At 40.9% G+C, this 144,179-nt stretch overlaps 1 protein-coding gene, 1 non-coding gene and 1 pseudogene across 2 annotated transcripts; all 3 read left to right on the top strand.

Annotated features, from left to right (window-relative positions):
• Positions 1–69,098: 69,098 nt before the first annotated feature.
• Positions 69,099–69,181, top strand: TRNAL-CAG (transfer RNA leucine (anticodon CAG)). Its single transcript has one exon. It is a non-coding gene; the product is annotated as a tRNA-Leu (tRNA).
• Positions 69,182–73,307: 4,126 nt separating this feature from the next.
• On the top strand, positions 73,308–73,806 carry LOC142143081 (cold-inducible RNA-binding protein B-like; annotated as a pseudogene).
• Positions 73,807–78,241: 4,435 nt separating this feature from the next.
• Positions 78,242–141,485, top strand: RP1L1 (RP1 like 1). The gene is made up of 4 exons (XM_075201199.1): positions 78,242–78,436; positions 119,169–119,811; positions 128,861–129,032; positions 135,362–141,485. The coding sequence occupies exons 2-4, from the start codon at positions 119,188–119,190 to the stop codon at positions 140,644–140,646; spliced, it is 6,081 nt and encodes a 2,026-aa protein (XP_075057300.1). The 5' UTR covers positions 78,242–78,436; positions 119,169–119,187; the 3' UTR covers positions 140,647–141,485.
• The last annotated feature ends 2,694 nt before the right edge of the window (positions 141,486–144,179 follow it).

Here is a 144,179-nt window from a genome sequence, read left to right as displayed (position 1 = left end):
TAAGTGACCTGGTGGGTTATAAATCAACAAAGGACTGGCAAGCCATAAAAAACTGTTTGTCACACCTGAGGATCTGTCTGTACCCGGGCTGGGTTGTGTCGCTGGAGCAAAACTGGTCACTATGTGCAAAAAGGTGATTGGCCTGATTAGGTTCCTTTGCATGGAAGAGAAAGGACTGGTACAGATAGTGGTTGCTGTGAGTTCAGGAGAGTAGAGAATATAAATGGCACTCGAGACTGGCAAGCAGTGAAGAATAGCAAGATCAGATTTAGCAAAGTAGACAAGACTGGAACCGGAATGCTGGACCGGGTTGCTGGACCCGACTGAAACCAGTTTGCTAGACCGAACTGGAACCGGATTACTGTACCAGACTGGAATCGGATTGCTGGACCGGACTAGAAGTGGAATGCGGGACCGGACTGGAAGCAGATTGCTGGACTGGATTGCAGACTGCACTGTCTGAGCAGGAATAATTGAGAAGACTGCAAACTGCTGGGAACCAGATTGGCATCTGAAGAATCGACGTTGCACTGGCTACAGGTTAGGGCTCCAGGAAATCCTTTTATAGCAACTGATATCCGCTGATTGAAAGCTACTGTCAGTTGAGCTGAAGCAGCACTCTGACTGGCTGAGATGGATTAGGTGACTGGATCTAAGATGTACAGGAACTGGTTTTGGAGGGAACTCTGTAGTGAAGACTGCTATCCCCTGATTGGAGGCTGCAGTCAGCTGAGCTGAAGCAGCATTCTGTCTGGCTGAGTTGAGTGAATCCAAGCTGGCAGCTCCCATGTACTGGTTTTGGAGGGATCTCTGGAGTGGAGACAGACTGGGCACTATCCTGCAGAGAGATCTGAGACCAGCAGAGCCTGCAGACCGCAAGGACAGCTTACAAAGACAGCGAAGGGGTAAGTAACAGGATCTGAGAGCTTGGTGTGTGACACAGTTGTTGTCAGCGCTTGTTCTTACTGCATATGTGTGTGTATCTAGCAAAATTAAAACATGAGCTATTGGGTCATATTTTGATCAAAATATTTAAGCCTGCATCCCAGCGTCAAGGCAAAAAGTTTTGAGAATGACACAAATATTATTTTTCACAAAGTCTGCTGCCTCAGTTTTTATGATGGCAATTTGCATATACTCCAGAATGTCATGAAGAGCGATCAGATTAAAAATATAAGATAGCGCAAAACTAAGATCAGCACAATTGTTTTAATAAACAACCTAGCTCTTATTGAGCCTGTGGTCGCTTAGATCTAGCCGAGGATAGCGTGGTGTATAGCAATATATATTCAGTCCTACCCCGGGGTTTTGGGAATGAAAAGTTTTCAGATCTCCAGAGAGGAGCTAAAGACAACGAGTCCGCTACACAGGTTGAAAACACACTGTTTTACATAAGTTATATGCTTTATGCTCCCTGTGACTTTGAGACTTTCATGAGAGTATAAGGAAAGTGAAATTTGCACACACAGTCGTGCGGGACAACGTTTAAGCCAGTTTGCCGTAACTGGTAATATTTCTACTTCATGCGTTCTCTTTGAACTCTGTTGGGCTCCCAATTGTATTTTATCCTCTGATACTAAGTGGCGCCGTGCTAGCGATTGGATTACAGTGTTGGTGTTATTATATTATCTTTATAATATGCTATATATACTCAATATCAGTGTGCATTGTTACATATTTCAGATATTTTTTATTATATGTGTTTATTAAAACAATTGTGCTGATATTAGTTTTGCGCTATCGTATATTTTTCTTTGTTTTTACATATATCAGCAGGTCCAGATCCTGCTAAGCTAGCAACATCCTGACCGGGCACTTTAGGTTAAATAGCGCCCCATTTGTGTTTTTCTTTTTGTTGAGCGATCAGATTAATTGCAATTAAATTCTAAGTCCCTCTTTGCCATGACAATGAACTTTATCCCAAAAACTAAATTTCCGCTGCATTTCAGCCCTGACACAAAAGGACCAGCTGACATCAGGTCAGTGATTCTCTCGTTAACACAGGTAAGAATGTTGACGAGGACAAGGCTGGAGATCACTCTGTCATGCTGATTGAGTTAGAATAACAGACTGGAAGCTTTAAAAGGAGGGTTGTGCTTGAAATTCTTCCTCTGTTAACCTTGGTTATCTGCAAGGAAACACGTGCAGTCATCATTGCTTTGCACAAAAAGGGCTACACAGGCAAGGATATTGCCGCTAGCAAGATTGCACCTAAATCAACCATTTATCGGATAATCAAGAACTTCAAGAAGAGAGGTTCAATAGTTGTGAAGAAGGCTTCAGGGCACCCAAGAATGTCCAGCAGATGCCAGGACCATCTCCTAAAGTGTATTCCGCAGCGGGATCGGGGCACCACCAGTGCAGAGTTTGCTCAGGAATGGCAGCAGACAGGTGTGAGTGCATCTGCATGCACAGTGAGACTTTTGCTAGATGTCCTGGTGTCAAGAATGCCAGCAAAGAAGACACTTCTCTGCATGGACAGACTGATATTTTGCAAAAGGTACAGGAATTGGACTGCTGAGGACTGGGTTAAAGTCATTTTCTCTGATCAATGCCCTTTCAGATTGTTTGGGGCATCTGGAGAAACGCTTGTCCGGAGAAGGAAAGGTAAGTGCTACCATCAGTCCTGTGTCATGCCAACAGTAAAGCATCCTGAGACCATTCATGTGTGTAGTTGCTTCTGAGCCAATGGAGTGGGCTCACTCATAATTTTGCCTAAAAACACAGCCATGAATAAAGAATGGTACCAAAACATCCTCCAAGAGCAACTTTTCCTAAATATCCAAGAACAGTTTGGAGACAAACAATACCTTTTCCAGCATGATGTAGCACCTTGCCAAGGCAAAAGTGACAAAACATCGAAATTTTCCATGGCCAGGAAACTCCCCAGACCTTAATCCCATTGAGAACATGTGGTCAATCCTCAAGAGACGGGTGGACAAACAAAAACCCACAAATTCTGACAAACTCCAAGCATTGATTAGGCAAGAATGGGCAACCATCAGTCGGTATGTGGTCCAGAACTTGATTGACAGCATGCCAGAGCGAGTTGAGGTCTTCAAAAAGTAGGGTCAACTCTGCAAATATTGACTCTCTGCATAAACTTAATATAATTACCAATAAAAGCTTTTGACACTTATGAAATGCTTGTAATTTTGCTTCAGTATACCATAGCAACATCTGACAAAAAGGTCTAAAAACATTGAATCAGCAAACTTTGTGAAAACCAATACTTGTGTCATTCTCAAAACTTTTGCCCATGACTGTACACTGACCTATTTGCTTCAAACACCATTAAAATGCAGTTAAAATCAGATGTATTAACCACCCAGGTCCCCCCAAGCTTCAAACACTCTTTCAAGATTTACCTTTTTAAGCTCATCTATCCAACCTGACCATTTTCACAATCACCTCCTCTCCCTTTGTCTTCCATCTCAATTTTCTCCTAGTTGGTCCTACTGTCTCTCACCACCCCTCCCTCTAGAATGTAAGCTCTCATGAGCAGGGTCCTCTCTACCTATTGTCAATTTGTCTACTGTCCCTCGTTCGTCCTGTCATGTATTCTGCTGCACTCTGTATAAGTCTCCATAGAATTACTCACACTCATTTGTGCTACATACATGTATTACCTCATCTATTTGTACTTGCTTCTGTATCCAGCGCTACAGAATCTGTGGCGCCTTATAAATTAATAAATTATAATAATAATCTAGCATGGGCTGGCTAATGAGCCACACCTAAATCAAATAAGAACTGTCGAGATGGGTATATGAATCAATACAAGATTGGATAATGTATATGTAACTGAACAGTCGACTTGGGAAGTGTGTCATGCATCGGAAAAAGTACCATAGATATGGTTATATGACTCGAGTAGATGGCTCTACAAAACAAGAATGCAAATTAATTAGACAGGTGACTAGAGAAATGGGTGTATGAATCAAATGAAAAACTGGAGAAATGTTTATATAAATTAAATGAGATATTGGAGGAATTGATGAAGTTCTGGGGGTTTTGTATAGATAGACTAAATGAAGGATATAAACATTAGGGAAACTGGAAGACAGATTGAATAAAAAACTTGAGAAGTTAGTAATATAAATTGAATAAAAGACTAGGCATATTTATATACATACTGAATAAAGAACTGAAGAAACGTGTACAAATTGATCAAGAACTTGGGAGGAAAGGGTAGATGAATCGATTGAAGAAGTTGGGTAATGGATATGGGTAATGGGTATCTTATATGGATTGGGAATCAAAAAATCCAGCAAAACGAAAAAAAAAAGTATATAAATAAAAGACAGAATACTGGGAATGGAATACATGAATACAGTAATGGACTGTACAAATGGTTATATCTATCAAAAAAAGGCAGGTAAAACTGATACACAAATCGAATGAGGGAATTTTGGAATAAATAAAATTAAATGTATAAAAATCAATATTGAGGATAGGTAAAAAGTGGTATCACAATAGAATAAAAGACTGGGAAACCAGGTATATGTGAACTGATAGGAATCGAATGAGAGAACTCTAGAAATGAGGGAAAATTGGCATGCTGAATGGAACGATTAGGCATTAGGAACTATGATAGAATATTTAAATTGATCTATACTCTAGGCCACTGGATCCCAAACTTTCTCAGTTCGAGGCACCCTAAGGGTCTCCATAATTTTTTCAAGGCACCCTTAAGCCAAAATAATTACCAAATACTCCTCCACCTTGCTTACCACCAGCCCTGGCCGTGGCACCCCTGTGAGATCGCTGTGGCACCCCAAGGAGCTGCGGTGCACAGTTTGGGAACCACTGCTCTAGGGGGAGACAAGGCATGAAAGAGTGGTAGTGAGAATGTGCACATTAAACAAAATGAGATGATAGAATTGTGAAGACAAATGGCCTCATGAAAGTGTAGAGTTGGATACAAGTCCATTTGTGTAGCATAAAATACTAATCACTAATGCGCATGCCCCCAAAAAATAGACTTACGCTTGTGTCTGTGTGTGGAGCCAGTGACATCATATGAATATGATCCCTTATGCTTATAGAGGTGGATCGGAAGAGGCGAGGAGCGCAAGTATAGGACAAATACAATAAGGACGTGATCAAATAAAATACGACCGATGTAGACCTGGGCACAGACACAATCCTGGGTGCATTTTTTTTTATTTTATTTTTGGTGGTGGTCATAGACTGTGACATTTTAAGCTAAATGAGAGAAGAATGGGAACAGAGAACCATTTGGCAAAGGCAGCATTGGTTGGTGAAGCAGCAGAGCCGTAACTTAAAATTCTAGCGCCTGGGGCGAGAAATACAAATGCCGCACCCCAGCCCTCAATTTTAACCAAACGAACCTTAAATATTCCTAAATTGCACCCCCCCTTCAGTGTTGCGCCCCGGGCGGCCGCCCCTGTAGCATAGCCCTAGTTACGGCCCCGTGAAGCAGCATAGAAATAGTTCAAATTAAGAAAATTAGGGAGGTAACATGAAACAATGGGGAAGATTAATTGTGCTTTGGGAGAAAGAAGGTGAATGCTAGAGGACACAGATACAAATTTGGAAGTACGTGAGGTAACAATAGATACAATATGATGATAAAAGCAGGGAAAATGGAACTTTTGAATAGGTGTCTCTGTTGGTCGTATCCAACAGCAAACAAATGAAAGGAGAAACACTCACTACAAGAGCATAGCACAAATACAAAATAAGTAAGTAAACATAGTATATTTTGGAGGCAACAACAATGAAGACAAATTGACACTATGGGCCTGAGTAATAATTGTGTGCTAGATGAAAAACAGCCAATATTTAACTTATGTGCAAAATAATAAACTAATTTGCACTCTTTGCATTGCAACATGGTTTGTCCAGGAGAAGATTTACTCCTTTTTTTTGCCTTACTTTCCTTAATGACTCAGGCCCTATAACTTTTGTTGAGAATAAGGCCTGCAATCTGCCAATACATTCTCCTATTTCTCGGACACATCCATGGTGCAGCAAATAATAAAATGAGTGTACGAACAGTGGATAATAATCCCCCTTCAGTCTAATGTTTGTGGTGTAGTAGTCACTCCTCAGTTGGTTTGCATTCCCAAATAAATCACTACAGGTAAGTATCACAAAAGAAATAATATAAGTAATATGAAAAAATATTTCATATACAACATATTTTGTAATAATTATGTAATAATTATGTAATAATAAGACTAAAGGTGAATGATATAATAAATGTAATGTATTTAGGAAGAACATGACCAGGAAAGGAACGGTGCATTGTTAGGCCCCATAGCAAAATTTCGGTAGGGGCTCTAAACTCCCTGGCCACTAAAAAAAAAAAAGCAGAACAAGGGGTCTCATCTGAGCACGACCGATGTGGCACACATGCCCACTATGCATTCGCTGGTCAGAAGAGGCATCCTCTCTGCTTTTTTAAGAACATAGTGAGTGCATGGGGGGGGTGGGACCTGTCATTGTTGGGCCTACCTCAACTGGGGGTCCTATATTAGTGGCACCCCCTGCTCACTCTTTAATTCAGGCACTGAACGTGACTTACAGAATACAAAATTAATGTGGAGAGGAAAGCAATATATGCTGCATCATTGCAATAAAATGGAAAGAAAAGAGGGAGAAAGTGCCAACACATACCTCCCAACTGTTCCGATCTCAGCGGGATAGTCCCAAATTTAGGGCTCTGTCCTGCCTGGGGACATGTTTGTCCTGCAGGTGGGAATGTTGGGGGAAGGGAGATATCTAAGGGGCAGACTAGCGTTTTCTAGTTCTAGGCAGCCCTCTGGGAGCGTGGCCACACCTCTATTGTGACCTGGCCACGCCCCCCTGTTCCGCTGCCAGAGACAGACATGTTGGGAGGTATGGCAACTTAAAAGTGAAAGTGCTAATATTATGTATGTGAACAGAATTAATGAGTGATTGTAAATAGTCACAGCAGGTACAGCTATTGAGAAACAAAACAGATGACGGAATGAAGCACGTCAGATGACAATTGTTGTCAGTTATGTAATACAAAAGATTTCCGCGTTACAACATATTGAGCAGTAAATTTTCAAATAAAATGACATATAACAACAAATAAGCAAAAGGGATCAATGGGAACAATTACTTCCTAGAGAAATGTTAAATGAAATATATTACTGTAAGTTGCTAATTGAGTTAAATCTAAATTAAAAGTAAAACGTATTATAAATCATCACCTTAAAAGATTTTAAATTAGCGTACTGTGTAAGCATTCCATATTTTTGCCAATATATTAAAAATGTCATCAGAGTCTGTGAATAGTGACCAATTAGAACAATCTCAGAATATGTTAATTTTGTACTCTTTACATGTGTATTGTTACACTATGTGTGTATGTGTGTGTATTTGAGTATTACTGCACTATGTATCATGAATTACGGCAATGTGTATGTGTGTGGGTAAAAAAAATTCAGCCCAAAATTTACCAGTCGTAGGTCAAGCCTAAAAAAACTTAAAAAGCAGCTGACTGCAGCATTACATTCACCACATATTTCTGGGATCTCTGGGTGCATTTTTGTAGCCTATGTGGTGTATATTATATATGATGCAATACTTTAAGTTGTACCAGTCTTTCCCTGGCTGACACCAAAATGTCTGACACCACAGACCAGGCTTGGGTCCAGTCCTCATGTTTGAGAGGACAAAAGTCATCTTCCCACCTATTTCTGAACTTGGTCAGAGGCTTCTACATTAGATCATTAATGTGCATATATAGATGACAGTGCTTAGTAAGCCCTAAGATCCAGAGCAGTGACTCGCTATCAGACATTTCAAGTTGAACCTTGCCAGTGGGGAATTGAGTCATAAAAGCCTGTCTGAGCTGTAATATATTATTTGAAAGGTTATATTTCTCTTTAAAATGATCAAAGGTAAGGAGTGAGTCTCCTGTCACAATCAGCCAAAATGTATATGCTTGTGGCAGACCATATTTGCAGATTCAGAATAGTGTTAAAATGTGAATGTTTCTGGTTTCTCCACATGGGATTTCTAGGGGGACCAAGTTTTCTCAACATGAAAGAGACCACTGTGGACTACACTGTAGAGTTGGATGCAAGGTTCATGTCTTCATCATCAGCGCACATTTTGAACCTGCCCATAAGAAATATGACTCCTTGACAGGTGCATATGCGTCTGCGTTCCAGGTCAGGCTCAGTCACATTTAGGTAAACATGTCCTTAGTGTACTTGGTCTACGTGCCATTTCTCTTCCCTTGTCCATCTCCCTAAAAGCAAGCAGTCGTAATTGTGAGATACCCCTGAATCTACATAGGAACTTGCAATTTTAGTGTGCAGACACAGAACCAAAATGCGTATATTACAGAAAGAAAAAGACGCTTACATCCAACTCTAAGCCCTATGTACACATGCTCATGCACAAACTACTGTTATATAGAAAAAAAAACAGACAGTGTGCCCCCTCCCCAAATCTTAAACCAGCCCTAGCACTAGGCTACCTGGTGCTATTATATTTAGGGAGTGCATGGGGGGGTGGGACCTGTCATTGTTGAGCCTACCTCAACTGGGGGTCCTATATCAGTGGCACCCCCTGCTCACTCTTATATAATAGGGAGATCACAAGTATGGGCACCCCTTGATTATGAAAACCAACCCCAGGCTGATCAGCACAGAGCTGGTACCTTTATGGGGAAGGGGTGCAAAACACTGCATGCCAATGGAGTGGAAACTTTTATCAAGAGTATGCCTCACCCCCAGGGGTGCAGAGATGGGAAGGGGAGCAGGTACAAAGTGCCTGTGTGGACATGCTCCCCTCGGTGGCTATGGAAGGAGCCCAAATAATTTGCTGTAACAGGACACAACATTCTCCTTGGCTGCTCTGCTCACCCCTCTATGTAGTTGCAGTATAACAAATAAAAAAAAATAACAATGTTGTATTCCACCTATAAACAGAATATTTATTGGGAAAATAGTGTATATTGGCATTTTATTATCAATTTGTGACAAAATACTTACCACGGAGGAGAGATATAATCAGGGCCGCCGAGAGGTGGGGGAAGCGGGTACTAATTACCCGGGCCCGGGCATGTCAGGGGGCCCGGCCTGGGCCCTTGTGCTGCCAATTTTTGCTCTGTGCTCCATTCAGACTGTCTGAATGCCGGGTGTGACGTCATCATGTCATGCCCAGCATTCAGTCAGTCTGGAGCAATGGAGCACAGAGCAGCAGAGAAGACTATAAAGAAGAGAGAAGAAAATGTAAGTGAAGGGAGGAAAACGAGGGGGGGGCAGCATGACAGGGGTTAAAAAACGAGGGGGGCACAGAGGGGTTAAAAATGAGGGGGCAGCATGACAGAGGGGTTAAAAAATGAGGGGGGCACAGAGGGGTTAAAAACGAGGGGGCAGCATGACAGAGGGGTTAAAAAAACAAGGGGGGGGGGGGCACAGAGGGGTTAAAAACGAGGGGGGCAGCATGACAGGGGGTTAAAAAATGAGGGGGGGGGACAGAGAGGTTAAAAAATGGGGGGGCAGCATGACAGAGGGGTTAAAAAATGAGGGGGGCACAGAGGGGTTAAAAACAAGGGGGCAGCATGACGGGTTAAAAAACGAGGGGGGGGCACAGAGGGGTTAAAAAATGGGGGGGGCAGCATGAGGGGGTTAAAAAACTAGGGGGGGCACAGAGGGGTTAAAAACGGGAGGGGGGGCAGCATGACAGAGGGGTTAAAAAATGAGGGCGGGCACAGAGGGGTTAAAAAACGGGGGCGGGGGGCAGCATGACAGAGCGGCTAAAAAACTAGGGGGGGCACAGAGTGGTTAAAAATGGGGGGAAGCATGACAGAGGGGTTAAAAAATGAGGGGGGCACAGAGGGGTTAAAAATGGGGCAGCATGGCACAGTGGGGTTAAAAAATGGTGGGCAGCATGGCACAGTGGGGTTAAAAAGGGGGGAGGCATGGCACAGTGGGATTGAAAAAGGGGGGGGAGCAGCATAATATAGTGTTATGAAGGGGAGCCAGGTGAACGGGGCAAAAGCAGCATGGAGGGCGCAGTGTGATCATAAGGCATGGCGATGATGAAGTGGCACATTATTGTAATATTGGAGCTAGAGGAAGGCCTAATTATTAATCGTGGATGGTAGTGATTTAACACCAGGGTTGTTTGGAATTATCTAAATGTAGCTATTTTCTTCCACATAGGGCCCCCATCATTCCAGGATCCAGACAAGCCGCAACTAAAGAAACATGCAGCCACAGGTGGTGAAAGTAAGAAGAACAGGTAGGAGAGAGCAGGACAGTATGTGAAATGTTGTGATTCTAGTAGGGACAATGTCAATTTTTGGTGAGTGTTGTGCCCAATGTAAGGTGCAGGCCAAGACTGAACTCTTTGTGTACACACTGCATTTTTTCTATACTACACTGTGGTGCTAGATGTCCTGAAAGTCAGGAGTGCTTGGACATATGTGACGCTCGAGGCGAATTGAGAGCCTAGTGATTTTGATGTGTTAGCCACGCCCCAATGCTGCATTTGCCATGCCCCCAAATGCATGACCACACCTCTGAAAAATTTAGCGCCGCCGCAATTTTTTTTAGCATACTCAACTATAAGGGGGGCCCCATGAATTTGTTGTACCAGACAGGGCTGCCAAGAGGTATTCAGGGCAACAAACTGGGACGTGGCAAATGCGCCATTGGGGCGTGGCTAACACATCAAAATCATTAGGCTCTCAATTCACCCGAGCCATGCCTTATGATCTCACTGCGCCCTCCATGCTGCTTTTGCCCCCTTCACCTGGCTCCCCTTCATCACACTATACTATGCTGCTCCCCCCCCCTTTTTAACCCCACTGTGCCATGCTGCCCACCATTTTTAAACCCCACTGTGCCATGCTGACTCCTGTTTTTTAACATCACTGTGCCATGCTGCCCCATTTTTAACCCCTCTGTGCCCCCCCTCATTTTTTAACCCCTCTGTCATGCTTCCTCCCCGTTTTTAACCCCTCTGTGCCCCCCCTCGTTTTTTAACCCTACTGTCATGCTGCCCCCCATTTTTTAACCCCTCTGTGCCCCCCTCGTTTTTAACCCCTCTGTCATGCTGCCCCACCCCCCATTTTTTAACCCCTCCGTGCCCCCCTTCGTTTTTTTAACTCCTCTGTCATGCTGTCCCCCCCTCATTTTTTAACCCCTCTGCCATGCTGCCTCCCCCCGTTTTTTAACCCCTCTGTGCCCTCCCTCATTTTTTAACTCCTCTGTCATGCTGTCCCCCCCCTCATTTTTTAACCCCTCTGCCATGCTGCCTCCCCCCATTTTTTAACCCCTCTGTGCCCCCCTTCGTTTTTTAACTCCTCTGTCATGCTGTCCCTCCCTCATTTTTTAACCCCTCCGTCATGCTGCCCCCCGTTTTTTAACCCCTCTGTGCCCCCTCATTTTTTAACCCCTCTGTCATGCTCCCCCCCATTGTTTTTAACCCCCTCTGTGCCCCCCTCGTTTTTGACCCCTCTGTCATGCTCCCCCCCATTGTTTTTAACCCCCTCTGTGCCCCCCCTCATTTTTAACCCCTCTGTCATGCTGCCCCCTGTTTTTCAACCCCACCATGCCATGCTGCGCCATTTTTAACCCCTCTGTGCCCCCCCTCATTTTTTAACCCCTCTGTCATGCTTCCCCCCCCGTATTTAACCCGTGTGCCCCCCTAATTTTTTAACCCCTCTGTCATGCTCCCCCCCCCCGTTTTTAACCCCTCTGTGCCCCCCTCGTTTTTTAACCCCTCTGTCATGCTGCCCCCCCATTTTTTAACCCCTCTGTGTCCCCCCCCATTTTTTAACCCCTCTGTGCCCCCCCTCATTTTTTAACTTCTGTCATGCTGCCCCCTCCTTTTTAACCCCTCTGTGACCCCCTCATTTTTTAACCCTTCTGTCATGCTGCCCCCTCGTTTTTAACCCCTCTGTGCCCCCCCTCATTTTTTAACCCCTGTCATGCTGCCCCCCCTCGTTTTCCTCCCTTCACTTACCTTTTCTTCTCTCTTCTGTATGGTATTTTCTGCTGCTCTGTGCTCCATTGCTCCAGACTGAATGCTGGGCATGACATGATGACGCCACACCCGGCATTCAGGCAGTCTGAATGGAGCACAGAGCAGCAGAGAGGAGCAACGCCCGCACCGCAATCACGTGAGTATGTTTTGTTTTGTTATTTTAACTACCCTGCTCCCCCCACCAATGACTGAGCCACCCCCCCCCAAAAAAAAAAAAAAAGAAAGAAAAAAAAATTGTTTTGAAAAAAAAAAACAAACGGCAGCGCAAGGGCCCAGGCCGGGCCCCCTGACATGCCCGGGTAATTAGTACCCGCCCCCCCCCTCTCGGCGGCCCTGGTACCGGGTCCTTGAATTCCTCTTGGCAGCCCTGGATATAATTGTTCATAAGGTGTATGGTTTGGAGTTCAGAAAGAGGACTAAATATTTGTCCTCTGGCTCTATATAAACTGCCTGTATCATGTTAGGCAGAGTTTAATTAATCAGTATAGATAGACTTCTGGTGTGTATTGAGTATGTAGGATGGTAGGCAGTGCCGAACCATGCTCATTTGTGTGCCTAAATTTAGAATTAAGGCCCCTGATATTCCAGGAGACTACCTGAAGTTTCATCATGTCAAAGACAAGATAACACTAATGAGCATCCATAGTCACCAGGGCCCCCACTCACGCCACTATAAACATAACTACAACCAATTCATCCATACAAAAAAATGCAATAAACTTACAGACCCCAACTGAGATATTCTCTGCTAATATTACAGGTGTTATTTGCTGTGGTCAGGACTCCAAACAAGCAATAAATAATCTCAGGTCAGAGGAAAAATAACATATGATTGAGACTGGGTAAATAGAGTAGACCCTATGCTTGTCCAGGCCTGGCACTCATCAGTTCTGATAGCCTCTAATCCCTTGATTACTCACATGCAGAAGCATCAGTCCATGACTGCTAAGGAATAGAATCAAACCAAGACAAGAAAAAGTGGATGGTCTCTTCATAATGGACACACAGTCTGATGGAAAAGTACTGAGTACCTGATGGCCATGTCATGGAATCATTGGTTCACCCCTTGAAATGTGAAGAGATTGGTTTTGAGAGACTTATTGAAAGAATGAAAGTTGGGGGAGAGTCTGGAAGTCTCGGAAGTGGGAGTGAGAGTTGGTGATTAGAGGCATAGGTCAGAGATGGAACAGAGATCTCGAGCCTGGATGTATCGCGTGATGAGGTCAGAGATGTATGAAGGTGCTGGAGAGGGCTTTGTAGGTGAGGTTGAGCAGCTTGAATTTAATTTTGGAGGAAGTATGGAGCCAGTTAAGTGATTTGCAGAGTGGTGCAGCAGATGAGGAGCAGCTGGAGAGGAAAATTAGCCGCACCACTGCATTCAGGATGGACTGTAAAGGGGAAAGGAGAATGAAGGGAAGCAAGCTGGGAGGAGGTTGCAGTAGTGAAGGTGGGAGACGAGAGAATAGACTAGGCTTTAGCTAACATAATGGGTGAGAAGGCGCATATATATGTTAAGGAAGAGGCGACAAGACAGAGAGGGACTGGATTTGTGGAGTGAAGCTGAGGGCAGAGTCAATTATGACATAAATACAGTGGGCATGGACAGGGCCTGATCATCCAATAGGCTAATCAGGCTGCAGCCTATACTGCTGGGTCCTGGAGGGAGGGGGGTCGAGGCGCGGCACCGCCATAATTTAAGATTTTATTTCCAAGTTTTTATTATTATTACTGCTCCGGCGCTCCTGGCATAATATGCATCATGTAGAAGACGAATACTGAGGTAATTAAGTATGGAGGGCTGGCTAAAGGGGGAGAGGTAATGCAAATGGCTGCAGCAGGGAGGGGGGAAGGTAATGAAAAAGGCTGCAGGGAGGGGGGCAGGTAATGGATGGAAACGGCAGCAGGGAGGGGGCAGGTAATGAAAACAACTGCAGGGAGGGGGCAGGTGCTGGAAACGGCTGCATGGAGGGGGCAGGTACTAGAAACGGCTGCAGGGAGGGGGCAGGTAATGGAAACAGCTGCAGGGAGGGGGCAGGTACTGGAAACGGCTGCATGGAGGGGGCAGGTACTGGATAGGGCTGCAGGGAGGGGGCAGGTACTGGAAACGGCTGCAGGGAGGTGGCAGGTATTGGAAACGGCTGCAGGGAGGGGGCAGGTACTGGAAACGGCTGCATGGAGGGGGCAGGTACTGGAAACGGCTGCAGGGAGGGGGCCGGTAATGAAAATAGCTGAAGGAGGGGTAATGAAAACGGCTGAGGGGGTATTTAAAAATTGAGTAGCGTGGGGGGGGGGGGGGGCATGATCCCTTTATTGTGTGGTGGTTAAAAGGATGCTCTCTGTGTTCACTAGGATGCTACATACCAGTCAGTTGGGGCTAGCAGAGGTTTGTATTTGATTACAGCTCTTTGACCACAAATGTTCATATATTGCCTATATATTCTAAAAACAAGTTAAAAAATAACTTCCATGGTGTAATATTATTAAAACGGTTTTATTAAAAAAAAACACACACAAATTCAAAACATCCAAAAATCAGAAGTATGTACTATATATAACAAAGTCTCTCCGACGAAACATGCAGAGGGTTTCAGCTCACAATCAGTCATTGTATGTATGCAGCTACATGTGGAAAGACACAAAGGAAATATTCGGATGATGTTCAGCTTTTGCTACTGATTGTTGGTTTGTGTCCCATAGATTGTAAGCTTGGGAGCTATATAAATAAATGATGATGATGATGATAATGTGATGAATTTGTGTGTTTTTTAATAAAACTGTTTTAATGATATTACACCGTGGATTTTTTAGATTGGATGATTTGCCCATGGAGACCAGGTAATTGAAGGGGAAAACATGTGGATCATGGTCCGCTTGGTTTCAAATATTAAATCGTGATTTCCTAATTATTAAAGATCTTTCAAAGAACTTGTACTTTCAATTATATGAACAATTCAAAAATTTTTCAAGGGACACGTACACAAAACAACTATTGCGCACTGTGAACATTTTCTGTTTTAATTTGTATTGCCTATATATGCCTGTGCTATGGGGTAGTTTTATCTGGCCATAATGGAGTGTTGTGTTTGAAATAAAAAGCCTAGTCATTCAGGGTTTGTTAACATTTTGCATTATTCTACAGTTTGTGCATATTTTTTCAAATCAAAACAGGACCTCAACCTTCCAGAAGCCAGCTAGGAGATAAAAATAGCTGCAAGCAGGAAACATTATCAAGAACAGGTAAGAAAATCTATCTAAATTTGACTGCTGAAGAATACTCCTGAACACTCATATTCAGGAGTATTCCTATATGCCTATACATTGGTGGGAGTGGTGGTGGTTCAGGGGGGGAGGGGGGTTGGAGAGCTCTACGGGTGTATTAGCCTAGGGCGGGCAGAACCCTTAAGCAGGCCCTGGGTGTGGAGTACAGTGGACAGCATGATGTTGTTGGGAAGGATGGTGGCATTAGCAGTGGGAAAGATGATGAGCTCTGTGTTGGATATACTTGTGGTTCCCCAAGTACCAGCATGCATTGGCAGTTATGGGTATGCTGGTATGTGTAGTTCTACAACGCCAGCATGCCAACAGTCTGACCATGCTGGGACCTGTAGTGCACAAAAGACAATTTTTTTTGTATTAATTAAATTACTATTACCCCACACATACCGCCCAGGGGTGTGGGAAAAGCCCTAGAGCTTTCAGCATGGGGCTGGGTACACTTGGGGAGGAGGGTTCGCATTTTTTTGGGGAATCTAGCTCCGTTCTGACAAACCTGGGGGAGGCTTGGCACTATAGCAGGGGTACCGCAGGCTACGGGTGTCCCTGCTATAGTGCCACCAGCCCAGACTAGCAAAGCCTAGTGCTGGTAATAGTAAAATCAGGGGTGGGGGGGACCCATGCTTTTTGTCCCCCCTGATTTTGCTAGCACCAGCCTAGGCTGAGAGCATTAGAGTTGGTAAAGCTGTTTGTGAGGTGGGGGGAAGGGGGGGTCACATATTTTTATTTACATTCAGTTCAGTTATATATTTATTTATTTTTTACTGTTTTGTCGGCGCTATTGCTATTTTAAATCTAGTTAATTATTTAGACATTCTGACTGTCGATTTTACAACCTGTCGACATTCTGATCGTTGACCTTATGGTGTTCATTGTCGACATTCTGGCTACATCCCGAAATATACCTGAAGGACCAGTAGATGCAAATGTGCAAAAAGAGAAACAGCATGGCCTGCATTTTTGGTGATTCACAAATAAGCCTTAGTCGGTGCTGTTTGAATTACAATTTACACTTATGAACAGAGCCAAAACGTCATAAATTCTGCATGATAAGAATGACAAAAAGGGGTGCATGGCCATAGTAATAAAGGTCAAACCAATTTGAGACCCCTCCAATGCCTTAGTTAATTGCAGACACTCACTGTCACCAACTGCGTTGACCATGCACAGGATCATAGAATTTTTTGGGGAATAAAACAAACCATTGCTGTGGGGATTTTCTGGTAAGCCAAAGCTGGGGATTGAGGCTCCCGTATTGCAGATTCATGTGAGAATTGCAGACAGTTGCACTGAAAATGACAGCTAATCATCGCCACACTGTTTTATCTGATCCCGGGAGCCATCGTGGGCTCGCCAAACACATACTTCCTGCCATTAATGGCAGTGTGAGTGAGCATTAGACCACTGAACTGACAATATATGCCCTTTTGGAGCTCAAGTCCTAGGAAATTGCTAAAGGCCGGCAGGGTTGGACTGGCCCGCCATGGTGCCTGGGTATACCCCAGTGGGCCCTGATGCCTGGTAGCTCCACCCTCTTCATTGGTGGGGCGGAGCAAGGTACAAAAAAAAATATATACTTAACTCATTGTGGCGTCGGCGCCCCTCCTACCTCCTTCCTTCTCCATTCACACTGAATGTTGAGCGACGTCATCATGCCCGACTTATTCAGTGAGGAGCTGCGCAGAGAGGAGCCAGCAAGCAAGAAGTCTGAAGAGATGAAAAGAGATGAAAGAAGCCAATAGAAAGGTAAGAAAAGTAACAGAGACAAGAGGGGAGAGAGGGGGGCAGCATGGCACAGAATGATGAAAGCGGGGGAGCAGAATGGCACAGAATGATGGAGGGAAGCAGCATTCATGGCACAGATTGATGAAAGGGGGGTGGGAAGCAGCATGGCACAGTGTGATGAAGGGGGGAAAGCAGCGTGGCACAGTGTGATGAAGGGAGGAAAGCAGCATGACACAGTGTGACGTGGGGGGGGGGGGGAAGCATGGCGCAGTGTGATGAAGGGGGCCAGGTCAAGGGGGGGAAAGCAGCATGTCACAGTGTGATATAGCGGGGGAGGAAAGTAGCATGAGCAGTAGGATAAAGGGGACCAGGTGAAGGGGGGGAAGCAGCATGGAGGGCGCAAGTGATCATAAGGGAGCACAGTGTGGTGATGAAGGGAGAAAGTAATGTGGCTGTGATGGCACAGGGGGCTTGTGGCAATGTAATGTGTGTGTGTGTGTGTGTGTGATGGCACAGAGGGATTGTTGCAATGTAGTGTGTGTGTGTGTGTGTGTGTGTGATGGCACAGGGGACTTGTGGCAATGTAGTGTGTGTGTGTGTGTGTGTGATGGCACAGGGGGCTTGTAACAATGTAATGTGTGTGTGTGTGTGTGATGGTAGAGGGGGCTTGTGGCAATGTAGTGTGTGTGTGATGGCAGAGGGGGCTTGTGGCAATGTAATGTTTGGTGTGTGTGTGTGTGTGTGATGGCACAGTGGGCTTATAGCAATATAGTGTGTGTGAGGTAGGTGGTGGCTAATTAATGGGTGCTATTATGTTTCTGGGGTAATGGTGGGGCAATTTAATTTCATTTAATAGTGGGGACTATTAATTTAAAATGGGGTGGTTTGAGAGCTATTAATTGAATGTGGGGGTGAGTTTGGGGAGAATAAGGACTATTTTTAAATGTTAATATGAATTATTTAATGGCAGTGATGGTTGTGGGAAACAAGTATATTTATTAAATGTAAATACTTTGGGGGGTATTCAATTGTTCCTCTGGGCGCCGCCGGAACGAGCGCGTTAAAACTATTACCGTTTATATGGTAAACTTGCGCGTAAAAACCGTTAATGCGGTAGTTTACTCGCTGAATTTCATCTCGCAGCTCCCGAAAATCAGCGAGTAATTACCGTATAAACGGTAATAGTTTTAATGCGCTCGTTCTGGCGGCGCCCAGAGGAACAATTGAATACCCCCCTATTAATTCATTGCTGGGGCTATTTGGAGGGAGGGAAATAGGTTTATTTATTAAATGAGAAAGTGAGAGCAGGACAGTCTGTCAAATGTTCTGATTCTAGTGGGACAATCCCGATTTTGGTGACTGTTCTGCCTAATCTAAGGGGCAGGCCAAGATTGTGTACTCTTTATATACACAACACACTGCATTCTTTATATACTACCTATGGTGCTAGCTGTTCTTCGTGGGCTTACCACACCCACTCTAGTTGTTTGCTTACGCTTCTCTAGTGGCTGGCCACACCCCCTCTGGTGGGCCTCTACTATTGTATTTCCCCTTGGGCTCTTTATGCCCCAGTCCGACACTGAAGGTTGGTAATATTACTTATTTGTTTATGTTGTATATGTTACTGTGTGCTTTTTACAATTTGGTGGATTTGTTGCATTAGTTGCTGTGAATCTCCTAAAAGTTAAATATTGCTACCATGCAGTGATACCCAGTTTCTGGTACTGCTATTGAAATTACCACATTAGCAACAGAATGATAAGACACAGTCCAAAGAGTGAATAGAGTCATATGTAGAGGTAAAAAAATCATCATCATCATCATTTATTTATATAGCGCCACTTATTCCGCAGCGCTGTACAGAGAACTCACTCACCATAATAATAATAATAATAATAATAATAATAATAATAACAATCTTGAACAAACTACTCAGGTTTACCTTATTTTAGTGATATAAAAATGTATATTATATGTTTTAGTTCTATGTAGATCTGGTTCTGTGTAAATACATTTCTTTGTAACTGGATAACTTGCTGCATATTCATTAAAAATACATGCTTGCTATAGTGTATTTTGCACTAACCATGTAATTATCTGTTGTTAGGGTCGGATTTCGGATTAGCCAGTGCCTAGAGGTCACAGAGACTGACATGCAGCTTATTTCCTGCACATTGGATATGTCAAATTAGTTTTTTTGCTCACCACCAAAGGAAAATCAACAGTAAAATTGAGAAAAGTCAATGTTGATGGTATCATTATATTCTGGCGTAACTAGAGAACGTGTTTCCAGTCATAACTATAAGACTGGCAAAACTAGAGAATGCTATGCGTAAAAGAGGTGTGACTGGTAGATGAGGCTGGGTGAGGACGTCAATGGTTATGCGCCTACCAGCTCCAACTTTGTAAATCTTGTGCAATTATTCTTGCAAGGTTCTATCACTGTCTATCATTGCCGTCACTGTGTATGAGTGTGCTGATGGTACACTTTCTCCTGTTTTGATTAAAGAGGTGTCATTCTGACAATCTTTAACAACTGACAGTTGCCAATGACATAAAGTTTCACTTTAGAGCATAACTAAGTAAAAATGGTTATTTTAAACTATTCCCGATAAAGAAATATGAGTTGAGTCATGTTTTAATAATGATGGATTTTAACTACCCTGGTGTGACAGGAGAAATTAAACTTGCAGTAAAGTTATGGAAACTTTTTTTTTTGAGCATGTTGAAAGACAACTATATGCCTCAACTTGTACAGAAGCCAACAAGATAATAAGGCTTTGCAATACTGTAAGACATTTGCAATATAATTAGAGATATTCTTGAAAGTGGCGCAACATTAAAGTATCGTATTCATTTTTAATTAAATGTATAATGTTTATTTGCAGCTTATCTTCATATGTTAATTTTGTCTAAATGGTATTAACAAACACCAAAATTGTATCAATGTCAGATTTGACACTATTTAATATTAAATTCTATAACATAAACTCTTATAAGACATGAAGTTTTTTAACACTTTTTGTTCATAAACCTTTTATTGACATTTTTGAGAATATCCATCCCTATTTCTACTGCTCTTGAAAACAGGATTAAATAAATTTAGTGTAATAAAATGCACCTTAGGATAAACATCATTTACTAGGCAGCAACCCATAGTCCAGATGGATTAGTAGTACCACTGCCGACAAGGGGATCGGAGAGAAAACTATGAGATTAGAGTATTTAAAAAAGATAGCTTTATCACTGAGAGGAGTTGAGTCTATTAAACACTCTTTTATAAGAGCTGTACAAGTGATTCATGAGTTAATTAAAGCATGGTTAAGCACAAAGTCCTTTTCATGATGGATGTCAGAGATGCCGGGTACTGTTTTCGCTTATTACCCAGCTCCAGATGATACCAAGATCTCCAAGCCTCATCATAGTCACTACAATGCCTGGACCACCAAAAGGCACTGTGACTTTCATTCTATCAAGAGTTCTAAAAACTCTATTCTAAAAGTCGTTCTGAAGAGTCCAAAGGCTGCTTGAGTATGACTATTGTCTAAGTGAAATCCAAGTTTAAGCCTGTCGTGATTTAAGCCCTAATCCTGTCTGGTAGTAAAAGTACGTTGAGCCAAAGATTGAACATAGCGACACAAACTAGGTCCCATTAAAAGTATAGGAAGAGACCTGCAGATCGCCAACTCTGAGCTGGTACAAAATGAAAGTTCTTTTGTGAGGTGGAAATGGCTAAGTGCCCCTTTACAAGCAAAGAACACCCCCAGAAATATTCCCTTGTCATTCTTTCTCTTTTCAGTTATCACTGTGATAGTACTGGCTTACTATGTGACCCTGATGACAGGATTTTGCAGGTTTAAGCAAGTAGTTGCCACTGACTACTCCTATTGGTGCTGCTTGGCCAAGTCTACCAGTCACTGATTTGTGTGAAATGCACACCAACATGGTGTTCCCAGTTGTGGCAGGGTAATTACTGGCACCTGGAACCATTACCGTTTCTTGAGGAAAATGTAGCTGCTGAAGCACATTGCTCTGGCAGAATGTTTCCTGACGGCTTACTGTAGATCAAGATTGCCGAGTATCTGATAGAACGCTAACTCCGGAACACTGTGTTGAACACAGAAGAGGGGGGATGGACAAAAGTGTGAACTTTAATCTGTTGGTCACAGGAAATCAGGCAGCATCACATGAGATTGGAACCTTTCCTATCAAACACACATACGTGCAAATGATATACAGCACAAAAGCGGATTTATTTCTTAAACTGAATTGCTACTGAACATCTCTAAGGAAATGAATGAATGAAAATGCAAGAAGTCGAAAGTTAAAATTGACAACAAAATTGCTTCACCCAGTGCAACAGGGTAATCTCATTGGTTAACAAATTGTGGGCCAAACCGACAAATTGTGGCATATTCTTTTCTGCCAAAATAAAGACATTTACTTTATATGCGAAAATGGCTGCACCAAAGATCAGCCAGCTACCTGACATTTCCCAAATGGCGGGTATTCCGGTTCTACTAAAACAAAGCCCTCCTATATCTTGTTTAGATTCTACATGTTTTAAAGCGAAGGGCCTTAAAAGACAGCGCCCAAGGTAATGGATCCACATGGTGTCCCTTACTTGTCATCGTATAGATGGCATCACCCAGTTAACCTGGCACCACAACTTCCAATGCCTTGAACTCATGTGGCAACAAAAGAACAGGTGCCAATCTGCACAAAGCCCATTTCATCATGTGGATAAATGATGGCACCCCTATAATGGCAACTTTGCACAAGCGACAAAATAAAAATAATTGTAAGGAACACACTTTGTTTCATTTTAGTTATGTTAATGGGGGTTTTAAACACCCAACTGAAATAAATTCCATACTGGGTGCTGTCAGGAGAATGATACAGCAGGACACCAATGGTAGAGAAACCATTGGTATTAGGGAGTGTATCTAACAATGACTATATGAGACAAGTAATCATATTTTAAAAATGACAATTATGGGGCTAAGGGTTTATACATATATACTTTAAAAAATATTTGTACTATGTTCACACTGCCTTTAAGAAGTACCCCTTTTGACACTAAGGGCTAGATTTACTAAACTGCGGGTTTGAAAAAGTGGAGATGTTGCCTATAGCAACCAATCAGATTCTAGCTGTCATTTATTTAGTGCATTCTACAAAATGACAGCTAGAATCTAATTGGTTGCCATAGGCAACATCTCCACTTTTTCAAACCCGCAGTTTAGTAAATGTACCCCTAAATGACTTGACCTTATTGGGACTCCAGCAGAATTAGTATGAAATTATCTTCACCAGAAAATCTTCCATTGATCATTTTTGCCAATACAGATTTCCTTCCAGGTCTGAATGTCAGAATATTTTTGCCCTGTTGCATTTTGGCCAACTTCACAGTGACTTCATCTATGCATCCACTTACTATGAATATTTGCTTTTATTTAAAAAAAAAAAGATTATTATACGCTGTACATAGAGTTCCTCTCAACTATTGAATATAACGTCAAATATTGCACACAAAAACCCTACATGTCACACTAGCATCATGACCTCCATATCTTTATAAAAATAACACTTGCTGGGAGCTTTGGTGCAATAATGCCATGACCAAATTAGCTATAAAATTATGTATTAATCAAGATTAATTGGGCAAGGAGAGCCATAACTTACTTGGGTGTACAATTAACTAAAATACATCATAATCTATACAAATTTAACATTACTATAGTGATGCGAAATATGAACAAATCCTTGAGCCAGTGCAGTGATCTCCATTAGTTATCCCAGGGAAGAGCAAACCTCATAAAAATAGTTCTCTTCCGAATAAATTTCATGGATTGGCCGTATGGCTTCTATCAAAATGAATGTATTACCCAGGTTATTGTATCTATGGCAGACTCTCCCAATTCAGGTTCCTTTGCATACCCTTAAACATCTACAGCAGATTATTTCCAAATTTGTATGGGCAGGACGTAAGCCTAGAGTACGAATGCGTATCCTTTTTAAGCACCAGACCGCTGAAGGACTAGGGCTTCCAAACATATTAAAGTATTATCAAGCTACGCATATGTCTCAATGTATCCTTTGGCACTCACCTCCTCATTACAGAGTATGGACCCACATTGAATCAGATATACTTCAATTATACTCCTCATACTCCTTGCTTTGGATCTCACCCCAACATAGGACAAGACGCTTAGCCCAACAACCCTCAGCATGTTTTTCTGTTTCAATCTGGGACCAAGTGACTAGAGCCTATAAGATGTTATCTAAATTTCAGCTTCTTGTCCCGCTCTGGAACAATAAAAAATTTGAACCAGGCCTTGATCACAGAACGTTCCATCATTGGACCTCACACAATCTACTCTTTGCCTGGGATCTAGCCCCAATGAGGGTGTTCCCTATGTTTTCAGAATTGCAGAAAAGACTAGGATTGCCGCGAATATTTTTTTATCAATATCTGCAGCTTAGGCATTTTTATGGTTCCCTAAGAACTCCTCCCCCTTCAGATCATTGCTCGGCCTTAGAATCTTTATGTCGTTCATCTACCATTATTAGAGGTTTAATATCCACTGTTTACCAGCTGATTAATAGTTTTGGTCAGCCGGATAAAGAGCCGCACGAGTTGGCTTGGGAGCGGGATGCTGGGGAGACCCTGACACCAAAAGAATGGTCAAAGATTAGAACTAATATAGCTAAGACATCAATTTCGGTGAGGATAAAGGAAAATTCATGTAAAATTTATTACAGGTGGTATTTAGTCCCCTCCCGTCTACATGCTATCTTTCCTGCTTCCAGTGATCGATGTTGGAGGAGTTGCGGACTGCGGGGTACCCTGTTGCTCGTTTGGTGGAGTTGCCCTAGACTGCAGTCTTACTGGCAGCAAATTCATAAGCTAATTAAATCTGTGACACAGGTTAGGATGCCCGATTCCCCTCTTTACTTCCTTCTTCCCAGACGGCTCCCTGAAGTCACCCGACCCACACAAAAACTCATTGGACATATGCTGAATGCAGCTAAATGTTTGATTGCAGCTCACTGGAAAAATACTGCCCCCCCCCCCTCGCTCCCAGCTACCATTAGCAAAATTTGGTCAATTTACAGAATGGAAAGCATTACAGCTGTTCTTAAAGATAAACCAGAAAATTTCCAAAATACATGGTCTCCATGGACGAACCATTTCAATGCTGAACCCCCATTAACAACCATCTGACGCTCACCCGCTCCCATAAACTATGATTATTGGAGACTTGGAACGTCTTACACTTTTAAATGGTAGTCATAGACAGTTTGATTATACCTCCTTATTGCCAAGTATGTCACTATTTTTCCTCTTCGCCATCTGATACAGAGAATAATGGGTGATAAACTCTTCTTCCCCCCCTCTTTTTCTTCCCCAAATCCCCCTTCCCCCATTGTTTGTCTTCCCCCTTCCCCCCAGTATAACAAAAATAAGAAAAACAACATTTTCGCTTTTTTACAGTAACATGCTAATTTACTATGTACTGTTGTGAGTTTTCTTTAATATGCATTTCTGTTACTTAAAGTGAAATGTTTCACATATATGTTATAAGATGTCTCACTTTCACACTTATGTTGTTTTGAAAAACTTTAATAAAAATTTACCTTTCAAAAAAAATAAAAAAAATAGTTCTCGTCCGAGTCTTCTACACCACCTACAGACCCTGTCAATATTGCTGACTCACAAAGATGTCTGTCCAAGTGGTGAACTCACCATTTCGAAATTTCATCTGGAAATACAAAAGACCCAGAATAGGCATGGTCAAACTCCAACAACCCAAATCTAATAGAGGAATCAATCTACCTAATATATCCATATATAATTAAGCCATATACCTACAATATAACAAAGACTGGCTTTATGAGGAACATAATTACTTCAACACTACCCAAAAACAAAGCTTCCTACCAGAAATGTATTTTATTTAATATTTACACCTTAAAGACCAGGAGGTACAACAAACATATTCAAAAACTCTCTATTAATGACCACAAGAAAATTTTGGCATCAACTGAGACACATATACAAACCCAAACCCTATATCTCCCTACTCCTACTGAAAAACTCTAACTTCCAAGAAGGCATGGAAGCCTATCCTTTCATAGCACGACATGGAAAAGAGCAGGGCTTAAATGTATTCGGCAACTCCTAGATAAATCAAATGAGAAACCCCTAACATTCCCACAAGCACAGGAAAAATATGACTGAATTAGAAATTTGGTCTGGCTTATATACAGGCTCAATACTTTACCTGCAGGATATCAAGAGCCCTATCTGTCAGGCACCTGCTTACCTTCTCTGCCACAGGGACGGACGCCTTCCTTCCCTAGTGCAGGAAATGCATTCTCGTGGTTTAACTGCAATGCTTATTGGACTGCCTATATAAGGAAGACTCTGGCACTACTCCAGTGCCAGACTATTTGGTCTCATACGGTCAGTCTAGTCTTGGTTCCTGTGTGCTACAGTTCTAGCTCCTTCCTGGGTCTATACATACTTGATATCCTGGTTCTGACTTTTGCATATTCCTGATCACCCTTCTGCCTGGATCTCCAGGTTCTTGGCTATCCAGACAACTCCTGTGCCTCATGTTTAGGCTCTGTTTGGATCTCCTGGTTCTGACCTCGGCTACCCAAACTACTCTCTACTTGTGTTCAAGCTAAGACTGAACCTCCTTGCGAGGGTTCCTGGTAACCAACGGGGGCCTGTTAGATTCCGCGCCTCTTCGCTCAGGAGAGCCAACTGCTGGCAGGTATACATCTAAATCCATTATTTTCCCAGCGAAATTGTGACTCTAGTCCAATCCGACTGGAGTAATCCCCTGGATTCTCTAGTAGTCTCTAAAGTCCACCAACACACAGGGCAATATCACTTCTCTACACTTCTAAAAGAAAAACAAAAAACAAGCTTTGGGATTACACAATGGAAGGAATAGTTTCCATCCCTCACCATGGACACGTAGCTCCGCTCAGCGGCCATGTTTGTGAAACTATTCTTAAACCTATACCACAGAATTTACCTGTCTCCACATAGTACGTAATTGGGTTGGCTGAAGACCACTCATGCCCAAAATGTGGGCACCCCATTGCAGATCTCATCCACTGCCAATGGGATTGTCTCCTAATAAGACGGTTTTGGACTCGGATTTGGAGATAGCAAACGACCACCTAGTAACTACTCACCACTAACACTGGAGTGGGCTATTTTGAATATCCTCTTAAAAATTTTGAAAATGTCAGAAAGTTCTATTGATATTCCCCTCACTGAAAGAACAGGTATGAAGATGCTTTTGCAACACTGTTCGATATAAAACCCGTTTATGATATTCCAGACTGATACGTTCGCAATTATCGTTTGCAATAAAGAGCCTCCAATGCGACCACTGTGGTTACAAGGCACATAGGTTTTATTGACAAAGTATTAAAAGGCAGGGTTTGGCATACAAACACTTGCGCCTGTTGTCCAAACTAACATAACAGATAGCTGCATGGAGAGGGTTTCTGTAGTGAGGCCTAAGGCACAGTTAAAAGTCACAGCCAGATTCTGTTAAGTAGCTCCTTTGATAATGCAAAATATAAGTCATACTTGCCAACTCTCCCGGGAGTGTGGCAATATCCCGGATCTGCCCACTTCACTAGGAAGTGGGCAGAATTAGCTCCCAAACGCCACGATTCCCAGTGAATTGCGGAGTTTGACAGGAGATGGTGGGCCTCATCAAGACATGTATCTGTCAATTTTGAGCATATTGTACACAAAACCATTCTGCACATGCCCAGAACTGGGAGATATGTCCGTGAAGCAAGCCCTGCCCACTGCGTTTTCAAAAGCAAAGGACACTTGCTACAGCCTATGATTTTGAATGGGGTGGGGAAGGGGCGTTTTGCCATAGTCAATTTACAGTAGGAGCGTGCCAAACTCAAGCGCATGTAGCCATTCACGAATCAAGCTCTCGTCAGCTCAAAGTTACTTTTGTTTTTCTGCCGTATCTCTTGGTCCAGCTACAGGGCTAGTCTAAGTGCAGATCAGTAGTTATAACAGTCTCCTATGCATGCTATAACATGTGTTTGCGATCATGAGCAACTGGTAAAATTTATTTTATGTTCAGTAGACATTAACAACATTCTAATAAATGTATTTCATGGAGAAAAAAAAATACACTTTTATAACTGTTTTATCATTAATGCCTATTAACAGGTGACATTAATTCAATAATCTATTTTTTTTTCCTATGCGTTCTTTTGCAAATTTATAATCCACATAGGTATTGGATGTATGCTGCAGAGTCTTGTGTAGGAAAGCACAGCTGACCTGCCCCTGATTTCAACAGCAAATGTGTCTTGAGATCTGTGTCTTGAGGAATTCGGTAGTACCCAAAGCCAAAATAAGTACGTGTAATACTAAACCCATGTTGCACTCAGAATGTGTGCCTTGTTGAATCTTGCTTTTAAACACATTGCCATTTAAAATTTAGCTGTTAAAGTCGCCGAATATCGACGATTTGCAAAAATCGCTCTTTAATACATTTACCGGGTGTCTTCATTTTCAGCAATTAATCCTTTAAATCTTTCATATAGTGGTTACTATGTTTTTGACAGGCTGTGCAAAATCATGCTTCATCATCATTATTTATTTATTAAGCGCCAATGATTCCGCAGCGCTGTACAGAGAACTCACTCACATCAGTCCCTGCCCCTTTGGGGCTTACAGTCTAAATTCCCTAACATACACACAGGCTAGGATCAATTTGATAGCAGCCAATTAACCTACTAGTATGTTTTTGGAGTGTGGGAGGAAACCGGAGCATCCAGAGGAAACCCACGCAAACACGGGGAGAACATACAAACTCCTCACAGATAAGGCCATGGTTGGGAATTGAACTCATGACCCTAGTGCTGTAAGGCAGAAGTGCTAACCACTTAGCCACCGTGCTTCATAACAGTCGCTGCTAAGTTTCAAAGATGTGTTTGTTTAAAAAGTTGCGAAGAAAACATATTTTCTTTTTCAAAAGAAAAATTCAAATTCTTTATGCAGTAAAGATCGTAAACGTTACACAAATATGGAAGAACATCCATGTTAAGAGGAATTTAATTAGAACCAATCGGCTAACATCACAGAAAGTTTCCCTGAAGCACACTGAGCATTAGGGTAATTCCATTTCCAATGGCCAATTTTTTTTTTTCATACTTCTGCAACCCATCATTCGGTTCCACTTGGTATACTGACACTGAATCATAAATATTTTTTTATTCAGTGCATATTTTGAACTTGCACAAGATTGTAAAAGTTTGATGTTATACAATTTTCCACAATATCAGACCAGTGACTTTACCAATACACAATTTATGTTAAGAATATGCAGTATAAATATTTCTATTAATGCTGTATAATTGCGGGAACAAATAGAAGTGAACATTAATAACCTAAAGCACTGCAGTCATGTCAATGAGTGATAATACGGGAGATATTCATTGTTATTACCTTGTTTCCCCAAAAACAGGTTGACAGGCTCCCTATTCTGGTTTCAGGACAAAATGTAATAAAGCTGCTCTCAGTTCCGAAACTTCAGGATGGAACCGCAAAACTATGGCTAAGGCAATGGTGGAAAACATAGATGAGTGGGGATTGCGGGACAACATTCAAGGGCTATGTTTTGATACCACAGCATCCAACACTGGAGTGAAAAGTTTAGTATGTATGCTGCTGAAGTCTGAGATTGGCCGTACACTACTAAATTTGGCTTGTCGACATCACATCTCTGAAATAATGCTGGAAAAGGTCTTCAGTATTCATGATGTTTCTAAATCTCCAAACATGGAGCTTTTAGTCCACTTCGAGACTTTTGGCCTAGAATCGATCATGCTTTATTCAGCACAGCATTTGAAGATGAAAAGGCATCAGCTGTGGTTGCTCCCTGGAAAGATAACATCATTAAGTTTGCAGTTGCTCATTTGGAGAAATTCCAACCGAGAGATGATTACCGTGATCTGCCAAACCCAGACTCGCCCATCTGACTGCCAAACAGAGCACATTTACTCTGCTCCACAGTCCTGTGTCGGTGTGCTTAACAACGCTCCATCCGACACTTGGCATTGGTCTTGGTGATGTGAGGCTTGCATGCAGCTGCTCGGCCCATTCCATTAAGCTACTGCCGCACAGTTTTTGTGCTTACATTAATGCCCGTGGAAGTCCGGAACTCTTCAGCTATGGAATCAGCAGAGCATTGGCGACTTTAACGCATCATGCGCCTTAGCAGTCGTCGACACCGCTCTGTGATTTTACGTGGTCTTCCGCTTAGTGGCTGAGTTGCTGTTGTTCCTAAGCGCTTCCACTTTCTAATAATATCACTTACAGTTGACTGTGGAATATCCAGCAAGGATGAAATTTCATGAACTGTCTTATTGTAAAGGTGGCATCCTATCACAGTACCACGCATCCTATCACAGTACCACACATCCTATCACAGTACCACACACGTCCTATCACAGTACCACGCTCTGAGTCACTGAACTCTTCAGAACGACCCATTTTGTATCACAAATGTTTACAAATGGAGACTGCATGGCTAGGTGCTTGCCTCTGGCAATAGGTCCGATTGAATCACCTCAATTCAATAATTAACAGGTGTGGCCAAATACTTTTGTCCATATAGTGTATATCTCTAATTTGTAGTCATGTAAGCACTCTTTAAAGAGTAAACAGCAAATGTAAGTAAAACTAATGCAAAATCAATATATTGTTCCTGCAGAAGGCAACATCATTTATAGATCTAGTTCAAACAACACATTGGTGAACATCTAATAAACTGTCACAATAGTGTTTCTAATTGTAGACCAGATGTGCCACAAAGAGCGTGGTCATGCATAAAATAAACATAGTCAATAATTGAGATTCTTTTGTTTCAATACATAAATTATGTGCTGGCACCATGAAGAAAAAACATTAAGACATTCATACTGTACATCCAAAATATCCAGTTTATAGTCAAAAAAAACTATAAAAATCTCAATCTATTTAGCTTCATACTAGGCATATAAAATATCAGGCACATAAATCTGTTTTTTTCTCTTAACTAAAGAATTCCAGCTCTTAGTGACATAAAGGCTTCCATGTCTATGGGATTAATGCATGCTATGATTATTAATAATACTAGGTCTATTAATGGATCTCCCCAGGCACACAATTATTATTTTTTGACAATTTCTAGGTATAATAGCAATAGTTCGAAAACAAGTTTAAACTTGCAGAATAGAAAGTATGCATGTCAGCAGATGAGGTAAATCTAATCATTATATTAGAAAAATGATAGTGTAAATTGGGCAAATTAATAACATTTGGGCATTCGTTGTGAGCTGCAGGCCTTCATGGTTTAGTTAATTGGAAGGATTTTGTTATTTTGTTCAAAATTTACAATCCATTAAAATACATAAAGCTAACGGAGCAGCAGTGCCCCATTGTAATACTTAGTTATTGCATACAACACAGCACTGTTCATAAATATTTTGGCACATGGAGGATGGGAGAGAGTGGCGCACACGCAGCATGGTAATTAATCTCAATACCATGCATGCATGCCCTTGCTCCGCCCAAACTCCTCCAGGTACACCCACAGGGGAGCTGCGCAAAGTGGCAGATAGTAGTCAAATATGGAGGAAATACACCGATCTATCTTCCATATTTGTCTTAATACAAAGATGCCATAGCTATTAGACATAAGCTATTGCAAGCACTAACTAGGCCCTTCTGATTAACTGAATGTGATTCTGACCTCTCCAGCTGATAGTGCTTAAAATATTAGCATTACAGCTATATTATATGAAGTTGCATCTCTATATTCACGTCACTTAATTAATATTTCCAATTGGACGACAGCAGGAGAGAAGTTTCTCATTTGATTTTAAGAGGGAATTGATAGTATAATTATTTCCTTTTAATTACAATTTATATTGAAAATGTGACTTTCATACTTATTAATAAATGTCCAGACAATTTATTACATTACTATATTGAGAACAAACAAGTAAATACCACTTTAGCATTTACTATTACATTTTGTCAAGCCACCACTATTGTGGGACATCACTTTAAAAGCTTGTGCATCTGATGTGTCTGGTTCAAATGGTACTGTTTTAGAGTTTGACACAACTTGAGATTTGTCTGACTAAACATATGTTCGTAAATTCACTTTTTCTTGCTGCTTCTTATTCACAATTTGTGAGTATCTGCCACAATACCAGCTACGGAAGACAGCTGCATTCTTCACTTACTGCAATCAGCATTTTAAAGGTAAGACAATTAGGACTTAGAGACCTCACCTTTATGCAGCTTTTATAAGGCTGGGTACACACTTCAGTGATTTCAGCCGATATCACACGATAAACGACTGATAGACCCGATATCACAGTAGTGTGTATGCTGCAACGAGAAATGCTTATCGTTTCAAAGCCCATTGTATCACTGATCAAGATTTTTAAACTGAATTATAACTCTCGTACAATGATGGAACAATGTCGTTCCAATTCTGCAAAGTGCATACACACTGCAGAATTGGAACGACAATTTAGTATAATGTAGGAAGCAGTATTGTAACTTACCTCTGCACCGGTATCCATATGAACCCAAACTGGAGATCCGGAGGCAGATGCAAGAAGCCGGGCAGGAGCATAGGCTGCGATTCCAGGGTGAACAAAGTGCCGGGAGAAAAAGGCTTTGCTCTGGGAGCTACATTTGCTGGGTCCACAGGATTTCATGGACCCCCATTAACCTCCAGTAACAGAGTGTACCCCAGAATGCAGAGCTGCCATGATGTCACAGGAGGCCCGGTCACACGTGGCAGCTTTACTCGGGGTTGTCCGCTGCCTCTCCGGGACAATGCTGTTGCCAGGATGGGAGGACAGATTATTGTTGTGCTCAGACTCCTGACCCTGGTGTCCGGAGATCTGCAGACAGGCAAGCAGGGGGTTAACTGACAGTCCCTCTTCATGTCTCTTTCTGTTAACCCTGCACCTCACTGGAGCACAGGGGTTGAACTCTAGTATGACAGCTCTGCACCTCTCTGGGACACAACGGTTTAACAATGTATGACAGCTCTGCAACTCATGTGGACACAGATAGTTAACTCTTTCACAGCTTTGCACTTCACTGGGACACTTAGACACAGGGGTTTAACTGCATGACAGTGACATCTCTCCACTCAGCACTGGGACTCATGTCTCTGCATAACAATGACAGCTCCTCACCTAAGAAGAGAAAAAAAAAATCTGATTTTCACAATGAAGAGCACATATCTGAAGGTAATCGTGTACAATGGGTTTAGTGTATACACATGAATCGGCATGCTGACCGGGACTTTTTTTTGCCCTGTCGCTGGCAAAATTGGTAAAAAATATTGCATTTTTAGAATTTTGCTGTAGTGTGTACCCAGCATAAAGCTATCACACTCCTACCAATCTTTGCACAATCAAAGTTCGAAATTAATTTCTCTGGCGGTGCTTCAAAGAGTCTTGTTTTGCTGCCTGTTTATCAACTTTGCAACTTTTACCAGCTTCATCTCTAAGGACTCTACCTTCTTCAACTCATCAACTTAAGCTTTGTCCCTCACGACCTGTCCTCTTAGAATTAAGCGGCTTGGCCGATCGTGCTGTGTCTCTGATAGCTACCACAGCACAGTGGTTCTCTCCTTGGAGCAACCAGCACCTTCACACAATTCTCAATGAGCATTTATAGCCTCAGTAATCTACTTCTGCCATTGGTTTAATTTGTTATGTGAATAATGGAATTCGTTTTCTAAGGGATAGTCATGGTATTATCATTGTACCTGCTAAGCTTAATGTTGCATTTTACAATAGAATGACACACATAATAGGATTGAATTTGGCATGGAGGGTAAGCCTTTACCAAGGGCAATATTTTATCAGTGAATTGAAAACATATAGCCGGTTACCTATAGTCTCGTAAGGAATATTTGCTTATAACTCTTTTTAGTTAACTATTACTTAAATATGATGAGTAAAAAAAAATCAACCATCAACATGTATACTTTGTGCTAAAATATAAGTAGCCATGAATTACCATTCTGTTCAGGAGAGTTAAATAAAAAAGGGAAATAAGTGACCCCGTGAATATAGAATTTTTTACTTAAAGGGCACCCAGAGATACAGGATCACATTGATAAATGAATGCAGCTGCACTTCCGTTATGGAATTGCTGTCTAGTAATTACAAAAACTTATTATGAGATATGTGTTCAGAATGGAAAGCGCTACTAAATAAAGTCAACTATAGAACAAGTGAGGCTAAACTCTTTATTGATCAAATAAATAGTTGCACTTGTTAGTATTCATGAATAAAGAGCATTGACATAAATGGAGCAGGCCACCCTTGCTATGCGTTTTGGAGCAGGATCTGCTTTTACAGACAATTTAAGAACACTGCTGTTTTGCTATACAACTGATGTCATATACTGTATAAGAGTAACCTATAGGATCACAGAGGGAGTGACAACTGAAAACATTAACATAAATCCAATACGATTAGAATAAGAAACAAAGGCAGAATACATGTTGAGAGTGTGTATAACAAGTAGAGATGGTCACTGACCCCCGTGTTTTGGTTTTGGATCTGGATTACCTTTGTGTTTTGGTTTTGGCAAAACCGCCCTTGTGTGTTTTGGTTTGTAAAATAACCTAATTTAGTGCTTCACCTGTTTCTTGGATAAGTGAGTCAATAGAAATGCCCAAAGCATCTTTACTTTTTGGCTCTAGTAGTGCAAATTAAGAAAAATACAGTTTAATCCCTGGTAGGCCGTCCTTAATCCTAGCACTTGCCTGCAAATTATACAGACAAGCCTGGTTGTCTTCCTCTCCATCTTTGACTATTGGCAATGTAGCCAATAGTCTTTGGGTGTATATTACACCCTACACTTATAGTTAAATAGAAAAAAACCCAGCCTGCATAGATTGTACGATAAAAATAGAAATGGACAAAGGCAGTTTGGTTTCTGTCTGTATAGGCCCCCCATCACTTGTAGTTAAATAGAAAAAAAGCCAGCAGGTATAGACTGTACAATAAAAATAGAAATGGACAAAGGCAGTTTGGTTTCTGTCTGTATCAGACCCCCTCTCCACTTGTAGTAAAATAGTTAAAAATTCAGCTGGTATAGACTGTACAATATAAATAGAAATGGACAAAGGCAGTTTGGTGTCTGTCTGTGTAGGACACCCTACACTTATATTGAAATTGAGAAAACAGCAGCCTTTAAAGACTGTATGTGAAACAGAAATGCCCCAAGTCCCTTTCCTGTTTGGGGGTAGATTACACCATACACTTAGAGTGAAAGTTTTTAAAAGATGTTGTCGTCTTCATCTTCAGCATCATCCTTACCCTCATCAGTGTGTACATCATCATCACAGACTATTAATTCATCTCCGCTTGAATCTGCCATTAGAGAACTGTCAGTGCTTGGAAGTCTTTGATGGTAAAAGCCTTTCTCGTGGAAGATGTAGTTCATTTTGATGAACATAACCTTTTCCACATTTTTCGGAAGTAACCTCCTACATTGATCAATAACAAGGTTCCCGACTGTGCTGAATACTCTTTCAGAGCACACACTGGAGGGTGGGCAGCTTAGGTATTGCAAGCCAAGGCCCAGTTCAGCAGACAACTTGCTGCCCAATAGCTCCTTGCAAAGTTTCTCATTTTGAAGCAAAGAATCAATGTAGGTCTTAAACCTTGGATCAAGCACAGTCGCCAAAACGTAGTGATCCGAGTTCAAGATTTTAATTACTCTAGGATCATTGCAAAGTGAATTTAGTACCTGATCTACAAGGCCAGCATACTTTGCGGAATTGCTTTCTTTCATCTCCTCCTTCAGTTTCTCAAGCTGCTTTTCCAATAGTCGAATTAAGGGGATTACTCTCAAGCTAGCAGAGTCTGCACTCACTTCACACGTCACAACTTCAAATGGTTTCAGCACCTTGCACAGCACAGAAAGGTTTCCCCACTGTGCAAGAGGGAAATACATACCCCCTCCTTTTCCAATGTCATGGCATTTGCAATACGCTTGGATGGCTTTGCGCTCTTCCTCCATCCTCTGAAGCATGTACAGGGTGGAATTCCTACTTGTTAACACCTCTGGCTTAAGTTGGTGGCAGGGCAAGTTAAATTGTTCTTGGAGCTGCTGCAATCTCCTACATGCTGTGTCAGAATGCCTGAAATGTCCCGAAATTATACGGGCCACCGAAAGCATCTCCTGCACCTCACGGTTATTTCTTAGGAAGCTCTGCACCACCAAGTTTATTGTGTGAGCAAAATAGGGAATGTGATGGAATTCACCCAGCTGTAATGCTCGCACAATATTGTTGGCGTTATCAGAAATGACATATCCTGGGGAGAATCCAAATGGTATAAGCCATGTATCAATCACATCTCTTAGTTTTCGTAACAAATTATCAGCTGTATGCCTGTTAGTGAAGCCGGTGATACAAAGAGTGGCCTGCCTGTGACAAATGTTACGTAGTGGTGTACATGCTGCTGCTGTTCCTGCTGGTGAAGGTGAATGACCAACCCAGTGGGCTGTCACAGTCATATAGTCTTTGGTTTGCCCACTTCCACTTGTCCACATATCTGTGGTTAAGTGAACAGTGGGCAGAATGGCATTTTTCAGCGCAACCACTACATTTTTACAAACTTTTTGATATAGTTGCGGAATAGCTTTACGGGAAAAATGGTGTTGCAATGGAATTTTGTAACGCGGATATTAAACCTCAATTAACTGTGAAAAACCAGTTGCGTTTATTGTGGATATTGGACGCAGATCTAGCACTAGCATAGTAGCCATGGCCTCTGTGATTCGCTTGGCGACTGGGTGACTGCTGTCATATTTGCTTCCCCTAGCAAATGATTGTTTCACAGTTAATTGTTGTAATGTAGGACTGCTCTTTTTCTTGGCCTTCTTATGGGAGGAAGATTCACCCCAGCAGCAGCAACAGCAGATGGACTAATGCTTAAACATTCTTCAGAGTAATCAATTATAGTGCAGGAGTCATCCAGCCTTACTAAGTAGGATGCAGGGATAACTCCGAGCACTACTGAGGCTATTGATGAGGACCGTGTTGTGGGTGTAGATTGGTCGTCCTAGCTGAGTGCTTGTTATTTTTTTGCCATAACTTTCAGCTTTTCCCAAAACCTTGCCATGAACTCTCGTCAAATGGCGTAACATGGATGAGGCTCCAAGATGGTTAAGGTCCCTCCCTCGACTGACTGTGGCTTTACATACACTACAAATGGCTATACAACTGTTGTCAGGATTTGGGTAGAAATAATTCCACACATAAGAAGTTGATTTTTTTTGTCTTATGCCCAGGCATGACAATGGCCTTTTTCTTGGCACATGTCAGAACTGCTGCCACTGGTGCAGGACTTACACAAACAACCTCATCCTCATCAACATCCTCATTAGCGCCCTAGTCGCCTACACAAATCTATCCCCTCATACTCTTCCAATTTCAATAGTGGCATCCTCAATTGGTGTATCACCGGCTACACTGGGGCTGTTCAGGCACACATCAGCAGAAATCCTGAAAGGACCCTTCTTTATGGGTACACTATCAGAATGGTCACGATTACACATACCACTGGTGGATGGACTCTCCACAGGGATTGGTGTCATTTCTGATTCTGAGCATATATTTTCCTCTAATGCATTACTGTTTTCTTGCAGCTCGGCTTTCACACGTAACAGTAGTTGTGCACCACTTTTGGACTCCAAATTACTTGGTCTTACTTGGTCACGAGTGACCGTACAAGAAGAAGGCTCAGTAACATTTTTCAATCTGTCACTAATAGAGAAAGTCGAAGGCCTCATTCTTTCTTTGCCACTGCGTGTGTAGAATGGGATGTCGGCAATTTCTTTTTTATCGGCAGTTAACTTTTCATCAGTTACACTTCTTTTTAGCTTCCACATGGTAAAAATTGTTTTGGGGTGTGTTTTTTTCCTTAATTTAAAAAGACTATGTACTTTTACATAGGCTTTACCAGATGAAGTACAGTGAAGACTACCATCAGGACTAGTGCCAGCACCTGCTTGCTAATCCTGCTCTATGTGGACTACTTTGAATCCATTTTAATGAGACCAAAACACTTGTAGTGCAAAATATGAAATATATAGTGCTGCTAGATAATACTTTCAGAACCAGAAAAATTGTTTGTTCACACTGGGGAATATGGGAGACCCCAAAGCATTTGTAGTGCAAAATATGAAACATATAGTGCTGCTAGATAATACTTTCGGCACCAGAAAAATTGTTTGTTCACACAGGGGAATATGGGAGACCCCAAAGCATTTGTAGTGCAAAATATGAAATATATAGTGTTGCTAGATAATACTTTCAGCACAGAAAAATTGTTTGTTCACACTGGGGAATATGGGACACCCCAAAGCACTTGTAGTGCAAAATATTAAATATATAGTGCTGCTAGATAATACTTTCAGCACCAGAAAAATTGTTTGTTCACACTGGGGAATATGGGACACCCCAAAGCACTTGTAGTGCAAACTCCAAACTTTATACAGATGGTATATTTCTATTTCTGCAGCCAGAAAATACTTTCTGGAGGAGGCAATATGACACCCCAAACAGTTGGTAATGTTTGCTAAAATGCCTCCTCTATCCTCCTCTCTTCCTGCTATAACAAGTACTCGGCTAGGTACTCGGATACCGGAAGTTTAGGCGGGTTCGGTTCTTAGGGAACCGAGCCCGCCCATCTCTAATAACAAGTACATAATAAATACAGAACCAAATAGCACTCTAAAAATACGTTAAAATCAAAAGAATCATTAAAACCCATGGATAAAAAGAAATTCAAAGAAAAAATCAGTTTCATGATTATGCAACATTGCTAGTCTGTGACAATGTATAGGACTTATTTCAATACAATGGAGTTTAACATGTGTATGTTAAGCATATTGTATTCAGAAAAAAAGTCGACAAACGTCATGTGATGCGTTGTTCAATTTTATAAGCTATTGGCATTTATATATATGTCCTTTAAGTGATCTAATTGTACGGCCCACATATTGCATCTCACTTACAACGGTATAACCTGAGCTATGTGAGGTAAAGCTAATACTGTAGCAGCACATTTTACATTTTCCACAAATGGCCAATTTACTAAACCCATGTTTAGATTTCTCACCAAGTGAATGGGAAACAAGTCTACTTTTTAGACTGTAAACTTTTTAATAAATAAATCCTGGTTTCTCCAAGATATTTAAAATGTACCACTTATTCGCCACTATGGCACCGTTCAGCATTCCCACTAGAGAACTGTAACTCATATGCAACATCTTGGTAAAGGGCAGGCATCACCCAGTTTACTTACATCTCGGGTGAATTTACTCCACAAACATTCTCTGACCTGAGTGAGAAAGCGGGTCTTCCATCATCCATGCACTTCTACTATGTATAAATAGGGGGGTTTATCCAGGCTCAATGCAAAACGGCCAAACTACGCAAGCCTACTGCATTCAAGAGGTTATGTATGTACCGGGTGGGGTTCCCACACTTGGTTTCTCTAATCTACCACTCCACCCTATCAAGACCTTGGAGCCGCTCGAAGCAGCATGGGAAAGGGACAACAAATGACTCTGGAACAGGAGGGATGGTCCTGGCTCAAGCTTAGGATCTCCAAAGCCTCCATTAACACCTCGTCAAGGTAAAACGCTTACGAAGAATACACTAGATGGTACATGGTACCAAGATTGCACAGACTTTATCCAGATACGTCAGATCTCTGTTGGAAGGCATGTGGGGGAGTAGGGTCTTTCTTTCATATTTGGTGGCAATGCCCCTACATTTCCAACCTGTGGCTCCAGGTATCTTACTCAGATTCTGGACAGTGATGTAACCCCTGACCCATTGGTAATGTTGCTATGCTCCCCTGAGAAAACTCTCACTAAACATAGCAAAAAGTTGATGCACCATGTCTGTGCCACTAAACGTTTGCAGATTGCAACACACGGCAAGTCCTCCCACACCCTCCATGCCTTTAGATGCTTGTCTCACAGATATGGTACATAATTTCAATGGAAAATATCACGAGCCTTCTTCGGGACAAAGTTTCTAATTTCCACAAGGCTTGGGACTGTTGGTACACCCTTCACCGATCCTCATTGCCTAGCACCTAGTTAGCTGCCCTCCACATCCAGGACTTCTGAGCATCGCTCTTTGTTTCTACCTACCCGCTCGCCTGAGGGCTCTTTGGGGGGGGGGGGGGATCGGACCCAGCTCCACCTAGGGGAGTCCTGTTACCTTTCTCTCCGCTTCGCTGGACTAGGGCGGCAGTCATGCAGGTCACCCCACCCTCATACTATGTGAGTCGGTCACTGTATTGGTTGTATGCTACCATTTTCTCTGTTCTGTTGTCATCTTACGTGTTGTTGATGAAAATGAACAGATTAAAAATAAAAAAAAGAACCACTTATAGATTCAATATTATACTTTTTATGGGCTTTATAAATCTAGCCACATAAGTTATGAGAGGTTTCTTATTATGCTCTTCCAGTAAGATATCTTTATAGATCCTGATAATTGCATCCTAAATATTTGCCAAGAATCTAGTCATTTCTCTAGCTTAATGCACATGTGGATGACTGAATTTTTATTTGAATTACCAGCCAGATAGATCTTAAAAAATTGTTTAATATTTAAATACTAATAATTTTAATTTAATTGCGATGCGCACAGCCAACTAGGAGTCAGAGGTATTAATAGATGTTTTAAACACCAGTCCAACACAACTCATTTTTGGTACCTATTTCAAATAACAGCTTGAAAAAGTGGACATAAAGCAACTTGGACAGCTTTGGTTCTACCTTTGCAATTTAAGGCAACATATTCTGCCAATCCTCCTAATACAATCCTTCTAGACAGTCATTGGGATAACAGGTTAACTTGATTGATAGTTGACTTTTCTGATCCATACATTCTGAGCACATTAATATAAAATTAACCTGGGAAGATCAAGCAATTAAAGCTATGCACATGTAAGATAATAATAATAATAATAATAATAATAATAATAAGCAACACACAAAACAAACATTTGGGGGTAAATGTATCATACCCCGGTTTTGTCAACTCCCACGAGTTCGGCGTCTTCGCAGCTTAAATTTAAAGCGGCGCTGCCTTGTAAAGGGAACCGAGGTATGATACATTTACCCCTTGGTTTGGTCCACAAGGGATAAAACACTGGTTATGTATAGGATAATCCATACTCTACCTAAATGTTCGGGAGACTCCCATATTCTGGGTAGGTCTCCCGGTATCCCGGGAGAGCTGGCAATTCTCCCACATCTGCCCACTTCCTAGTGAAGTGGGCAGATTTCAAGCCTCCATGATACGATTCTCCAGGAATCGCATCATGTTGGCCCGCATCCCCGTGTTAAAATGACGCATCATTACGTCACAGGGGGCAGGGCCAAAATGATGCGATCCCCGCCCCCTCACGCCCACCTCTACTCCGAGACTCCTGGAGGCCAGTTTTTAAAGGTTAGCAACTATAGGATAATCACATATTATTCCAGCTAAGAAGGCAAATAGTAGAGCAGATATATATTTTATAGAAACATTAGGTTGACTTCATTCAGTACTGAGTCCTGTCTCCAAATGTTTGTCTTATTTACACACACTACTTGTGGGTAAAATGATTAAAGTTGGTTTGTTAGATAGAATGGCACAGATCAGAATGGAAGAAAACATTACCTTAATCTCTAAAACATCATCAAATGCACAAAATGCTAGAAAAGACACTCATCCTAAAGGACTGTACGTGCTATCTGAAAATCCTAGGGCATGTCATTATTAAAAGCAGCTGCATAGGTTACAGGAAACCCTCATCATCATCACACCATCACCATTTATTTATATAGCGCCACTGTTTCCGCAGCGCTGTACAGAGAACTCACATCAGTCCCTGCCCCATTGGGGCTTACAGTCTAAATTCCCTAACACACACACACAGACTAGGGTTAATTTTTGTTAGCAGCCAATTAACCTACCAGTATGTTTTTGGAGTGTGGGAGGAAACCGGAGCAACCGGAGAAAACCCACGCAAACACGGGGAGAACATACAAACTCTCCCAAAAAGATGAAAAAACAATAACCTGAAGCTTAAGTAAGCTGTCCGAAGAGATGAATATATCTCCTGCTTCAAAAAGGACATCAATGTCCCTGATCAGGGACTGGGTATGAGTTTATCCCCATGGGTAGGTAAGTGCTACAAAGAACGTAAAAGAAGCAAAGGAAAGACAATATTATGCAGAAGTAACAGGGAAAGCCTCAATAACACATGATACTGAAAGCATCACAAAATGAATACTACTCAAGACTATTTTGTCGATTGTCACAGCAAGTTTACAATGAAAAGATGATGGGCATGTGAATTTTAATTGCAACAGTGCATTAAAATTTTCTTTGATGTAAAACAATATCTTTACATGGCATACATAAAGCACAAGGCATATATATTAGCATACATATATTAACATTGCCAAATGCAGCAGCAGGTTAAGAAAATACCTTGCTGAGCAGGAGACAGGATACATATACGCATAATAGTGCAATACAATTTTAAGGCGCTATTGTAGTCTGTGTTACGCGCCAGACCCTCCAGCCGACTTTCATGTTTCTGGTGCGCAAGCCTGGGCCTCTCCTTCAGGCTCCTATTCCGCAGTTCCGACACCACGATCTGCCGATGGCAGCTGCCATCTTGAATTTCGAGTCTGCACATACACAGAACCGTGTTTTATAGATTTCCCTATTCAACCATTGGCTGATTACCTTTCACTCCCCCTCATCCTCCAGACTATTTAAGGCACCTGGCAATATGGAGCCAGATCTTCCTGTCCTGTAGCCTGCTAAGCTGCTGGATTGTTTGGTTCCTGTGTATTCCTGGTATCCTGTATCCGTTCCTTTTCAGCAGATTCTGGAATTCAACGCTATTTGCTTCTCAGTTAATCCTGTATCTATTCCTATTCAGCAGATCCTGGTATCCAGCGCTATATGCTTCTCAGATAATCCTGGGGGTAAATGTATCAAGGTACGATTTTGCGAATCCAGCGATTTTCTCGGGAGAGTTGAAACTCGCTGATGTATGAAGCTGAGATTTCATGTAAAATTGCCAGAGATGTGTTTCTGTCAAATTCGCTATTTTCAAAATCAATAGAGATCAAAGTCCCGACTATTTGCCAATCTAGCTATACAAGTCTCAAATGTATGAAGCTGCGATTAAGCAAATTCGTTTGATTTAAAATCCGCCAGATACAACACGCTGCATCCTAGCAGCGTGATTAGTAAACCCATCACTGTTACACTGTTCTACCTACACAGCCGGAGGTCCGGCAGCTGTCAAATGTGTAAAAATAGATAAAAGTTTTTTTTTTAAAAAAAAAGTGGGGCCCCCCGCCCGGCCACTATTATCCCTACGTGAAACTCAGGGGAAAAATTTGCGTGGGCTCCCCCCAATTTTCACATAACCAGCACTAGGCAAACCAACCGGGGTGGGTTGCTCTACAGCAGGGGGACACTATGGCTCTTCCTACACCCCTGGGCGGTGTGTGTAGGGTAATAATGGTGAAAGTTAATGTAAAAAAATAGACGCCATTCACCTGCCCATCAAGCTAAGGCTGGGGGAGGGGTATCATGCATAAAAGCTTGATTGTGTCATTTGTGCACTGAGACCAAGAGACCAACGCTGGGGAAGCTGGCTGGTCTTGAGGGAGCTGGTCTATGTCTAGCTAGTGTTTAGGGTCTCCATAATTTCTGTGAAAGTCATACGGTGTCAAATACATTTTAACCATCCTGACAATAAAGCTGCATAAAAAGAAGAAGTTGTTCGCGTGTGCTTCAGCAGTAGCGGGCTCTTGCCACTATATATATATATATATATATATATATATATATATATATATATATATATTGAGGTTTTATGTACACTTTAGTGATACTTAAAGTTCAGGTTACAGGAAACATGTCATGTTTAGTATCATCCCCTATTCATACGCAGTTGTCCGGTTCATTCACCGAAGGGATCGCACATTGCATACTCTAGTTAGTGATGTTAGGGAATAAATGTTTAAAATGTTACTGACTGTGTATTGTGAATAGACTAGCTTAAACTGGTTTCTGGCCAGGAGAATCATCTGGAATGTTAACCCTCACCCTTGAAGGGGGTTGTTTGAACTGGCCTATGACCTGTTTACACTGGACCGTCCTGAAGCCTGGACCTATAGAAGCAAGCCACATCATCTGCATTGTTTTCTCTGTAACACTGAGTGTATATAATACAGTTTTGCTGGTACTGGCTTCAGTCATTCTCTGACCACAGTCTTCTGGGCTGAAGTATTGTAAGCTGGTACCAGCGGAGCGCAGCTTAGTGCAGCGAAGGGCACGGCGCTATGTATGTATATATTTGGCATCGGCTATACTGTATTATAATTATGTATTGAATTGCTAAAACTTTTACATCTGCTAAATAAATTGTTTGTGCTTTGGAAACACAAGAAATCGCTTAGACAATGCTTATTGGAAAGCAATAAAATTACTTTAATAAGCCTTACAAAGGAGCACTGACCAATGGCTAGACAGGACATAACACATGTAAAGCATAGCACAGGTGCAAACTACTGCTGACAGCCTGCACAATGAGGAGAATTAAGGCTCAGGTAGGAGTGCTGAGGCTCGGGTGGAGATACCCGGAGAGCGGCGTGTAACACCAGGGATGATACAGACAACTCAGAACCAAATTTTGACATCTGGTGTGGTCTAAAAGAATTGACCAGAAAAATGTGACACCTCTGCCGTAAATCCACCTGATCTTACTATCAGAATCCAAAGGATGGTGGAGAATTATTTTCACGACAGCATAGAAATAGACACATCAGACAGTCCCTTTACATACTGGGAGGAAAAAAAGGGAATTTGGAGACCCATGTACCAACTTGCTTTGCACTGCCTAAGCTGCCCACCCTCCAGTATGTACTCGGAAAGAGTTTACAGCACAGCCGGGAACCTTGTCAGCAATTGGCGTAGGAAGCTACTTCCTCAAAATATGAAAAAGATGATGTTCATAAAAATGAACTTCAAGTTCCACGAGGAGGCCTTTCCCGCCAATTACATCAAAAGAGACTTCTGTAATGGTGGATTCCAGCGGTGATGAATTAATAATGTGTGAGGATGATGTACACACTGATGAGGGTGAGGATGAGGCTGATGACAACATCTTGCCACAGTAGAGTTCATTAACAGCACTGTTACCTTAGGTGCCTTAAGCCCATTGTTACCTTGTTTTTTTGGGGCCCAAACAAACCAAGCACTTCAGCCACAAGGAGTGACACTTTTGTGGCTGAAGTGCTTGGTTTGTTAAAGTGTGCATGTCCTTTTTAAGATCCAACATAAATCCAACAATTCCATCTTGCACAACTTTTCTTTTCTGCCACTGCAGTGTGCCAATGTGTCCTAGATGTGCTAGGAACTGCCGTGTGTTTGAGTCATTGCTCTGTCGCTTAGCATCTAGCCAGGTCGCTGCAGTATTTGTCCGAAAGTGTATGAACATAATATTGTGACCTGTGAGGTGGTCAAAATGGACTGTAAATGACTTGCAATTAGTGTTATTGAGGTTAATAATAATGTAGGATCAAAAAAAGAACAAAATTATGTGATTTTAGCATATTTTAGCAATTTTTCTAAAAGAATACAGGTCCAAAACCAAAACACAAAGCTAATCCAGATCCAAAACCAAAACCAGTTCACAGGGGTCAGTGAGCATCTCTAGTTAAAATACACCGGACTATCAGAGTCACATGAAGTGATGTGAACATTTAAAATTTTAATAAGATGCAGATATCCATTATACAATAGATGGCACTATATATATATATATATATATATATATATATATATATATATATATATATATATCAAATAAATTTATGTATATTGTCGTGAACATAGAGAGCTTGCAGTTATTTATAAGGGATAATTCATAACTGCAGTGTAAATAGGTTGTATCAAATGAATCCATTGATAAGTTAGTGTAACAGGTAAAGATGCAGAGTCTGATGTAATTGTGTTTGATGGCTTTTTACATCCCAGTGTGAGGAGATAAGCCGGCCACCTTTAGCAGCTTCCAGGATGTTCGCTTTAGACACTTGAATAGACTTTGTGGTGCCAATCACAGCTGGAGATCTTGGTAGACAGCATGTGAAAGCCTATACAGGTATATAGAAATATGACCTTCAAAGGAAAATGTTGTCATAGTTCATATTTTGGGAAACCTGGATGCCACTCCGTACTGAGGGGCAAAAACCACACAAGGGTTTTAAAACATAGATACCAACTACACAGGGAACAGCCATAAACACATGTATTTCAGGATGAGATTGGATATTGTTGTAATCTCATCATATTTGGTATTTAAATGTGCGGGAAATTATGATCGGTTTATTGAAGGGAAAGTTATGTCTCTGGGAGGTATCTGAGGAAAGCTAAGACCGGTCAAAACTTAGGAATAGTTTGAACAAACCTGAGGTGACACCCAGGGGACATTTCCGCCCCCCACGTTAGCATTCACACTGCCCTTGTGAATGCCGTCCCATTTGAGTTTGCTTAAAAACCTGTGTCTGGAGGGACAAAGTGTCAGACTTTTGGGGAAATCAAGTTACATTGATAAGCTGTCCATCTTCTTAGCCAATTCCCCTTGGCCAGAATGCAATTCATGTAAGTGCAAATCTGAATGTAATCCTTTTTATTTTAAACTGTTTTTGCTTGTTATGTCAAATTTATTAATTGTTATTCATTATTTTTGTTATCTGTATGCCCTGTACTTTTTCTATATTAAATCTATAATTTAATAAGTTGCGTCCCTGATACTCTAAAGAATCCATAGCCTGTTTAGAAGAGACTGATCGTCCAGGTTAACCCTTGGAGTGCCAGTGTGTAATTTGTTGATACATTTGATTAACAAGCTGTGTGTGCTTGTATTTACATTTGTGTAACAGTCTGGAGGTGTGAAGAGTTAACCCTGTGTGTGCTGGTGTGGGTCTTGTTAGTTTGTGGATAACTAGAAGCCTGTGTGCCAGTGATGGACAGTATATTGGGGTCCTATTGCCCGTACCCAATAGGTGGTGACTGAACCTTGAAGTGTCTGGGGGGTGTGAGAGCGCTGTGTTGGGGGCGATTTTGTAGGTCTAGAACCTGTGTGATAGGTGAGAGAGACTGCGGGCAGAAATCGTGTGTGACCTCATACAGCAAACACCCCAAAGTCACGGCAGCTGGGAGCGTGTTCGTGACATATATGTATATTTATGTATATGTAATATGTATGTTAATGATTTATGTGAAAAGCAGCTTGGATAACTGATAATCCCTAGAGATATTCCCTGGGATGGGAATTCAATTTATGTCTCTATGAGAATATCTAATGGCTGCCTCCACATAACGTAGGAAAGCACTACTTGCAATTGTGTATTGTTGCATTATTGTGAGACCATGGACCCACTTTGCCAAGGACTTCATCACTTATCTGGCTCTGATTAAAAAACTGTAACATAGTCTAGGTAGTTGTTGGCCATTTCTCTAAAATGGCACATTGTTATTACACAAATTGGTTTACCTTCAGCCTCAACCCTTGCTAAAATCTGTTTCAAAGAAATTGTCCATGTACATGTATGTCCCCAAGAGATTGTTTCAGACTGTCGAGTTCAATTCATTTCTAAATCTTGGAGATCAATTTGCAAATATCTTAATATCCATCTTAACTTTTCCTTGGCCTACCATCCCCAATTTAATGGTCAAACTGAGAGATTAAATCAAGGCTTGGGGACTTTCATTATAATCTACACTTCTTCTACTTTATTTGAATGTATCTACTCCCATGGGCAGAATTTGCACATAACATTTTTCATGAGTCTTCGTCTTCCACTCCATTCTTCACTGTGTATGGACTTCATCCATTAGTTCCAACATTTTATTCCTCACCTCCTACAGAAGTTCCTGCAGTCAACTCTTTGTGGCAGGATTTCTCTACTGTTTACTCCAAAGCAAATCAAAATCTCAAGAAATGCTCCAAACGCTACAGATTTGTTTTTGAAAAGAAACGATGTGCTATTCCAGCACTAAAAAAGGAGACAAAGTCTGTCTTTCAATTAGAGACACGTTTAAAAGTTCCATGTATGAAGTTTGCATCCAAGCACATTGGTCCTTTCAAAATTCAAAAAGTAATCAACCCAGTGGCATTCCAGTTGAAGTTACCACCTTCACTTTGCATCTCCAATACCTTCTATATATCTTTATTGAAGCCACTCATTATCCATTATTTTTCTTCTTTATCTTCTCCTTCATCTGCCTTCATCAGTCAAACAGATCCTCGATTCCAGAGGAAAGATTTAGTACTTGGTAGATTGGAAGGACTTTGGTCCTGAAGAACTATCTTGGCTTGACTCCTATGATATTCATTCTCTAACTCTTTTGAAGAAATTCTGTGCTAAATTCCCCAAAAAACTCTCCATATGATGTTCAGTGCCCAATCTTAAGAGGGGCTGTACTGTCATGGGCCGGACCATCTTGCTCACCTACCGGGGTCTGGTGTGCAGTCCTGGCCTCCTCCATTTGTCTCCCCTTTAGCTGCCATGATCTTCCGATGATGGCTGCCATCTTGGATCTTTTATAGATTTCCCTATTCAGCCAATGGTTGATTACCTTTCATTCCCTCTCATCCTCCAGGCTATTTAATGCACCTGTCTTGGCAATATGGAGCCAGGATCTTCATGTCCTGTAGACTGCTAAACTGTTGGATTGTTGGGCTCCTGTGTATTCATGGTATCCCGTGTCCGTTCCTATTCTGCAGATCCTGTTATCCAGCACTATATGCTTCTCCGCTAGTCCTGGTATTCTATATTCATTCCTTTTCAGCAGATCCTGGTATCCAGTGCTACATGGTTCTCAGCTAATTCTGGTGTCCTGTGTCTATTCCTATTTTGGTCTCTTCTTGTCAGTCTCAACCGGTACCCATTCAGAGAACCGTGACCTGTGGGATGTAAGCATCGAATCCCAACCCTTCTCGCGGGGATCCCTGGTGAAAATCTTCGCCTCGTTAGACTCCGCCCCTTTGAGGTGGGTGGAGATAATCCAGGTAGATTGTGAAGAATCCCAACTGTTTCTGTGAATTCCCTGACTGTCTGACTCCATAGTACGTCTAAATAAGTAAGCACAATGCCATTAAGTCAGTACTCAATAATCCTTGAGGGAAGTGTACAGTGACAAAACACTAATGGTTAAATAAAGTCAGTACTCACTAACCATAACAGAAGTATCTAGCAGGAGAGAGTACAGGAACAGAACATGATGTTAAAATAAAATCAGTACTCAATATCAATAAAAGGAGAGAGCACAATGACTGAACACAAAATAAATAAGACAGGACACTGTGGTTACATTAGTCAGTACTTTATATCATAACAGAAGAGAGTACAGTGATTTAACACAAATAGAAACCAATGTCAGTACTCATTAACTATAACAGGATACAGTGATAGGAACAAAGCTATAAATCAGTACTCACTAATCGTAACAGGGGAGAGTACAGTGACAGGATAAAGTAGCCAAATAAGTCAGTACTCAATATTACTAACAGAAGAGAGTATGGTGACCAAACACAAGGCTAAATAAGTCAGTACTGAATAACATAATGAGAGAAAGAACCGTGACATGACATCCTGGCTAAATAAGTCCGTACCCAACATATCGATATCTGCCTTCTCTAACAGAAAAGAGTATGTTGAACAGACATAGCTAAATAAGTCAGTACTCATTAACCATAACAGGAGCAAGTACAGAGATGGGACACAAAAGCTCAATAAAGTCAGTACTCATATCAGTAACAGGAGAGAGTATTGTGACTGAAAACAAGGTGAAATATTTTAGAACTCAATAATCCTGACAAGGTAGAGTATAGTGACAGGACACCATGGCTAAATATGTCAGTACTCAAGATATCCACTGCCCATAAAAAGGAGAGTGTACAGTGATGGAGCACAAGTCTAAATAAGTATTCAATAACCATACAGGGGAGAGTATTGTGACAGTACACAGAAGCCAATAATGTCAGCACTCATATCAGTAACAGGAAAGAGTGCAATGACAGAACACACACTAAATAATTTAATACTCAATAAACATGACAGAAAAGAGTACCATGATATTACACAGAAGCCAAATAAAATCAGTACTCATGTCAGTAACATTAGAGAGTACAATGATTGAACAAGGGTAAATAATTAATTACTCAATAATCTGGACAGGAAAGTGTACCGTGACAGAACAATACTCACTACCATACATGGGAAAGTACAGTGACCAAACAGAATATCAATAATTATAGTATGCACAGAGTATATGAACAGTGCTAAAATGTCAGTAGACTCTCAATTCTGATGTGCTTTCTTACCAAGCAAGGTGCACTGGTAAGCACGTCATTCTGACTGCTGACAGTGCAATTGCCACTTTTAAGGTTGCAATGAGTGGACCCCAGTAATCAACTTGACGCATGCAAGACTCATGAGCTCAGTGTAAATGACAGCAATTCTGCACAACTAGTGATTTACAGTGTAAAGAACTAGATGTCCACTTATTAATCCATCTAATGGTATAAGCAGATCTCCCCCAGCAACTGTAGGGTTAAACATCTTGCAATTCTCTTTTCAGCATTTTAGGCAGTTTCACAATAGAATCAAACTTCTGTTATAATATAGACAGATTCCTGTGACAAATGATTATGCTCCATGTTCCTTGCACACTGTTTCAGCTTGCAGATTACTTCAAATACAGCAGATTTGGCTAGAGAAAACTTCAGACAGCAGCATACCCTCTCAATAGGAATATTACAGTCCCTGTTAGAGGTTTTAATAACACGTTTTGAAGTCTCAATAAAATTGAACAAGTAAAAGCAAACTAAACTTATCTGTCTTCATACGAGTCCTGCTAAAATCTCATGGGCAGTGGCATGCTAGGTCTTTTCCTGTACTACAAATATGCTTTCTTCTGGGTTGGGTACTACATGCTTTTGCTGCAATCATCCCTCAGGACAACAGTTCAGCAATAGCATTCAGTGGCTCTTTGTGGGAAGATCCTCTATTATCCCATCCAGCAGTCAAAGATCATAACTCACAGCCAGCAGTCACACATCACAACTCACAGCAAGTCTGTTTTTGGCTCCTCCCCTTTCCCCCAAAGAATCTCCTGAAGCCTTCTAGTACGCGTTGGCATCAAAATACTCAATTTCGCGGGCTTTTGCAACTTGTTACAGTGTCTGACTATCTCTGCATGCTTCTAGTGCAGTCTGGGGCCCTAGTGAGCATCCTGGGGATATAGTTTGCATTTTGTCCACCCAATAATGACTGATGCAATTTGCATTGAATTTCCCAGAGGCGCTCTGAGGAACTGTCGTTTTCTGCAATAATATACCTGTGATTAGAGTATTACACATGCCCAATTGGATTTTCTCAATCAACCCAAGAAGTTGGTCAAAAACTAATCTTGATTGGTGGTTATTTAATAATTTGGATAGCATGCTTCCTTCATTTTCTATTGGTCTTTGCAGTCTGTCACACAACTACTCTACTATCTGGGAAGTGACATCAATAGACCCAAAATGTTACTTCCTGTGCAAAAAATTATAGACTTGTAATAACTCCATTGGTGTTCTGGAATCTGAGCTGTGGATTGTGGTCAATTAGAATTATCATGGCATGGCCACGCCACTGTCCTGATGCTGCCTGTAACAAAAATTGGGAGTTATGTACAGACTGCACAATGGGGGCAAGGCCATATGAAGTGCTAGAATGTCCCATTCTCTGTTCCACTCCCCTCCAAACCCCATCATTGTCACCTGTGCAGAGCAGCAGTGAACAGAGAATACCTCTCAAATCTCCAACCTGTAGGACAAAGGTGTCCGGATTAGGATGGTGGGACAGACCCCTCAGTTTAGAACTGTCTAGTCTATATTGGGATGTTTGGGAGAAATGCTGTTTTTGTCCTCTTGATTAGAGCGGGACAGTCTGAATTATCTTACATGGAAATGGGAGTAATTGGGCTAATTTGTTTTGCCTCGGTAAATGTTGGTAAATATGATTGGCACAGCTAATATGGTAAACATGTACAAGCTAAATAAGAGCAACATGTGTATTTTTTGTTTCATGTCTGTTCGAGTTTCACCTCTACAGGGACAAATGTATAACCTTACAGATATATAATTAAAAAATGTTATTATATATTTTATTGAAAAGATGATACTTTTCAAATTAAGATTTTTTATATATATATATATATATATATATATATATATATGTGTTGAAAAGCCAGAAAAAATAACCACCCACATATGTGTATGTTGGTCTTTGGTGATTGTTAAGTATGAAATGAATCCAAACATTCTGGACACGCTGAATCTTTGCATTTTTCGCAAATGTAGCAACTGCATCTGCTATAGTTTTTTCCGTAGCATTGAAGGGGGATTTTTAAGATCAATTTTTTGGGGGTAATGTCCAACTCCATCCAATCTTATTTCAGGTACAACCTTCTGCCAAATTTTTGCTTTTTTGTGTTGGTGTTTCCACATTAGATTTACAAGGCCTTCCCCTTTTTGGCGTTTTCGTCCATTTGAATTATTGTTGATGCAAATCCAGCTTTGAATTCTAGTAAACACGTTTGATTTCTTGCTATTCTTGAAAAGGATCCATGCGTTTACTATGGAAATATTAAGAAAATGGAAGGCAGTGCTATGGTAAAATTTATGAAAATTGATTGAATGAGGATAGTGAACAATCATCCTATCTCACACATATCTACTCCCCCCATAAACGTGTTGTATTGGTTGACAGCAAATGGCCTTGTTATTTGGGCATACGCCTTTTGTTTTCTGTCTCATCTGGAGATGACGTTTTGCGGTCCTACATATGTAAAGATCATATAACAATATTATTATATGTTCCCTGTAGAATTGTCACATTGTCTGTTGATGTGCAGCCAAAATTGATCCTCTACCACATTTTGCTAAAGTTTTAGAGTTGACGACTGTCAGTATCTATCTGCAGCTTTCTGCATTTGCATGCTGCTTTGTATTGGCAGGAGTTTTGGACTTGTTAATTATGTATTATCTGACAGTACCTCTATACACCAGAGATGCTGCTATTGTGCCTTTTCCTTTGTCATTACTAGGGATTAACCTACGTCACTAATTATTTCCTGCACCTGGTGATTCCCTTTTTATACCTGTCTCTCTTTATTACCTGTGTTGGACTTTGTTGTCTTGTTGCGACTCCTTATGCTTGTGTTCTCCTGTGCTCTGGGACTTTCTCATGCTGCTGCTGACATCACTACACCGGATTTCTCTACCCTCAGCATCTGCATCTGTTGTATTCCTTTGCTACCAGTATTTAGCTTTACTTTGAAATCCCTGTGCAGTATCAGCAATATTCCATTCATACTATTTTTCTGTGTTTTCTGATTAACATGCTCAATAAACACCTTTATACTTTCATCACATCCTCTGTTCCCAGTTGCGAGTTGCCAGCCGCTGTCTCCAGATCCGAGGTGCCATCCTCTGCGCCAGCACCAGTCACCTGTCCTAAGATGCCCGCTCCAGTTGCTTGTCCCGAGGTGCCAGCTCCAGTTGCCACTTAATACGGTTCAGGCTGAGTCGCCACTAGATATGGTGCAGCCAGAGTTGCCGCGCTCCCAGTGCTGTCTGGTCTAAGTGTGCCGAGTCCGGGCCGTCCTCCAAGCGTGCCCAGTCCGGGCCGTCTCTTGCCAAAGGTGTCCAGTCCAAGCCATCTCTTGCCGAAGGAGTCCAGTCCGAGCAGTCACCTACCTTTGAGGGGCACCTTTCCCAACTTAGTGCCCTTCTGAGGTTTTGTGCTTCACATATTCCCTCCATACCTAGCCTCGTTAATGACCTAAAGAGACAGATAGTTTTTGTTATCTCATTTTAGAGGAAAAGTCTTCGAATGGGCAAACCCCATTACTGAGGCTAACCATCCTATCCTATTAGACTTGCAACTCATTGTTGAGGCAGTAATTGGCAAGTTTACACCATCTCCTGCAGTGCAATCTTGCAGGTCACCTGTGCATCTGGCAATATTACCCCAGTCCAACATCTACCTTTGTGCTCCACCCAGTTGTTTCAGGCTATTATTCCGATGGGATCCCACAAAAAGAAACGGCAAAAAAAAGTGAGGAGGTTGTGTGTGCCTCAACTCTCCTCTGGCATGATTTCTCAATCTTTCCTGCCGAGGACATCTCTGCCAGACCCCCCGCCATTGTGGACTATGATTCTGACAATTTTCACCACTTTTGGTAATACAGGCATCTGGAGTCTGCCCTAAGGGGGAAAGGTATTGCCAGGATCTGTCTGCATTTGCATACTGCTTTGTATTGACATCTCCTACCTCCAGGACTTTTGGTCTTGTTATAGTACGTATTATTTGGCAGTACCACTATTCACCAGAGGTGCTGCTATTGTGCATTTTCATTTGTCATTACTAGAGGTTAACCTGTTTCATTTATTATCTCCTGCACCTGGTGATTCCCTATTTATATTTGCCTCTCTCTATTACCTGTGCTGGTCATTGTTGTCTTGTTACTACTTCTTATGGTTGAGTTCTCCTGTGCTTTGGGACATTCTTATGATGCTGTTGACATCACTACACCAGATTTCTCTCCACTCAGCCATTCAACCTGCATCCGTTGTATTCCTTTGCTACTAGTGTTCAGCTTTACTTTGAAATCCTTGTGCAGTATCAGCAATATTTGGTTCGTACTATTTTTCTGTATTTTCTGATTAACCTGCTCAATAAACACCTTTATGCTTTCATCACATCCTGGGCTCCGTAGCTGTGATTTACATTGAAGCGTGACAACGAGCTTGGCATCAGAATCTTTAATTCTGTTTCAAATAATGGTACCAACAAAAAATCTTTTTGCCATCCATTTATAACGATAAGTATAGAGGTAAAAAGATTATCCAAAAACAGCTTGTGGTTTTTATCTTCTAATCCATCACATAGTCTTATCACAGTATTACCAATCATACCAAAATCTGTAATCATGGAGTTCGATTTTTGGTACATTTCAAATTTTGAGACATATCCATCTTGAGATGCTTTCACCCATACTGTGAAGCCACAATTTTTGGGTTTGAAATTTAAGTACTGTTTGGCTCTGTGTCTTCCTTTGAAAGGAATGATCATTTTGTCAATGGCCTAGAATTCCATTGCATTCTGATGTCAACAAATGTTTCGGACAAGATATCTATCAGTGGACAAACTTTGATAAATATATCATTGCAGTCATCTGGTATTTCGTACTTGTTTTTATAATGTAGGAACCTTCTGTTTAACTCAAAGCGTTTTTACATTGCTAACTCTGATTGGCTTTCACTTTCTCACAGAGCCAATCAGAGCACAGCCAGCTACTGAATCACACACAGAGCTGTCACAGTCCCACACTCAGTCCGCTGCCTGCATGAGCACTGTGTGTGCAATACAGCAGTCAGTCACTGATGGCAAGGACAGTGTTGTCCTGTCCTGCTCCACCTCTTCCAGTGAGTCACCACTTCGCGATCCCAACCCCAGTGTCATCACCAGCCTGCTGCGTTGAATTCATATGAATACTTTATTCCATCTAATTCTTTTGATGCAATGGTTAGTTACCATCACATCGAAAATTTCAATGGTGGAAGCCCAGCCATCATTTGATGACAGACTACCGATGCACATCTCTAACAAGAATCCGGGAGAAGCGGAGACTTGCGCCAAGGAGTGAGACTGATGTTATCAATAGGCGCCAGCAGCAAGACATACTGGCACAAAAATACATATAGAATATACACTGCCACAAAAATACACACAAGCTCCAAATGTCCACAAATGTAGACATTGACTATTTACGTTGAATTGAATAGACATAATACAATAAACCCGTAGATGAATACAATCACAATTCCTAAACATATTTAGAGTACGTACCTGTTTTTTATTGCACAAACTTTTAATTATATTATGTTATACCACTTTACATTATTTCAATATACCACTTTACTGTTGCAAATTGTTGTTGAATATTTATGAATGTCCCAATGAAATGCACAGAAAGTGTAAATGCTTTGTCTGTAAATAGACTTTAATATTGATTATATTGAACGATTTAGTTAAATATATATCTTCAAACTTCAAAAAGTTTTGCAATTAAAAAAACCACATTATTTTTAAATAAAAGTAAAGGTACACATATGTGCCAGTATGCCTGAAGAGGTTCACCCAATGAACTAAAGCAGTGTTGTAAAGAGGAGTAGGCCAAAATAAATAAATTCATGCAGAAAATAATTACTTCAAGTTATTCCTGCTTACAGTGGTTCTACAAGCTGTTGAATCATGGGGTGATACTTCTTTCCACATGGCTTTTCCATGTTGGCTTATGTGATATTTGTAACATGAGCTTAAGTTTATCAAATAGTATGACTTGGTGAAACTAGATGGTTGCTATTTATGTCATAATCTGTAAAAACACATATTTGAAAGAGGTTGTACTTTCTTTTTCACATGACTTCATGCTCTATGCTGGCCACTGAAATGCATTACAGAGAATAGTTATACAGCTATTACGAAAGTCTGCCCGTAGGAGATTGTGATGTACTTATTCAGTCGTTCATCAGTTAACCCTTAAGCATTCTGCAACTAAAAATAGCTATGCACTGCCTGTGGACAGTAGAGAAGTGGTATTACTCACTCCCCTGCCGCCCTGTGATCCAGTGAAACGGCAGTGCTTGCCTATGGCTCCAGGCTGCTCTCTCACGGTATATTGCTGGTAATATTAAGCTGGCTTTCTACTCAGGTACAACTTGGATCCCGTCCCCCTCAATGTAATCTCCAAACCATAGTCAAATCCAAACTGAAATTGAGCAGGGAGCCAGCTTACCAATGGCAGCTCTGTGCTGAGACACAAAATAAAGGGAGAGCTATGTACTGCTCACAGACAATAATGATGAAATGTTTTAATATTTAGGTGGATAACTCCTTTAAATCTAGGATTAAAAACAGAAACTTACAGTACTTCAATCATTTACTAGAAATATTGACAGGTGATGTCAATTTAACTGTTATTTTCTAAATAGTAATGACAAAACAAGTCTTTCACAGTATTTTATTTGTATGTTCTATTAATGATTTAAATTGAAAATGTTTCCTGCCCTGCCCTGGAGCGCTATGGTAACATGCTTTTTAGGTTGCCAGATTACAAATTACAGCTAATACCTCCTGCCTTATGTATTAAAAAAAACGTAGGTTCACACCATTTAGGGTGTGTCGTGTTTTAAATAATAAAGTTGCTCGATCACATCATGTATATACCATTCTTTGCAAATACTCTTCTTTATATTTAATTTGGGCTTCTATTTATTTACATTTTATAATGAAAATGTGACGTTCTCCTTAATTTATAACTGTCCAGACAATATTCACTGTTGCATATGACATTTCAATACATTACTATATTGTGTACAAATAGGGTAATGTGTCTTTAGCATTTACTAATAACACAGTCACGCTGCATCTCTAGGCGATTGTGGGTCTTATACATTTGGGGCAAAGGCTACTGTTGTTGAGCTTGACTCATCTTGAAATGCGTCCGACTGATCACATGCACATTAATCACTTTTTTTGATACATGTCATTTTCTACGTACGTTTGGTGCGCAAATGCATCCACCTTTAAGTATAAAAATGGTGACCTATTGATCATTATATTGTCAAGCGCTTAAGGTTTCCAGTAAACAAACATTACAGTAAGACAACATTGGTGAATGTTAAATTGCTTGTGAGTATGTACGCTATGCAACAAAGTCACAGGCCTTGGCTAATTTTCACTGTTTGTGGCCACAGGCCTTTGGATAATTACCCATTATTAAAGCCTACTGAAATGCTCAGTTCTAAATCTGTGTGTGTGTAAAGAAAAACCATTTAGCAAAAATTCTGATATCTTACTGAAATACAAATTGAACGCCACTAACATCATAGTTATGTCATATAGTAATAGGTAGTAAGTACCTTTACATTTATGCAAGCGTTGTCCTGATACTCTTGCAACTTTGGCAGCCACAAACCAAGATAATAATTTATATATTGCAAAACTAGTGCAGTCACAAATAAATTCAACTAAAATACTCCATCTTATATTTGCAGAGTCATCAAAGTCTTTGTAGATTTGTCTGCCCTCTTCCTTCTGAAATAAAAGTCACAAATATAATTAGTCATTGTCACAGAAGCAGCAACTACATGGGGATATACACAGTGACATTAGTGCTCTTGGTTAATTACAGAGATTATTGATTTCTGTAGTAAATGCTTTGTCAGTAAACACTGACACATTTGCAAATTCTGACTGCAGAAAAAAAAGCCCAACAAGTGTTCACTGTGCAATCAGCGTCTGCAAAAGTCTCAGCCTGAACTGACACCAGGTTTAACATAGAGATAATGACCTCAATGAATATATCTGATTAAGCATAGCTGGAGGAGAAATGTACAATTGATCTTAATGTGTACATACCTAATACTGCTCACTTGAACTTGACAAAACTTTGGTGAATAATGGAAACCATCTAAACAAATATAGCAACTAACCAATTTTAGTCTTATTGAAATTACCAATCATTTAAATACCTGCAGTAAATTTTGAGACACCATGGCTATGTCGTTTCTAGTGTCTGTTTAGCGTAGATGAACATAATCAGCAATTAAGAGTTCTTTTAGATGTGGTCCCCCATGGAGGCATGCGGGGGCTGGCTTATACAAACTCACGTTGGTTTGCAGGCTATTAGAAGTCCTTCCAGTTACTGATATCTAGCCAAATAAGAACTATAAACTTCAGTCAGGTTAGCTGCAGAATTTACAGAGAGCATCAGTGCATCACTGGATTGGCAGCATGTGACCGGGGGCCGCAATTCCATAGACACACTTTCGACAACTTTGACAGTGTCTGAAGAACTTATTATTAGACTAGATGCCGCTAATGGTGTTCCCACCCAGTGTTCTCCGCAAAAAAATTTGACAGCCAGGTGGGGACAGTGGTAAGACTTTGCAATAATATTGAAACATTTTGGAGGGTGTATCACACACCGGGCCTGCACTTCGGTCCTGGCACACTTACCTGCTCCATGCAGGGATACCTGGCAGCACTGAATGCGCGTCTGTCCGATGGCGGTGGCCATCTTGGATTCGGATCTGAGCAGACCCGATCTTTTAAAACCTCTCCTCAGGCACTTCGGGCAAATGCCAGAAGGGCTGATGGGCCGGTCCGGTCAGTCAGTGCACGGTGCACTGACAGCCTGTCACAGCCTTCCTGATGGCTGGCTCCTCCCCAGGAACCAGATCACATGATCTGGTGGCTGCAATGTCAAGTCGGCCGGGTCAGAGGAGCAGAGAAGAGAAGAAGAAAACAGAAACAAAAAGAGAAAAGAAGATGAAAAGGTAAGTTCAGAAAAAAGGGGAGGGGGGGGAGATGAAGGGTGAAGGATGCCACACAGAAAACGGGAAATTGAGGGAAAGAATGGCCCATAGAAAAAGGGAAAGGGGGGATAGAATGGCACACAGATAAAGGGAAAGGGGGGGAAAGAATGGCACACAGAAAAAGGTGAAAGGGGGGGGAAGGATGGCACACAGAAAAAGGGGGGTGAGAAAAGTGAGGATGCCACACAGGAAGGGGGGGGGGGAGAAGAGAGAGGATGCCACACAGGGGGGAGGGAGAGAAGAGAAAGGATGCCACACAAGGGGGGGGGTGCTGTATATTCCTACTGGATATTTACATAAACTCACAGTTTATGCAAATATAATTTAGTGTTGTTAATGTTTACTCTATGGCATAATATGATTTTTGGGCAGTACTGTATAGCATAATATGATTTGGGGCACTACTGAATGGCATAATATGATTTTTGGGCACTACTGTATGGCATAATATGATTTGGGGCACTACTGTATGGTATACGATTTGGGGCACTATTGTGGCATAATATCAACTGAGTGCAGTATTGTGGTATAATATCATTTGGTTAGCAGGAGGAATCTGATAGTTGCTCCCAGTCCCTGGATAGAACACAGCCTGCAGAGCAAGCCGAGGAGCTCTAGGTCTCACAAGATTTGGTAATCTCGTGAGACTAAGAGCTTCCCTGCTTCCTCTAGAGGAAGTTCCCACCCTGATGGATGTCAGCAGCACCAGAAGCATAGATAAGTACAGTGGGCTGGGGGTGTCATAATGTGGCTGGGAGGATGGCGTGATGTGGCTGGGAGGCCGTGATAAATGTAATGTTTTATTATAATGTATGTATCAATGCCCCATGTTGGCCACACCCACAACACAATGTGGCCACACCCTTTTCAGCGCCGCCGCTTTACACGATTTCTTTCTTACTGGACCTGAGGTGGGCCTATATACTTTAAATGCAAGGGCTATTTTTAGTCCCAGTCCAGCCCTGCCTCTCCTCCTCTATTTGTGCTTTTTTCATTAGCAGGGTATTTAAGGCACCTGATCATGCAGTCCGGTGCCTGTTCTCTGTGTGTCAAGCCCTGACAGTGCACAGACGCGGTCCCCTTTGCTCCTGCTAGTTCAGCCTGTTGTTCCAGTGATTACTAGGTTGCTGGTCAGTGCCACTCATCCACAACTACCATCTCCTCGTGTTCAGCAACCTCCTGTTCCAGCGATTCCTTGGCTGCTGTTCAGTGCCACTCATCCCCAATTACCATCTCCTCGTGTTCAGCCTGCTGTTCCAGCGATTCCTTGGTCACTGTTCAGTGCCACTTATCTGCGACTGATTTTTCCTCAAGTCTATCCGCCACTCTGCAAGAGTTTCTCCCATTCCTGTGATCTCCATATGGGTCTCGTCTAACACTCTCCCACAGGACCGCGACCTGTGGCTGCAAAGCCCATACCCCCTTGTGGGGGTTCCTGATGAAGACAACCTGTCCCATTAGACTCTGCGCTTCTGGTGGAGTAGTGCCGAGTTAGATCTGGGGATCTAAAATTCCATTCTTGACCATGACACGGTGGAGCACCCGGGAAATCGATATTTAGCAAACCGCAAAACATTACTAAACTTGGAGACTTAAAAAATTGTGATGGAATAAAAGGCCTCAATGAACGGTTTATGATTCTAGACGATGTCTTAAGTTGACCTCACACATTATGCTATCACAATTGAAATTGGGTACTTTGCTCAATATCACAGCTTGTGTGTTTGAAAACAACTGCAATCCATAATAATGATTCTTTCGAAATCAAGCGTATGCGTATTGGCACAGCAGAAAATGCAGGAAACCCTGTCTGTTTGGTCACGTGTGTGGTGAAATTAATTCTTGCTTGAATGTTAGCATTAGTCTTTGCGTGGCCAGCTTTACAAAAACTAGGATGTTTATTTTATTATACATGAGTTGTGTGAATTCTTGAATAAACATCTGTGAAAGGTATACTTATCTTTGTCAACTTCTCACATCAAAGACAATACATTTTTCATATCATAGCTATGTTAAAACATTCTTGATTGTTCATAAACTATTTGAACAATACTTACAGCTTGTCATTCTTATTTTTGGCCTTCAAATTTAACTCAGCTAGACATTTTGCCTCATAAAATATATACATGGGGGAGATTAAATTTAGTGTGATGTCCTGTTAGAGCCTCGTGTAATGAGACTCCACAGGATGGTAGGGCACTAAAACATTGCTTATTTTTTCCAGCACCTAATAACAGTGCAAACAGAAATAAGCAATGTTTCATGTACCATAATAACCAGAAATGGATGAAGGAGCACAACATAAAAGCCTCTAACGGGACTTCGAGCTCAACTGAAACCATCCAACAGAACCATCCCACGAAGCATCCTGTCACAGAGTCTTCTCAAATTCTGTATTATAAGGAATAACGCTGCCCTTTCTGTGCAATATAAGGGTAATGGAGTACGGCCAACCTCATAAAAACCACTCACACATCATAGTAACGTATCCCTGCTCCCTTCCCTCACACATCATAGTAACATATACCTCCTCCCTTCCCTCATACATAGCAAAATATGCCTCCTCCCTTCCCTCACACATCATAGTAACATATCCCCCTTCCCTCACACATCATAGTAACATATCCCTCCTCCATTCTCCCTCACACATCATACTAACATATTGTTACGAGCCGCGACGGCTGGGCACCGTCACGATTAGATCCGCGCCAACTAGAAGGAAGGTGGCTGGTCCTGGGGAAGTGACCAGCCAGTAAATACTATACTTTCTACCACTGGCACTCTTTTAGAGTACTTGGTCTGGGGTGCCCTCTGAAAGAGAGAAGCCTAGGGCACGTGCTTCCCCCTTAATCCAGCTCTGGCCACAAGCAGAGGTATGTTAAATTTATCGACTTTTAGAGTAAGGAAAAGCTTCTAAGGTTTGTACATACAATTTTATTCATTTTTTTTTTCTTAAAAAGTCTTAATTACATATGCATATGGGAGCGAGTGGAAAGCAAGTTCCACTCGCTCCCATATGCATATGTAATTATGTTGTGGAACACAACTTGCGATTTAAAAAGTTGCACGCAAGTGTATGTATACCGTATTCAGAGTTGAAGATGTGTCCAGGTCTGACTGAGTAACAGATGCGTCCGCTTGACAACAGACACACCCCTCAGACAATGGTAGATAAGGTATTATGGCGCTGATCACTTACATAGAGAAATAGGATATAGAAAGATGTCGCTTACACATAGGAATAATCTGACATAAAAGAATACAGAAAGAATATATAAACATTCCGATGAAACAGTCTCTTATCCAGAATTATATATAGAATCGTCCCAGAGCACTGTTTCTTTGAATCTTCTAGACCAGTTCAAATCATTTTTCAATAATCAGTTTAATATTCTTAGATGATGACTTGAAACGTTGTTGAAGTAAAACTAAAAGATATCCTTAAACACAAAAAGAGACAATCATAGTGCAATATTCCCAATATCAAATATATGTACCATATGTGAACACTCCTTCCACCACAGGATCTCCAATGGTGAAATCTCTAGATTAAAAACCAATGACACCCCAATGGAAAAAGAAAACAGCGAAGTGATTTAAATTTTGAAAAATAAGAAAAACAACGAGGGATTCTCTTAGGGCTGCTAGAAATGCACTTACACGAATCCAAATTCAAAGAGTGGTATAAACATTAAGCACCAGAATCTTCTTGTAGCTTTCCTCGTAGTTCCTCTTCCTCAATAATACAGATGCACTCCACATGTATTCAGAAGGAGTAAATAGAAGGAGGGAACAAACCGGAAGGACATAGTGCTTTATCTTTTATTAAAAATGTTCCAAAATCAATAAAAACAATCCAAAATTCGCCTGCAGGTGAATGACAGGAGAGAGAAGCTTGGTCTCGTATACACATTACCAACTGTGCAACAGGGAATCTGCGTGAATCTGCATGCTATACGCTGATTATCTACGGGACTCTGGTAGGTGGCCTTGCCACTCCTACATGTGTGCTGTTTTATTTTAATTTTGGATTGTTTTGTTTCCCACATTTCACTTCCCAATCTATTTAGAGAATTTAGACATATAGGAGCACTCTCAGGTTACAAGATAAAGTCTGAAGGTCTAGTGTTGCGTCTGCCCAAACACATTAAGTATTAGATATTAACCCTGAATTCCACCAGCATACCTTATACATTCAGTACCTTGGAGTCTCCATAATTAATGACTCTATCCAACTATACAAAGCGAATTATACTCTTCTGAACCTGCACCAATCTTTATATATTTCTAGAAATTAAGAGTTAATACAATTAAAAGGAACATTTTACCCTCCCAGTAAATATTGGTAACAAAGCTTTAATGTCCATACAAGCAATATAAAGCAAATTTATCTGAAGACAGGAAAAAACCCAGGATCAAGACAGTGAATTTAATGAAATCACTAATAGAAGGGGCCTTGCTACATTTCAGAACTACTTTCAGACCATAAAACTCAGCCAGTCACGTACTGGCACATAAAACCAGGGCTAAAAAAATGTGTTGACATCAAGGACGCTTTTTTGACAGGTGATTGCTTACATTTTCTTCCATGGCTGTCAAACTCTTACAAGCCAGTTTCAGCCTATTCGGTCCCTATCATTTATTTCACGCTCTTGATTTTGAATGAAACTGATAATAACATGAAACATTTGAATAATCTCTCTCCTTACTCTGACATGAAGACATCGACTATTCAGTGAGAAAATCATAATAAAGTTATACAGTTTTGGTCCAGAAGGGGCATTAATCATTTTTTTGTATATTTTAGGACAGGTTGTCTCTACCTCTTTCGCAGAGATGAACAAAAAGCTTCAGATCACAGCAAGCTTTTAATTTCCAATATTTACACATCAGAGACTTTATTCAAACACAAATACAAGCAACTATATCTACTAACACAATTTGAGTGCCTATGTATTTATTCCATGGTCGGGAGGGGAGAAATAGCTGGTTCCATTACAATAACTATTATTCAAGGATTGGCATAAAACACAATCAAGTATGAGCATTCCCTCCTAATGGTTATTTAATTCCTCGCACCATGCTATTCTTCACCACTCCTCCAGACCCTTGCCTTCTCCTCTCTCCCATTTCCCCTAAACTAGAAAACCTGGCAGTGTTGCAGGCATATACAGCCAAGGAGGTGCTTAAGTTTTGTCATTTCTGGTAGCTGTTTAATATTGGTTCTGTATTATTGTCTATCTGTTAATTATTTAACTATCATCGTTATCACCATTTATTTATATAGCGCTGTCCAGAGAACTCATTCACATCAGTCCCTGCCCCGTTGGAGCTTACAGTCTATATTCCATAACATACACACACAGACAGTCAGACAGACAGACAGACTAGGGTCAATTTGATAGCAGCCAATTAACCTACCAGTATGTTTTTGGAGTGTGGGAGGAAACCGGAGAACCCGGAGGAAACCCACGCAAACACAGGGAGAACATACAAACTCCACACAGATAAGGCCATGGTTGGGAATTAACTATGTTTTTGCTGCATTGTCATTTGAAAATACACCTATATGTAAACTACACTGCTATTAAAAAAAAAGAAGAGAGAATTTTTAAAAAAATCTCCAAATTACCTTAACTTTAAAGTTTCCAAATACCCCTTGTACCTGTGAGATCTAGATTCCTACATTAAACTATTTTTGGGGGCGAGGGTTGTAGTATTCTGGCTCTCCAGGGCACCTGCATCAAAACAAAAACAAAACAAGGTTAATTGTTTTAGTATACAACCACAAGATGGCCTGAAGAAACAACATTAAATTCACTGTAACTACTCTTTGTTACACATCTTATGTTCCAGAAGGATTACATTATTTACCATATACATTGGTGACGTTACGAGAATACAAGTGAATCTAACTTAATTCAAATGGTTTCTGGCACAAAAACTAGCACCAAGTTGGGCACACCTGTTTATTTTAGCTATTTAATACATTGTCAAGTTTCTGCAAAGGCTAAATGACAATGGGTCACTGAGTTTGCACTGCAAATACACAGGGGGTTGTCCTACACAGAATACTACATGTCCTAGGGTGGTTCTGAGAATTGCTCCAAATTTTAATTTTTGTAATAGTAGTTTTATATGTTATTTATTCTGGTCCAAGTTAAATTTACAGGTACTGTAGTGCTGCCATTTGTAAGAAGGCGCTCAAGATCTATCCTGAAAGATCTTGGCACCACCAACCAACATCCCTACTCACTTCAGTTATCCCAACATCCTATTTGTAACTTATGGAGTTGCCCCAGATGCATCATCTGAGTGGTGAACTCGCAGTGAATCTCCCAGAACCTGTAAGTGGTCAGGTTAATGGGGAGCAGGTGGGTTGGAGAGTGGGAGGGTGAATATGATCAGCAGCGTCTGCTACCCACTCGCTCTCAAAATAAACAAATCTGCCCTACAATGACATGTTTCAAGTTGCACCTGTGTAGTTAATAAAATACTAATTCACTTGTATTACAGGTAGAAAAAAAACATCTATTTAATTGTACAATGTGCTCTGGATAAGACCTCTAGCTTTTTCTTTTTAAAGAAATTTCCCAAACCCAAATGTCAGAACCACAAGATTCCCATACATTGGTGTCCTTCCGTTCCCGGGTAAAAACAACAAAAAAAAACAACAGTCTGTAAAGGTCATTTCTCAAGCGCTCCACACTCAGGATAACGAGTCCACCAGTCAGTGCAACTATAATTGAGTAGATAAAGCAGTAACCGCTCAACCAGCAATTCAACATGGAGACACACTGGTTCTGATCGTTGGTGAACAGGGGCTGGTCTCCTAATAAAATTTAGAGAGTTCAAGAAACACTGTTGTGCCAGTTCTTATGCCCACCTTGTGGCAAGCTGGATTCACTTATAGACTTGTCCACACGAGAGGAATACTCTCAATGTATATCACCAGATAAATACAACCGCCACTGATCTCCTTAGGCCATGTCTCATACACCATATTTGCTACTATTTCCATTCTCCCCTTCGGGCGAGCCCGGAGAAGATACCTGGATCCAAGTTCTGGGTGTGTAGCTGTGCGAATCATATTAATAATTGCAGAGGTGGTGGGTGGCAGAATGTTGCAATGTGCTGTGAACCGCGTCATGAACGACCATGCACGATCTATGTGGCGTTTGTATGTTCTCCCTGTGTTTGCGTGGGTTTCCTCCGGGTGCTCCGGTTTCCTCCCACACGCCAAAAAAACCATACTGGTAGGTTAAAAGGCTGCTATCAAAATTTACCCTAGTCTCTATCTGCCTCCCTCTCTGTCTGTGAGTGTGTGTCTATATTAGGCAATTTAGACTGTAAACCCCAATAAGGCAGGGATTGATGTGAATGAGTTTTCCTGTACAGCGCTGCAGACTTAGTGGTGCTATATAAATAAATGATGATGAAGCTCTCCCCCTAACCAGGGAAGTGGGCAGGATGAGGAAATTTGTACCGCTCTCTTGGGTGCACTCCTATAAATTTGGGATACTCCCCGAATTTCCGGGACAGTCCCCTACGCTGTCCCCACAAACTGAACACGACAAAATTTTGCTTTTATGTAGACTATGGACAGATCCCAGGCTAGCAGTATGTCCATTTGTAACGCAACGGGGGTACGCCCCTCATGTGGTGGAGCCCTATCTTATTTTTACTATGAAATCACTGTTTCAAGTACATTTAAGGCTTTGAAAACACTACTGATATTAAAAATAAAAAAAAATATGGCTACTTTGGAGCCACTTTTATTGCCAAAACCTCTATGGACCTGGTTAGCCCCAGGACATACCTACTGGTTTATCTGTACTGTGAAATCACATTTTTAAAGCCATGTAACCCGTTTACTACCTCACGTGTTTGTAAACTCGAGACAGAAATAGAGACCAAAAACTAAAAAACGATGAAGACTCGTCAAAATCACGACACGTGAAGAAAATTCTGAGGTAAACCAAACTCTTCCAGGCATGTCCAGCTCGAATCGAGTCACCCCACACCCCCCTGACCGCCAAACCCCTCTCATCCCCTCTCATCCCCTCAAAGCAGGCTTAACAGTTGCCACCTGCGGCAACGTCCGTTGCTGAGGAGGGGGCGTGGCTGACAAATGAGCGGGGAAAAACTAAACCCCCCCAATCACGTCACCGGCCGCTGGCGCCAAAGAGCTCGCGCCGGCCGCCACTGTCACTCACTCTCTGCCGCTGACAGGCTAGGCTGTGGCGCGTAGCAGTGGTTGTCGTTGTCATGGCAACCGCACAGCCTGGGGGGGTGACATATACGACATAATTACCCCCCCCCCCCCCCCCCCCGGAGGGGACGTGAGCTGAGCAATGAGCGGTTGTTTAGGTTAACGAAATATTCCCCTTAATAACTAGTAACAATGGTGACACTGAAGGAGAAAGGTGAAATGCTTGCGAGGGGTAAAAGTTACCCTAGCAACAGGTGACGCTGTGGAGGTTACGTCAGTGACGTATGACTGAACCTTACTGTTGCTTTCCAGAAAGTTCTATATCACTGAACTCAGCCAGTGTGCCCCATTCATTAAAGTATGACAAGGGCTCCCAACATCCAAATCTGAGCAGGGAAGTACCGAAAATGGGTATTCCAGGAATATCTCAATAAAAATTTAAACCTAACTTTTGCTTCATATATCATTAAAACGTAAAAAGCAGGGGGGGTTTCCGGGTCTCCAGAAACCCCTCCCCTCCGCTAAAGAAGTGCTCCTACAAAGCGGCACTACTATATAGCAGCCGCGGCGCTGTCAAAGAAACGTCCGCAGCACCGCCGGGGACGCTTTTTTGACAGCGCCGCTGCTGCTGTATAGTACAGTGCTGCCCAAACGGAGCTTCTGCGCATGCGCGGCAGTTCTCGCTTTTTTTTTTGGCGGGGGGGTTTTAAAAATCCTGCGTGCGCCCCTGAAAAGGGCTGCATGATTATTAAAATAAAGCTAATTAAAACCCAAAGTTGGTGTCTGCAATGTTTTATTTAGACTGAAAAGTTTATGTTAGACTGAAAAGTGTATGTCTACTTCACCTACACAACATTGCATTGGTATATTTTGTAGCACGGTCAACGTTCTGAACTGACCAATGTTTGGGAGAATTCCCACCGATTATTAACAAAATGATAATTTTCAAAAATGAATTCCTCATAACACCCTTTAAATGAATTGAATATATAAAGTCCCAGACCTGGATAACCTGTGGCCCTCCAGATGTGAAATTACAAGCCCCAGCATGCTTTGCCAGTAAATAGCCAGCCCATAGCTAGCAAGACATGCTGGGACTTGTAGTTTCACAACACCTGGGGGCAGATTTAATTGAAATTACCGCGTACTGTCCCGGAACGGCCACGAGTTACTACGCTGCGATTTTTGTGTGTGAAATATCCACTCACCTTTGCTTGTGCTCTGTAGAGATGCAAGCACAAGTGAGCGTTACTTTTTACCGTACGAATGGTAAACATGCATAGCCGCGTTGTTTTCTGAGGAACATCACAGCTAATTGAATCTGCTCCCTGGAGAGCCACAGGTTGGACAGGCCTTCAATAGACATTTCGTTAAATCAAAATGTTTCACAATATAACGTTTGATGCCCTCATCTGCTCGGCCTATACAGTGCACACCTTTCCAGTAACTCAATACAAGATAGGCAAAGCCCTGAATAAGGTAGCCAGCTTTAGTCATTGGCTGCATGTTGTAGAATGCGTTGTTTGCTGTTTTGGTGAGTGGACAAAATGACTCCCATAATATTTGATTTTGTTTAAGTGCACTGCAGAGTAAAGTCATGGCGAGACTGGACTTTACATTTTACCCCGATGCTTCATTTACGGCATGAAAACGTATCTTTTTATATATGTCCTATACCAAACCATATTTACAGTCTATTTATGGAGAACCAGACATGCATAACATGCCACGCAAACCAACATACATCCCTCTCTGCATTAGCCCCCCCATTATTTACAGCAGAGTAAGATTAAGACAATTTAAATAAAACTATTGCATCACAGTTTAGGCTCATAAACATCTGTCAACTGTCCTTTAGCATATTATTATTATTAGCTGTAAATTAATTGGTGTGAACATCAATCTTCTACAGTATTCAGGCGTTTTACAGTGTTGGCTGCAGACTGCGAACACTGATGTCATATAATCCACTCCCTATTCTGTATATTGTAACCTGTAGGCTACAGTCTGATTGTACACACCACTGTGACAGTCGCAAGTCTATAGTCCCCTCCTCTGCCCTCCCCACCGGCGTCACATGATCAAAGTGTTATACAAATAAGTTACACCACGCTGCTGTCTCTCTCCTCCGACTTATAACAATAAAGTGTATAAAACCACTTCTAGACAAACAGATAAAGAATAGAACGTGAGAATAGAACGTCCAGGAACTATAATCTGGGTGAGCAGCCCACAGCCTGTAGTCAGGATGGCCGAGCGGTCTAAGGCGCTGCGTTCAGGTCGCAGTCTCCTCTGGAGGCGTGGGTTCGAATCCCACTTCTGACAACTCGTTTTTAAGGTGAAAATGAAACAAACTCCGTCCACATGTTAAATTTATGCATGATTCCGTATGCATAATTTGATGGCAAAGGATCAGTTTTACTTTTTAATCAAAACGGATTCAAGTAGTGTCTGTGTAATCACACTATAGTAGCTGTGATATTGTTTAGTGATTATGAGAATGCTAATCAGAATTCTATACTTTGCAAAAGTACAAATCGCTATAAAGCAGCAAACAGGTATAAAAAAAACCTGTATGGTGTAAAGTCATTTTTATGCTGTAGATATTTATAAAACCATTCAAATCCTATACTAGAGTACTAGAAATTATATTATATCTTGCAGGGGTTCCAAGTTATGTCAGTATCATGGGTCAGGCAGTCTGACACTGCAGTCACTCCCTGGTGGTACAGTAATTCACTTAGATATGTAATACAAACTACTTTCTCCTCTTGTCAATATTTTGCTCTAGTTGTTGCATTGCAGCATGTTTCTGGTTAGCATAAATAAAATTTAATTGTACAAGTAACACAGTCATTTGATAGAAATGGTATATTTTGGTCTTTCTTAAAAAGTACACAACTGTAAAACAACCAAAGAAATAATTTTTGTCACTAAAAATATTGTTGGCTAAGGGAATGCCTTAAGTCTAAATATCTATGTACGGTGATGTATAAGAATATATGTGATCTACAAAAACAGGTGCATTAATAATAACATTTCAGTACCCTAAAGCAGATAAAAACAAAATAAATATATATATATATATATATATATATATATATATATATATATATATATCACAGATTTGATACAGAAGGCGCTAAGATACTAACACCAGTATGTGAATATTATAGTCCAAAATCTTGTAATTGTTCCTTCTTATGTAACACTTCCCCCGTGCGGGCGGCTGCCAATCCTCCGTAGCAAGCGGTGTAGCAGGAAAAAATCTAAAAGTAAATGAGAGGAGGCGCACAATAGTGTAGTATGGCAAGTCAATGGAGCCAGGTGAACCAAACCAGAAAAGGAACTAGACCACCAGAAATGAGTGAGTCAGAGCTTCCCACCAAGTGGGTATCACCAATATCTAAGATGGATAAATAAAGCTCATAGACTAGAGAGTCACACACGGCCAAATGGAATTCAGAAGGTAGAAAAACAGGTCACACCAATAAAGATGTACGCGTACCAGAAGCCAATAGTTTAATGGCTTATCTGCAGGATGTCACGTAGGCTGTGAGGATGTATTCAATCTTCAGCCACCCTTGGCTATCCCATAGGTTACCTTTTTCCCACCCAGATTCGTTCAATGCTCCACATTCCACGAGACCTTTTAGTAGAGAATGCACCGATCTTTGTAGCAGAGTTTAATCAACTTTTCACTGAGAGCTCAGCTGCCATCACCACGACTAACACTCTCCTAATCTGCTCACACCAAGAAGATAATTACTCCAGCCACACACCTGACAGGTACAGGTACTAACACTCTCCTAATCTGCTCACACCAAGAAGATAATTACTCCAGCCACACACCTGACAGGTACAGGTACCTGTACCTGTCAGGTGTGTGGCTGGAGTAATTATCTTCTTGGTGTGAGCAGATTAGGAGAGTGTTAGTCGTGGTGATGGCAGCTGAGCTCTCAGTGAAAAGTTGATTAAACTCTGCTACAAAGATCGGTGCATTCTCTACTAAAAGGTCTCGTGGAATGTGGAGCATTGAACGAATCTGGGTGGGAAAAAGGTAACCTATGGGATAGCCAAGGGTGGCTGAAGATTGAATACATCCTCACAGCCTACGTGACATCCTGCAGATAAGCCATTAAACTATTGGCTTCTGGTACGCGTACATCTTTATTGGTGTGACCTGTTTTTCTACCTTCTGAATGCCATTTGGCCGTGTGTGACTCTCTAGTCTATGAGCTTTATTTATCCATCTTAGATATTGGTGATACCCACTTGGTGGGAAGCTCTGACTCACTCATTTCTGGTGGTCTAGTTCCTTTTCTGGTTTGGTTCACCTGGCTCCATTGACTTGCCATACTACACTATTGTGCGCCTCCTCTCATTTACTTTTATATATATATATATATATATATATATATTCCTTGAGAACAACAAGTGGATCTGATATATATTGTATGAAATTTGTATAGTAGTTGTTACTTGGACACAGGCTGACAGAGCTGGGTGGGTGTGGCTTATAATTGATTGTATAAATATATTTAAATTATTAGCGCAGTGCGCCAATTTATATAATTGCAAATGTACTGATTTTTGATACTGTGTATTAAAAATGTACTGATTTCTGCGGTGTTGGGTTTCTGAGACAGAATGTCATGTTTAGGTTTTGTAACTTTTCTATAGCAAATCCCAAATAAGCATATGTGTGGAGGGGATGTGATTTTGCAACTTTCTGGAGACAGGTAATCTCATGTTAATTGGACCTTTTCATCGCCTTAATGACCAATACGTCTGCTTAGCCTGAAAGCACAGGAGGGGTAATTAGACTTGCTGGTAGGCTTCTTATGTGTGCGAGACTCAGGATGAAAGTGATCACAGATTAATGTGAATTTTGAAAGTAAATTTGCATTAAAAGCAAGATTAGAGAAAATGTTATATCCTGATGGTAAACATTCAATATAAAGTCTCAGACGTTATGGTGCCGTTAACAGCAATGTAAAAAGGTGTTAAACCCCTCCAGGCTGATTTATGTGCAGGCTGCATGAAGCACCTGGATTGGTTAGAGGGGCAGGAGGCCGGATTACCTCCTGCCAGGGTATCTGTGTAAATCTATATAAAAAGCGCACTGTTTGACCATGTAATATAGTAACATTATTCCATCTGTACCTTCTGAGATCACTAGTACCACAAACTAGTGTAACTGTCCTTTTTAGGATACTTGGGCTAATAAAACATCACTGCTTCAAGATCCTACATTGGCGCCTACTTGCCTGCGGCAATTCCTGTGACCACAGACTAGAAAGGCGCTGTTAGGAATGTGGCATACATAGGCCTGCATGAGGGGAAAGGCAACAGAAGCCATGGCCTAGGGTGGCAGAGTTACAGGAACATCAGTCTCTCCCTTGTTTCATCATCTTACCAAGTTTCTTCCTTTTTTAATGAGTTCCAGCATATCTTATTTGGTTTCCTGCACACTACTTACAAGGGAAACTCTACAAACCGCGATAACGAGGTGATGATAATAGATACAGAAGGTTTAACATTCATTTGGTTTTTACACTGTCTCTGATGTGTTTGTTTTTTTGTGTCACACTACGTATGACAACCAAGTAATAGTGAAACACCCGAGAAAAGTATGCTGCATCCCGCCCACTGGTAGATGATGTGGGGTTAGGCTAAGAAGATTATATTCTGGGTGTATACAGTACTTTACTGGATGGATATTTATAGACACAGTTCTCTAACACAACGGTGCACAACCTCAGTCCACAAAGGCCATCGCTGCACCTTACTGCGGGTCAGGTGTGTCTAAGTTTCCGTGGTGCAGTCAACATCACCACCACCATCATAACATGCTTCCTAAACCTTATTGTAATATTTTATTTGTACTTTAAACATGAGTCTTTAATAAATATTAACTTATAGAGTCCAGAAACGGTCTGTTCAGACGGTCGGTATTAAAAACTATGGACTTAGCCAGAGATACAACTTTGCATGGACAAACCCTTTAAAACTTGGGACTGCTCCCAGAAATTAGGAACTGCCGATGGGACGGGATTTTAAGATTCCCCCTTGGGTTAATCAGTTGTAATTCCTGAAAACAAACATCCCTTTCATGTGAAGTGCTGAAAAACTCAACACACAGCTCTACAGAATAAATATATATATATATATATATATATATATATATACCGTATATACTCGTGTATAAGCCGAGTTTTTCAGCACATTTTTGTATGCTGAAAAAGGCCACTCGGCTTATACACGGGTGAAGGGTGAACTTACCTGGTGTCCGGTTCCTCGGCTGTTAACTTCTGCATATGCGTTCCAACAACAGGAAGTTCGGCATTTGGAACGCATACTTGCGTTCCAAATGCCGAACTTCCTGTTGTTGGAACGCATGCGGGGTAAGTAAAAAATCTCTCTCTCTCTGCGTCCTCGCCTTTCGTTTGTTCTGTCCAGACAATCCAAATTTTTTATCGGCGGTCTGAGCTTTGACCCCAACGAGGGGAATCTGGAAGAGGTGTTCTGCAAATATGGTCTGATCACAGAGGTGGTTGTGGTAAAGGAAGCGGGAAACTAAGAGATCCAGGGGATTTGGCTTTGTTACGTATAAGAACTCAGAGGATGCCAAAGATGCCTTGCAGGCAATGAATGGAAAGTCTGTGGATGGACGTCAGATTCGTGTGGATCAGGCTGGCAAGTCCTCCGGTGACAGGAGAGGAGGCTCATCTGGAGGAAGAGGATTCTTCCGTGGTGGCAGAGGACGTGGTGGCGGTGACAGGGGCTATGGAAGCAGCAGGTTTGAGAGCAGGAGTGGAGGATATGGTGGCAGTGGTGGCTCAAGGGATTATTATGGAAGTGGCAGGAGTCAAGGAGGTTATAGTGATCGCTCAGGAGGGTCCTACAGAGACAGCTATGATAGCTATGCTACACACAATGAGTAAAATACTTTTTTATATCTGTTTAAGTATCTCTACAGCCTCACTGGTAGTAACGGAACAGCTGTCCTAAAGGGTGTAAAGCTAATAACTTTTATATTGTTACTTTTAATGTTATGGTTTCATATTGTTAGATTTCTCACCCTACTATGTTTTGCTGTTCCATTGAGGCTTTTAAATTTGCGCTCTTTTCCACCCTAGGCTTATACTCGAGTCAATAAGTTTTCCCAGTTTTATGTGGTAAAATTAGGTGCCTCGGCTTATATTCGGGTCGACTTATACTCGAGTATATACGGTATATATATATATATATATATATATATATATATATATATATACAAGTTAACCCGTGCATGATACTCATGCATTCTAGTCAAATCAAGCTACTTAAGGTGTTAAAAAGGTTCTTGTCATGCATTTGGGCCCTAGCCCAGGCCTCCTCAAGGGAAGAGCGTTACTTCCCGACGTAAGCGCCCTTTTTTAACGTGGTTTTGTCCACATGTCACCACCTCATCATTCTTCTCCATCACCTCATCCTTCATTTTCATCGCCACATCTATCCAGATGTCTATCCAGACACAGGGATCTCTCTCAGCGGTCCGGAGTATCACACTCCTCTCACTCTGTCACCCCCGGCAACCACCAACCACTCCCCACTGTCACCCCAGGCAACCACCAACCACTCCCAACTGTCACTTCTCCTTCAAGAAATATATATATATTTTTTTAAAATCTTTATAAACACTTTTAACAATTAACAAATTAAATTAACAAATTAAAAACATCTTAGTATACCAAATTTCAGCCCTTTCTGAATTTTTTTTCCCACACACACTAAGGGGCATATTCAATTAGCTTTCGGATTCGCGGTAACGCGCCGGAACAGCCGCGAAACGTAATACACGTTACCGCAATAACGTGGATTTTCGTTCGCAGCCCAAAGGGTTGCGAACGAAAATCTGCGTTAATGCAGTACCGTAATACCCGCAAGAACGCTCGTTACCGCGAATCCGAAAGCTAATTGAATATGCCCCTAAGAATTTAGTAGGTCAGTGTATAACTCCGCCCAGCAGGTGGCGCTGCAGCTTAGTTTTATTTTTTCCACACACACAGACAGACAGACTAACACACGCCACTAAGCATTTATATTATAGATATATATATATATATATATATATATATATATATATATATATATACCAATCAGTGACAACATTAAACTCACTGAAAAGTGATGTGACAAGTGAAGTGAATAACATTGATTATCTTGTTACAATGGCACCTGTCAAGGGGTGCGATTTATTAGGCAGCAAGTGATCAGTCAGTCCTTGAAGTTGATGTGTTGGATGCAGATCAAATGGGCAAGGGTAAGGATCTGAGCGATTTTGACAGGGGTCAAATTATGATGGCTAGACAACTGAGTCAGAGCAACTCCAAAACGGCAGGTCTTGTGGGTTGTTCCTGGTATGCAGCAGTTATTACCTACCAAAAGTGGTACAAAGAAGGACAACCAGTGAACAGGCAACAGGGTCATGGGCGCTCAAGACTCATTGATATGTGTGATGATGGAAGGCCAGTCTCGACAGGTGCAATCGTAATGAGATAATCAATGTTATTCACTTCACTTGTCAGTGGTTTTAATGTTGTGGCTGATCAGTGTGTGTGTGTCTGTATATATATATATATATATATATATATATACTGCAGAGCTGTGTGTTGAATTTTGCAGCACTTCACATGAAAGGGAGCAATTGCATATATTATATTATATTATACATACAGGAAACATATATATTTATGTATATACATGCAAATCATCATCATCATCATCATTTATTTATATAGCGCCAGCAAATTCTGTAGCGCTTTACAATTGGGAACAGACATTAATAATACAATACTGGGTAATATATACAGACAGAGAGGTAAGAGAACCCTGCTCGCAAGCTTACAATCTATGGGACAATGGGAGTTAGAAACACAAGGACATGTGCTACATCATATTGCACAAGTTTCAAAATTCCAATTTCTGCAGTTATTTTTGATTTTACTTAGCTACATTTTTGAACCAGATTCGCAGTAGATAGAGTTGAATGAGCTGATTAATTGGGGTGAAATAAATTGTGAGTTTATAACTAGCTGGTTAGTGGTTCAAGTCAGAGGGGGTCCATGAATGACAACAAGCAGCTTTTTTTGTCACTGGAATTTGTTATATTACTTCACCCCGTTTTGCAAAGAAAGAAGACAGAGTAATTTCTGCTGACTGCTGAGTCAGGATGACAAGTCATTACAGGTAGATAATCAGGTTGATCATTTAAGTATCAGCCAATCTAGTAATTTGACTGTTGGAGAACCTATGCTCAGGGGATTAAACAAAATATCACATACTTATTTATCCTGTGAGATGCAAAGAAAAGTTACATCATTTTCTCTCTTTTGCAGTTTAATTGACACTGAACCCTATTTAGTAAAGGGTTAAGTGCAGTCAATATTTTATATTCAGTAATTTAGTTAGGCTAGGCACACACTGAAGAATTTTCCGACCGACGTGTTATCTACAATGACTTTTCCTTCGACCGAAGGTCTGATCGCTTGGATGAATAATGCGTAGCAGGGTTTCCCAAACCCAGTCCTCAGGGCTCCCCAACAGTGCAGGTTTTCCGGATCACATGTGACATAATTAGGACCACCTGTGGATCTGTTACAATGTGTCAGTTAGTAATGAATACACCTGTGCTCCAGCAAGGAGATATGGAAAACCTGCACTGTTAGGGAGCCCTGAGGACTGGGTTTGGGAAACCCTGGCATACACACTAGTCACGTTTTAGACGATTAACGAAAGTCCGACCGTCCCCAAAGGGGTTACAGCTCGAGGAACTATCGCCACTTGGTCGTGGATCGATCGGAAAATTATACACACTACATGATCGTAAGATGGATTGGACGGAAAATATTGAACAGTACGACCAACCAAATGAACTGACAATCGACACTTTGGCACGACTTTCAACCATCTTGTCGCTATACACACTAACCCGACTTCTGACTGAACAGTTGTTTGTTGGCTGATTTGCCCGATTATTGGACAAAAATGTTCAGTTTCTACCTAGCCTTATTCAGTAAAACCATATAGCAAAGACACAGTTAAAACCACTGTGGGTTACCACCAAGACCTGGATGCACACAAGTTCTGCTTCATCCAAGTTGCTGTGGACTGGAGGGAAATAACATGTGAATACCAGGCTTTCCTTCTACGCATCTCGCCACACGACTTCATCATGAAGTCCTACATGACGAAATGCATCGGGTATTGGCCAGGCATTATTATTGGGGTGCCAAACACCTGCAGATATGAAGTTAATCTAAAAAAAATAAATAAATAATCTTATACACTGAGTTACCTATCATCAAAATTCATAAGAGAACGTTCTACGTAATTTCTCACAGTGCACAGTTTAGAGGTGACATTTCTTCTTTATGACTCACCCGTGTCCTACGTTTCCATAGTCTGTTGTGCTCCAAACTCCTGCGTTGTCACCTGCCCCCATTATTTTTCTTTTGCCAAAACCAGGCGCTGCATAGGCTTTCAAAATGTTCTAAAATTATATCTGCAGCTCCATGTAACCTTGGTGCCTTTCATCTGTCATCTTGCTGAATTGCTTCTCAAACATAGGGAAAAGATCGGCAATAAATTAGTGCGGCTCCTCTTGGTAATAACATAGAATAGGCTTTTTGTCAATGGCAATCGGGGAACAGGACAGTTTCGAAATGTTCGAAAGGTCGGCAGGGTTAAAAATGTTGACATAGTGAATATACACATTTCATTCCCAACCCAAAGAAAAGCAGACATAATGTTAACATAGTATTTGACCAGTGTCAGAATAAATATGGCTTTAATTCATCTGCGATCTCATGACACAATGAAATTATTACATGTGCTTAACAAGTTTTTGCATGCAAAAGGCCAGTGAGCTCTTAGAAGAAAATTAACGACGTATTTATCAATCTTCAAACATCATAAAATGCTTTTTTTTTATTTGTTATTATTATTTTTTATTTTTTTAATGATTTTCACCAGGTATTTTCATCCTGGCATGGCGATAACAGAACAAATATTGCAGTGTGGCTCATATAGCGCCATGATGTTTGTTTAATAGAATTGCAAACCCTCTTTTATATTGAGCGAAAACTCCTGTTTTTTTCTCTGGCAATGTTTCAGCAATTAAAGTCAAATCAAGTCTAAATTAAAAACAAAAAGGCCTGTTTCCTAAATGACAGGCGGTGAGCTATATCCAAACACAGCGAAGAAATGGTCTCACTAACCCTATTAGTTAATTATCTCTCCTACAGATGGCTCTTGCAGTAATCCTCTTTGCAGCCACAATAATCCTTTTCAAAGTGACCACTCAGAAAAATCTGATTCCTTTTTCGTGTGGATCAGCAAACGTGCCAAGCAACAGACCCAGGGAACATCGCCGGATCCTCATTGAAAGATTCAGGGTGCCGGGGATGCATATTTTTGGCCAAAGTTCCATTATTCATCGATTCAGGGAATGCGTAGTCGGAAGGCCGGAGTGAACTGTTTTGAAGTGGGTTATTACCACAGGACGAATAATTTACTGATGAAGCTGTAAAACAGGTAGGTCTGTTCTAATATTGCATACATCAGTGTTAACTGCTATGAGGTTTGTGCTTGGTTGGACTTGTTGAGATAATTTGTTGTTAGACTTTATGCAATGCTTTCAGCCAGTGGCCGAAGTGGAAATTTAAAAGTATGAAAAATGTAATTGGAATGTAAGTGAATGGAATGTGATAGTATTACAACAAAGAGAGTGGGAGAAGTGGCGGTATGACATACCCCCGTATACCCCCACTTCCACTGCTGTATGTATATATATAATGTAAGTGACTGGGATGTGATAGTGTTTCAATGAAGGCAGTAGGAGAAGTGGCAGTATGACATACCCCCGTGTACACCCCCACTTCCACCACTGTATGTATATATATATATAATGTAAGTGACTGGGATGTGATAGTGTTACAATGAAGGCAGTAGGAGAAGTGGTGGTTTGACATACCCCCATGTACACCCCCACTTCCACCACTGTATGTATAGATATATAATGTAAGTGACTGGGATGTGATAGTGTTACAATGAAGGCAGTGGGAGAAGTGGCGGTATGACATACGCCCGTGTACACCCCCACTTCCACCACTGTATGTATATATATATATAATGTAAGTGACTGGGATGTGATAGTGTTACAATGAAGGCAGTAGGAGAAGTGGCGGTATGACATACCCCCGTGTACACCCCCACTTCCACCACTGTATGTGTATATATATATATATAATGTAAGTGACTGGGATGTGATAGTGTTACAATAAAGGCAGTAGGAGAAGTGGCGGTATGACATACCCCCGTGTACACCCCCACTTCCACCACTGTATGTATATATATAATGTAAGTGACTGGGATGTGATAGTGTTACAATGAAGGCAGTAGGAGAAGTGGCGGTATGACATATCCCCGTGTACACCCCCACTTCCACCGCTGCTTTCAGCAAATGAAAATCTGGACAGTTGTACAATCTATGCAAGATTAGAAAAGATAATCCCACTTCTAACCCCAGCTATGCCACTCAACACTGACATCATCTGTGAGAAAAGGAGTTTTGCTTTGACTATTACAGTCTATGGAAAGTACAAACTGATAAACATAAAAAAAAAACCTGTAGTTGTCAATCACAGGCAGAGTAAATATACACCTCTGTTGTTGCACAGTGATTAGTTAATGTGCACTATGGGTTATTTTACCAGACTGCAAAAATGCAGAACCACAGCGCAAGCAGCATTTTGTGAGGCCATAGTAACATAGTTACATAGGAAGGGTAAACAAAAGACACAAGTCCATCAGGTTCAACCTTTAATACATTTTAATTGTGTTGATGCAGAAGAAAGCAAAACAATGCAACAGTTGTCAATGTTGCCTCACAGGGAGAAAAAAATAATCCTTCCTGACCCAAAAAATAGTAAACTGACAGATTCACTGGATCTATCACACATGTTCTCCACTAGTTATAACTATAGATGTAATTTCTTGAAATAAAGGCACCCAATCCATTTTTACATCCTGTTAGTGAATTTGCCCTCACCAACCCATGCGGTAAGGAATTCCACACTCTTACAGTAAAGAAACCTTCCAATGCTGAAGGTGAAACCTTCTTTCCTCCAATCACTGATGGCCCCTTATTCTCTGTTTGGTCCTAGGAACGAAGTTTATTAGTATAAGGATATATTTATACATATTAATTAGGCACCATAAACAAACATGATTTTTTGCTAACTTTAACCCTTCCATTCCCTTTATTAATGAGGTTTCCCACCTCTGAACCGGCTTTTCCTATATGCTTCTTACATTGAGTGTCTAAAACTGCATCCCATATTCCAGTTGTGCTCTAACTAGTGAGTTATGTAATGGTAATACTATGTTTGCATCACATGCATTTATACTACTTCTTATGCATCCCAGAATCTTATGCTTCTTATGCATCCCAGAATTTTATGCTTCTTATGCATCCCAGAATCTTATGCTTCTTATGCATCCCAGAATTTTATTTGCCTTTGCAGCAACTGCCTGACACTGTGCACTGCTACTTAGCATTCTATCAGCTAGTATTCTCAAGTTCGTTTACACCTTAGGTTTCCTGCAATGGCATTCTATTTAATGTGTATGTAGCAGGGGTGAAACACTACATCTTTGGACCCCATAGCATAATTTGGAGGTGGGGAGGGCACTGTCCTCCTGTGCCTCCAGTCCTGCTCTTCTCTGCATGCGCAGTAAAGCTCTGTTTCAGCTTCACTACTGGGTGTACAACAGCAAGTTTCTACACTGCTTTGTGATAATAACCCTTCATAGATTATTCAAACTTGCCAACTCTCCCAGAATGTCTGGGAGACTCCCGCATTTTGCAAGAGTCTCTCGGACTCCCGGGCGAGTGTGGCAATATCCCGGATCTGCCCAGAATTACCTCCCAAACCCAGCGATTCCCGGTGAATCGTGGCATTTGGCCCCGCCCCCCGCTGCCAAATGCCACATTTGCATCATGACATCACAGGGGCGGGTCCAAAATGACGCGCATTTTATAGGCCTGCCCCCCATCACGCCTACCTCCTCCGCAGGCTCCCGGATATCAACATTTCAAAGTTGGTAAGTATGAGATTAATGTCTTTGTCAAATATGTACACTTTACATTCTAGGCGATTAGAAAGCAGATTATTGATACAATACTACCAAGTTCTTTTTCTAACCACTCTTTGCCTTCTATCCTTTAATCAGTCCCCTAGACCAGGCCTGACAAACCTGTGGTTCTCCAAATGTTGTGAAACTACAAGCCCCAGCATGCTTTGCCAGTAGATAGTCAACAATGGCTGACAAGGTATTCTAGGACTTGTAGTCTCACAACACTTGTAGAGCAGAGGTTGGTCAGGCCTGCCCTAGACCTAGGGGTAAATGTATCAAGCTGAGAGTTTTCCAGCGGGTTTGAAAAACCAATCAGATTCTAGATATCATTTAGTTAGTACATTCTACAAAATGACAGCTTGAATCTGAATGGTTGCTATAGGCAACATCTCCACTTTTTAAACTAGCCGGAAAACTCTCAGCTTGATACATTTACCACCTAGTGCTCTCATGTTCTGTACCAGGCTGTTATCAGGGACAGTATTGAACACTTTAGAAAAATCTGAATATATTTCACATCAATTACACTAAAAACCAAACAAATAAAATTGAATCATATTCGTTAGGCATGGCCGATGCTTCATATAACCGTGCTGACATTGTGTTATCAAATGATTTTCCACAATATATTTCAGAATTCAGTGTCTCATAATCCCTTTAAATAATTTACCCACAACTGGAGTCAGACTTACAGGTCTATAATTTCCTGGCTCTGATTTTCTCTTCTGTTTAAACATTAACACCACATCTGCTTTCCTTCTTGCGGCGCTGTGCCATGCATTTCATTGTCCCCTATTGCTTCTAGTTATATGGGTACCCCCATGGCTTAGCCTGTCCATATGGCACCAACTGCGGGGGTGTTATATTTCTCTACTTGATGGAAGGAGCTGGGTGAATTTGGGGGTTGCTCGCTTTCTATGGACTAGGGGCAGATATGCAAGAGAAGATATACAAGTGAGCTTTATGGGGTGGAGAATGTGTGCTGCAAAGTGGCAGCCTTTGCACAATCTGTATGTGGGCACGAATACCACGGGCCTAATCTAGAGACGGGCATTTGCAGCGCATAAGTGTGATTTACCGCACTGCGCATGCACGCAAAAAATGTGACCAGATCTAACAGTCTAATGGTCTAACGTAACTTGCACTTGTGACCAGTCCCGTTGGGAGAGGTGGATTGGAGACACATGTTCGTTCAGTACCGTAAGGTCGTGCATGTGTAAGTGTAACACACCCTCTGGACATGTGTCCCAGTTAGACATGGACACATTTCTAGATGCGCCTCTTATCCGACCCTAAGGTTTGGTGTAAAGATACGTGCTGATAATGATGACAGCATCCCTCTCGCTATGAATAAATAACCAGCCCCTGTGCTGTAGTCTGGGGTTAGCACTAAAGCAGGGGCACAGAAAACATGGAGCCCCCTGTTTAAGTGGTAACCCGCACCCTAGGCTTTGCCAGGTTGGGCTGTTCACACTGTGACTGGTAGACCAACGGCGTGGGGTCCCACTGCCATAATGGGCTCCATGTCCAGCCTGTTCAGTATGGGGCTGGAGCCCCTAAGTCGGGGCCCACAGACATTGAACAAACAGGCCCCCATCCTAGAGCCATCCTGTCCAGTGCTGAATATCAATGAGGCTCTTGCCTGCACCTCTGGTGTGATGGGTGTCAGGCTGATAGTATTAGTAGTAAACAGTAGGGACCTCTTGATGCAAATATGCCACGCCAGTGGTTTCGGCTATCATGGAACTAAAAGCACCAGCATGCCCATAGCTTCCAGGTGTTATTGTGGAACATGTGGTTTATTTATCTTACACTGTAAAGGTACACCAGTCAGTTGATGAGGATGAGCGATGTATCTTTGTTCTCTGACGCATCTATACGCTGGACCTTAAGTTGTGTGTATTTTAAGATGTCAAATTTTTGTTGCTTCTGAAATGACTGAGTTCACCGTAAGCAAAGCACACCAGTAAAGCCACTAACAGGGACCACGATAGACTAGCAAAAACAATATATTTCATATAGCACATATATTTTATACCAAAAATATACAATAATCCACAATATTAACATGTTAATCATGTAATGATTTTATAATTTGAAATCACATAAAAGTCATTGTCCCATCTTTTCCTTGGATCAAAAATGTAAATATGAATACATATGAATATATGAATTTCATATGTGTCCACATTTATATGTCTTAACCGGTAAACCTGTACAGGTGCCCACTTGTGTTCAGATCTCGCTGAGGGTCCTCTGATAAGTGTAGTGACCAGGGCAAGCTGCCAACTGTCTGTAATTTAGCAGGACAGGTTTTAAAGATTTTAAAATCTTGTGAACCATGAGCTGTATGTGCTGCATAGAGCCGGAGCAGTGCTCCGTTTTTGGAGGAATTGTGTTACCTACAATGGAGGCCTGTTCCAAACGTGGATGAGAGCTAACCACTGCCGCAGTGACACATATATGTACATGTCTTGTGTGCCCAACCTCAGACCACCTCTGAAGGAGCGTAGGGAGTGCGCACATGCCGTATGGTAATGATTAACCTAATGTGCGCGCTTTAGCTCCACCCCAAATTATCATCCAATGGACAACCGCACAGGATGAAGGTAAAGATGTAGAAAAGAGTGGAATTACTCCACTCTTTCCTCCATATTTGTCTTAGTACCTAGACCACTAAGGCAAAAACATGAGTAAATTTGCTCCTGGGCAAACCATGTTACAATACAAGGGGTGCAAATTAGTTTATTATTTTGCACATAAGGAAAATAATGGCTGTTTTGTTATGCAGCACACAAATACTTGAAAGCTTTATTTTTACACTGAAATTTAAAGTTCATCTAGGACATGCCCTACCCCAACTAGAAATCTGTCCCCACATTTTAAATTTACCTCCCCTTCCAATGCAACATGGTTTTTCAAGGTGCAAAGTTACTCATTTTTTTGCTTTACTTTTCTTAATGAATCAGGCCCTATGTCTTTATTATAGCATGCATTTCTGTTATTTACACAAATCCAGTTCCCTCGTGAGTGCTCAGGCTAGAAAGAGCTTCCAAGTTACCTCACACAGGGGTAATGCGGAAAGAGAACAAGCTTGCTCATACCTACATACATCAGTAACTATAGCCTAGCTCAGTAGATCCCAAACTTTGTCAGTTTGAGGCACCCTTAGGGTCTCCATAATTTTTTCAAGACACCCCTAAGCCAAAATAATTACCAAGTAGTCCTCCGCCTTGCTTACCTCCGGCCCTGGCCGCGTCACACCTGTGAGATCTTCACGGCACCCCAGGGAGCTGCGGCGCACAGTTAGGGAGCCACTGGCCTAGCTTCAAATGGCTGACACAGACGAAAGTAAAGCACAGTGACAAAAAGAGGCCATTGTTGTTTTTTGTGCCATAATAAACATCAATTTTCCCATATTTACTAAAGCAGAAAAGGACGAAACAGCCTCCTTTTGTAAATGTTCATATATTTACTGCGCCATCTTATTCACGGTGTCAGACATAATTTTAACATTAACATCAAAATGTTTCTTCTTTACTATCTTTTAAATACATTTAAAGTCAGATGATACATTTTGTCAGACAAATAATTAAATTTTTCACGCTCTCTTTACCTCACGTTTGCCAGTGAGGCCTATTTGGGCCTAATAGTCAGTCAGACCATTCCTTACACTTACAAATGTGCCTCAGTGAGGGGATTGGCCATTGTCCACCACTGTGACAATGGTTTGACCCTAATCCCCCAAGGCCGATGACCTAATTAACATTAACGACTCTTTAGAAGACGGATTAGCACTGGAAGCTGCTGCCTCAGTAGGAGAATGTAGAAGTAACATGTTACATTACAATAAGATATGCTGTGTCAGGCTGCACACCTGTCATTGTATGACTTTGCTAATACATACTACGGCAAACCCCTTCCTCACAGCCACAGGGTCAGCTAGACCCCAGGTATGAGAAAATATAATCTGATATTGAATGTAAATAATACATATTTGCCCACTTTTTTTGACCTTCCCCCAGGAGATCCTGGAGGAAAGGTCCAAAGGGCAAATAAGGTAGATGTGATTACTGTCATAACGTCCCTATGCCCTTCTGCCCCTACTGCGCGATGAGGCAATTCTTGTTGCGGGGGGCAGTTCCCTGATGCCATAGATGGCATCATTGTGGTCCCACCTCGCCCAATCGCAAAAGATAGTGTGGGATCTGGAAGGATGGTCTACTGTCCGAATCCACATTGGGATTTGCATCATCAAACGGTAGGGGCAATTGTGTGGTCAACTAGGGGGTTTAATGATGCAATTTGCAACATGTCTTCACCCAACTAGCAGCAGATAATATTCTCCGAGAGAATTCTCTGTTCTTTTGGGGGTCCGGGAGGTCTCCCCCTAAGTTGGGACACTACCAGACCTTCCGGAAGAGCAGACATCTATGATATAATATTCTATCAGCCTACCGAGCTGTAAGCATAATTACATTGGACTTTGATGTGACGTTTAAACTATTCCCATCGTGCGCATTTTTCAGAACATTCGCCATCGCGCAGATTGATTTAACGGGGGTTTCCAAAGACTGCTTTGAAATGCACTTGGCGAACGAGTCTGGGAAGTTGAATTTACAATTGTTAGTATTGATGCCAGCCAATTTTTAGTATTCTCTCTATACAGACAAATACATGTGCTTCTGGTGTGAATCTGGTATGTGTATGTGTGTGTGCTTTCAGCTTTTAAACACTCTGCTGTAATTTGTTTAAGACAAAGTTAGGGTCCAGTTGTTGTGGAACTATAGGTTCCAGCAGGCCAAAGGCGGAGATAGGTAGTTAGCAACAGGTGGAGAGCCATTGGATTAAAGAAGATAGGTTAAATTGCCCAGTTCTCTAGGCGATGTGGAGGTCAGGTCAGGTATAAAATAGAAGAGGTGGCCTTGACTTATGACTTGACTTACGGTGGGTGACAGTGTATGTGCATTCCCTGAGGTAGGGGTCACTTAATGTCCCAATGTTCATCATGACGTCATGTCCCCGCCCAACCGGCAGGCAGACAAGCGCCCTTGCAGGAGAATTGCCTGATTCCTCAGAAAGTCTCCACCTAATTCATGAGTCCCCTGGACATTTACTTAGAGTAGACAACATCAAAAAATATACCGGGCCTGATTCATTAAGCAACGTAAGTCCCTTGGCGTGCTGTATTTTGCTCTTCCCATGCTCAAAAACGAACTTTACGCCAGTGAACTTTACGCCATTTTCATCATACTTACGCCAATGAAAATGACACTTCCGACTACCTACGATTTGAAGGGCGGAATGAGGGAGGGAAGGGGCGTATGTATATTAAGGGCGCGTCACGGTCAAGCACATGCACATTCATCCGATTCATGCTCTGGGCATCTCCGAGATACATCATTTTTAGCCGTATAACTTGCACCAGCTACAGGTCAGGTGTAAGTGCTGATAGTGGTGGACGTCACGTATGCAGCTAAAACATGTGTTTGCAATTAAGAACAGCTTTAAAAATGCATTTTATATACAGCACACATTAAGAACATCCTGATATATGTATTCCATGTTCTAAAAATTATAACTTTTTTTTTTTTATTAACGATTATATTATGAACAGGTGTTAATCTATTTAATCTGTATTTTTTCTGTGCATTCTACTGGGACTTTATATTGTAAATATATGTATTGTGCGTATCCTGCAGTGTGTTGTGTCTGTCTGCATACAGCAATTGCGTACTTACACCCGTATTCAACTGGAAACATTTCTTCAGATCCACTTGTGCTTGAATACGGGTGTACGCGAGTGCAATTTCCGGTCTGTTTTAAAAAAACAACTTTAATTGCGTTCACTCCGCGTTCCTTGATGAATCAGGTCTGCCATGTCTAAAGCAAGCCTAAAATATTGTCACGCTAATGCAGCAACTTTGGTAGTGTTAACAGGGCTGCCAAGAGGAATTCAGGGCCCCGGTACAACAAATTAATGGGGTCCCCCTTATAGTCGAGTATGGTAAAAAAAAAAATTGGTTGTGTGGTCATGCATTTTGGGCGTGGAAAATGCGCCATTGGGGCGTGGCTAACACATCAAAATCAATAGGCTCTTTTTTAACCCCTCTATGACAGACCCCCCCCCTCATTTTTTTAACCCCCACTATAACAGGCCCCCCCTCTCTTTTTTAACCCCTCTATGACAGGCCCCCCCCTCATTTTTTAATTCCTCTATGACAGGCCCCCCTCACTTTTTTAACCCCTCTATGACAGCCCCCCCTCTCATTTTTTAACCCCTCAATGACAGGCCCCCCTCATTTTTTAAACCCTCTATGACAGGCCCCCCCTCGGTTTTTAACCCCTCTATGACAGGTCCCCCCTCGCTTTTTTAACCCCTCTATGACAGGCCCCCACCTCATTTTTTAACCCCTCTATGACAGGCCCCCCCTCATTTTTTGACCCCTCTATGACAGGCCCCCCCTCGCTTTTTTAACCCCTCTATGACAGGCCCCCCCCCTCATTTTTTAATGCCTCTATGACAGCCCCCCCCTCGTTTTTTAACCCCCCTATGACAGCCCCCCCCCGTTTTCCTCCCTCTACTTACCTTTTCCTTTTCTTCTCTCTTGGTCCTCTCTGCTGCTCTGTGCTCCATTGCTCCAGACTGACTGAATGCTGGGCATGACATGATGACGTCACACCCGGCATTCAGACAGTCTGAATGGAGCACAGAGCAGCAGAGAGGAGGGACGCTGGCGCCGCGATCACGTGAGTATGAATATTTTTTTTTACTACCCTGCTCCCCCCACCAATGACCGAGCCCCCCCGTCCCCGCCGCAAAAAAACAAAAAACCAACAAAAAAAATAGTTTTGAAAAAAAAACTAATTTAAAAAAAAACCACGTCAGCGCGAGGGTCCAGGCCGGGCCCCCTGGCATGCCCCAGGCCGGGTAATTACTACCCGCTCCACCCCCCTCTCGGCGGCCCTGAGTGTTAATGCAGAATGTAGATTGTGTTGACTGTCATCCAAAAATAAATGAGATATAGGGGCATATTCAATTGACGGCGGGATCGCCGAAAATCCCGCGCTCCAAAAATATTACCGTTAATACGGTAATATCTCGCTGGATTTCAGAGCTGTCAATTGAATATGCCCCATAGAGTTACCACTATTTAGTCTAAAAAAGATAAAAATGTAGAAAATACCCCAGATCTAATTTTAATTAAGTGGAACCAGATATAGTAAGATATATATGAAACACTTGAAACTATGAATGATTTTCTAGGCTTATATGGTGTAGAAAATTAGTATGTCTCAGTCTTGTCGGTTCAGACTGTGTCCAAACCAGGGTTGTATAAAGCAGCAGGAATTCTCTTCGGTGCAATTGAAATTCAATTTTGCCCCCAAAGTGGAGGCCCCCACCCCTATTAGAGCCACAAGCACTGTACTGACCGACATAGGGAGTTACTTTTACTATGGCAGGAGCTCCACATCTGTGGTTTCCCGATTATAGTGGAAATCAGCCCAGGCTGCCTAGCTTTGGGGATTGTTGAAGATTTGGGGATAGGGTGGCATGCCCGTTTTTTAAATAATTTTTAAATCACTTTGGGACCAGCCCCCACAGGAAGTAAAGACTGAGCGGTGGGGCTCCAGAGATAGACTTTTGTTGGTCACCACTGGTTTGTAGACGTGGACGGTTATACTTGATACTCCGGTGGGAGAGTTGCTGGAGTTTTGGTTTATTGGTTTATTTATTGTTTAGGAACAATTTGCAAACTAATTTGCTAAGCGACAAATATAAATTTGCCTATCTCTAATCCAAAAACCCAGTAATCTTCCTCTTGAGCTTGTGAAAGGATAGATCATGTACGGTTTTAACATTGTGTTACACCGGATAACGTCTTCGGTTTCTCAATGAAATGAGCAGATATTTAGTTTGATCACACTTAATTTACATCATACAATGAAAGTTTAAGTCGTTTATACTTCAGACAGTCAACTGTAGTAATGGTTTTCCTAATTATACAATACATATACGCACAACTAATAATGCCACAATAAGTTTATATGGTAGAAATGGTTGCAGTTGACGGATGAAACGAGTTTTAAACTCTTGACAAAATGTGGTGAGTGGCGATATGTATTGGAAGACGACTATCCACCTTCTAACCTACTATGTGCACATAACCGCTGATTACCGGGAGGAGTGGAGGTAGTGTCCTATGGGCATATCTCCTGCCTCGAGTGTACCCTTTAGTCAACCACTCAGGTGTAGCTTAATCTCACCCCCCTCCAGGGGCTGTCTGGTAAATTTTAGGCCGGAGGATGAGACATGGCTCAATAGCCCATTTAGAGGAAAAAAAATGCAGGTAGCCCATTGACCCAGCCCACTATGAGACCGGCCCAGGGGCAGATGCCCACCAGGCTAGCCAGCCCCCCTCAGGATCCTGTCAAAGCTAGCCCACAAGTGCCCCTGCCAATGCAGGTTTGATATCAGTAGAACAAGTGCAAGGCAGGGTGCACACTACCAAAAATGTCTCCCAATGCAATATCATTAACAATTTTACCAACGACTGGAAGCCCCGATCAGTACACACTATACACGTTTTACACTATTCACCTTCAGATCTGTGCTCTTCATCTGCCATAACCATCGGCTGAAAAGATTAGGACTCTGTAAACTCTATGGAGATCTGTGGACTCTGCTGGTCGTGAGTCCATACACACTGCAGAATTTTCCAGACATCGTTCCATCGTTTATAGAGATTTCTAGTCCGTTCATAAAATCAAACCAACGATACAATGTGCGATAATTGGAACGATAAAACATGATCATTGAAGCGGACACACGATAAACAGTCGTTTATCGTGTGATTGGCACCATAATCGGGTGAAAAACCTGTAGTGCGTACCCAGCTCAATGCAGATGCAGATGATGAAAAGAATGGTCGCCATTGGTAACAAGAAAATAAAGTCAACACCTTGAACTCCTTATCATGTTCCTCAAACCATTCTTGAACAATTTTTGCAGTGTGGCAGGACGCATTATCCTGCTGAAAGAGGCCACTGCCATCAGGGAATACTGTGGCCATAAAGGGGCGTACTTGGTCTGCAACAATGTTTAGGTAGGTAGTAGGACCCTAGTTTTCCCAGTAGAACATTGCCCAGAGCATCACGCTGCCTCCACCGACTTGTGTTCTTCCCCTAGAGCATTCTGGTGCCATCTCTTCCCCAGGTATATGACGCACACGCAGCTGGTCATTCACATGATGTAAAAGAAAACATGAATTATCAGACCAGGCCACCTTCTTCCATTGCTCCATGGTTCAGTTCTGGCGCTCATGTGCCTGTTGTAGGTGCTTTCTGTGGTGAACAGGGGTCAGCATGTGCATTCCGACCTATCTGCGGCTATGCACAGTGTGTTCTGACACCTTTTTATCATAGCCAGCATTTATTATTACAGCAATTTGTGCTACAGTAGCTCTTCTGTGGGTATGGACTAGAAGGGCTAGCCTTCACACCCCACGCGCATCAATGAGCCTTGGGCGCCCATGACCTTGTTGCCGGGTCTCCAGTTGTCCTTCCTTGGACCACTTTTGGTAGGTACTAACCACTGCATACCGAGAACACCCCACAAGACCTGCCGTTTTGGAGATGCTCTGACCCAGTCGTTTAGACATCACAATTTGGCCCCTGTCGAAGTCACTCAGATCATTAAGCTTGCCCAATTTGACCTGCATCCAAAACATCAACTTCAATAAGTGACTGATCACTTGCTGCCTAATATATCCCATCCCTTGACAGGTGCCCTTGTAATGAGATAATATATTATTCACCTAATAATGTTATTTACTTCACTTGTGGTTTTAATAAAATATATACGGATAAAATTAAATAAAATAAAACATATTAAAGAAACCTACCAATAATCTGAATCAGTTTAATATTTTTATTGATGTTCAAAATGTCATTAAAAAGAGTCCAATAAAAAAAGATCACTTCAAAAAAGCAGAAAATACTGATCTAAAAGTTTTAAAAAAGTAAAATTTCTCTCCTAGTCATATTAAACGAGGGTATATTGAAACTTTCAATAAAATGGTTACAGATGAGTTCGAAAAAATTAGTAAGAAACCAACACATAGGAAAATCAATAACCTAAGTACAAAAGAAAGGAAAGCTTTGAGAAATCTGCAGGATAATAACAATATAGTGATTAAGCCTTTGGATAAAGGTGATGCAGTGGTAGTGATGGACCTAGAAAAATATGAGGGAGAAATTTTAAACCAACTTAATGTTGGTGATACTTACAAAATATTAAATAGGCAGCATGGTAGCTTAGTGGCTAGCACTTCTGCATAACAGGACTGGGGTCATTAGTTTGATTCCCGACCATGGTCTTATCTGTGTGGAGTCTGTATGTTCTCCCTGTGTTTGGGTGGGTGTCCTCTGGGTGCTCCGATTTCCTCCCATACTCCAATAACATACTGGTAAGTTCATTGGCTGCTATCAAATTGACCCTAGTCTGTGTGTGTGTGTGTGTGTGTGTGTGTGTGTGTGTTAGGGAGTTTAGACAGTAAGCTCTAATGGGGCAGGGACTGATGTGAGTGGTACTATATATATATAGCTGATGATGATGATGACCACACTGACAATATTTCTAAGAAGTTAATCACACTTTTTAAAATATGTGAAGATATAGGAATTGTAGAGAAGAGGGTAGCTGAATGTATCATTGTTTCAGACCCTAAGGCCCCTGTTATATATGTATTACCTAAATAACATAAATATCTGAGTAACCCCCTGGGAAGACCCATGATTGCAGAGACAGGTTCCATTACAATGAATCTCTCAGAAGTCTTTGATTATTTTCTTCAACCACTTGTGCAGAAAACTTTGTCATATTTACGTGACACTTGCAATTTTCTTAATAAGATACTCATGATGAATTGGCAATCTAATTATGTTTTAGTTACAGCTGATGTACGATCCCTGTATACTATAATTAGGCATTACCTAGATATAGAGGCTATTAAACATCTCTTGAACACAACCTCCCATTTAGAAGGACTTAATGAATTTATATTAGAAGCAATCATATTCATTCTCACTGATAGTTATTTCAGATTCAAAGAGAATCACTATATACTATATACAGCGTGTCGGCACTGCGATGGGCACCAGATTTGCCCCGAGTTATGCAACCTATTTATGGCTCTATGGGAGAGTCTTGGGTTTGAAGTGGACATGACTTTGGGTCATGTCCACTTAAAACCCGTTGTCCTGGTGCCGATACATAGACAACAATTTATTTGTATGGAAGGGTACAAAGACTGATTTGGTAAAATTTTGTGACTATCTAAACACCAATGAGTCCCATATTGAACTTACCTATGACTATAGTAAACTTTTAGTCAACTTTTTCTCAAAGTGAAAGTTTTACGCACTAAAACATAGAAACCCCCCACTGACACAGTCAGTAATGTACATTACAATAGTAACCATCACCATAATCGGTTAAAGAACATACGTCTGGGTCAGATGAAAAAACTTAAGCAAAATTGTACAGAAGGTGAGATTTTGAAATGTCAGATTAAAGAAATGAGTCATTTGTGAAAAATGGTTATGAAAAAGAAATTCTAGATAAGGCCAAAGAACAACTGGTTAAAATAAACAGATCAGATTTGTTGACATTAAAAGATAAATCTTTATGTACTCATACTTCAATGCATGATTGGTCTTTTGTATCTCAATTTTAAAAAAAACATAAGAAGGTCGAAAAAATATTTTATAAATATTAGGATATTCTAAAAAAAATACTATTATGAACTCGGGCCCCAAACATTCTCAATACAGATTTTGAATTAAAATGGTTTCTTTAATATGTGTTATTTTATTTAATTTTATCTGTGTATATTTTACTTGTACTAGCTATTTGTGAAAGGACATGTACAAATATATGTTATAACTTTATTAATTATACACTTATTTGTTTTGGTATCTTCTTTTTCTGAGGTAATGATATTCATTAATAAATATGGATCTAATTTGCAATGTTGGTGACCACAAACATGCAAAAGATGATACGATTGTATAAAAGTCATCCACTCATCATTGTTATATGATTTTGACCAAAGAAAAGTCATATGAGCGTCTAAGATAACGTATCCAAACATCGTTTCTATATGACATTGCTATCCATGGTTTTCGCTATCCAAGCCTCGTTCTGAAAGTCCACCTATGAATGTAGCCTATTCAAGCCTTGTTTTGGTCAAGCAAGATACTTATAATGAATGTTAAATAGTATATGTTCATGCTTGATCTGATGTCGTCTTGAGGCGGAAGTTGGATGTTTGGTGTGCACTATAAATATTGGTAGTTACGGGTCATTTAGCCTTGACAAAGACTCCATTTTGTGAGTTGAAATGCGTCAGCGGACTGACCCTCTTTACCCATTCTTTGGAGGTATTGTTATTGGTACGCTGGAAGGAAGGACAATCCCGGGTGTACCATTTGCCCTTCTCTTTAATGCACTATCATCAACGAACCCTCTGGTATGGCTATTTTATCCATAGTTATTTTTTAGTTGTTTTTTACATGTGAGTGCAGTGTCATTTTTATAACTTTGATATCTAATAAAAAATGAATGCACTAGCTATAGATATTCTATTTATTTTTATATTGTGGGAGCTCTGAATGTGGATCCAAGTCTATGTATATAACGATGTGATAGGACCATAGCAAGAAACCCTCCTGTAAGCACATTTCCTAGGGAGACTAAGTCTCCATATCACCACATGAAGGTTATTCTGCATGGGTGATAGCTATATACCATCTGGACAATGGTCCTTTCTCTCACTTTGAAGAATTATCCCTGATTTATTTGTCACTAATGTTGAGTATTGTTTGCTCTCGTTAATACAGACTACATCATCAGCATCACCATTTATTTATATAGCGCCACTGATTCCGCAGCGCTGTACAGAGAACTCACTCACATCAGTCCCTGCCCCATTGGAGCTTACAGTCTAAATTCCCTAACATACACACAGACACAGACAGACAGACTAGTGTCAATTTTGATAGCAACCAATTAACCTACCAGTATGTTTTTGGAGTGTGGGAGGAAACCAGAGCACCTGGAGAAAACCCACGCAAACACGGGGAGAACATACAAACTCAACACAGATAAGGCCATGGTACGAAATTGAACTTATGACCCCAGCGCTGTGAGGCAGAAGTGCTAACCAGTTAGCCACCGTGCTGCCCATTACAGACTACACTATGTATTATTTATTTTGAGTCTGTTATATGAAAGCTGAATATATTACAGTTTGCTGAGAAGGAAGATCTTGTGTAGTATGGGTTCATGTAAGCACTTGGTGTATATATAATTTTTGTTGTATTCTGTTGTTTGCTATTTGGGACCTAGTGGAGTTCCGCTTATATACAACAGGCACCATACATTTGGCAGCGCCATTTTTATCCATTTACTATACATATTAAAGTCGTCTGTATTCACTATAGCTTGAACATGTCCAAGCCATTTCTCATATGTGCAAACCAGCTCAAACATGGCCAAAACTGTATGACTTACTCGAATGTAGCGGGATTTTTTTAAAATCAAATTAAAATTGGCTAAAATTTCCTAATTTTCGAATCAATTTAATAAACCTGTTTGAGAAAAAATTTGCAGCCTGTTTGAACATCTCCAGTTAACACAAAGGTACAAAAAGCAAAAAACAGCATTCAAAGGGTATCAAAAATTGAATAGTGAAATTTTTGCTGTTTTTGCTCTTTGTGCCTATTCCCATCACTGGATACTGCGCACCAGGGCACTTTGTATTTAACTACTGGTGCGCCAAACCTAGTTTTTCTTAGTTAATACATAGGACCACATATGACTCATCAATGCACGTATTCTAAGTGCAACCCACGTTCAGTATTATACATATTTAGTTTTGCGTTCTCCCGAATTCATCAAAGTACGGATCTCTAGATACGTGCGCTGTTGAAATCGGGGGCAGGTCTGCTGTGTTCTACTACATAGAGCACTGCCGGGTACGTACAATACCTATGTGTATTATAAATTTGCAACACACAGTAAAATAAAAAAATATTGAATTAATGTCACCTGTTAATAATAAAGGTATTAATGATAAAACAATTAAAAAAATGTTGTTTTTTTTAAAAAAAATTCCCCCATGAAATACATTTATTAGAATGTTGTTAATGTTTGAACACTGAACATTAAACACATTTTTACAGTTGATTGTCATTGCAAACACATTTTATACCATGTACACGAAACTGTCATCACTGCTGATCAGGACTTAGACTAGCCCCTTAACTGGAGCAAGAGATATGGCAAAAAAACTAGTAACTTTGCGAAGCTCAGAGCTTGATTCAGACGTGGCTGCGTGTGTTGAGTTTGGCACGTTCCTACTGTACATTGACTACGGCAAAACGCCCCTTGCCTGCCCAGTTCACTCCCTCGAAATCATAGGCTGTAGTAAGTCTCCTTTGCGTACAAAGACGCAGCGAACAGGACTGCGTTCACGGCCATATCTCCAGGTTCTGGTCATGCGTAGAGTGCTTTTGCGGATGCTACACTCAAAATCAGCAGATGCGCGCCTTGATGAATCAGGCCTATAGTGCGTAAAGCACTATATAATACGCAAATAATAAAAACAACATAGAACCTGGTGTCTGGTCCTCTTTAATATTGAACTTTATTTAGTGCTTCTCTGCCTAACAGACCGATGGATAGTACAGGTTGTGCTCAGTTATTGTACCACATTCATTGTTCTCTCTACAGAGGGGAAAGACACGTGTTTCGGAAGGTCAAAAGCATTGGGTGGCTCTTTTGTTCATGATGCCTCACTTAAATCTGATCAGCTCGTATTCTTTTTATAGAGAGCCAGCTTCATTAGAGTGCAGCCTCTGTGAGCACATTAACACCATGTCCAGACATCTCATGTATAGATATGTGTAACTTAGGCTAATGAATCATGGGACGTGATTGGTCGATACAACATATGTGCTATATTTCCGGGGGCTAGTTCACCCAGCCAGCCGACTGATCTGCTTGTAGGTCAGCCCTATGCATCGGCCCTGATCTTTCCGCTGCCTCGATGTGGGTTAAATAAATCACCTAGATAAATAGTGAGTGAAAGACGCACCCTTTTATTATGTATATAAATCAGCACACAAAATAATAGAAAATATGTGACAATACCAGAGAGTTCACCATGCTGCGGAATGCATTAGTATTCTGTGCATGCGTTGATATAGATATGTGATAATATGTATGAAATATAGATAGCGATTATATATGGGTTTTTATGTTTTTTATTTTTTTCGTTTCAACAATAGATAGATATACAGTATATACACTATACAATGAATTTCCAGCCTACAATGGACTCTGGAGAGGAAACAATACTCTTCCTAAGCCGGCTTTTCTTGGATCTGAATGTCACATTATTAAAGCGGAATATTATGTTAACTGAAATGTCATGTAAGGATGACAAAGATATGTCATTGTTGGAAGATCTGAGTATTGTCTTCTCCAGAACTTTGAATTTTAACATGTGTTCAGAAGAACCAAAGCTTGGTGAACAACATCATCAACATGTCAACACAAACATAACAAATTCTGAAGAATCAACTAGAATTTCCAGCTGACGCTTGTGGCGTGTTTGAGGCTGTCCAGAAAATGATAATTCCGGAGCGGGGCTTATAGTAAACAATGCATAGTGACCACTGTTGGGACAATATATAATATATAATTTCTGGTCCGATCCTCAATGGTTTGCCAACTCCAGAAACACATCTGCGAGTAACTGTATCCCAGGTGTGTTTCCTGGATGTATTGAGTTTCCAGCGGGTTTAAAAAGTGGAGATGTTGCCTATAGCAACCAATCAGATTCTGGCTGTCATTTTGTAGAATGTACTAAATAAATGATAACTAGAATCTGATTGGTTGCTATAGGCAACATCTCTGCTTTTTAAACCCGCCGGGTTTGAATGCTTGATACATTTACCCCCAGGTGTGTTCCGCATGTAGACTTGGATGCAGTTTACACTTACGTAAGTGCATATTGTATCCTGTACTTTATTATGTATTCCAAGCCACACATATTTTAAGATACATGCGACTTTGAATAGTATGCACATGCGTACAATCATTATTAGTGCAGATCTTACACCAGTGAGAATGCAGCTCCACCAGATATGACACTTAGAGGTGTATATGTAGCTACAGCCCCCTCAGCATAGTACGGTAGGAGCATTACGTCTGTCTGTCTAATACCTCCTCCACTTTCCGTCTCTCTAACCATAGCTTAGTATTGCACGGCTACAACGGTGATGAAATAATGAAAAATTGTTACATTAAGTATAGGTTTAATAAATATGCTCCTTATTCCTTCCAAGGAGGGAAAAAATACTGACAAATTATTATTAGAGATGTGCACTGACCCCCATGTTTTATTTTCGATGTGGTTTTGGTTCTAAAATGTCTTTGTGTTTTGGTTTTGTTACAGGTTTTGCCCAAAAAATCCTGAAAGGTTTTGGGTTTGGATCTGAATTTAATTAAATATTGTGAAAAATAGGTAAAATTATGTGATGTTGAGCTATTTTTGCTCCTATATTACTATTTATAGCATTAACGGTCATTTACAGTCTATTTTTTAATGATCTCTTCACAACTTTCCAAATTTATGGAATTCACTACCTCGCACCACAAGACTTTCCTCTAGTCTTCAAATGTTCTCTGAAAACCCACCTCTTCAGACAAGCTTATAGTATTCCTCTACCACCCTCTTAATCTCCCTAGGTTACCCTATTACCACCCTCTACACAGCTAATACAAGACAACAACCCACTGACCAACATTTTTGTGTGACTGTACAAATATTCAATATGATGTAGCACTTACCCTTGTGTATCAAACCATTGTCCCATAGATTGTAAGCTTGTGAGCAGGGTCCTCTTACCTTTCTGTATGTATGTATTACCCAGTATTGTTTATAACTGCTTGTTCCCAATTGTAAAGCGCTACGGAATCTGCTGGCGCTATATAAATAAATGTTGATGATGATGATGACATTTTTACTAATTTTGGCCAAAGTCTGCAGCGAGCAGGCTGGCTAAAATTAGTGACAAAATAGCGTCAAAAAGACATGGCAGTTTACTAAAAGATACGATCGCCATTTCTGCTTTAGATCAATTCCATATCTCACATTATAAGTCGAAGTTGCAGTCATACATTTGGACCTTGTCAAGACAACCACATACAGTCAAGTCCATAAATATTGGGACATCGACACAATTCTCATATTTTGGGCTCTATATACCACCGCAATGGATTTGAAGTGAAACAAACAAGATGTGCATTAACTACAGACTTTCAGCTTTAATTTGAGGGAATTTACATCCAAATAAGGTGAACGGTGTAGGAATTACAACGGTTTCTATATGTGTCTCCCACTTTTTGAGGGACCAAAAGTAATGGGACAAACTAAACAATCCTACATCAAACTTTCGCTTTTTAATACTTTGTTGCAAATCCTTTGCAGTCAATTACAGCCTGAAGTCTGGAAGGCATAGACATCACCAGACGCTGGGATTCATCCCTGGTGATGCTCTGCCAGGCCTCTACTGCAAATGTCTTAAGTTCCTGCTTGTTCTTGGGGCATTTTCCCTTCAGTTTTGTCTTCATCAATTGAAATGCTCAATCGGATTCAGGTCAGATGATTGACTTGGCCATTGCATAACATTCCACTTGTTAGCCTTAAAAAACTCTTTGGTTACTCTTGCAGTATGCTTCGGGTCATTGTCCATCTACACTGTGAAGCGCCGTTCAATGAGTTCTGAAGCATTTGACTGAATATGAGCAGATAATATTGCCCGAAACACTTCAGAATTCATCCTGCTGCTCTTGTCAGCAGCCACATCATCAATAAATACAAGGGAACCAGTTCCATTGGCAGCTATACATGCCCACGCCATGACACTACCACCACCATGCTTCACTGATGAGGTGGTATGTTTTGGATCATGAGCAGTTCCTTTCTTTCTCCATACTCTTCTGTTCCCATCACTCTGGTACAAGTTGATCTTTGTCTCATCTGTCCATAGGATGTTGTTCCAGAACTGTAATGGCTTTTTTAGATGTTGTTTGCCAAACTCTAATCTGGTCTTCCTGTTTTTGTGGCTCACAAATGGTTTACATCTTGTGGTAAACCCTCTATATTCACTCTTGTGAAGTCTTCTCTTGATTGTTGACTTTGACACATATACTCCTACCTCCTGGAGAGTGTTCTTGATTTGGCCAACTGTTGTGAATGGGTTTTTCTTCAGAAGGGAAAAAATTCTTCTGTCATCCACCACAGTTGTTTTCCGTGGTCTTTCGGGTCTTTTGGTGTTGCTCAGCTTTCCGGTGCGTTCTTTCTTTTTAAGAATGTTCCAAACAGTTGATTTGGCCACACCTAATGTGTTTTCTATCTCTCTGATGGGTTTGTTTTGATTTTTCAGCCTAATGATGGCTTGCCTCACTGATAGTGACAGCTCTTTGGATCTCATATTGAGAGTCGACAGAAACAGATTCCATAGGTTTTGAGTCGATTGTCCCATTACTTTTGGTCCCTTAAAAAGTGTGAGGCACATATAGAAACCGTTGTAATTCCTACACCGTTCACCTGATTTGGATTTAAATACCCTCAAATTAAAGCTGACAGTCTGCAGTTAAAGCACATCTTGTTAGTTTAATTTAAATTCCATTGTGGTTGAGTATAGAGCCCAAAATATGAGAATTGTGTCGATGTCCCAATATTTATTGTCTTGACTGTAGTGTAGAGAAAAGACAGATATTAATAAAACCACATGTAGTTACCTGACTTCTTATACAATCCCAGATTGTCTTCAGTTGCAGCTCATCAAAAGGTGATAGTCTGCATATCATTGCAAAATATATGTGCCAATGCCTTACTTGTATTCTCTATGAGGCACTCCAAACAATATGCATTCCACCCTGGAACGGATAACTGGATGTGCCAAAACTGGAAGTATACAAATGGGTTTCACAACCAAACACAGTGATTCCATGGTGAGTCACTGGGACATCTGCCAAGCAGGTATGTATACCCCATGAGTACCTAAGACATGTACCAAGGAGTTTCAATAACGCACATCCACTATCAAATTCACACTCCGGCAGTATGCCTTACAGCTTGGAAAGCATTAACCGGAAGTGCAATGACGGACTTCCTGTATAACAAGCATTTTGATCCATATTTTTCTGAAAATTACGTTGTGCCTCATTCTCAGATGCAATTTTGGCGTCAAGAAACAAGTCGTGTTTTGTATCTACTTGGGACCCCAAACCAGTAAGCGAAGCGGAGGAGAAAAATGGTTTTGTTGAGTAGACAACATCTTACTCTATGAGAATAAACAACCATTTTTGACTCAAACATCCTTATCTATGTACGTTATTTACATAAAAAAAATTGATTACAAAAAGTTTATGTTGCTTATTACAGCAATTTTGTTTGCTTTGTGATGAAATCAAGCATTTGGAACCCCCCCTGTAGAAATCCTAACTTTGCTTCTGTGTATGCATATAAAAAAGGATATATATATATAAAGCTGCTATTCAGCTACCTGTCTTGTGCTTGAGATTCTGGTCCTCCTCCACCGTTACAAACCTGTCGCTGCTCCATCACTAACTGAGGAGGGTGAAATAACAACGCCCTGGGGTTGTAGGTGTTACATATACATCAAGATAAGTGACTCTGCTCATCACTGTAATCACCCGTTATCATACAGTGATGAATATCTTCAGCAGCTGGTTACGAGGCAGCTCGATGTGTCCTTCAGTAAAGCTTTGTGACAGATTATAGAAATTTCCTCTGCGGAAAGTGAAATCACGCCTTCTGCGTGTCCAGGACAAGACGGAATTCTCCAGGTGTTCCTTGAGATATGCAATTGAAAAGCAACATATCAAGGAAAATAATTCCTTGTCTCATTTTCCCCTAAATGTATGTCAGCCGTCTTGTTCCTACATTTTATTCAACTGAAAAACCTGCCTGTAAGAATACCTCTGCCACCGGGGTTTGATTCAGACTCTCCCTCCTGAAATCTCAGCTTCATACTCAATTTTAATATATATTAATATAGAATGTATTATCGATGGCATTCAACTACTTATTACAAATTCAGTATAATAGTTGGTACAATAATATTAGAGCAAGCAAATTGAGATGCAAGGAAAAATAAGTGATTTCCTACCATAATGTCCGGCAATGTGCATAGCCGTATATTGTATAGATCTCTTCTTGGCCCATTACTTTTCTCTCTTTGCACCTCCTCTCTTGGCTAACTCATCTGCTCCTTTGACCTCCAATATCATCTTTACACCGATGACACTCTAATGTACATTTCCTCCCCAAATCTCTCTCCCTCCTCTCCTGTGTGTCCAACTGCTTCTGTGCTGTATCCACCTGGATGGCTGGACGCTACGTCAAACTGAACCTATCCAAAACAGCTTATCATCCTTCCACCACCTTGTGTCACATCCCCATCTCTGATCTCACTTAAGGTAAATGATGTCGCCCTCTCCCCTGTTCCCCATGCATGCTGCCTGGGAGCATCATTAAAGCCACCCTCAATTTCACTCCCTATATACAGTACTTTGTCGATTCCTGTCACCTCCATCTTTGCAACATTGTTAAGGTTCACCCTTTCCTCTCCCTGGATGCCACCAAGACCATCATCCATGCTCTTGTCATCTTCCGCCTTGATTATTGCAATCTTCTCCTCTCTGGCTTGCCATACAAATGTTAGTCCAACCTGGAATCTACACTGAAAGCAACATCACAAATAATCTTCCTCTCCCAGCATTCCTCTTCTAATATGCCTCTCTGTAAAACCCTCCATTGGCTCCCCATTCTCTCCAGAATACAATTCAAGTTGCTTCCCCCCATTTATAAAGCCCTCTTTAATGCCTCCCCTTCTTACATCTCCAACCTTGTCAAGAAATACGTCCCTAATCGCCCACTACGTTCTGTTAATGACCTTCGCCGCTCCTGATCACCTAACACCACCTCACACTCCAGCCTTCAGGACTTTGCACCACCAATTTGGAACTCCTTTTACCACCCAATCAGACTCTTCCACCAACCTCGAATGTTTCAAACACTCCCTCAAACCTCACCTTTTAACACTCGCCTACATGACTCCATCCAAAAACAATTCCTCGCTCATCTCCGCTGACTACCCTAATCCTCTTAATGTTACTCTCACAAGTTTGACCTCTCAACCCCCTATCTCCTCATCCCTTTTTAATGTTTCCTTTGTACAAGTTTTGTCTTCTTATGTAGTTGCATTCTCTATAGTCTCTTGTATTGATTTTTAATGATTCTATTGTTTATCTTGACCCTCACTTATCTATATTTTTTTCTATTTATTCTGTTGTTGATTGTTTGGCGCTGTGGATTCTGCGGCGCCATATAAATAAAGATGATGATGATGATACAGCGGCACATCGCGGCCAACTGAAGCTCCCCTTAACGGTTTAATTAATATTTATTGGCCTTTCACAAATCTGGGCATAATTGATTATAAATCGCTCACATACTGCTGTTAGGGTACCCAGCATGAATACCACAGACAGTAGATGTGAATGAAATACAGAGTCTTTATTTTGAACACAGGTCACACAGGTATAAATTAGATGAAGTCAATAGAAAAACAGCTAACACAAGATCTTAGAAATAACAAAAACACATGGAGAATTGCAAGTGCAGGATACCAGGATTACCAAGTTTAGCTGAGAGGCAGGAGTACCAGGCACAATAGGATAGCTGCAGGTACAGCATACCAGAATTTGCAGGTTTAGCTGAGAAGCTGAAGTTACAGGATACCAGGCACAATAGGATAGCTGCAGGTACAGGATAGCAGGATGACCAGGTTTAGCTGTGGTAGCAGTAGACACTGGATGATTTAGGAAATTTAGGAAAGAATCAGACTGGAGGAAGGTCAGGCAAGCCAAGGTCAGATGTCAGGAGGTGCACAACAGTACCAGGGAATAAACTGGAATGATGTCAAACAAAGATGAAGTCCGGCTGGATTAGGTGAAATATGATGAGACAAACAGGAGTCAGATACCTGGAGACAAATCAGGACCCGATCACAGGAATTATTCAGAGAGACCAGCAGCAGAAACAATTGAATTGCGACCAGTCTGTTGGAAAAGGCAGTCTTTGAAAGACCAGACACATGGGATCAGGATCCAGAACAAATGATGAGGGCTTAACCCCATGCAGGAGGGATCTGAAACAGTCAAGGCAGCATCCAAAGAGGAGGTGATGAACTGCAGACAGATTGAAACAACTGCCTGATTTAGAATTGCACATAAGTGCATTTGTGTGATATAAAGATGCGTCTTGGTCCAGAATTGCCGCAATTTACCTCTGTATTTACAATTGAACGTATCCTGCACTTGCGGCCCTTTTCACTTGGAGAGACGGAACAGAGTCGTTAACATGTAAGCACAGTACTTTAAGGACGTGCTGACGCAAATTAATCACGCTCCTTTGAGATCCGTCCTATTTTGAGTTACACGTACTTTGAAATACATTATCAACGACACACAAGTGTTAGACCTGCATACACCAGGTACAAGTTTAACCCCTTATATGTCAGTGAGCAAGACCTTTCTACAGGACTAGCATACTGTACAATTATTAACATTTTATTCATCCAAACCATGTAAACTATCTAATTTCTATAACCGAAGATTAGACACCAGTGACCTAGTAACAATAAGGAGATTACACCTCTTACTGTGTCCTTCAATGCTGGAAACTGTAGATTCACAACCACTGCTGAGCAACAGGTTCTAAATCTTTAATAATATGAGAAATGTATGTGACATGCGATAGATGAATAAAATTATGATGATACTTCTTTAGTACGCCTATAATTGGACTATAGCAATAGGTTACAGATCTATTTAGTGTCCCCCTTCTTCTTACTAGTATCTCTGAGATTCCTTGAAGGTTGTTCTTTTTGAAATAGAATAACACACAGAAATTAACGCCGCTGGATTGGATCCCTAAAATATTACATATATTTATGTGTTGACAATAATGTTACCAGTGTAATAAGAGTTGAAAAAAACAAAATCTATACTAAGCTAATGGCTGAGTTTAATAATATACAGAACTGGCTTAGAGATTAGCAGTATTAAAATTAGAGATACTCTTGGTTCCCCGAGAACTGAACACACTCGAACAAAGATCCGAATACCGAGCCGGCTCGGTACTTTCGCGCGCCCTCGGAATTGAAAACGAGGCAAAACGTCATTGTTATGTCGTCGGATCTTGGATCTCGCGAGATTTGGATTCTATAAGTACCGCCCTTCACAGCCATCCAGCGCCATTTCACAGAGGGACACAGAAGGGGTAGCACAGTTCTTGGCAGTCTCTAGTGCAGTTGTGCAGTGTCATAGGTAGAAAAGAAAGAGGAGGGGTAGCAGTGTTCTTTAAAGTCTCCAGGGACATTCAGGAGAGCTCCATTGCTCCATTGCTAATTGTCATTGCTGAAATACAAATAATAGGTCTGGCAGGCTTGGCCTTATAAATCTTCAGTCACATTGTACTGTGTTATATAGGTAAAACACAAAGAGGAGCGCTACATTGCTCCATTGCTAATTGCACCACTTTTCTTTACTGACACTGCTGTGTGGCAATGTTTCCTAGATGTGCTAGGAACTGCCGTGTGTTTGAGTCATTGCTCTGTCGCATAGCATCCAGCCAGGTCGCTGCAGTCTTTGTTTGAAAGTGTATGAAAATAATATTGTGACCTGTGAGGTGGTCAAAATTGACTGCAAATGACTTGAAATTAATGTTATTGAGGTCAATAATAATGTAGGGGGAAAAAAAATCAAAAATATGTGATTTTAGCAAAAAAAAATCGGGATTTTAGAAAAAAAAATCGTGATCCAACGCCAAAACACACAAGGGTGGTTTTGCCAAAACCAAAACCAAAATACGAAGTTAATCCAGATTCAAAACGAAAACCAGAACACGGGGGTCAGTGAACATCTCTAATTAAAATGTATATGTAATATTCTTTGTACAAAGCACACATAGACCAAAATATATCATATTAGAATAAAATAAAAATATTTACTTATATACATAGGTAGATATGGGAAGCGGATGGTGTGAATGTAGGTCCCATGCAGGGGAGGGCTGACAAAGGTCAGCCCTGGGGGCAAGACTTAACTCAGCAGCCTATTTTAAAGGACAAATGGTGGCCCATTGACTCAGCCCAAGATGGCCCTCTGTGGGACCGGCCTGGGGGGCAGATGCCCCCCTGCCCTCCAACCCAGCCTGCCCCTAGTCCCCTGGTCCCAAACAGTTTTAGCAGCAGACTTCTCCAAGCCACACAGAGGGGTAGATTTATCAGGCCTTCTAAAAAGAAAAAAGTGCAACCAATCAGATTGTAGCTATCGTTCATCAAGTACATTCTAGAACGTGAAAACTAGAATCTGATGGGCTGCTACGGGCAACATCTTCAGATCCCTCTCCTGCACCTGTCATACTCTCCACTCCGTTAAATAACAAAATTGACTCCGTATATGCTCGACCTAAGGTCGAACATGCACGTTCAGGACTCCGGGTCAGGTCCCTGAGTTAATAGATGCGCTGTCCCAGGATGATTTTTTAATAAATGCTCACATTATATCATCCCTTATCGTAGCAATAAGGGATGATAATTAATGAAGGGGAAAAGCGGACTTAATAATAATAATAATAATAATAATATAATGTCCTATATAGAGAAAGCGCCACTGCCTTTGTGTATCTTTGATGGCATTTTACTATGTTGTTTTTTTGTATTACTTTATTAGCCTATTTTTTACAGTATACATTTTATCCTCCCCCTGACACAAAAATCTTAACATCTAGTAATTAAATATATACTGTACACACTGTGACAAACGGAGTGGTTTTCCGTAGGCATCTAAGAGAGGAGAAAGGTGTCCAACTGACAGTCTGCAGGTAAAGGCTGCAGACAGGGTTACACACATGTATAGCAGTGCACCTAGGTTAAGGTATACAGGTGTAAGACATGTGTGACAAAGTGAAAGTATAAAGGGTGATATAAGTGTGATATAACTTACATGCTTTGAAAATGGGTTGATAGTGTATTTTTCCACAGGTAACAGCAAAGCTGACTGGGTGTGTCTGCAGTGAAGAGTAATTACAGAACACCTGCAGAGAACTCCTTTTTTAAAGGCAAGGTGGGAGTGTCATCTGTGCATCAAGCTAGGGCTATGGGCGGAGTTTCAAGTATAAAAATCCTGTATTATTCTATTGTGAAGTGCGACCGATGTCAGATAGTGGCCGGTGATCAGACAGGACAATGTCTAGTCAGTATTAGGTTGCCAGGTGTCATCCTGATAGAAGAGTTTTTATGTAATCATTATATGACATACAGTTCTAGTATGTCTTCTAATGTCCACTAATCTCCAGATAAATGATTTTCTGCACAATGCCAGTGATATTGTGATAACCCAAAAATCACCCTAGCCGTATTTGAAAATGTAATTTTGTACCTCAGACAGGGCAGAGATCTGCAGCAAGTCTTGGAGTGCTTGTACATATACATAAAATGTGTAACTTCATGTCGCTATTCCTACATATGGCATTTTCCAGGGTCATTGCGGTAACTCCTGTGTCTCAGCGTCCTTTTTATCTGTCAGTTTTATCCCAGCGTTATGTGATGCGGTCCACGTTGTCTCACTAAACCCAAAGCTGACACTTGTCAGATGTCCCAGCATGCCCTGCCAGCTTTGCTAAATATAACACGTGCTACAATCACTCAGCTACTAACCGCACTCCTAATTACATTGCACTCTTTTTTTTCCACATTTGAAAATAACATGTACTGTAACATCAACTGCTTCTTTCTTAGAGGGTGAAACTCATGATTACATTTACAACTGGTGCTGCTATAGGTACTATAGGTACTATAAATAAATAAGTAAAAATAAGTAAAAAAAAATTGTGCCCACAGTGGACCTGAGCCATTAAGGAATGTATCTGCCGATTTTATGCGTATCGTCCGCAAAAACACTCTGCCCATGCCCAGAAACAGATGATACTCACAATACGAACGCAGCTATGTCCAAGTCATCTTTAAGAGCAAATGACGCTTACTACAGCCTATGATTTCGGTTAGGGAACGGGGTGGGGAATTGGCGGATGAAGGTAGGCAATGTACAGTAAGGACGTTCATGTGCAGCTAAGCTCATGCGCACACAGAAGTACGCTGGTTTTCTGCAGTATCTCTTGCACAAGTTATAGATCTAGGCTAAGTCCTGAGCCTAGTTATGTCAGCCGGCTTGGTACTTTCGCATTTCCAACATGCCATTCTATCGAAAGTATTACCAAGCACACCACCATCAGCTAGCTCCCTTCTCTCAGCTAGATCTCAGCACCTGCAATCTACACTGTCATCATATTCACCCTCATCAGTGTGTACATCATCCTCAAACAATACTAATTTATCCCCACTGGAAATGGTAATGGCCTTCCTCATGGAATTTCTAGTTCATTTTGCGGCAGAGCTGTCACAATTTTTGGGCAATTCTTTTACACTAGATCAAATGTCAAAATGTTGTGCAGACTCACCTGCATCACCACTGGGTGTCTTGGGAAAGGGAGGTTTTTTCCTAGCAGCAATTTCCAGTGAAACTGAAGAGGAAATGTCATTGTGTCATGTACCACTTGAGCTGTCAGCTTGCTGACCAGGAGCTCATGGCATATTTTGAGATCTGGGTCAGTTGGAAAGAAAGAGAAGACATAGCTCTTATACCTAGGATCAAGCACAGTTGTCAAAATGTAAAGATCCGATTTCAAGATGTTGATAACTCTTGGATCCTGACGAAGCGAATAAAGTACTTAATCTACAAGTCCAACATAATTAGCGGAATTGCTTTGTTTAATTTCCTCCTTCAATTTTTCTTGTTGCTTTTCAAAAAGTCTAATTAGGGGAATCACTTGACTCAAGCTAACAGTGTCTGCACTCTCTTCACAGGTGACTACTTTGAGTGGTTCAGCTCCTTGCACAACAAAGAAAGTATTCTAAACTGCGCTGGACTAAAGTACATTCCTCCTAAAATCTATTCTTCTTGCAGCTTCGGCATTCTCCTACATGCTATTGCAGAATGCCGAAAATTACCCAAAATATTTCGGAACACAGACAGCATCTCCTGCATGTCATTGTCATTTTTTAGAAAGCTATGTACCACCAAGTTGATTATGTGAGCAAAACAGTCAATGCGATGGAATTCCCCCCGCTGTATTGGTGGCGTTGTCAGAAATCACATATCATCCGGAGAGTTCAAGGAGGATAAGCCATGTTGCAATGACATCCCTTAGTTTTTCAAACAGGTTGTCAGCGGTATTACCTCTGACCTCCGCCTTGTCTCGTCTCTGAAAACCACCTCTCACTCCTGTCTACAGGACTTCTCCCATGCTGCTCCCCACTTATGGAATTCCCTACCACGCTCAATCAGACTTTCCCACAGTCTTCAATTCTTTGGATGCTCACTGAAAATCCATCTCTTTTTTAGAGGTGACCTTATCCTCGATAACACTATTCACACCAATACACCCTCACAACTATCCCAATCTCCACTCTGAGCCACACTCGCTCCTCTTGTTTCAGCTGTGCCATCTTTCCTTTAGAATGGAAGCTCTCTAATGAGCAGGGTCCTCCATAGCCTTTGTTTTCATGTCTCCATTCATTTTGTCTCCCTTGTCTGTTCTTGTCTTACTTATGTCCTGTTTTATATATGTCCTTGTCTTCCCGGCTGTACGGCACTGTGGAGCACTGTGATGCCTTACAAATCTACGATAATAATAATAATAATAATATGCCTCTTAGTGAAGCAGATGATACACAGAGTAGCTGCCTCTGAAAGATCTGGCGTTGTTTGATAGATGCTGATGCTGTTCCTGCTGCTGAAGGCGATTTACCAACCCAGTGGGCTGTCACCCTCATATATTCTTTAGTTTTCCCAGTTCCGCTTGTCCCCATATCTGTGGTTAAGTGTACAGTGGGTAGAATGGCATTTTGTTGCGCATTAATTTTCTTTTTTGTAACCTCCTGGTACAGTTGAGGAATTGCTTGTCTGGTAAAATTTGTGTTGAGATGGAATTTGGTAACAGGGACACAGGACCTCAATTAACTGTCTTATTCCCGCTGCATTAATGGTGGATATTGGATGCATATATATAATCGCCGCGGTCCCTGTGATCCGCCGTCCGACTGGTTGACAGTTGCCATACTTGTTTCCTCTTGCAAAGGATTGTTTAACAGTTAATTGGTGTAAACTACTAGTAGTCTTCTTCTTGGTCTGCTTCTGGGATGAAGATCCACCCCAGCAGCAGGAGCAGCAGCAGTGGGCCTAACGATCGATTCTTCTGAGGAGTCCTGGATAGGGGAGGAGTCATCACGCCTAAGAAACTTAGATGCAGAACTAACTCTGATCACTTGTGAGGATATTGATGATGAAGGTGTTGGGGGTGTAGATTGCAGGTGCTGGGATCTAGCTGAGGGAAGGGAGGTAGCTGATGCTGGACTGCTTGTTGTTATTTGTTTAGCATAAGTTTCTGATTTTCCCAAGAGCTTTCCATGAACTCGCTTCAAATGGTGTAACATGGATGAGGATCCTAGATGGTTAAGGTCCCTACCTCTACTGACTGTGGCTTTACAATGCTACAAATGGCTAGACAACTGTTGTCAGGATTTGGGTAAAAATAATTCCACACATAAGAGGTGGATTTTTTGGTCTTATGCCCAGGCATGACAATGGCCTTCTTCTTATCACTGGCAAGAGCTGCTTCCACTGGTGCATGACTTGCCACAGTAGAGTTCATTAACAGAACTGTTTGCTTAGGTGCCTTAAGCCCATTGTTAGCTTGTTTTGTGGGAGCCCTAACAAACCAAACACTTTAGCCATAAAAGTGGCACTCCTTGTCACTGGAGTACTTGCTTTGTTAAATTGTACATGACCTTTTTATTATCTTACATAAGGGTGGGTGAAAGTGCCTAAGGACAATTCCATCTTGCACCACTTTTCTTTTCTGCCACTGCTGGGTGGCAATGTTTCCTAGATGTGCTATGAACTGCCGTGTGTTTGAGTCATTGCTCTGTCGCTTACCATCCAGCCAGGTCACTGCAGTCTTTGTCTGAAAGTGTATGGAAATATTGTGACCTGTAAGGTGGTCAACATTGGCTGGAAATGACTGGAAATTAGTGTTATAGAGGTTAATAATAATATAGTAACAAAAATTAGAGCAAAATGATGTGATTTTAGCATATTTTAGCTATTTTTACTTAAAAATACAGGTGCAAAACCAAAACATGGGGGTCAGTGAACATCTCTAGTTTCTACTAATGTGTAATAAAAAGAAGTGCCACATTGAATAGAAAGTTGTCCCTCACACAAGATTTTATTAAGCCATAGACAAAGCTAAACTGAGCAGTAATTTAGGAGAAAAATGGAGAAGTTTATTGGAAGGGGTGGTATAAGTCGGCGGAGAGGAAGCAATGCGCCTTATTGTGCGCTGCGTGGACCGTCGAGGTGTGCCGATGGAAAACCAAGGTGTGCATAAAATGTACTTTGTAAATGACCGCCACTAGAGAATGTGGCCACAGTGACTTGACAGTCAGTACCCTATAGAATACTGTAGAGAAAGGATAGGAGGACGGTAGGTGAAGGGGGTGAGGACACAAAGCAGAGGCCGCTTCTGACCCAGCGCATGAGCTAATAACCCAAATGTGCTTGAGATATAAAGCCATGCCTACACACTGCTTACAGAACAGAGGAGAGGATTCAAAAAATTGTGCTTAGATGCACAAAGTAAAGTTGATCATTGAAGCACTTCAGTCCTAAAAGAAAATCCTAAAATCAAGTTTATTCTCTTATTCTTATTAAAATTAGGGATGTGCACCGGCGACTTTTGAGGTCTCGTGTTTTGTGTTTTGGATCCGGATTTTCGTTATTTTTGAGGTTCGGATTTGTCTCGCAAAACACTTGACGAAAGGTCTCGGTTCGGATTTAAGGTTTTGGATTCGGATTTTTTTGCAAAAAAACATAAAAAGTTTAAAAATCAAGTTTTTGGGCTTATTTTCACTCCTAGGCTATTATTAACCTCAATAACATTCAATAACAAGCATTTCCACTAATTTACAGTGTATTCTGAACACCTCACAATATAGTTATTAGTCCAAAACGTTGCAACAAGGTATCTTTCTGGACTGCGTAGAGGAGTGGGTCACCACAATATATTAAAAACCCAGAACTTTTATGAATCGCACCAATAAATGTACCTGGACTGCGTAGAGGAGTGGGTCACCACAATATATATTAAAAACCCTGAACTTTTATGAATCGCACCAATAAATGTACCTGGACTGCGTAGAGGAGTGGGTCACCACAATATATTAAAAACCCTGAACTTTTATGAATCGCACCAATAAATGTACCTGGACTGCGTAGAGGAGTGGGTCACCACAATATATATTAAAAACCCTGAACTTTTATGAATCGCACCAATAAATGTACCTGGACTGCGTAGAGGAGTGGGCACTGGGCACCACAATAAAATATATAAAAAACCTTCAACAGGTCTGCATTACACTACACATACGGCTGCTCCTCCATCCTCTCCATCATATACATGTTGGAGTTTTAGCGTGTGACAACCTCTTGTTTTTGATAATGTCAGTGCATTTTGAATATTTTTCAATTTGCCCCACACCACTGAATGTACTTTATCTATGATACGCATCTATCTATCTTGACTGCGTAGTGTGGTGGCCCCGGTACACAATTTGGTACCGAGGCCACAATATAATTAAAAAACCCTCCACGTGTCAGAATTCCACCAAACAAGTATCTGGACTGCATAGTGGGGTGGCCCCGGTACCCAATTTGATACCGGGGCCACAATACCTCCTCCAAACATGGTACAGACAATTCGTCATTGAGATCCCAGACAGACAGGGTCAAAGTGTTATTGTTTGACTTTGTAAACCCAAAAAACTGTCCCTGTTGCACATAGTCGTGCAATGAAGACTGACTTTTTCATTTAAAGGCACGATCTTTCAAGTGTAGTGTTTGTAAGTCTAAGTCATATTATACTTTTGGTAAAATTGGTTTATTTTGTTCCTCTTTATGGTAATTAGTAATAGAATTAAAGTATGAAATAGAATTAAAGTATGAAATAGAATTAAAGTATTAAATAGAATTAAAGTATGAAATAGAATTAAAGTATGAAATAGAGTGGTATATAGAGTTGTAGTGTGGTATAGATAGAGTGGTCCACACAATATAATAATAATAAAACCCTCAACTGGTCTGAATTCCACCAAACAAGTATCTGGACTGCGTAGTGTGGTGGCCCCGGTACACAATTTGGTACCGAGGCCACAATATAATTAAAAAATTGGGCATCAACTGTCACCGTTGTTTAATATCTGATACACCTAAATATGGACTGCACAGTGGAGTGGCCCCGGTAGTAAATTTGGTGCCGGGGCCACAATACCTCCTCCAACTTCCAAGTGTAGTGTTTATAAAGACAGACAGCGTCGAAGTGTTATTAGTTGATTTTCTTAACCCTAAAATTGTCCCTGTTGCAAATATTCGTGCAATGGACAGTTACTTTTTTATTGAAAGACTCAAGCTTTCAAGTGTAGTGTTTATAAAATATAAACAACAATACAGTAGTTTTAGAGCACGTCAATACCTCTTGTTTTAAATTATGACACGGCATTTTACTTTTGGTTTAATTTCTTGTATTTTTTTAAATTTGGTTTTACTTTTTGAACATGGCAAACGACTGTTGATTGGTCATATAATGCAAAAAAAAAAGGTCCAAGATGGAATTGTCCTTGGGCCCTCACACCCACCCTTATGTTGTTGAAATAGGACATGCACACTTTAACAAACCAATCATTTCAGCGACAGGGCCTACCAAACAACTTTGGCTGAAATGATTGGTTTGTTTGGGCCCCCACACCAAAAAAGCTATTCATCTCTCCCTGTACAGACTAAACAGGCTCTACTGAGGCAAGATGTCGTCCTCATCCTCAACCTCTGATTCCTCTCCCCCTACAGTGTGTACTTCCTCCTCATCACACATTATCAATTCGTCCCCGCTGGACTCCACAACCACAGGTCCCTCTGTACTGTCTGGAGGGCAGTGCTGTACTTCATTGAGGAATTGATTATTCATTTTTATAAACATCATTTTTTCAACGTTCTGAGGAAGCAACCTCCTTCGCCGCTCACTGACCAGGTTCCCCGCTGCTCTAAAAACTCTTTCCGAGTACACACTGGAGGGGGGACAACTCAGGTAAAATAGAGCCAGTTTGTACAGGGGCTTCCAAACTGCCTTTTTTTCCTGCCAGTAACAATATGGACTGTCTGACATGTCTACTTGGATGGTGTCAGCAAAGTAATCATCCACAATTTTTTCTATTGTGACAGCATCCAATGCAGCGACAGTAGACATGTCTGCAATGGTTGGCAGGTCCTTCAGTCCGGACCAGATGTTATCAGCATCCCCGCCAGCGCCTCTTTTGGGAAAACTGAGCTTTTTCCTCGCAGCCATAGATGTGGAAGAAAATGAGGGTGGAGCTGTTGGCATGTCACGGTCCTCTTCAGAGGACAATCTCCTGACCAGCAGGTCTTTGCACCGCTGTAGACTTGTGTCCGCCGGAAACAGAGACACAACATACGCTTTAAACCGAGGATCGAGCACGGTGGCCAGAATGTATTCCTCTGACTTTAAAAGAGTGACCACCCTCGGATCCTGGCAAAGCGTACGAAGGGCTACATCCACAAGAGCTACATGCTTGGTGTAATCGCAATGGCTTACCAGCTCCTCCCTCACTTTCTCCAGCTGCTTCTGCAACAGCCTGATCAGGGGAATGACCTGACTCAAGCTGGCAGTGTCGGAACTGACTTCTCGTGTGGCAAGTTCAAATGGCTGCAGAACCTTGCACAACACGGAAATCAGTCTCCACTGCGCTTGACTGAGGCGCATCCCCACTCCTTTGCCTATGTCGTAGGTGGCTGTGTAGGCCTGAATGGCCTTTTGCTGCTCCTCCATCCTCTGCAGCATATAGAGGGTGGAGTTCCAGCGCGTCACAACCTCTTGTTTGAGGTGATGGCAGGGCAGGTTCATGCTTTTTTGATGTGCCTCTAGTCTGCGGTAGGCACTGGCTGAATGCCGAAAGTGTCCAGCAATTTTGCGCGCCACCGCAAGCATCTCCTGCACACCCCTGTCACTCTTGAGGTAATGCTGCACCACCAAATTAATGGTGTGGGCAAAACATGGGACGTGCTGGAAATTGCTCATATTTAATGCCCGCACAATGTTACTGGCATTGTCTGACACCACAAATCCCCATGAGAGTCTAAGTGGGGTAAGCCACTGGGAGATAATTTCCCTCATTTTCTCTAATATGTTGTCAGCATTGTGCCTCTTATTAAAGCCTGTAATGCACAATGTTGCCTGCCTTTGCACGAGCCGCCATTTTGTAGTTGCTGCTACTGATGCAGCTGTTGCTGTTGCTGCAGAAGGGGATGCATCTACCCAGTGGGCTGTCACAGTCATATAGTCCTTCGTTTGCCCAGAACCACTTGTCCACATGTCCGTGGTTAAGTGGACAGTGGGTACAACCGCATTTTTTAGAGCACTGAGGACACTTGATCGTACTTCTCTGTACATTTTTGGTATCGCCTGCCTAGTGAAGTGGAATCTCGACGGGATTTGGTACCGGGGACACAATACCTCCATCAACCCTCTAAATCCCACTCCACTGATGGCGGACACCGGGCGCACGTCTAACACCAACATTGCAGTTACAGCCGCAGTTATACGCTTTGCAATAGGGTGACTACTATCGTATTTTGTGGTCATGGCAAACGACTGTTGGACGGTCAATTGTTTTGTGAAAGACTTAGCGGTCTTACGACTTCCCCTCTGGGAAGATGACCGACTAACAGCAGCAACAGCAGCAGTGGCAGTAGTAGGCGTACCGCTGCAGGATTCCTCGGATGAATCCCGTATTGAGGAGGACTCAGTCTGGCTGCTGACTTGGGCTGCAGGACTGAATCTGATGGAGATTGTGGAGGAAGTTGACGAGGAGGGTGTTGCTGGTGTGTATCCAACTGGACCACGGGATTTAGGTGTCCCTGTACCGATGAGGGTCCTAGCCCCAGTTCCTGAACTAACCACTGAACTATGAAGGTTATTCAGGTGACGTATAAGGGAGGATGTTCCTAGGTGGGCAAGATCCTTACCCCTGCTTATTTGAGCTTTACATAAGCTACATATGGCCATACATTGGTTGTCTGGATTTGGATAAAAATAACTCCAGACCGAAGAGGTGCATTTTTTGGTCTTCTGACCAGGCATGACGATGGGCTTTTTCATCCCATGGACATCAGCTGTTTCCCCCCCTGGTGCCTCATTTACAATAACCACATCACCATCCTCATCATCAAGTTCCTCCACAGCGCCAGCTACATCATCAATAGGCTCCTCCCGAGCCACCTCTTCCCGTACAGTGATGGGAAGGTCAGGCTTGACAACCACCAACACCCTTGGACTCGTCTTGAGGATTTGTGATAATTTCTCTTTAGAAGGCAGAGTTGTTTGCTGTTTTGTTGCTGACAGCATAACTCTCTTCAATTTTTTGTAGGGGGGGGGGGAGGAGGAGGGCTAAGATCCGTGGGTGAAGCTGAACCACTAGTCATGAACACGGGCCAGGGCCTAAGCCGTTCCTTGCCACTCCGTGTCGTAAATGGCATATTGGCAACTTTACGTTTCTCCTCAGATGATTTTAAGTTTCTCTTTTTGCTACTTTTTCTTAACTTGGGCTTTTTGGATTTTACATGCCCGGTACTACGAGATTGGGCATCGGGCTTGGAAGACGACGTTGATGCCATTTCATCGTCTATGTCATGACTAGTGGCAGCAGCTTCAGCATTAGGAGGAAGTGGGTCTTGATCTTTCCCTACTTTATCCTCCAAATTTTTGGTCTCCATTATATGTAGCACAAGATACTGCAGAATGTGTGAACTTGGTAATATTGCAGTACCAATGGACTTATACTGCTGTATTGGTTTTGCAAATTTGGTTATAATAATTATTATATATTTTTTTTTTTTAAATTTTTTATTTTTTTTTACTTTTTTTTTATTTTTTAAAAACTTGGGAATAATGGGGAAATAACTATGCCCTTAGAAGCACAGAGCACAGGACACAGCACCACTGGACTGAACAGGACACGGCACAGGACCCAGCAGCACTACGGAACTCAGCAGGACAGAGCACAGGACACAGCACCACTGGACTGATACTGCAGAATGTGTGAACTTTGTAATATTGCAGTACCAATGGACTTATACTGCTGGATTGGTTTTGCAAATTTGGTTATAATTATATATATTTTTTTTTTAATTTTTAATTGTAATTTTTTTTTTTACTTTTTTTTTAATTTTTTAAAAACTTGGGAATAATGGGGAAATAACTATGCCCTTAGAAGCACAGAGCACAGGACACAGCACCACTGGACTGAACAGGACACGGCACAGGACCCAGCAGCACCACTGACCTCAGAAGGACAGAGCACAGCACACAGCACCACTGGACTGATACTGCAGAATGTGTAAACTTTGTAATATTGCAGTACCACTGGACTTTTACTGCTGAATGTGTGAACTTGGTAATATTGCAGTACCAATGGGCTTATACTGCAGGATTGGTTGTGCAAATTTTGTGGTAATTAAAAAAAATTAAATTAGTTTTTGGTATTTTTTTAAATAACTTTTTTTTAATTTTTTAAACACAGGGGAATATTGGGGAAATAACTATGCCCTTAGAAGCACAGAGCACAGGACACAGCACCACTGGACTGAACAGGACACAGCACTGGACCCAGCAGCACCACTGACCTCAGAAGGACAGAGCACAGCACACAGCACCACTGGACTGATACTGCAGAGCACAGCACAGCACAGCACAGCACAGCACAGAACTAAACAGCACAGCACAGAACTAAACAGCACAGCACGAGATCTACCAGGACAGAGGACCACCTAACACACCCTCCCTCTACCCTGATCAATGCCCGAGTGAAGATGGCAGCGACTAGCGGGGAATTTATAGGATCCGAGTATCGCGAGATCCGACAACGGGATTATGAGTCAGAGCCTCAGTTTCAGATTTGAATTTGGCGCCAATACCCGGATCTGTCTCGGATCCGACTCGGATCGGCAATGTTCGGGTGGGCTCGGATTTCAGATATCCGAGCCCGCTCATCTCTAATTAAAATATCCTATATTTAGTAATACATCTCATTGCTTATTTTGCTATACATGTCCAATGGAAGCCTAATTTGATTAAAATCAAAAAAGGAAAGAAAGGAGATAAATTTAAAATCATAAACGAACTCTTGAGTAGAGTCGGATATGATTTGCTATTGCAATAAGGATTTTTTTGTCTGATGTTAAAACTATGATGTAGTCACAGTCAGGGTTGGAAGATTATGAGTAATCTTAGGATCTTTGTGGAACTAGGGATATAAGCCAGGTTGTTGATTTATATACAGTATTTCACACTTGTCCAGGGGAACAGACTCTGTAGTTATTCTATATAATTAATTTCTCCTTATATATTTCTTTTTTAATTGTTTTTTTTAATTGGTTCTATTTATTTATTTTACAAGACTTCCTCTGACATCTCCAATAACGATATTAATAAAAAGATGGTATATAAGCAAGGCTTTTTTATTCAAATATCAAAAAATAAATATTTTTGATATTTGGTTTTTGATATTTGATATTTGAATCTATCCCCTGTATCTTTCCCCTGACCTCTCTCCTTCTGTAGCTGTCTTTCTGCTATCTCTACATGGATGTGTCAACTATATCTAAAGCTCAACATGTCCAAAACAGAGCTTATTATCTTCCCTCCTGCCAGAGACAGCACATCCCCTTAGATCTCCCTCTATGTCAATAACACCACAATTTCCTTAGTCTCCCAAGCCCGCGGCCTTGGTGTTACACTTGACTGCCCTCTGCTTTATTCCTCACTTCCAGACTCTCTCCCAGTTCTGTTGAAACATTGTCAGAATACGCTCTTTTATTACTCAACATCCTACCAAAACTCTTACCCGTTCTCTCATCATCTCCCATCATGACTACTGCAACCTTCTGCTATCTGGCATTCCTGACACCCATATATCCCAACTTCAATTCTCCCTAAATGCTGCACCACTTTGCAAATCCCTACACTGGCTCCCTGTGTCCTCCAGAATCAAATTCAAATTACTCATCTTTACCTACAAAGCCATCAACAACACTACCCCTTCATATATCTCAAATCTCATATCAAAATATTCTCCCTCTCGCCCTTTTAGATGTACCTCTGACCTGCGCCTTGTCTCATCTCTGGTAAACACCTCTCACTCCCGCCTACAAGACTTCTCCCGTGCTGCTCCCCACTTATGGAATTCCCTACCATGCTCAATCAGACTTTCCCATAGCCTTTGAATCTTTATATATCTGAAAACCCGTCTCTTTGTTAGAGCTTACATTATCCCAGATAACCCTATTCACACCAATACACCCTCACAGCTGTCCCAATCTCTACTCTGAGCCACACTCGCTCCTTTTATTTCAGCTGTGCCTTCTTCCACTTAGAATGTAAGCTCTCTAATGAGCAGGGTCCTTCATACCCTTTGTTTCCATGTCTGCATTTATGTTGTCTATCTTGTATGTTCCTGTTTTATGTATGTACTGTTTTCCATACTGTGGTGCCTTACAAATCTAAGATAATAATAATAATAATAAAAATAATAATAATATATTTAAGTACTGGTACCCTGCTAAATACTGCAAATGAAAGACAGGTACCACTGCCAAAGTCATAGTATTGGGAAGGGATGAGATTAGGTCACATAAAAGTCGTCTCAACATGAAATCGTTATTTTATTATTTGAATTATTTATATTATAATAATCATTCTGTGTTCTCCAATTTCAGCCCCAGATAATCATCTACAATGAACCTGGCTGCGGCTGAAGGTCACATGGCCTCTCAATCCAGTTCAGAACAGCGGTTACCCCCTGTGGCTCGCCCTCATGCAGTCTCCGAAGTGACACCAGCGAAGAAGATAACCTTCTTTAAGAGTGGAGACCCTCAGTTCAGTGGAGTGAAGATGGCTATTAGTCGGCGCAGTTTTAAAAGTTTCAGTGCCCTCATGGACGATCTTTCAAACAGAGTTCCTTTGCCCTTTGGGGTGCGGACGATCACGACCCCTCGGGGAACACATAGCATAAACAGACTCGAGCAGCTTCAAGATGGGGGGCGTTATATTTGCTCTGATAAAAAATATGTGCAACCCATTGCTGGACGTAAGATGGTCACTCAGAGAGCTAGTCGTCCAGTTAGTGGCCGGAAACAAGGTCAACAGGAGGATCAGGAGGAGGAAAATTCTTCAACTCATTTCCAACAGGTGCCGAAACCAAGAAAGAAAATTGTTCTTGTGAAGAATGGAGATCCAACTGTTAGACGTTCCGTCATCCTAAACCGTCGGAACACTCGTAATTTCAGGACTTTCCTTGAGGATGCTTCGGATCTCTTGCAGTATACCGTGCGGAGGTTGTACACTGTGGATGGAAGTAGAGTAAGTAATAAGGTTGCTTTATAATGCACAATGTATAAACTATTGTTAATGATCTAATTTCATACAACTGTTACTAACAGACATTATTACTTAAGTATTATGGTGAACAATTGGTGGTTTTATGATTCATGTAGACAATGTGGATATTGCAAATTACCTAGATGCCTTCTTATAGCATTATTATTTACATTGTAGAGTATATTATTCCTTTTTAAGCAATTTTATCCAATCATTGTTAGCCAGGACACAAGCTGAGTCCAATAAGAACGTGTTCACATAACTGTGACTGAGGTAGACCTTGACAGAAGCGCAACTCTTGCGGGTACCGGAGGGCTGGTACCGCGAGATGCAATGATGATCGATCGGCAGCACGAACGAGCCGCATCTGGTTGGATATTTGCAGATTGACCTCTCCAACTGATAGTACTTAAATCATTAGCGTGCCTGTTATATAAGTCACGGCCATCTATTTGCATTACTTCATTGATATTTCCATTTGGACTAACCCAAATGAAAGATTTTTAAAGTGGAAAATAACAGATGTTTGCATTTAATGTAATTAGACTACATTTAATTAAATTTTAATAACATGGTAAATGCAACTTTTTGCATTTATTAATAACAGTTCCCAGACACTATTCTCGGTTGTGTATGTGACACTTCATTAACATTATTATATTGTGTACCAATATGGTAATGCGACTTTCAGATTTACTACCAACACTGCATTTCTGCGCTTTCTGTATGCTATAGGTTTGGCGTAAGTATACACGCTTGTTACTCCTGATGTAAGCCTGGCGCAAATGCACTGTTTCATGTGTACATCATTTCCTGCCAACTTACTTTGTGCAATTATGTCATGAGCCCCTTAGTGTATATAACAATGACTACAATGTAATCTGCAAAATTTAGCTTTTCAATGGCCTCTTTCAGGGGACTTTACTGTTCATGTTGGTTTGGTCGTCATTCACAACAGTCAGTCATTAGAGTTGCAGTTGTATTCTATTAGCGGTTTGGTTTTGGGGCCTCATCTTCTTCGATTCAATACATTTCTTGAGCTCCAAACGCTGGTAACAAAGCCATGTCAATACATTTGCCTTTGATGTGTATTTTTTTGTATGTGTTAGAAAACATAAAACCTGTGCCTTGCCTTAAGTATGTCTAAGGAGCATGGACAGAAACCAGAACTGGAAGGAAACAAACACTAACAAAATGCAGATAGCACATATTAAGAAGCCTAGTGGTTGATCCAACATTAACTATTACATAAATGCCTTTGACAAGTGTTATTATAAGAAATAAAGACACAGGAGGCTTGTTTGGTGGAGAAATTGTTACTACAGTTATTGAAAATAATTTAAAGTGGTGGCAAAGAAAAAAAGTATTGGCCAATCAGTTACTATCCAGTCTTCAACCAAATTACGTTGAACAAAGAACGTCCTCTGGCACTTCTAGGTCATGAAGCCCCACTCTCCCTTGTTTGACTCAGCCACTGTGCCCCATAACTCTCAGGGGGGAGAGTCACTAACAACAAGCCTCCCTTTTGAAGGAGAGTGCTCCACTGCCACCCAAATGCCTTATTTATCGTTACTGATTGCATAGGCCTGGAAACCCCCCTCCAAGCCTGGGGCACTGTATAATTGAGGTGTCTGGACCCTGCCCCCGCTTCACACGGCTCTGCTTGAAAGGAGAGAGCTGCGTGCACCTAACAGTAGTGCACGCAGCATTGCCCATGTATTTTATGGGGATAGGAAAAGTTGGAGAGTTGCCAAGCACTCTTTAAAATTATAGCTACGCCCCCATGCATGCTGGTCACACCCACTAGCGGCGTGGTGTGGAAACCCCCCTCTACAAATCCTGCGTTTGCCCCTGGATTGGCATGCTTTCCCGTCACACCAAGAACCTTCTGAAATAAAAAAAAAAACACACTGCTTAAACTATCATAAAAAAAAACTACAACCAATGGGAAGGGAAATTGCAAGTGCAATTGGCAAGTGGCAAGACAAAGAAACCATCTACACTTAGGCTTGTAAAACCGCCCCAGCTCCGGCCGTCCCCTAAAACCTTTCTGATTGGCTAATAAATACTACTAACAAACCTGATTTCATATTAACTCTTGCAGGGCACCAAACTCTATTTTCTACCACAACCTGGGAGCTTATACGCCTTCAGGCCAATTACCTGCCCTCAGCTAGAATAGTAATAAAATAAAAATCTTTTTTTTGGGTGCTAGTATCCAGATTTATACCTTCACATTACTCTGTTACAGCCAATGGCTTAATCAATTCCCAGACTTCACTGCAGTCATGTGACCACGGATCGCACTGCTTAGAAGGACTAGGAGTACAGTTCCATTAATAGATTAAACATATTTAACTTTTAATCAGGCTTTGTTCTATCAGGGTTTGGCCTAGTAACATTCACAGCACTGTAACTGAATTATTTATCATGAAACTGCTCCTTGCAGCCTGAGTGTTACTGCCCGACCTTGTCCCAAGTTGTCCCAGGTAACAGGTAGTTAAAAAATGTTGAATTAAAATAGATTATGATATTTGGACAAGTGAAAACTATCTAAAAAATTTTAAAGAAAGGCAGAAAATAATTCTTTCATAGCAGTAATTGGCTGCATAAATAAATACACAGTTAAGAATGCAATATACTATTAGTGTTTTACTGCATATTGTTTAATTATTCTTTTACTCCACATCTCTCAGATTAGTCAATATAATTCCAGTATTTTATTACTCCATATTAGTTCAGTTATTCCATATTACTTCAATTAATGCTCCACATCTTTTCATTATCCTATTACATCATAGAATTCCAATATTCTATTACTCTTCTCACTTCACTATTTAGCCTATATAATTCTATTATTCTATTACTTAATGACATTCTATTAATCTATTATTCCATATCATTTCAATAATCACTCCATATCAATTAATTATTCTATTACTCCATTTAATTTAAATAAGTACTCTATATCATTCGTTATTCTATAACATAATACAATTACATTATTCTAATACTCCATATCACTTCAATATTCACTCCATATCATCACATTACTATATAACTCCATATAATTACATTGTTATATTACTCTATAACATTCCAATAATTGTGCCATATTATTTCATTATTATTTGAGTCTATATCACTTCAATAATTACTCTATATAACTCCATTATTCTATTACTCCATATAATTTCACTATTCTATTACTCCACTTCAAGTATTACTCCATAACTTTTCATTATTAAATTACTCCATATAATTCCATTATTCTGTAACTTCATATAATTTGATTTATTCAATAACTCCATATGACTTCAGTAATTAACAATGACAATAATAATGCAATTTATTCTTCTTTTGCTCCATACAATTCCATCATTCTATTATGACATAATTTCATTATTCTAGCATTCCATATAATTTCATTATTTTATCATTTGATATAACTTCATTATATTATTCCATGTAATTTAATCATTATATTGCTTCATATTAATATTTTATCATTCCATGGCAATCAGTTTTTCTCTTACTCCATACCATTCCATAATTACATATCATTAAACCATTTTGGTATTTCATTACTCCATATAATTTAATTACTGTATAACTCGATATAATTATATTATTCTATTACTTACTGTAACTTCACAATTTAATTTTCCATGCCATTTCATTATGGTATTCTGCATATCATTCCGTTATTCCATTCTCCATATCAGTCCATTATTGTATTCTCCATAGCATTCCATTATTGTATTATACAAATCATTCCATTATTGTATTCCCCATATCTTTGTATTGTTGTATTTACCATATCATTACATTATTCCATTCTACATATCAGTCCATTATTGTATTTTCCATAGAATTCCATTGCATTATCCAAATCATTCCATGATTGTATTCGTCATATCTTTGTATTGTTGTATTCACCAAATCATTCCACTATCCCATGCTCCATATGATTCTATTATTGTATTCACCATATCATTCCATTATTCCATTCCTCATATCAGTCCATTATTGTATTCTCCTAAGCATTCCATTATTGTATTATCAATATCATTCCTTTATTTCATTCACTATATCATTCCATTTTTCCATTCTCCATATCAGTCCATTATTGTATTCTCCATATCATTCCATTATTGTATTCTCCATATCATTCCATTGTTCTATTCTCCATATTATTCCATTATTCCTTGCTCGATATCATTCCATTATTATATTCTCCATATCATTATATTTTTCAATGCTCTATATTATTTCGTTATTCCATTCTGCATATCATTCCATTATTCTATTATCCATATCATTCCACTGTCCCATTCTCGATAACCTTCCACTATTGTATTCTCCATATGATTCCATTATTCCATTCTCCATATCATTTCATTATTCTATTACTATTAGTCAATGTGATTCCATTATTCTATTACTCCATATGATTCCATTATTCTATTACTCAATGTGATTCCATTATTCTATTACTCCATATGATTCCATTATTCTATTACTCAACGTGATTCCATTATTCTATTACTCCATATGATTCCATTATTCTATTACTCCATATGATTCCATTATTCTATTACTCAATGTGATTCCATTATTCTATATGATTCCATTATTCTATCACTCAACGTGATTCCATTATTCTATTACTCGATATGATTCCATTATTCTATTACTCCATATGATTCCATTATTCTATTACTCAATGTGATTCCATTATTCTATCACTCAACGGGATTCCATTATTCTATTACTCCATATGATTCCATTATTCTATTACTCCATATGATTCCATTATTCTATTACTCAATGTGATTCCATTATTCTATTACTCCATATGATTCCATTATTCTATTACTCCATATGATTCCATTATTCTATTACTCCATATGATTCCATTATTCTATTACTCAATGTGATTCCATTATTCTATTACTCCATATGATTCCATTATTCTATTACTCAATATGATTCCATTATTCTATTACTCCATATTATTCCATTATCCATATCATTTCATTATTCTATTACTCAATGTGATTCCATTATTCCAGTGGTTCCCAAACTTTTGCAGTTCGCGGCACCTTTAGAGTCTCCATCATTTTTTCAAGGCACCCCTCAAAGTAGCTGGGTCAAAGAATGTAATAAGTATTTAGGACAGGACAGAAATACTTATTTAGTTGTATGCAAAAATACACAGAAATATATATTTTTTCAATTATATTTCTGTAAAAGAATAATTTACAGCTAACTCACTCTGTGCCTCTGCATCATCTCCACACTCTGTGCCCCTCTGCATCCACACTCTCTGTGCCCCCTCTGCATCTACACACTCTGTGCCCCCTCTGCATCTACACACTCTGTGCCCTCTGCATCCACACACTCCGTGCCACTTGCATCTACTCACTCTGCCCCCTCTGCATCCTTTCTGCCACCTCTGCATCCTTGCTCTGCCCCCTCTGCATCCACGCTCTGCTCCCTCTTCCCCCTCTGCATCTTAACTCTGCACCCTCTGCATCCTTTCTGCCCCCTCTGCATCCTCGCTGTGCCCCCTCTGCATCCTGCCATGGCCAGGAAGAGAGAAAAACAAACAAAAAAAACCTACCAATTCGCCGATGCCCAGGACCCAGCATCCTCCTCTCTCCCGTCACTTCTCACTGAATGTCGGGCGTGATGACATTGCACCCGACATTCAATGAGGAGGGAGGAGGATGCTGGGTCCCGGGCGCGTCTGGATTGGTAAGGTTTTTTTGTTTTTTTTCCCTCTTCCTGTCCACGGCACCCTTGTGACAGTGCCGCGCACCCCTGGGAGCCGCGGCGCACAGTTTGGGAACCTAGGCATTATTACTCCATATGATTCCATTATTCTATTACTGAATATGATTCCATTATTCTATTACTCCATATGATTCCATTATTCTATTACTCCATATGATTCCATTATTCTATTACTCAATATGATTCAATTATTCTATTACTCCATATGATTCCATTATTCTATTACTCAATATGATTCCATTATTCTATTACTTCATATCATTCCATTATTCTATTGCTCTTTATCATTTCATTATTCATGCAGCGCATTTTGCCTGGTAGTTCAGGTTCTATATTTTTTTTAGTACAGGAAATACAGCATTGGTTCTCAGTCACAGGTCACTTAAGGGAGATGCCCACCCATGGAAGGATTTTTTCCCAGATGTGAAAACGACTTGGGTCTAATGCCTAGGACAGTGTTGGCTAACCTGTGACACTCCAGGTGTTGTGAAACTACAAGTCTCAGAATACCCTTCCAGCAAAAAGCTGATATATATTGGCAAAGCATGCTGGGACTTGTAGTTTCACAACACCTGTAGTGTCACAAGTTAGCCAACACTGGCCTAGGACCTCTGAGTGTCAGCTGATTCTCCTGGTAGGAAAATTTGGAAATTCTGCTGTTTTAACATTGTGGGTCGGAGCTGGCAACACATACCAAGCTTGTCGTGTGGAGAGCACTGACCAGTATTTTGTACACAATAACAGGGGCAATGTGTCAAGCTGCAGAGCTCTCACTCCTTAGCAATGATTTGTTCCAGATAATTTGAACTTGGAAGGCTTTAGAAATCTTACTATCCATATTGGAAATATTATGCTTAGTGAGCTATAATTAATGTCTGTTGTTTTGTATTAATAAGTGAATTATGGAGTATTGTCAGTGACTAATATATCTAAAGCACAAATGTTTTTTAAAATATGTGTTAATAAATTGTAAAAAATGTGATATCGCTTATCAACGGTTTTACTGTTTATTTTTTTAATTCTGAAATTATTTACGGGTCCAGTATCCGTTATTGAGAGTTGCATATTGACACTTTTAATAGAGGTACTAATTATACAAAACAGATTGTATGGATTAATTAACAAAGGTGAGCACCTAATTGTGTCTGATTTACTTATGAAAAAGTGTCGATAAGGATAATTTGTTTATCACGGCTTATTTTTTATTATTATTATCCTTTATTTATAGGGTGCCACAAAATTTCCGCAGCACCGAACAGAATACATACAGTGGACCATACGGGGTGAAACAGTACAGAATAGTAAACAAATAATACCAGGACTCCCAAAGCTCCAAGAATAGCTAATACCGTGAAGGTGGAGCAGTACAATAGGTATAGAGACAGGAGGGAAGAGGACCTTGCTCCTAAGAGCTTACATCCTAAAGGGAGGGCAGACAGACAACAGGCACAAAGGGATTCAGAGGAGGGGATCTAGGGCAAGAGGGGTAACGGGCAGGGGAATAAAGGTGAGGAGATCAAGCATGGAGAGATAGTCAGGTGGATGACTGGTAGTCTTTGAGGAACAGATGAGTTTTAAGTGCCTGCTTGAAGGTGCACAGATTAGTAGACAGTCGAATGGAGCGGGGGAGGTCATTCCAGTGGAGAGGGGAAGCTCGGGAGAATTCTTGGATTCTGGAGTGGATTGAGGTGATCAGAGTGGAGGAGATCGCAGGAAATGGGACGGAGTGTGAATGGAGAGGAGGTTGGAGATATATTATGGAGCAGAGAAGTGGGAGAGCTCCTTGTAGGTTAGGGTGAAGAGTTATCATCATTATCATCATCCTCATTTATTTATAGGGTTTGAAAAGGATTCTGTAGGGGAAGGGAAGCCAGTGTAAGGCGCTTATTGAAAAGATTAAAAAATGTTTTCATCAAATCAGTTTATAAAAAAAAATCACGGGGCAGCTGGGTATCATCCTTATCCCACCTTTCTCATAAAAAATTTTAAATCATTTCTTGTTGGCTTTTCACTCCCCACCTTTTATGAATGAATACAATGAATACACCTTTTCTGCTACCACAAAGGATTTACTCTGGCGTCCTTACATTCACCAACACCACTTATTAATGCTTCACACTTAAATCACATACACATGTAGCATGAGCCTCCCTGGGCTTCGTAAATTCACAAAGAATGAAGGAGAATATGCTAGATTCATTTTGTTTAATCTGAAAAACATTTCCAAGGCTTTAATTTACAAAAAGGTAATAAACAGACATACAATAAATTGCACAAATAAGTTTCAAAAAATAAAATAGGAAATAAAAACCAGAGTCCCTACTTACAAGTTCAGGAATTGGCGTCTGAGAAGTACACATTGAAAAGAATGGCACATTCCAGTCGTGATACGCCCCCTCAAAGAAATGAACACTGTACTACTGATATAAGGGATTTTTAAATCATTTCTTGTTGGCTTTTCACTCCCCACCTTTTATTTTCATCTAAGTTAGATGGATGTCCAAAATGACACAACACTTTCAAAGTAAATTATCAATGTCCTGAGACCTGGCATTTCACAAAAGACCTGAGTTCTCACGTCTGCTCATTTGGCCTGGCTAAGTCTAACTCCTCTGAATACACAAACTACTCAGAGATTTTATCTGTCTCTGGGCCTGGCTACTTTCAAAAGACCATTGACACTTGCCTAGGCCAGACTCAGGTCAGTTAGCCAAATACACTTTCAAAGGTTACATAAAATGTTCACAGTGTTATACATAAATTCAACAGAAAATAACAATCAGTCATTAGATAAACTACATTTCGTCACAATATGCTTAGGTAGCCTGACAAATAGACATGTGCAACTACAAGTTTCAGTACAGCCTGCTGTATAGAACATATTAAGAAACCTGTGGTTCGTATTGTGAAACTACAAGACGCTGTAGTTCCACAAGACCTGGAGAGGCAATGGTGACCTACTATGAGCTGGTTGACTGAGGCTGACAGCTCAAGCAGGAAAATAGAAATTGACAATAGGTGGAGAGTCACAGGTTGCATTGCAGAGATATAAAACAGTCTCCCACTTACTGAAAATAGTTCATTTACTGCAATGTTTTTAACATTAAATATACAAACTGCTTATTCTCTGTGCCATCTAAAAGGTTGAGTTCCAACCATCAGACAGCGTGATATTATTGTGTGGTCATGCGATAAATGTTATATAATCCTCCCTATGCTCTGATTCTGACAGATTGAGAACATACAGGCGCTCCTGCAATCCCCCAGCATCCTCCTGTGTGTGGGGCGGGAGGCCTTTAAGCCTCTCCAAACCGACAATGTGCATAAAAGTATTACTGAGAAGCTGCCGGGTCTCCGATCTCATCCAAGCAATAACACAGAGGTCATGGACAACAAGAAAAATGGTAAGATAAACAAATGCAATTGTCCAAAAGACATTAATGCTCCGTTCGTTAGAAAGATATGATATAATGGATTTCATTTAGCGGAGTAAATCCTTCTGGAGGGCCGCACACACTCTATGGAATTCTCTCCCTCGCACAATAAGACTTTCCTCTGGTCTACAAACTTTCAAGCATTCTCTGAAAACTCACCTCTTCAAACAAGCTTATAATATTCCTCAACCACCCTCTTAACCTCACTACGTTACCCTATTACCACCCGTTACACAATTGCACACAAGACAACTACCCCTTGACCAACATTGTTGTGTGACGGGATCATTTAGCTTATGCCACTTTTACCTTTGCAGTCTGACTGGACCGAAATGCAAAATGTAGACTTAACCTCATGTATCAAACTCCCATTGTCCCATAGATTGTAAGCTTGCGAGCAGGGTCTTCTCACCTCTTTGTCTGTTTTACCCAGTTTGTTTATTAGTTTACTGTGTTTGACCCCAATTGTAAAGCGCTACGGAATATGTTGGCGCTATATAAATAAATGTTGATGATGATGATGGAGGGTAAAATTTTGCACCTTGACAAAACCCCCTTGAGAGCTAAGGACAATTAGGACTTTACATAACCCCATAAAGTGCTAAGGACAAGTTCCAGTCATTCTCTACATTTAAGGTTTTAAAAAACCCCACAGATCACTTCCCACTCTGATCTGTGGGTTTCCCGATACTCCTGGAGGGATGGAATCGTTCCCCCATTAGACAAGTGGGTGAGTGCGCACCCGGCGTTATGGCATTACATGTGCACAGTCTACCAAAGTCAATGAGGAATGGTAGAGATTAGGGTAGGCTCTTTTAGAGCCTCTGGACCTGATTCATATTCGGACATATGTCTGCTTGCGTATGCGTGAAATAGCTCTGGGCATTCCTAGAAATGGACATTCCGACAATAAACACAACTAGCACTTAAGACTCCATTTGCACCAGCCACAGGACAGGTGTAAGTGCCGACTGATAGTGATGACTGCATAGTGACGGCATAGTCTTTGATTAAAAATTACACTTATGCATTCCAGTAGCTATCACAAAACAACTGCATGCAACTAAGATATACATAAAAGCACACTGTGGGCCTGATGCAAATCAGAACACAGCTTACGCGAAAGATGCAATTTAAAAAAGAGCAGGAGATATGAGCGTAGTTCCGACGGTATTCATATCCCAGCGGCTCTCAAGATGCATTTTGGTTTGAATCTTTGAATCTGGGTGTAAGTACACTCTAGCTAAATGTTACTTGTCGTGTGCAGACAGAACAGGGTGCAGCAAACACACATGCACGTGTGCCATATAAGGTCACATATGAACACATACAAAAAAAAATATTATAGAATAAACAAACAACTCAACAGTATAATCATTAATAAAAATATGGTTGGTTCAAAAAAAATAATTGCTAGCTATTTCACGTAAGATATGAGACGCAAACAGACTTATGTCCGAACATGAATTAGGTCTATTATGTACAGTATTAATTGAAATCATCTTTATATATGTAAAAAATTTTTTTTTAGATAAATGATATTACTATTAATAACAGTTGTTATTTTACATTTGGGGCCATTTTTATGGGTTCTGATGTAAACTTTTATTGCAGTTACGCATGAGCATATACTGCAGTCTGTTCTGTGTATCTACGTAGGGCAAGTAGTGTTTAGACAGAGTGTACTTGCACCAAGATTAAATCCAATTGTATCTTGAGATAGAGATATATTTGAATATGGCTGGAACCAGGCACGGGCTGGCAGGTTTCGGCCCGGGGGGCGCACAGGTGGCCGCATCACGTGACACGCGATGCGGCCGCATCATAATGAAGCGGCCGCATCGTGCTGTGATATTGATGAATTATTTCATCCACGGGGGGAAATGGGGGGAGGCGGCCTGCCCGAACAGCCGTTAGACTCAGCAGCCCGGGTGCCTGCTGCCCCCCGGTCCAGCCCGCCTCTGGCTGGAACTAAGCACGAGTTGCCTTCGGACTGAATGAGGCCCTCTACCTCCATCATCGCTGGCACTTAGAAAGCTGTAAATCAGTGTAAAAATAAAGCTGCCCAATATTTGGGTGCTACATGGAAAAGCAAGCCAGTATTTTTCCTGCATGCAAAAAATAAATTATTTGTATCACTTGCATGGCAATAGGGTTTGACCTGGTGTAAATTTGCTCCTAACTCGGTATGAGACATAATGGCAGTGATTCATTAAGGAAAGGAAAGCAAAAAAAATGAGTAACTCTGCACCTTGGCAAAACCATGTTGCATTGGAGGGGCGGTAAATTTAAAATGGGGGGACAGATTTACAGTTGGGGTAGGGAATGTCCTAGATCAACTTTAAATGTCAGTGTAATAATAAAGCTATCAAGTATTTGTGTGATACATGAAAAAACAGCCAGTACTTAACTTATGCGCAAAGTAAAACTTATTTGCACCCCTTGCATTTTAAGCAAAGGTGCAAAATTACTTGCCTTACTTTCTTTAATGAATCAGGCCCAATGTGCTCATTCACTATAAATAGATAGCAGAAACCATGATTAATCTCCCATTCTAATGTAAACTTATGCTACCGGTTTTGCAAAATAGGATGCCTATTGTTCGTACTGTATGTTTATGCAATATTTTTTGTTGAGTGTTTCAAACATATCAGGAAGTGTTTTCTCCCTGCCAAAAGTCTAAAAATCAGTGTATGACTTGGTAATTACCAGGCATGTTTTACCAACGTTAAAATCACCTTATTTTGCTAGCTTAATCCAGCTGTTTGTCTCTGGTCATTGAGCAAGTCAGGCCAAGCTGGGTGACATCACTCATAGTGAAAGTGTTCTGCAATGGAATGTATAAATATACAAAGATTGTCACAGAGCGATTAGGGCCATAAGTGGTATTCTGCCCTGAGTCCCTTTCTTTCTCACCTTGGCCATAGCAGGGCTCACCTACTCCCAACAGTCCCAATTTTCAAGGGACAGTCCCTCTTTCCAGCAGTCAAGCGTGTGGCTGTTGGCAAGAACTATTTTTGCACCTGATTCTTACTCGGGGCAGCAGAGTGACTCAGTGGTTAGCACTTCTGCCTCACAGCACTGGAGTCATGAGTTCGATTCCCAACCATGGCCTTATTTGTGTGGAGTTTGTATGTTCTCCCTGAGTTTGCATGGGTTTCCTCAGGGTGCTCCGGTTTTCTCCCACACTCCAAAAACATACTGGTAGGTTAATTGGCTGCTATCAAAATTGACCTTAGTTTCTCTCTGTGCGTGTGTCTGTGTATGTGTGTGTATATTAGGGAATTTAGACTGTAAGCTCCAATTGTGCAGGGACTGATGTGAATGAGTTCCCTGTACAGCGCTGCAGAATTAGTGACACTATGTAAATAACTGATGATTATTATAGTGTTCTAATGTGGAATATATAACAGTCAGTGGAGGCAGAATACATATAATTATCGGGATACCCTTATGTAGGCAACATTTCTAAGGAGTCCCCAGTAAAATGGCGGCATGTGATTGGACATAAACTGGAGGCATGTTTTTTGGTTGGTTAGTCATGGTCCAGTCATGATCCACCAACTTCATGTCGGAGTCCCCCTTAGGTTTCTCCTCAGCTAACCATTGACATATACAACAAATGGGCTTTAATTGGAGGCTGGCCAACCCCAATAAATGATTTTTATTAATTTTCCCTAATACAATAATGCTTTACCTTCTTATCGGTTTTAATGCACTTTAATATATAAGGATACCCAACATAAACTTGAAAGAGATAGAGCTGATATAGATCTTGTTGTTTCTATATAAGAGGCAACGAATTCTAGTGTCTCAACAGCATCTACTGGGAAGTCGGAGAAACTTTGACTGTGAAACCAAAGATTTTACAAGTCTGTAGCTTACGTTTGATGCCACGAATCTATTTAATCCAGTTATTAGTTAGTACAGGAACAGCAGACTTTCTGTCCATTACACCGCCATCATAACTTGAAAAAAAACATCACAGAATAAACATACGACACCAGATATTCCTATGATAACTAGAAAACAGTAAAAGAAACACCTGTCTTCATTGCCACCCCAGCTCTGGCCAATAGAGATAGTTGCATTTTATTAAAGTGCTGTTATTATGTCCTATTATTCTGCAATAAAACTGATTGCTACATAAACAAATCAGAAACACTGAGATGTTAATTCAGTGAGCTCAGGAAGGGAAGTTTAGACAGGAGTGCCATCCCTTACTGCTTATCCCCGTGGCTTTACCATCTTCAGCTAATCCAGAGGACCTGAAACACCGTTTGATCTTGGGCATGAGTCAGCCTGTACAAGAGCACTTCAAAGTCGGTGTGACCAGAAGAGAGACGTAGACTGCCGTGAGAACTGGGCTGTAGGAGAAAGGACATGAGGCTCCTCAGTCTCTTTAAATCTTACTACATAAACTACTGCAACATCGGGGCATCTGGAAAGAAATGCTCCTGAATATCTTGTACAAAGCCAAAGGACGCTGGCTAAATAATATAACAGAACAGGCGATTTGTCTCAATTATCCTTTTTCAATATACCAAATATGCATTTCGCGTCCATTTTGTGTTACAATGTTCAGTATTTTTCAATGAGAGCAAAATGCATTATAAAAAGTATGTTTTATAGTTAGTAGTACTGGTAAAGCTGTATTTCTGCATCCAGTTCACTGCACAGCGAGCAGTAGGTGGCTGTGCTATCACTATTTATGATTTTATGATTATTACTGTCACAAACACGCTCCCAGCTGCCGTGACTTTGGGGTGTTCGCTGTATGAGGTCACACACGATTTCAGCCCGCAGTCTCTCACTACCTATGATACAGGTTATAGACCTACGGAATCGCCCCCAAACACAGCGCTCTCACACCCCCAGACACCTCAGGTTTTACCACCACCTATTGGGGTACGGGCAATAGGACCCCAATACACTGTCTCACACTGGCACACAGGCTTCTAGATATCCACAAACTAGCAAGACCCACACCAGCACACACAGGGTTACCTCTTCACACCTCCAGACTGTTACACAAATGTACATACAAGCACACACAGCTTGTTAATCAAATGTATCCACAAATCACACACTGGCATTTCAAGGGTTAACTTGGTCGAGCAATCTCTTCTAAACCGGCTAATGGATTCGTTAGAGTATCAAGGACGCAACTTATTAAATTACAGATTTAATATAAAAAAATACAGGGCAATCAGATATAAAGAAAAATAATGAACAATTCATTGACCAGCATAACAAGCAAAACAGTTTAAAATAAAAAGGGGTTACATTCAGACTTGCACTTGGCCAAGGGAAATTTGGCTTGGAAGAAGATGGACAGCTTATCAATGTTAATTGATTTCCCAAAAAGTCTGACAGTTTGTCCTTTCAAAACACAGTTTTTTAAGCAAAATGAAATGGGATGGTCCTCACAGGGGCGGGCTGGCCCGGGGGGCAGGGGGGCTGCGGCCCGGGCCGCTCGGTCGGACCGCTATTAGGGCCGGGGGGTAGGCCGGGCGGCCACCCCCCGGGTGCAATATAGCACATTTTCACCGGCGGCCGCATCTGATAGATGCGGCCGCGTCAGCGCACAGACGGCTGCATCACATGACAGGGGATGCGGCCGCGTCATCAATGATGCATCCCGTTTCATGCGATGCGGCCGTCTGTGTGCCCCCCGGCCATCCCTCTTCCAGCCAGCGCCTGCAGGGGCAGCATTTAATGCTAATAGGGGGGCAGGGATGTCCCCTGGGTGTCACTATACTTTGCTCACAAATATTCCCAAAGTCTTGACTTTACATCAGACTCTCTGTCTTTAAATTTTACACTTTAAACTTATCAAGACATTCATTTGATATAAGCTATTTACACTGCAGTTATGAATTATCCCTTATAAATAACTGCAAGCTCTCTATGTTCACGACAATTACATTCTAGGCATCTTGTGCCTGGTTAATTGAGTTAATGAAGCAATACTGACTACTGTGCAAGGCTCTTGTAGAGACAGAATGGCTCTACCACATTACTATACACTTAAAAGCATAAACCCACAACAACATAAAGGTAATGGTGTCAGAAGAAATCACCAGAGCTAGTACTTAGCAAATAGTTTTTTTTTTATTTTATAATTTGTGAGCAAGAAACGTTTACTGCTAAATGAAAATATTAATAAATTCATCAATAACACTAATGAATTAACGTGATAAAGAAAATGTATCTGCTATATGTGCTCTATGAATCATGCATTTCTAATATCTTACATGATTTTTTTTATTCTTTGTTGGCATGTTGACATCCTCCAGCAAATTTTGGACTTAAAGCCAAAAAGAGTGTGATCCACCCTCGCTCGGCATCAAGCAACAAGACCAGGTTCTCCTTGTCCTCAGAAAAATCGTATCCCAATGGGTTAAACATGTCGCCAGTAAACAGCGGCTTTGACTCTTATCCAAACACGTGTCCCCATGGAAAGTCGGAAGATACCGGGCACTCCCTAGTTAATGATGACATTGAAAAAAAGGTTCACGTGAACAAAGATGGCAGCCTTTCCGTCGAGATGAAGGTCCGTTTTCGTCTTCTCAATGAAGAAACTCTTCAGTGGTCCACACAAATAAAAAAGTCCAGCACATTTGGCAAAGCAAAGTGTGAACAACTTTGTTTATGCGATGAAAATGGCAAAAAAGAGGACATGATTCCAGACATTTTTTCGGAGACCGACGACTCGTTCTATCCATGCGATGCTGATTCGTACAGCTCAAAGCTCAATGATGCAGAATTAGAAGACATGTATTGCTCCCACTGTGGCATGCAATGTCAAGAGTACGATATTTGGAAAAACCCAATGCACACCAACCAACAAGAGGACTATGTTAAGAGATCTACTTGGCAGACCCGGTCATCTGCTTCAAGCACATCCTCACACCACAAATTAATGTGCGATCAAAAGACATCTATAGACAGTCTTCATACCATGTCTTCTGAAGAGTACACAGAGCATATTGTACACAAATCTTCGCATTATTCAGAAAGCAGAGAAAATGGAGAGACAATGGTTAGATATTCAACTGTTAGCCGCTGTACAAATTGTAGTGGTCAGTCAACTACAGCTTCAAATGTAGATGCAATTTCAGATACTGGGCGGAAAAAAACAGGTGACAGCCAACACAAGTCACGTTCCAGCTTAAAAAGTCCAACTTCCTTGCAAAGCCAGCAGTCTCAGCATTCGGAAGGACAGCATGATCTAAAAAGACATGGTGGCAGCTTTGAAGAGTCTATTGAAACATCACCCAGCCCTTGTTTGGATGGTGAGAACTGTAGCCAAAGAGTAAGTGTTGTATCACAGTCATCATTACACTCTAGAAAGAGTCGGAGAATGCTGAAGCGAAATAGCACTGACCCAAAAAGCTTTGGGTCTAATATCAGCTATAACGAAGAAGAGGAGAAAGACCAACTTAGTGGTAAAGCGTCACTGAAGAACATGCAAGACATGTCAACTGAAACTAAAGTCTCAGAAGACCACCGTAGGAATGAATGTACAGAACAATCAAAGAGCCCAAATGATAATGAAATACCTGTCGAACACAACAATGATGGTCCTTTAAAATCCAGTCACAGTGACTGTGATAAGTGTTCAACAGTATCTTCTTCTCATTCCAGATCTTTTGCTAACGAGAAAACCAACATCTGTAGTCAAAATGATCATCAGAGTTCATGTAGCTCTCCTTCTTTGTCTTCCATTTCAAAGCAAAATACTGAAAAAGCACTGTGCAAGAATGTAAGTATAGATACTTCTGAGAATAATGTGCAGGGGAACAAGTCTACCTCCTCTAAATCAAAAAGAAGCTCATATACAGAAAATCAGGGGCAAAGTATTCAGTCCAACAGTTCACGTCAATCAATGTCATCTGTGGCTAAATCAGCCTCATCTTGTTCACAAGAAGAATGCCAAATCCTAAACCATCAGGAAAGCTGCAATGAATCCTCAAAAACACACCATACCGACAAACCAGAAGATTGTACCACGGCGACTTCAGATGAAGATGGTCAGGCTAGTCTTCCCATTTCACGGTCATCCAGTAAATCTCAGTCACTTAGCTCTACATACAACTGTGTTAGCTGTCTAGAGAATGACAAGGTTTTCAGTGTTAGTTCCAGAGTTTCATCAGTATCTGAAAAGAAGAGCAGACCTTTAGGTTCCTCTGAAATTTGTGGCCAGAACTCTTCAAAAGACGGTGCAAGAGATACGTCACAAGTAAGTGAGAAACAAAACCACCACAATCAAGATGCTGACACGGGTGGCACAGCAACAAATTCCGAGGCTAATTGTATATATAGTCCGTCACCACCAAAAGGAAAACCAGCCAACAGACATCTAAGATCAACACAGTTCAAATACTCCAACGGTAGTATAGGCAGTGACCCTATGAAAACTACAAATGGAGAAAAGACAGACAGCTCAAGGTCTTCTACACCAGTAGTAAATGGAATATTAGCATCAAGGGCTAGTACTGAGACTTGTAAAAACACAAAGAAATCTGTAACCACTCACAATAGTGCAGAGGACATCCAAAATATCAAAAAACGTAAAAACAGCTCTAGTTCTTCCAAGAGAAAACAAAAGGGAGAATCTTTAGACAATGGTGTAAGTGGTGAGCTTATTCCATCGGCATTACCAAATGTGACCCCAGAGGAAGTTGTAAATGAGTGGTTAAGGAAGATTCCCTCACAAACAATGGTCGTTGAGTATGAAATGGAAGAATGCCAGAAACAAGTCTGCACTGAAGTAGAAAATGACATTTTAAAGACTGACATTGAAAAAGAGCAAGAAGATGGAGAGAAGAATAAGGATTCGATAACAGACACAGAAGACAGCGGTCAAGTTAAAGAGAAGGTTGCCCTTGGCGTGTGTTGTCTTAACAGTGCAGATAACGCTCTGGATACCAATATTTGTGACAAAAAAGAAAATGAGGACTTTATGTCTAGAAACACAACAACAAATAATGTTAAATGCGGGGCCGCGACTGTAGAGTCTACCTGCGATAAAAAATCACTTCCAAACAACATACAGACTTCTGTGCAAATAATGAAAGCATTGCTAAGCCCCTCGCCAGATTCAAAATTTGACCGTTCAAACAGTTTACCTGAAGTATCACAAACCATGGGAAGAAAGCTGAGCAATTCAGCCAAAGTCCTGATCTCATGTCTTGCTAGTCTTAAGCTTCTAGATGAAGGTCCTACAGATCCCACAAAGAACTCAAATGACTTGAATAAAATGAAGTACATTGAATTATTAAACATATTTCAGGCACTATGGGCAGAGGGTCCAACTAATAAGATTACATCAAGCATTACATCTGGAAAGCACTACATTAGAGAAGATGAAATAACTCCTGTTTCGTCCTCAGGAGTTGATATCAACAGTGGTTACGGAGGATCTGGTGATGGAAGTATAACTGGTGGAGGTGACAATACAATGATAGCCGAAAAGTCAGAAGACAGTAAGTTGTCTACAGTAACTAAGGAAGTAGAATGTGCTAGTAAAAATATACAAAACTGTGGACAAGAACCTGTTACTTGTGGAGATCAAGATACAGGTGATGGACAACAAACAACTGAAGCTCTTGAAGCATGTTTTGATGATATTAAATCATGTGTCATGGATGAAAATATGAATGAAAAAAAGATAGATAGGAGTGACAATAACTTACAAGAGACCATGCAAGAAGAGTATGGAAATAGTGATACTGTGAATAATGTAAATGATGAGTGTATAGAAAATCTAGAGGCACCCGGGATATGTAGTAATGACACCATGAACATCCTTAACCATAGTGTAAATACTCCAAAATCCAATGAGTCCAACTCATCAGAGACAAACTACATTAAATCTCCAAGTAATTGTCGGTCAACTGTCATTTCTACATCTGATTCAAATGGGGAAAATGGTCCAATTATTTGTAAACAAGTGTACGCTGATGACCCAGTTTGGGTATTAAAGCTGCTGAAAAAAATTGAAAAAGAATTTATGACTCATTACGTGGATGCTATGAATGAATTCAAAGTCAGGTGGAACTTAGAAGATAAGGAAAACCTGGATGAAATGATTGCTGAGCTTAAAAATGAGGTAAGTCAAAGAATCGAGAGGAGCATTTCAAATGAACTAAAGAGGATAAAAAGTAGGACAGGAACTAAGGTGCCAAGACCCCCAGACGAAAGTACAAGGCGCAAGTCTTCTTTACAAGCAGAGGAAAGACGAAGACGCTTACAAACAATGCACAGAAGATCAATCCACCATTTTGAAAGTAGAGACAACAAAGACGGCGGCACAAATTACATATCATGTGAAACCGATGAAGAAGATCTAACTTTCAGTGCATCATTTGGAGATGAAAGCAGTGGACAGCCAAATGATGAATTCTGCCCGTGTGACAAATGTATAAAACTGAAAAGGGCATTAAAATTAGCAAACCCCCGGGCAGTTGTTGCTGATGCTCCTATCATCAAAGCATTTGACCTTCAACAGATCTTAAAAATGAAGAAGGAGAATAATAACCATAAAATCGATAACAATGATGAAGCAATCGTTCCATCACAAGAGGAAGGTGGCAGAGATGTTGAACCAAGCATGGGGAATGATTGCTCTGCTGAGAATGAAGAGGACCCCAGTGAAGGATACACTGTGTCTAAAACCGGAGATGAAATCATGAAAGCAACATCGGACATTTCAAGTGACGATAATGAGCCTGAGAGTCAGGAGGACAGGTCAGTAGTGGACGAATGTGAAGTTTGTGCATCAAGTGATTTTCAGTGTAATACTACACATCATGAAATAGAAACAGAACCATTGGAATGCAACCCTGAAGTTGAAGACAAGTCTACAGAATGTTTGGGCGATGAACTGGAAAATGCCAATTCTGATGAGATGAACAAAAGTTCTGTCAGTGTAATAATAAAAGAGATGAGTGTGGAATGTCCAACAGATGACCAAACTACAGCAGCCCCCGAAGAGGAAAATCAAAATGAGCATGAACATTGTTCTGAGGAACCACTTGTAGATTCCACCCGTCCGTTAACAAGTAATCATGAGGAAACTAATGAAACTTCAGAGTCTGGCGATGAGCCAGATATAAGTGATGCAGCTAATGGTGCAACAGATGAATTGTCAGAAAATGAGGATTGCATTGAAAATATAACTAACACTAGGGGAGATGTCCAAGAAAATGACACTGAGACTTTTGTTTCCGGTGGATCCTACTTCCAGAAATCTTTGGCTCAGGGCTCTCTCATAACACAGAATGGCTCTACCGATGACGCAGATGCAGAAGACAAAGAAATAAATAATAATTTAGGAGAAACATCACCGAATGGGCAGTCAAACAGTTCGGGTAGCAAACAGTCACAGATGTACCCTGCTAGTTCCTCTGAAGATGAGGATGGAGACACACCATCTGTAAGTCCTGTTGGCATCAGTAAAAATGAAAATATTGACCAGTTGCATGTAAACAACATCGGAAGCTTTGAGGAATGTGACAATAAGTCAGAGAAGAACTTGAATGAGGACATTATTGATCAAGATGACCTGGACTTCTAGGGAACATTAAAGGTTTTAATCTTTTCACTTGCCACTAATAAAAAACTTGAATCTTTCTAAAGTGAGAAATATTACCCATGTAAATACCACTAAACCCTTAAATACTTTGCAGTATTCCTCTTCATTATTTTCATTGAGTACTGTTGCAATCTACTTATTTGTTAGCAAAATTCTAGACCCTGTGTTCGACATTGTAACTTGGTGTTTCTGACCCAGAGTTAGATACATGATTTTCAGCGGCCAATTAGAAGTTTGATCGTTTGATCCACAATTGGCTGGTTAAGTTGGTGACAAAGCTTCAAACTCCGATCATGTATTACCTTGCTGCACCAGTTACATCAGTGATGGGCAACGGTGGTAATCCAAGCCTTCACGGTGGCGCCAAGCTCCTTCCTGTTTTCTTGTATGTTATAGCTTGTAACACTTGTTTAACATGCCTGCTGATATATTATTACAGGTAGGTGTCTCTGTCCTGGATTATATGTATTGTTTTAACTTATTACAGAGATTAGCAAATTACTCCAAAGTTAACTAATGTAAACATTTGTGAGGGCGCTGGTTTGACAAGAGCACTATTTAAACAAGGATAATTAAATGGAAACATAGCATTTTAAAGGCTGATAAAGACCAATTCTATTTTGTTTGCTCATTACACTTATTCATAGTGCTAACATTATGTTCAATAGTGTTATAAGTAAGGGGCATGTTAACATATGAGACACCAGGGGGTACATTTACTAAACTGTGGGTTTGAAAAAGTGGAGATGTTGCCTATAGCAACCAAACAGATCCTAGTGATCATTTGTTCAGTACATTCTACAAAATGACAGCTAGAATCTGATAGGCTATAGGCAACATCTCCACTTTTTCAAATCCACAGCTTGATACATTTACCCCCAGATCTCTTAATGGTTCCAGAGCTTAAATAAACACATTGGGGCTTATTTAATACAATTCTGCTAGTGCACTTATATGATATAACTCATAGCAACCAATCACATGTTAGCTATAAGTTTTTTTATCTGACTCAAAATTAAGCACATTTCTGGTTTGTTGGTTGCTATGCAATACAGTATTTGTGACCACACATCACCCTTACATGAAATAATACACAATTTCTGTTCATTTTTCTCTGCAAAATATGAATGTATGGGGAGCAAATTGGAAGTTAAAAAGTTTAAAGCTTAATTAAATGAAAACCCTGAAGTTCTGCATTTTGGATCTAATGGTCAACACAACCCTGCACAATTGAATTTTAAAAGATCTTGGAGATATCAGTGCCCGGAACAAGTTATATCACCGGTTGTCACATTTGTACATTACTTTGCAGGTTAACCGTTTTGAAGACTTTGGCTACTACTTCAATCCATCGTGAACATGATGATAAATTATTGAAATTTTAGAATGTATATATTTTGTAAACATTGTAATTTACAGTACTACTAATGTGTGTATCCGTCAGAAATGTCTTTACTTTTTAATTTACGTTGTCCTAATCACAGTACCAGATTATGTACATGTATGTATATTGTTATGACTTGGCCATTAGCCATTTAGTGTAAATGATTCATTTATAATCCCATTTATAGAGGTGAAAAAGAGTCTGGCCGTTGGACAAGAAACTGGTTTATCAGCAGTCTTTGGTGCTAGAGCCGACAGATTTCACATTTCACAGACACACGTAGCGATTAGGGACATAGGACTCTGTGTTATCTAATGTTTTATCTCTGTGTGCACACGCTATTGTACAGTTAAAACAGCGTCTCTCCAAGCACTTTATTCAAAAGCTATATAATTATTTTATTTGAAAATAATAAACCGTGTTAAGTATTCTGTTGATCTTAATGTTATTGTGACTAAAAAGTATATACTGAAATAGCTCACCCAGAGTCCAATACCTATGCGTTAAATAAAAGGATTCAGTATTAAAAACCACTGTTTGCTGCCAGCTGTGGTAACCATGAATTATCCAATTCCTTTCTGAGCATACGTAACAAGTGAGAGCATCAGAACATTTTAAAGAATATCAACAGATGTCAAAAAGGAGAAAAAATTGTCACTGGACAATGCAATGAGTTGCTGCTGTGTTTTAAAATAAATAAATAAAAGTAATAAAAATGGGCATGTCTTGTTTACTTTGTGGGTGTGGTTTATTCTTGTGGTTAGTGTACACTACACCCCCCCCCCCCCCCCCCCGTGGTACTTGCTGTTGTACAACCCAACTGGCCACCATTAGCTTCGTTGGACAATGAATGCAAATACGATTGTATGCAACCATCATCCAACTGCATGGGCTGCCTGTCCCAAACGACTTGCCAACTGTGTCAGCCATTTTGCCTTAGAACCATGAGGCGTCTTCAACTGACTACCACAAGATGGCTCCTGCATAGAAGACATGTGAGGTAAAGACAAATGGTCAATTATTATTTAAAAGGAATGTTCACACATATTAAATATTTAATGGAAAATCTCCTCAGCAACAAGTAGTAGTGAAAGTGTAGGGTGCTCGATACCATGCCATTCAAAAGATACCCACTTCCAGCTGGCAGTAGAGTTAAGAATCTCTGCATTGCTGCCAACCCTTGTATTGAGAGCTCTGATTGGACACAACAGCAATGACATCATTTTAGAAAATTAAACATTGTCCTGCCATCCACAGCGGTGGGAGCTGGCCGGCATTGAGGACACAGAAATGGGACTAGGTTGCCGGATGTCTGACTCAACTGTCCTGCTAGTTGGGGTAGGGGACTTATTATTGAATAGTCAAGGAAGGGGGCAAATCTCCAATAAAACTTTTTTTGTCAGTTCCCTCAGCTGTATCTCTATGGAGAATACACGTTGTACGGCAATATTGTAATCCGTACAGTCTGGATATTTCTTAAGTGTCAGCAGTAAAAACAGAAGTTTGGCGGTTTACACTTTATACAGAGGATAGGACAATAACCATAATTGGAAGTGTTAAGTATTTCCTATAACTACGACCTTGATCACCCCCCCAAAATTGTTAATAGCAGGCATTGTGATTGCTTCCTGTTGTTGTGACTCACTGGACTCAGGAGAGCTCGAGTTTGGCAAATTAGTTGAGAAAAATATTTTGTTGACATTGTGCTACAGTGACAAAATAATACGTGACGTAATATAACTGTGTTTTATTTAGTTTTAAATATTTTTTTATCAGAGAAAACCTAAAAATGTTTGACCAAAACCTTATTTTACAGATTTGTTTTTAGTTTGTGTTACTTTGTATTTACAGTATAAATTGTACTACTGTACATACAGTATTATGTATGAATCAGTGGTGCCCCTTATAACTAGATTTACTGGTGTGTCGGACAGTACTAGGCAGATTCTCATCTTATGGGGTAGATTTACTAAACCTTCTAAAAAGAAAAAGTGGAGGTGTTGCCCATAGCAACCAATCACATCATTGGCAAACTGAGGGGGATTCCTAGTGCCTGGAAACTCCCCTCCAAGCCGGAGGCACTGTATAATTGAGGGGACTGGACCCTGCTACGGCTACAACTCATTTGAAG

Source organism: Mixophyes fleayi, chromosome 3 (genome assembly GCF_038048845.1).
Source record: "Mixophyes fleayi isolate aMixFle1 chromosome 3, aMixFle1.hap1, whole genome shotgun sequence".
Taxonomy (NCBI): domain Eukaryota; kingdom Metazoa; phylum Chordata; class Amphibia; order Anura; family Limnodynastidae; genus Mixophyes; species Mixophyes fleayi.
Note: the sequence above shows the minus strand (reverse complement) of the source record. Positions and strands in the feature narration are given on the sequence as shown.

Coding starts and splice junctions, on each gene's coding strand:
- RP1L1 (XM_075201199.1), top strand. CDS start 119,188: ATGAACCTGGCTGCGGCTGAAGGTCACATGGCCTCTCAATCCAGTTCA. Junction 119,812..128,860: donor ACACTGTGGATGGAAGTAGA/GTAAGTAATAAG, acceptor TGATTCTGACAG/ATTGAGAACATACAGGCGCT. Junction 129,033..135,361: donor CATGGACAACAAGAAAAATG/GTAAGATAAACA, acceptor GACATCCTCCAG/CAAATTTTGGACTTAAAGCC.